The sequence below is a fragment of the Cetorhinus maximus genome, chromosome 5 (genome assembly GCF_964194155.1).
Source record: "Cetorhinus maximus chromosome 5, sCetMax3.hap1.1, whole genome shotgun sequence".
NCBI lineage: Eukaryota > Metazoa > Chordata > Chondrichthyes > Lamniformes > Cetorhinidae > Cetorhinus > Cetorhinus maximus.
The window spans coordinates 109,626,559-109,770,737 of NC_135883.1; the positions used below are offsets into that span (position 1 = coordinate 109,626,559).

A 144,179-nucleotide genomic window follows, 5' to 3' on the forward strand; every position below is an offset into this window, starting at 1 on the left:
TGCCAATCTAATGGGATCTTCCCGAATCTAGGGAATTTTGGAAAATTAAAACCAGTGCATCAACTATCTCACTAGCCACTTCTTTCAAGGCCTTAGGGTGAAGTCCATCCAGACCTGGGGATTTATCAGCCCGCAGCCCCAACAATTTGCTCAATACCACTTCCCTGGTGATTGTAATTTTTCTGGGTTGCTCCCTCCCTTCTATTTCCTGATTTACAGCTATTTCCGGGATGTTGCTTATGTCCTCTATAGTGAAGGTCGAAGCAAAATACCTGTTTAATTCATCAGCCATCTCCCTGCTTTCCATTATCAGTTCCCCTGACGCACTCTCTAGTGGACCAATGCTCACTTTTTTAACTCTTCTCTTATTTAAATATCTATAGAAACTCCTATTATCCGTCTTTGTTACTAACTAACTTTCTCTCATACTCTGATTCTTCCCTCCTTCTTAATCTTTTTGTTATCCTTTGCTCTTCTTTACATTCTTTCTAATCTTCTGACCTGCCACCCATCTTTGTGTAATTATATGCTTTTTCTTTAAATTTGATAATGTCTTTAACTTTTTTAGTTAACCACAGATGGTGGGGCCTTTCCTTGGAATTTTTCTTTCTCATTGGAATGTATCTATTCTGTTTATTCTGAAATATCCCTATAAATGTCTGCCACTGAACTTCTATTAACCTATTCCTTAACCTCATTTGTCAGTTCACTTCAGCTAGCTCTGCTTTCATGGCCTCATAATTGCCCTTATTTAAGTTTAAAGTACTAGTCTTGAACGCACTCATTTTGCCCTCAAAATGAATGTGAAATTCAATCATGTTATGATTACTGCTACCTAGGAGTGCCTTCACTATGAGGTTATCAATTAATCCCATCTCATTGCTTAATACCAGGTCTAGCATAGCCTGCTCTATGGTTGGCTCCAGAAGGTGCTGTTCTAAGAAACTATCCTGAAAACATTCTATGATCTCTTCATCTACACTACCTTTGCCCATCTGATTTTTCCAGTCTATATGTAGATTAAAATCCCCCATGATTATTACTGTAACTTTCTAGTAAGCTCCCATTATCTCTTCTTTTATGCTTTGTCCTACTGTGTAGTTACAGTTAGGGGGCCTGTACATCACTCCCACAAATGGCTTCATGTCTTTATCATTCCTCATATCAATCCAAACTGCTTCTACATCCTGATTTCCTGAACTTAAGTCATCCCTCTTTCATGTGCTAATACCATCATTAATGAACAAAGCCAGCCCTCCACCTTTTTCTAACTTCCTGCCCTTTCTAATGTCACATATCCTTCAATATTCAGGTCCCAATCTATGTCATCTGGTAGCCATGTCTCTGCCATGGCTATCAGGCCATACTTATTTATTTCTACTTGCACTATTAGTTCAGCTATTTTGTTTTGAATGCTATGTGCATTTAGATACAGAACCTTTAGTTTTGTTCCTTTATTATTTTTGTAACATCTAGCCTTCTCTGCTGATTTACTCTTAGAATTGTACTCTCTGTCTTTTCCTGTCACAGTCTGTTTATCATTTCCCATATTAATACCTGTATCCCTTACCTTGTCTCTACTCCTTGGTTTACCACATCTTCCCAAATTTGATCCCTTGCTCCCACTATTCAGTTTAAAACCTTCTTTACTTCCCTAGTTAGGCAGCTCACGAGGACACCAGCTCCAGCACAATTCAGGTGTAGACCATCCCAATGGTACATTTCCCACTTTCCCCATTACTGGTGCCAGTGCCCCAGAAACTGGAACCCACTTCTCTCACACAGTCTTTGAGCCACACATTCATTGCTCTAATCTGATTTGTCCTATGCCAATTTGCATGTAGCTCAGCTAATAATCCAGAAATTATTACCTTTTAGGTTCTGCTTCTTAATTTGGTGCCTAGCTTGTCATACTGACTGTGCAGAACCTCCTTCCTCATCCTGCCTATGTGGTTGGCACCTACATGGACCACGACCACTGGATCGTCCTCTTCTCACTGCAGGTTCCTCTCCAGCCCTGAGGAGAGATCCCGAACCCTGGCACCAGGCAGGCAACAAAGCCATCTGGACTCTCGCTCTTTTCTACAAAGAACAGTGCCATTCTCCCTTACTATACTGTCCCCTACTGTCACTACATTCCTTTTTGCTCATCCCACTTGGATGGCTTCCTGTACCACAGTGTCCCATGGTCAGTTTGCTCATCCACCCTGCAGTCCCCACTCTCATCCAAACAAGCTGAGAGAACCTCAAACCTGTTGGGCAATTGCAGAGGCTCACACTCCTGCACTCCTACCCTTTGGGTCCCCTTACCTATCTCACTCACAGTCACACCCTCCTGTCCCTGGCCACTGACCAAATCAGAAGTCCCTATCCTAAGTGGTGTGACTGCCTCCTAGTATAAAGCATCCAGGTAACTTTCCCCCTCCCTGATTTGTCAGTGTCTGCAGATCAGCCTCCAGCTCAATGACTCTGAGCTGAAGTTCCTCAAGCCGCAAAAGCTTACTGCACACGTGTTTGCCCTGGATCACAATGTTATCCAGGGGCTCCCACATGCTGCAGCCTTGACACATCACCTGTCCTGTCATCCTTAATGTGTTTTAAATAATTACTAATTAGATTAATCAATATTTATGTTGTTTTATTTTATATTTTATTGATTTTATCACCAAATGGTGTACTATTTAAAACTTTAAGGATAGAATAGAACTTACCCACTTACCAGGTACTCACCAAACAGCTAGCTCCTTTCCCTGTGGTAGAGCAAGAACCCATTTCTACAGGGTGAGTAAGATAGAAAGAGGAAACGAACACATCCTTCTCCCCCTTCACCAAACTCCCCTTTCACCAAACTCCAGGCATTCACTCAGTTAGTCACCTGCAGTCTGTTTGCCATTTATATGTAAATGGTACAGCAAATTTAGGTGAGGGGCAGATGAACAATTAAACTCAGATATCCAGAAGTTGTTGTCCAAGGTGTGTCACTCAACCGAAAATGGCATCTCACTGATTCTCTCACCATTGAAAAGCATTGAATTATATGAATTTGCTGTATTAGCATAGTAGATACAAACTAAAATTACCATAGAAAGTTAAGTCTTGTTATTTCAAGTGTAAGGACTCTTTTACCTATGTGATAATGATTGCCAATCACCTCTGGTACTGAAAATTAACTGTTACAAACGTGGAGTTTCATTCCTTTAAATATTAATGTTGGAGGCTTTAAAAATGCTCAGATCTTTATTTACTTTTTCTTTGTCTTTTTTCTCTCTCTATCCAATCCATCTTTCCTTCTCTAAGGGCCTGAATTTCACACTTGGCGTGCGCACCAAGTCAACGAGAGAGGAAGCGGATGTGGAATCTGCTCCCGGCCATGGTCGCATTTCGAATGCATTTTCACGCTGGATGGCCAATTAAGGTCCGCCCAGCATTTACCATGTCTTATGAATGGTCGGGAAGGGCCGGGCAGGGGCCTGTTGGGTGCCGGGTCCAATGGCGACCCGGCGGGCAATTTTAAACCTGCAAAGGCAGCTCCCTGAAGGCTGCCAAGGGAGAATCTTTAGAGTTAGTCCGGATACTGGAACAATGGCCTCACCAGCGGCAGGAAACATCAGGAAGCAGGACAAGTCTCAGACGAGTGCCTCACTGTCCTCGTGGAGGAGGTCGGTGTCAGGCAGAACACACATACCAGGGATGGCAGGAGGAGGCCATTGCACCAGACCAAAAACTCCTGAGATGAGGTGGCAGCCAAGGTCAGCGGCCACAATGTTGTGTGGCAGATATGGGTGCAGTGCCGCAAAAGGTTCAACAACCTGCTGCGCTTGGCAAGGGTGAGTACCGAGTTGGCATTGATCAATGTGGAGAAGTGTTACGGTCTGGCCATCTCCCCGTGGACCTCAGCAGTGTTAGAGTCTGAGTGCCAACTTTCAATGACACCGGAGCTGGCCAAGGGGGTGAGCCCTGGCTGCTTGGACTGAGTGCCTTGCGGTTCGAGGGCTACGGCTCAGATGTGCCCTGCAAGGTGTTCCTCAGGTGGGGTTGGTCAGGCTACAATGGTGCTGCAGGTAGAGAGTGGACTAATCAATGCTCCTCTGTCCTTTCAGGTGAAGAGGAGCCATAAGAATATTGAGAGGTTAAGGACAGGTGGAGGCCCCCCAAACCTCCTAATCTTGACGGGGTACGAAATGGATGCATTGGAGCTGGAGAGCCACCACCATCTCGGTCAGCCGGTCGTGGAGAGGCTCTGACGAAGGTAAGAGTGCAGTGCACAGAGGTGAGAGTCTCGGATTGTGCAAACATTCTTGTGTAGTCTCATCATTAATGGGGGCCTCAAACCTGGAGCCCCCATTGATCATTGAAAGACGATGGCACTATGATGCAGATCTCCATTGTCCCACCAGGGTGCCTGGTATGCACAGTGACAGTGTGATGACTTAAACTAGCGACATGGTGTTGTTATTCCTCAGATTCGCCAGCACGCACTTGTATGCAGGACCCCAGAGAGCCACCCTTCACGCCACGGGGCTTTAGATGCACCTGCATCACACCCGCTCTCTGAACCAGGCACCAGCACAAATACCAGCACCTTGGTGGTCATTAGATCGGCAGCTAGAATGTTGGTGCATATTGGTGAGGGCACTTCACACTCACTTGAGGTGCAGGTGGAGGTAGAGAGTGCCCAGGGCGCTGGCAGTCGGAGGACTGCTGGAGACCAGGGCGATGCTGAATCAAAGGCAGATGATGAGCCTCTGGAGTCGTCCATAAGGCGGCAGATGCTGCAAGTCCAGCGGGATGTGCAGGTGGATCTGGCGGAAATCCTGCTTGCCATGTTGTGGAGGGGTCCATGCGGAGCATGAGCATTGCGATGACCCTCATGGCCGAGTACACTGCCTCCTCCATTGTCAGAGTGGTGACTCTCATGGAGAGGCAGCTCCAGGAACAGAATCAGGCGTTCCTGGAGTTGCGCTCAGACCTGCAAGCCCTCACACAGGCAAAGACCTCAGGTGGTCAGTGCCAGTGTGGGAGATGGTTGAGGCACCCAGATTCCTAGCTAGGTGCCCGTCCATCAATGGTGAGCAGGGAGGTCCAGAGCAACCTCTCGTTGGCACACGACCTGCTTGTCATTTCTGCAGGCTCCCCTCAGGGTGCTCTGGTTGACAGCTGCAGCTCCTCTTCCCCTCTGCCAGTGACCATGGCATCTGATAAGGCTGCAGCGACTGGGGAGATGCCAGCCGTGGCACTGGCCGCTCCCTCCCAGGTGACCACCGCCAAGGTCATCAAGGACAGCAGGCTCCCTCCAATGCTGCTGCCAGCAAGGGGTGGAGGCTGGAGGGTGTGGGCAACAAGATGGAGCACTCCTAATCGAGTGATATCTGTTCCTGTTGACAAAGGCACCCGGCTGACCCGCTGGCACCTTGATGGCCACGTGTGTGCAGTCAATGGCACCCTGGATGCAGGGGAACGCAGCAATCGCTGCAAAGCCTCTGGCTCACTCAGCCTGGCTGGCCTCGTCCATATGGAAATGAATAAATGTCATTACCCGCCTGAACAGAGCTTCTGTCACCAGCTTGACACAACTGTGGACAGCTGATTGGGACACTCCACACAGATCCCCCACTGACCCCTGGAAAGAGCCGGAGGCATAGAAGTTGAGGGCCGATGTGACCATCAGAGCCATTGGCAAGGAGTGTCCACCCACACAGCTGGAGGTGATCTCAGGTCCGATCATCTGACAAATGGAAGTCACAGCATCCCTGGAGAAGTGGATCCTCCTTCAGCATTGCACCTCGGCCATGTTGAGGTAGCTACATCGCTGCCTGTAAACCCTGGCAGCAGGATAGAGGCGTCTTCTGCGGCCCCTTCCGCCTAGGGCTACCTGTTGGCTTTGCATCCCTTGTGCCTGCACCTCTCCTCCCACAGGTCCCTCCCCTGGAAGCTGGCCCCCTCACCCTTCTGCCCCTCTCTTCCTCCTCAGAGGAGGTGCCAGCAGTGGAGATCACAATCCCCATTACCAGGATAACAGTTAAAATCCTCCGGGGGCCTTGGAGACACTGAAATGAAGCCTGGAAATGCTAAGACTGAAGCTCAGAACAGAGATGAAGCTGTCAAGTTCAAATAAGCAGCCAGCAACAAACTATCTTCTAAACTCCTCACTACTCAGACCGACAATGCTGCTGACCCTTTTTATCCCACCCTTGGATGAGGTTTTGTTAGAAGTGGACTGCGGACCTGCCCGTGCGAGGAGGAAAAAATCGTGAACAATTGTCTTTTTACTGGCCTTTTAATTGTTGACGGGCACGGCTCTGACATAAGCGTGTGACCGCCGACCTGAAGATTGCTCGCGTGTGGGATGATGTCAAGACGCTCGCCCAACGTCATCTTGCACTATTTTACATCCCTGCGGGTCAGGTGGCACCTGCCCGCAAGGCATAAAGTTCTGCCCTATATTTCTCTTTCTGCAGGTGATTGAACATTGAGTTCGCTTATTTTAACTTACCTTTCCTTCTGAGTTCTTGTGTTGTTAATTTCACAAGCCTTCAATCAGGTTGGTTCAGGAGATACATTGTTGATTATTCCTTTCTCTCAGATCCCAGGTGCCATTTTCCTCACTGCAATGTTATCACCTGACATGCTCAGCAACTTAGCAGACAAAAAGTTTTAAGAAACTTAACCCTGCCATTAGATGTCCTGTCACAGGAAGATCTGGGCCATTGTTGATATGAGCACTATTCTATGAAACTTAATTAGCCAAATAATTTCAAACTCCATCTGATTTGTACTGCAAATATCATGACAAATATTTTAAACTGCCCTGGTATTCAGATGCTACGGAAATCATTTCATTTTCAAACAATGTTCAGGTGTAAATTTATTTGAAATAAATAGCTGTACTGACATTTCTCTTTCCTTTTGAGAAATACACATATTTGAGGTATTATAAGTACAGACGAAGTAGGAGCAGAAGTAGGCCATTTGGCTCCTCAAGCCAGCTCCACCATTCAATAAGATCATGGCTGATCTGTTTGTGTTTCAAGTTCCACATTCCCATCTACACCCAATAACTTTTGATTCCCTTGACTAACAAGAATCCATCTACCTCTGCCTTAAAAAAAACTTGGTCCCATTAGCAACACTGTCGTGTTGGAGCTACTGTTGTGTTTGAGGTACAGGCAATAGAATGAGCATTCCCCAAGCCAATTAGTAACAAAGTATGGATTCAATCAATGAACAAATTCCTCTTTCTCCTGTCCCCTTTCCAGCACAAAGACACAACAGCCTAGATAATTACTGTTAGCAATATCAGTGGATGGACATATAATGTATTTGATATATTTTTTTAATTCATTCACGGGATGTGGGCTTCGTTGGCTGGAGCAGCATTTATTGCCCATCCCTAGTTGCCCTTGAGAAGCTGCCTTCTTGAACCACTACAGTCCATGTGGTGTAGGTACACCCACAGTGCTGTTAGGAGGAGAGTTCCAGGATTTTGACCCAGCGACAGTGAAGGAATGGCGATATATTTCCAAGTCAGGATGGTGAGTGACTTGGAAGGGAACTTCCAGGTGGTGATGTTCCCATCTATCTGCTGCCCTTGTTCTTCTAGATGGTAGTGGTTGTGGGTTTGGAAGGTGCTGTCTAAGGAGACTTGATGAATCCCTGCAGTGCATCTTGTAGATGGTACACACTGCTGCTGCTGTGCGCCGGTGGTGGAGAGAGTGAATGTTTGTGGATGTGGTGCCAATCAAGCGGGCTGCTTTGTCCTGGATGGTGTCAAGCTTCTTGAGTGTTGTGGGAGCTGCACTCATCCAGGCAAGTAGGGAGTATTCCATCACACTCCTGACTTGTGCCTTGAAGATGGTGGACAGACTTTGGGGAGTCAGGAGGTGAGTTACTCGCCGCAAGATTCCTAGCCTCTGACATGCTCTTCTAGCCATGTGGCTAGTCCAATTCAGTTTCTGGTCAATGGTAACCCCCAGGATGTTGATAGTGGGGGATTCAGTGATGGTAATGCCATTGAATGTCAAGGGGCAATGATTAGATTCTCCCTTGTTGGAGATGGTCATTGCCTGGCAATTATGTGGTGTGAATGTTACTTGCCAGTTGTCAGCCCAAGCTTGATATTGTCCAGGTCTTGCTACATTTGGACGTGGACTGCTTCAGTATCTGAGGAGTCGTGAATGGTGCTGAACATTGTGCAATCACCAGCGAACATTCACACTTCTGACCTTATGATGGAAGGAAGGTCATTGATAAAGCAGCTGAAGATGGTTGGGCCAAGGACACTACCCTGAGGAACTCCTGCAGTGATGTCCTGGAGATCAGGTGACTGACCTCCAACAACCACAACCATCTTCCTTTGTGCTAAGTATGACTCCAACCAGTGGAGAGTTTTCCCCCTGATTCCCATTGACTCCAGTTTTGCTCAGGCTCCTTGATGCCACACTCGGTCAAATGCGGCCTTGATGTCAAGGGCAGTCACTCTCACTTCACCTCAGGAGTTCAGCTTTTTTGTCCATGTTTGAACCAAGGCTGTAATGAAGTCAGGAGCTGAGTGGCCCTGGCGGAACCCAAACTGGGCGTCAGTGAACAGGTTATTGCTAATCAAGTTTCGCTTGATAGCACTGTTGATGACCCCTTCCATTACTTTACTGATGATCGAGAGTAGACTGATGGGGCAGTAATTGGCCAGGTTGGATTTGTCCTGCTTTTTATGTACAAGGCATACCTGGGCAATTTTCCACATAGCCAGGTAGATGCCAGTATTGTAGCTGCACTGGAACAGCTTGGCTAGGGGCGCGGCAAGTTCTGAGGCACAAGTCTTCAGTACTATTGCGGAATATTGTCAGGGCCCATAGCCTTTGCAGTATCTAGTGCCTTCAGCCATTTGTTGATAACATGTGGAGTGAATCGAATTGGATGAAGACTGGCATCTGTGATGCTGGGGACCTCCAGAGGAAGCCAAGATGGATCATCCACTTGGCATTTCTGGCTGAAGATTGTAGCAAATGCTTCAGCCTTACCTTTTGCACTGATGCGCTGGGCTCCCTTATCATTGAGGATGGGGATATTTGTGGAGCCTCCTCCTCCAATAAGTTGTTTAATTGTCCACCACCATTCACGACTGGATGTGGCAGGACTGCAGAGCTTAGATCTGATCCGTTGGTTGTGGGATCGCTTAGTTCTGTCTAACACTTGCTGCTTATGTTGTTTGGCACGCAAGTAGTCCTGTGTTATATCTTCACCAGGTTGACACCTCATTTTTAGGTGTGCCTGGTGCTGTTCCTGGCATGCCCTCCTGCACTCTTCATTGAACCAGGGTTGATCCCCTGACTTGATGGTAATGCTAGAGTGGGGGATATGCCATGCCATGAGGTTACAGATTGTGTTCAAGTACAACTCTGCTGCTGTTGATAGCCCACAGAGCCTCAAGGATGCCCAGTCTTGAGTTGCTAGATCTGTTCGAAATCTATCCCACTTAGCATGGTGATAGTGCCACACAACGCGATGGAGGGTATCCTCAATGTGAAGGAGAGACTTCGTCTGCACAGTGACTGTGCGGTGGTCACTCCTACCGATACTGTCATGAACAGATGCATCTGTGGCAGGCAGGTTGGTGAGGATGAGATCAAGTACGTTTTTCCCTCTTGTTGGTTCCCTCACCGCCTGCCACAGACCCAGTCCAGCAGCTATGTCATTTAGGACTCGGCCAGCTTGGTTAGTATTGGTGCTACAAAGCAACTCTTGGTTATGGACATTGAAGTCCCCCACCCAGAGTATATTCTGCACCCTTGGCACCCTCAGTGCTTCCTCCAAGTGGATTTCAACATGGAGGAGCACTGATTCATTAGCTGAGGGAGGGCAGTACGTGGTAATCAGCAGGAGGTTTCCTTGCCCATGTTTGGCCTGATGCCATGAGGCTTCATGGGGTCTGGAGTCGATGTTGAGGACTCCCAGGACAACTCCTTCCTGACAGTATACCACTATGTCGTCACCTCTGCTGGGTCTGTCATGCTGGTGGGACAGGACATACCCAGGGATGGTGATGGTGGTGTCTGGGACATTATCTGTAAGGTATAATTTGTCTGCTATTTTAGTGAAATCGTTGGCCTGTTTAAAATTAATGTGGGCAATAAAAATAGAAGAATGTCTCTAACCAACAGAGTACGTATATAGTCTGCTCTCAGGCCTTGGTGATGCCACCATAAAGTTCAAAGAGTGTTACACATTAATCTGAATCCTCTGTCACCAATTGCATTGGTTAAATCAAAATATTGTGCCATGAGATCACATGTATTTTCTTCCACTTTAGGGCACAAAACAGTTTATAAAACTATGTTATGTCCATGTAGACAGACAGCTTGTAATTTGATGAGATGTTAAATTGAGGCAGTGCCTGCCCTCTCAGCTGGATGTTAAAGATTTCATGGCACAATTCGAAAAACAGCAGAGGAGATTCCCCCAGTGCCTTGACCAATATTTATCCCTCAAGAAACGTCATTTCAAAACAACATTAACCAGTCATTTACCTCATTACTGTTTATGGGGCCTGTGTCCAAATTGGCTACCACATTTCCCTACATTACAACAGTGACTACATTTTAAAAGTGCTTCATTAGCTGTAAAAAGTCCTTTAGGACATCCTGAAGGCATGAAAGGCACTACATAAATGCAACTTTTTCTCTTTTACCAGGCCATATTTGGCTTGAGTATCTTCTCATCTATGGAATAAAGAATTAGGGCCATTTACAGCAGAGCTAACAGTACAGAAAGTATATATTAATTGCTCAAAAATATTTCAATAATTGTGTTCAAAAACAGCACTTTTTCCAAGTCCTGCACCATAGAAATAATACACAACAAGGAGAACCAAACAGGCTAAGAATGTATGTTACAGAACACATTGTTGAAAACCACTGTCCACTTCACACATTGGCAGATTCTATAAATGCAACACAGTTTAATATATAAAATCCCAGAAAACTCCTACATAATCTTATTCAATCCATTTATAATTGAACCTAGTAGATAAGTGTGCATTTCATTTAAGCACGCAACTGCTTCCCATGCACACTTAAAAATTACTTATTGAATTGGCATTTATATACTATGTTCAAATGAAAGTGATCTACTTTCAACTTTAACTACAGCATGAATCTTTGTGTATTACAGTACATGACAGAGTCATCCAAGTGCCTTGCAATAAAGGCCTTATTTATAATATGACAGATCTTGATTTCCATCATAGTATGTTTAGATGTATGTGGCTTTTAAATTATCTAAGATTAATGTGGCATGTTCTTGCCGCATAGCTATAATGAATTGCAATGTTGAAACCAGATGCTGTGACATTAGGCACACAGTGTTAGATATTTTACAGTGACTATTATGACTGAATGTGTTGTTCTATTAGCTTTACTTAAGCAAATACCTCAGTTAATTACTTTACATTTGATAGAAGTGACTTTATTGGAGTTTTTCTGTGATGGTAACTGGTGATATTATCACATTGGTCCAAATAACAATGCCTGTATTGAGTGATTCCTAATGATCTCCCGACTAGCTGAGTAAGGTGCAAAATATACAATAATGTACTTCTCTTCAACTCAAAAGTTTTTCGGTGTTATTTATTTGCCCTGCTCGTTGTCTGTGTACTCCTCCATTTCCACATCTGAATCGAAGAGTGAATGGCCGGTATAATCAGTGTCCGGCGTCTGGGAATAGGAAACGCTGTTCTCAGTTACTTCTTCATCAAAAGTTTCTGTGCGAGAGTACAAGCTGAAGTCTTGTAGTGGGGTGGGAGTCAAACTGTCCTCACTGGACTCATCCTCATTGTCATATGAAGCATCATCACTCTCTTCAATCCATTCAGGCCAGAACTTCCTCTTAATCCTCTCACAGTACATGGCAAGGTTAACTAGCTCATCTGAAAAAAAGGCAGGGAGGATGTACACAAAATTATGCCACATCTCTGAGCATTCTGGCCTTCAAAATAACCTCTCAAAAGATTTTAAACATTAAACATTAGTTATCTAGAATAAGTTGATCTCCATGTATGGCAACAGGTAAATTTTGACTTGGGCTAAAGCAATGGTTATATTTACATGAAGTCAGTTTATTTGAATCTTATCACCCAGATAGATCATGTCAGTTTTGATTTTGCATGTATACAGAAAATATCCCTGTTGCCTCCAAACATTTCACCAGATTTGAAATAATGGCTATTTCCAGAGATTCCCAAAATCTGGGCCCACATGAGGTCAGAAATCCCTGACATTAATGTATACTGAAAATCACATCGAACCATTTGTTTTCAGAATTTGTTGATCAATTGAAAGACATGAACAACTATTTTGCGTCAACAAATCTGAAAGATGACAACTTCCTTGTAAGATCTTCATCATTCTTTAGAATAAATTCCATCTACTGCACACTGGGAATAACTGTGGCAGAGCCCATTTTAGAATCCACCAAATTTACATTGATTTAATTGGAATGAAGACGGGGCAGTTTTTAAAAAGGGTGCATAATCCGTAAGATTAAAAATCAACCTCTCCACATGAGTAGATCTTATCTTGTTTAGTCCTTGAAAAACCATGGGGACAGTTAAGCGGCATCAGTGGAACGGTAGCAAGACATCAATGGATCCTGCACACAAACTGAGCAAGGAAGCTGACCCCTCTTGAGTTTGCAAGATGAATTCATCTAAATCATTTGAAAACATGCCCCCTGCACAAGGCCAAGCAGCTTGACTAATGTGTGGGTGAGATATCTGTCATGATCCAGGATCTAAGGAGATGCAGTCACTTACAGATAAGTAGTTGTATAGGTGGGCAAAAAATCTTTCAAGCTTTGGAATGCTTCACAATACTTTCAGATCTCCAGCCTTGGCTCTCTAATAAAACTCTCAGCCTTGAGTCGCAGTACAAGAAATGGATGTCTAATGAACTTACAAGATCTTAAGAAATTAATTGAATATTATAGAAATAGCTCTCTCTCTCTCGCACTCTCTCTCTCTCTCCTTCTCCTTCATTAAGTGGCTTACCAGAGCTGACAGACACAGGACAGCATAGGCCTGTTGTCTATGACAAGGACATGACTCGATATCTTGTACAAGACATGCCTAAGTCTGATAAGTTGGGATCACATACCCCATGTCTAATCAAACTGAATATGGTTAAGAAGGTGTCCTAGCAAGAGATAATCGAAGACTCACCTCATGGGCTCGGGGCTGAGAATTGGGAAGATGAGGTAACCTCTAGCCCCCTAGAAATAAGATATATAAGCAAGCACTCGGAAAGGAAAAACAAAACATCGGACAACAGAGAGCTTTCCGAGGCGGCTCTATGCTGGCTTTGGCCAAACAACCTGGTTAGCTTCAAGAAGGCTAAGAACAGAAGAGACTGCTAGCTACAGAGAGCAACATCACTCCACTTCATCCATTCATTTGTCCAATCCAGGACTGATAAACCATTCTCACCTGATACATGCATGTCTTTTCTATCTATTTAGTTTATGTATCATTTCTAAACTGTTGCTTCTTAAATGAACTGCTTTAAACCACTTGTGACCTCGATCCCCATTTTAGATAATGTGTGACTCCAGGAACAAATCTTACAATGGCTTCAAGATCTATTCCTTGCGCATATGGTCTAGGCTGGTACATCAGTGCATCACTGAGAAACTGTTTGAGGTGCAGTCTTTCAGATGAACATTAAAATGAGGCCCCTTTTGCCAAAAGATTCATGGCATCATTCAAAGAGTTCTCTTGGTGTCTTGAATATTTATTCCTCAACTAACATCACTAAAACAGATTATCTGGTCATTTATTTCATAATTGTTTGCGAGATCTTGCTGTGTATAAATTGGTTGTCGCAATACCTTCATTGCAACAGTAACTACATTTCAAAAGTCCTAACAGTAAAGTGACTTAGGGTATTCTGAGATTATGAAAGATACTACATAAATACAAGTCCTTCCTTCTTTCTAAATTTCTGTTAGCCTCTCAAACACTGCATGGAGAAGAAGGGCAAGACATGGACAAGGGAAAGCAAACTGGGTGTGGTAAAGCACCCAACAATGTTTGTCAGCTGCCAAGCTGGATGTGATGCTAAAGCAAGTGCTTAAGCATTGACATGTTTGACACTCCAGTGCTTTCTCTCCAGAAAAAGACATCGTATTTCTAGGCGGTATGAAATCTGAATAAAAACAGAAAGTGCTGGAAAAACTCAGCAGGTCTGGCAGCATCTATGGAGGGAGAAACAGGGTTAACGTTTAAAGTCCAATGTGACTCTTCTTCAGAACAATGGGGTTGCCCATTCTTAATAATTTATTATACTGCCCAAATCTCTAACAAATTATATATCATATCAAGTGGAGAAGGGTTACAAATAATGTTATAGCAGCCCTTTTTAAAGTATTTTTTTATCTCTGTTAAATAAATTGAATAAAAGTGAACAAAAATCCTCTGATTGCATACAGTATTTCTATACATCACAATTATATCCTTTCTGTGGGAATCTATCCAGCTGCATTCTGCTGCAGAGTTTAAAGCACTATCTTAAAAATGCACAAAATAATGTTAACCATATGCTTTAAAAATTAAATCATTAATAAAATACATTAAATAAAAATATCTGCACACCTTATGCTATAATGCAGTCGCAATTAATATATTCATTTTGTTTGACACAGTTCAAATCAACTTTAACTATTTGTAATATAGGATTTACAGAGATATAACTCCATCACAAGCAGTCAAGTTGTAACAGGAGGCCATAATTCCGAAAGCTCCTTGAAGCACGAGAGCAAATGCAGAGATGTTTTTCCCATAGCACCTACAGCCATATTGAGAATTTCACAACACTGGTTGCTGTGACTTACCATTGCCACCGGAGGTCACTGTTTTTCAAAATACCAAAGGCTGAATTTTGAACATTATTAATTGGCACAGGATTTCCTGAAAACTTAAGCTGAAGCAATGGCCTAAGTCCACTGATTTTAAATGTAAAAGTTTGAGGAAATTCAGGTGCAAGTGATTTACGTCCATTTTTACACTATGCCAGAATTTCCTTGATCTTTTACACCATGAAATCTCCATGGAAATCTTCTAAAGCTCATTATCACAGTTCTGTTTCCCAGGCTAAATCAAATTTCCTGAATTTACACCAGTGCTAAACAGGCTTTAAATTTACAGCAATTACATCAGGCCCAAAGTCATAATTCTGCTGCTTATGGTGATTTTTTTTTTTTAGTTTTTGTTTCCCCCTCGTTGACTCCTCCCATGTATTTCCATATTTTTTGATGCATCCTTATACCACCAGAATGATTTAATTAAAAAATTTAAAAATTATACAATTTCATTGTCTTAAACAACCTGTGCCTAATGTGCATAAATGATCATTTGTAGGCTTCAAACTTTAAATGTCACGCATAAAGAGTGAGTTAAAGAAGGAAATTGAGTAATTAACTTGAGTTGTGGAGACCTTTCTTATAACCTTGATAATCTCTTACCTCTGATAAGTCTTTCTGGCCTGGTTCCTGGCAGCGTCCACATTGCCTGAGCCAACTGTCCAAATACAGCAGCATCCACTGTTGAAGGTCTTGGGCCCATGATGTATTTCTTATCACCTAAAACCATCAGACCAGATCAATATAGATTGTTTGTTTTTCCCCATTTCCTCCTCAGTGTTACCTTCACTCCTAGCCGCGCACCTCCCCCCCCCACCCCCCACCCCCCCGCCCACCAAACCACATGCCTTAAACGACTCTTCTGTTAGGAGGATAGAAAGGGACCTTTTCATTGCCCATTACCAACATCGTTCTTGAACCAGGAATCTAGGCAAAGTGTGTAAAAGCTGTGCAGAATGGACAGAGTAGACAGGGGGTAACTTTTCCCACCCATGAAAGGATCGAGGATGAGAAGGCACAGGTTTTAAAGTAATTGGCAAAAGAAGCAAAAACAATATGAGAGAAAAACTTATTCACACAGTGAGTGATTAGAGCCTGGAATGTTCTCCCTCAGCATGTGGTGGAGGCAGGTTTAATCGAGGCATTCAAGAAGAAATTAGATGATTATTTGAAAAGGAACTATCTTCAAGGTTACGGAGAGAAGGCAGGAGAATGGCACTAGGTGAAATGCTCATTCAGACAGCCAGTGCAGACACGATAGGCCGAATGGCCTCCCTCTACACTGTAACAATTCTGTGATTCTGTGACTGATTCTCTTTCAATTATCCTATCCTTCTATTTTGCATTCCTTCAGTCTTTGTCACAGGTTACATTCTTATACAAAAACAATACTACGTCTGGATGTTCTTTTAGAATTACTATTTAAAAAGTAGAAAGGAACAAGGTATGTTTGATCACTACCCAGCCAATCATTTACCTCACTCCTAACAGAGTCTACACATCTACACATACTATGCACACATTTCATTAACATGAAACACCTTCATAGAATAACCTACCAAGTGCAAAGACCTCAGTGATGCACCCCTAATTTTATACCCCTGTAGCTTTGCAACATTTAGCCCAAGTATGTAAACCTGGATCAACACAACTAACGACTTCTAACCCAACTTACCAAGTTAAAACAGTATTAGTGCATAATACTATACTGCCCAACAATATCAGGGTACTTGGCTGTAATGCTAACATATTACATTACATTGCTCTGTAATAAGTGTATGGCACTAGTGTATTGTAATGTAATGATGAGTAATTTAACCTATTACTTGTCCAGTGGTGCTAGAGTCTGTTAGGCTTCACCTCGTTGGCACATTTGTGTAATTAATAAGGCTTAAATTATCAAATTGTACTGTACTTAAGCTTAGTGATGAAAAGTCTTAATTTGTATGTACCATTGGGGTGATTCGTGAATTTTGGGGTGCGTTGTTATGAAAGTCTTAAAGTTGGTATCTCTTTAAGTACCAAATACTTTTATGTAACTTTAAGAAAGAGCACTTTGGGAGTTCTTATATAGCCAGGAAACATTTGCACATTTGGACTCCAACAAGTATGGTCAACAGTAAAGAGAAGCCAAATGTTGATTGGCCAGGAAGGTGGCCTGAGAACTCAATGTTCCAGAGCCTCCGGTCAAAGATACAAGTTATAGTTTAGCAGTTAGAAGGGAAGCCAAGGCTGCAACACTGATTGACTCGAAGAATGGTCTTTGGCCTAGAATGTTCCGAGGATCTCCAGTTAGAGATACAAGTTAAGGTTAGATTGTTGTGGAGACGCTAGAAGTTCTCTTCCCATTAGTCAAGAGTTGTCAATATTGGGTTAGAAGTCGTTAGTTATGTTGATCCAGGTGCACATACTTGGGCTTCATGTTGCAAAGCTACCTTGGGTGTAAAAATAGAGGAGCATCACTGAGGTCTTTGCACTAGCCAAGGGTTAGCACAGAACACTTGCTTGGGGGCATTTGTCCAGAGAGAGAGTTAGGAGTAGGGCACTTGCTCAGACGTTCGCATTTATGTAGGACATTGCTAGTCAATGGGTCTTTGTCACAGGCTGAGGGTTTACCGTAAGAACCTAGTATTAGGCTTAGTTAGTGATTAAAGTAACTGTCACAGGGCTGAGGACTGCCGTAAGAATCCAATACTAGCAATCAGTGGATCCAAAAAAGGCAGGACTGTCAGGGCTAAGGTAATTGCCTTAAGAGAGAGTGAACAGGAAACATGTAACTAGTTAGCTGCCGAGGAATTGTTTAGACAGTTAAAGACTAGCTTCGGAGAATCAATTGTAAAGTACAGTCTTAGTCATTTTGGGAAAGCCACAGTCATTGTTAGAAAACTGTTTCCGCCAGAGAGAGAGAAAGAAAGAGAACACTCAGCATGCAGCTGTGAAGTGCATAGCTTCAGCAATTAAGGTGGACTGGGAAGTTGTGGGTTGGAAAAGTATCGACTAGCGGTGAAGTCTAAAAGCTGCAAAGGGTTTTGTATTTTAGAGTTAAGTTAGCTAAGCTAAAATCTTGAAGGATGCCTTGAGTCAAGAGACCAGGTTCAAGGAACCAAGAAGAGAAGACCCCAGAAGTCCCGGGATCCACAGGCAAGACAGACAAAGCACGTTGAACTTGTGAATCGTGCCATGCCTCCACAATTTGAAATGTTAACAGATTGTCCTTTTTGCCAAAATTGTTATTCCTCAACAAGAGTTTTCTTACTCTCAAGTTTATTCTGGAGTCCAAATCCCTACAGCAACTGCAGCAGTATGGGGAAGAAGGGACAATCTTTTTCCAAGGGCGCATCGAAGAATAAAAAGGACAGCTTCTTCCGAGTTTTCAGACCTTGAGTTGGTTGCCTGATCACCAGCCTTCTCTAGGAAACGAGACAAGGAAAGCAGGAGTTTAAACAATTTTGGCACGATAGTAATTCAGAAGCTTGGGGATTTGGGTCTCTCACGAAGCTAGGCTTCACTAAGATGTATGAGTCTACATGGGTAATAGGAGCTCTAGTGGTTGTAATGGGAGCAGTGGTAGTGGATATCTTAAGGAACAGAATTAGAAGAATGAACAAAGCAGACTTGGAGGGAGTCCAGGATTTAATGATGGAATGTTTAAGTAAGGGGAGTAGAGTACCTATGAGGAAGCGATAAAGTTCATTCAGGAATGGGTGGACCAAGGGAAAATTACAGCAGACAAGGCTCCAAGGTTGATTAAGTATGCAGCTCTTTATTGTGCAGACAGGGATGATGTGCTCAGTAAAAGGTGGAAGAGGAAAATGAAAAGCTAAAAAAGCAGATACAGAATTTAGAAAGGGATGTAGCACCATCATCAGTGGTGTTACAGCATCAAAACATGATGACTTTACAAGCAAGGAATGTTATGCATTAGTTGCAAGGAGGTAAAGCAACCATTGAAACAGTGTCAAGAGGAAAACACGAGTCTCAGACAGCAATTAGAGGATGCACACGGCGCACTCTGGGAATTGATTAAGCAGACTCACAGGGAGATAGATCATAGTCCATGTACAGACTGAGCAGTTGAAAAAGAAGCAAAGAAGACAGCAGGCCGTTGTCTCAGCAGTGACTACCAGGTCCCAGGGTTCAGTTGATGAGACAAGTGATTTGGAAGATTTAAAAGATAATGGAGAAAGTATGGAGATAAAAGTTCTTCTCCTTCAATGGCTTTGACTCCAGTAGTGGTAGTGGTAGTATAGACACAGCATGAGATGAACCCTCATGGAGGAATAGTGGGGTACAAGACGACTTTGAACAGTTTGACATCTAATGCATTACAGGCTTGTGTTCAGGAGCTAGGAACTATTAAGTCAGGGACTTGTCCAATAGAGTTATATACAAAGTTATCTGTATTTCAGGCTGGGACACACAAAATTAGAGGAAGGAGATTGTAAGAGAATAATTCTTGCAGGTCTTATAAGCAGGGACCAGAGGAGCATCCAGAGCATTTACCTGACAGTTAAGGGATTCTATGGCCTGAATTTTTCCCTCATCGGACGCACGTGATCAGCGGGCCCACAAGCGGACGTGAAAAAAGCTTCTGTTTATGATTGGCATCCGACCGTGACCTTACGCTGGCTGGCCAATTAACGGCTAGCCAGCATGAAATGTGCCCGGGGAAAGGCTCAGCACTGCCATTGGGGGGCGTGAAGAGGGCGGGCGCCGACGTCACCGTGGGAGTTGGTGAGCGCATCCACTGAGCTCCCTGAAGTCAGGCAGCTGCCCCAGGGAGCTGCAGACCTCCAAATAATAAAAGAAAGCACAAAAATGCTGCAAAAACATCCATGCAGCACAATCAAGCACCTGAAAAGACCTCATGAAAATTAGTCTGCAGATAATTATTTTTATTTTAAATCCTTATGGAGACTTCACCCTGCCTTTGGATGAGGTTTCATCAAAATGTCAAGCCCGCCTGGCCGATTGGCCCATCTGCCAACCATAACATTGGATGAGCCACGGCAAATCGCTGACAATTGGGCCATTAATGCCCTTTTAATTGTTGGCTCTTTCGACTTTTGCGTGTGCCCACCGAGCGAAATATCGCGCAAGTGTGCGATGATGTCAGGACGCTTGCCCGACATCATCTCGCACAATTTCACGCCCATTTGGGTCAGACATGCGCCCACCCGCGGGACGTAAAATTCTGGCCTTTGTCTCTTCGCAGGGACAGCTCTCCTCCTGCACCATCAGCAGGGTTTGACCAGGCCAGATCACGGTAGGATGAGGCTATACCAACTCCATGGGTTAGAATTAAGAACCTTGTGGGGCAAGCTTGATATATAGTAAAGAACAGTGGCCGGGCTAAAGAACTGATAGTTAAAAAGCCAATCACTGCCATGGAAGGACCAAGAGCAATTCCAGTATTTTCAGGTAATTCTTGCATATCGTGTTATAGTTGCGGGAGAACAGGACACATCTCAAGGGAGTGCAGAGGGGTTATCAGGCAGGAATAGAGAGATTGCACGAGGAAAGGCCACCTCCAAGACCTTATCTGTAACCTTCAAAGTCAGTGTTCAGTGCTGAAGGCAAAAGCACTGAAACGAAAATGAATCAATTGGCTAATGGAACAACAGCAGCCTGACTGAGAACACCAAACTGCGAGTCTACCAACCCCACATCCTCAGCGCACTCCTCTACAGTGGTGAAACCTGGACAACATATGCTAGGTGTGAGGAAAAGCTGAATAGTTTCCACCTTTGCTGTCTCAGACATATCCTCGGCATCTCTTGGCAGGACAGAGTTACCAACTCAAAAATCCTGGAGCATGCTAATTCCATCAGGATACGCTCATTGCTAAGCCAACGGGGTCTGTGCTGGCTCAGCCAAGTTCATCAGATGGATGACGGCGGTATACCCAAAGAGCTTATGTACAGTGAACTGGCCACTGGGTCACAACCCCTTGGCCATACAAACATACGAATTAGGATCAGGAGTAGGCCACTCAGCCTTTCGAGCCTGCTCCACCGTTCAATAAGATCGTGGCTGATCTGATTGTAACCTCAACTCCACATTCCTGCCCACCCCCAATAACCTTTCACCCCCTTGCTAATCAAGAATCTATCTAGCTCTGCCTTCAAAATATTCAAAGACTCTGCCTCCACCACCTTTTGAGGATGAGAGTTCCAAAGGTTCACGACCCCCTGAGAGAAAAAAATTTTCCACATCTCTTCTTAAATGGGTGACCCATAATTTTAAACAGTGACTCCTAGTTCTAGATTCTCCTACAAGAGGAAACATCCTCTCCACATCCACCCTGTCAAGACCCCTCAGAATCTTATATGTTTCAATCAAGTCTCCTCTTACTCTTCTAAACTCCAGCTGATACAAACCTAGCCTGTCCAATCTTTCCTCATAAAACAACCCGCCCATTCCAGGTATTAGTCTAGTAAACCTTCTATGAACTGCTTCCAATGCATTTACATCTTTACTTAAATAAGGAGACCAATACTGTACACAGTACTCCAGATGTGGCCTCACCAATGCCCTGTATAACTGATACATGACCTCCCTATTCTTGCATTCAATTCCCCTTGCAATAAATTATAGCGCTCTATTTACTTTCCTAATTACTTGCTGTACCTGCATGCTAACCTTTTGCGATTCATGCGCTTTCCAAATCCCTCTGCATCTTGTCAAGAAGATATAAGAACGTCTATAATGTTATTGGGAATTATTTTAAAATAGAGTTTAGCGGTGTCTCTGTCTATATGTGTGTGTAAGTGTACATGTGTCTTAATTGGATTAAAGGTCTGGAGGCTTTGATGTATAGAAGAGAAGTAGGTTTGAAATGTTAATTAGGTAAACATGGTGCTAATTTACATTTTTCTTTAAACAAATTAGTGTAGCTCGGATTCAAAGAGAGGGGGTGAAATATTACACCAAACCAGGTGAAGCTCAGAAACAATGTGTTTGTTTATTTTTCCCAATGATTATTAATAAAGTGGGTATTATGAAAGGGTCTTATTATTAGAAGAGGTAAAGTTCAAAAAAACATAGTGATACAATGAAAATTTGCATTCAAGAGGAAAATATGAACAAAGGAAGAGAAGGCTGTTGGTAAAAAGAAAGGGATTCTAAGATCTAAAGCCTCTAGCCTGTAGTCTCAAGCCACTGTCTGCAAGGACTCAGAGCTGAAAGAAACTCATTTTGAATGTACTGTCCAGAATGTGCTTTGCCAGGGATCTGTTTAAATCTGTGCATTTTACTGTTGCCTTAACAGAGGTGTAACTAGGAGTCAGATTAATTAGGGAATTTTAGTAGTTATTTTAATAGTGATTTTGTAGACATATGTATGTGCTTACAATCTTTCTTGTATTGATAAATGTTTAATTTAGTTTTATAAAAACCTCTTGAGACTCGGTGGTCTTATTACTACTGAATTCAAAGCCTGAAACATACAAATTGCAAATATTGGTTAGGACTGTTGTTTCAAGTTTCCCTCTGGGATTTGAACAACTTAGCATTAACCATTGGATGTGTCACAATCTCAGAGCTCTGCAATGTCTCACCATTTAAATAATATGCTTCTTTTTATTCTTCCTGCCAAAATTTAGATGAGGGAATTAAATATATCTCCAAATTTGCAGATAACACAAAGTTGGGTGGGAGGGTGAGCTGTAAGGAGAATGCAGAGATGCTTCAGTGTGATTTGGATAAGCTGAGTGAGTGGGCAAATGCATGGCAGGTGCAGTATAATGTGGATAAATGTGAGGCTATCCATTTTGGTAGCAAAAACAGGAAGGCAGATTATTATCTGAATGGCTATAAATTGAGAGAGGGGAAAGTGCAACGAGACCTGGGTGTCCTTGTACACCAGTCGCTGAAGGTAAACATGCAGGTGCAGCAGGCAGTAAAGAAGGCAAATGGTATGTTGGCCTTCATAGTCTGTGGATTTGAGTACAGAAACAGGGATGTCTTGCTGCAATTGTACAGGGCCTTGGTGAGACCACACCTGGAATATTGTGTGCAGTTTTGGTCTCCTTATCTGAGGAAGGATGTTTTTGCTATAGAGGGAGTGCAGCGAAGGTTTACCCGACTGATTCCTGGGATAGCGGGACTGACAAATGAGGAGAGATTGAGTCGGTTAGGATTATATTTGCTGCAGTTCAGAAGAATGAGGGGGGATCTCATAGAAACCTATAAAATTCTAACAGGACTAGACAGGGTAGATGCAGGAAGGATGTTCCCGATGGTGGGGGAGTCCAGAACCAGGGGTCACAGTCTCAGGATACAGGGTAGACCATTTAGGACTGAGGTGAGGAGAAATTTCTTCACCCAGAAAGTGGTGAGCCTGTGGAATTCGTTACCACAGAAAGTAGTTGAGACCAAAACATTGTATGTTTTCAAGAAAGAGCTAGATATACCTCTTAGGGCAAAAGGGATCAAAGGATATGGGGAGAAAGCGGGAGCAGGCTATTGAGTTGGATGATCAGCCTTGATCATAATGAATGGCGGAGCAGGCTCAAAGGGCCGAATGGTCTACTCCTGCTCCTAGTTTCTATGTTTTTATGTTTCCACGTTTTCAGACTCCCCCTGCTCTCTCTTCTGGTCCTGTTTCCATGCTCCCACTGCTCCCTCCTCTCATTCTGTTTCCCGACTTCGGCTGCTCTCTCCCTTCGTTGATTTCAGACTCCCCCTGCTCTCTCCCCTCACACTGTTTTTGGTCTCCCCATTCTCTCTCCTCTTGCATTTTTTCAGACTCCCCCTGCATTCTCGTCTTGTTTTGTTTTCAGACTCCCACTGCTCACTCCTCTCGTTCTGTTTTCAAGATCCCCCTGGTCTTTCCATTCGTTCTGTTTTCAAACATCCTCTGCTCTCTCCTCTCGCGCTGTTATCAGACATGCCTGCTCTCACCTCTTGTTCCATTTTTAGGGTCCCCCTGCTCACCCTCTCATGCTACTCCATACTCCCGCTACTCTCTCCTCTTGCGTTGCTTCCAGACGCCACCTGCTCTCTCCTCTTGCAATGCTTTCAGACTCCCCGATCTCTCTTCCTGTTCTGTTTTCAGGCTCCTCCTGCTCTCTCCTCTCGCGCTGTTTACAGGCTCCCCCTGCTCTCTCCTCTCGCGCTGTTTACAGGCTCCCCCTACTCTCTCCTCTCGCGCTGTTTACAGGCTCCCCCTGCTCTCTCCTCTCGCGCTGTTTACAGGCTCCCCCTGCTCTCTCCTTTCGCGCTGTTTACAGACTCTCCCTGCTCTCTCCTCTCGCGCTGTTTACAGGCTCCCCCTGCTCTCTCCTCTCGCGCTGTTTACAGACTCCCCCTGCTCTCTCCTCTCATGCTGTTTACAGGCTCCCCCTGCTCTCTCCTCTCGCGCTGTTTACAGACTCCCCCTGCTCTCTCCTCTCGTGCTGTTTACAGGCTCCTCCTGCTCTCTCCTCTCGCGCTATTTACAGGCTCCCCCTGCTCTCTCCTCTCACGCTGTTTACAGGCTCCCCCTGCTCTCTCCTCTCGCGCTGTTTACAGGCTCCCCCTGCTCTCTCCTCTCGCGCTGTTTACAGGCTCCCCCTGCTCTCTCCTCTCGCGCTGTTTACAGGCTCCCCCTGCTCTCTCCTCTCGCGCTGTTTACAGGCTCCCCCTGCTCTCTCCTCTCGCGCTGTTTACAGACTCTCCCTGCTCTCTCCTCTCGCGCTGTTTACAGACTCTCCCTGCTCCCTCCTCTCGCGCTGTTTACAGACTCCCCCTGCTCTCTCCTCTCGCGCTGTTTACAGGCTCCCCCTGCTCTGTCCTCTCGCGCTGTTTACAGGCTCCCCCTGCTCTCTCCTCTCGCGCTGTTTTCAGGCTCCACCTGTTCCATCCACTCGCTCTGTTTTCAGACTCGCCCTTCTCTCCCCTCTCATTCTGTTTTCAGTCTCCCCTGCACTCTCTTCTCATGCTGTTTATTAGACTCCCGCTGCTCTCTACTCTCTCGCTTTTTTTCAGACTCCCCCTGCTCTCTCCTCTCGTGCTGTTTACAGGCTCCCCCTCCTCACTCCTCTCATTCTCTTTTCAGACTCTCCCTATTCTCTCCTCACGCACTGTTTGCAGACTCCCTAACCTCTCTCCTCTCATTCTGTTTGCGGAGTCACCTGCTCTCTCCTCTCGTCCTGTTTTCAGACTCCCCCTGCTCTCTCCTCTCGCTCTCGTTTTTCACACACCTTGTGCTCTCACCTCTTGTGCTATTTATAGACTGCTCCTGCTCTCTCTTGTTCTGTTTTCAGACTCTCCCTTTCTCCTCTCGCGCTGAATTCCGGCTCCACCTACTCCCTCCACTCGCTCTGTTTTCAAACACCACCTGCTCTCTCCTCTCACTTTTTTCAGACTCCCGCGACTTTCTCCTCTTGCGCTGTTTTCAGACATCCCCTGGTCTCCCCTCTCACACTGTTTTTAGTCTCCCCTGCTCTCTCCTCTCATTCTGTTTTCAGACTCACCCTTTTCTCTCCCTTCGCACTGTTTTCAGACTCCCCCTGCTCTCTCCTCTCACGTTCTTTTCAGACTCACCCTGCTCTCTACCCTCACACTGTTTTCAGGCTCCCCCTTTTCTCTCCTCTCAATCTGTTTTCAGGCTTGCCCTGCTCTCTCCTCTTACCCTGTTTTCAGATTGCCCATGCTCACTCCTCTCGCGCTCTTTTCAGGCCCCCACAGCTAACTCCTCATTCTGTTCTCAGACTCCTCTGCTCTCTCTAGTCGCGCTGTTTTCAGACTCCCCCTGCTCTCTCTAGTCGCGCTGTTTTCAGACTCCCCCTGCTCTCTCTAGTCGCGCTGTTTTCAGACTCCCCCTGCTCTCTCTAGTCGCGCTGTTTTCAGACTCCCCCTGCTCTCTCTAGTCGCGCTGTTTTCAGACTCCCCCTGCTCTCTCTAGTCGCGCTGTTTTCAGACTCCCCCTGCTCTCTCTAGTCGCGCTGTTTTCAGACTCCCCCTGCTCTCTCTAGTCGCGTTGTTTTCAGACTCCCCCTGTTCCCCTCTCTAATTCAGTTTTTGCACTGCCCCTGCTCTCTCCTCTTGTTCTGTTTTCACCCATCCCCTGCTCTTCCCTCTCACACTGTTTTCAGACTCTCACTGCTCACTCTGCTCACGCTGTTTTCAGACTCCCTGCTTTCTCATCTCGCACTGTTTACAGAACACCCTTCCTCTCTTCTCTCATTCTCTTTACAGACTCTCCCACTCCCGCCTCTCGCGCTGATTTCATACTCCCCCTGCTCTCTCCTGTCGCGCTGATTTCATACTCCCCATGCTCTCTCCTGTCGCACTGCTTTCTGACTCCGTGTTCTCTCTTCACTCGCTCTGTTTGCAGACTCCCCCGGCTCTCTCCTCTCGTGTTCTTTCCAGACACACCCTGCTCTCTACTCTCGTGCTGTTTTCAGACTCCCTGAACTCTCTCCTCTCGCGCTGCTTTCAGACTCCCGTTGCTCTCTCCTCTTGCTCTGTTTGCATACTCCCCCGCTCTCTCCTCTCGTGCTGTTTTCAGCCTCCTCCTGCTCTCTCCTCTTGTTGTTTTCAGACTCCCTGTTCTCTCCTCTCTCTCTGTTCTCAGCCTCCCCCGCTCACCCTCTCGTTCTCTTTTCAGACTCCCCCAGCTCTCTCCTCTCGCGCTGTTCACAGACACCCTGACCTCTCTCCTCTCGTGCTATTTTCAGACTCCCTGTTCTCTCTCCACTCGCACTGTTTTCAGACACCACCTGTTCTCTCCTCTCGTGCTGTTTACGGACTCCCCCTGCTCTCTCTTCTCACATTCTTTTCAGACTCCCCTGGTTCTCCCTCCCGTGCTGTTTTCAGGCTCTTACAGCTCTCTCCTCTCACTCTGTTTTCACACTCCCCCTGCTCTCTCCTCTTGCTCTGTTTTCACACTCCCCCTGCTCTTCATTCTCACGCTTTTTTCAGACAGCCACTGCTCTCTCCACTTGCGCTTTTCCCAGACTCCCTTTGCTCTCTCCTCCCAATTTGTTTTCAGACTTGCCCTGCTCTCTCCTCTTACCCTGTTTTCAGATTCCCCGTGCTCGATCCTCTCGCGCTCTTCTTAGACAACCCCAGCTCTCTCCTCATTCTGTTCTCAGGCTCCCCTGCTCTCTCTAGCCACGCTGTGTTCAGCCTCCCCCTGGTCTCTCCTCTCGTTCTGTATTCGGTCTCTCCCTGCTCTCTCCTATCGCATTGTTTTCATACACTTCCTTCTCTATTCTCTTTCACTGTTTTCAGGTTACCCGTGCCCTCTCCCGCTGCACTGTTTTCATACTCCCCCTGCTCTCTCCTCTCTCACTCTTTTCATTCTCCCCCTGCTCCCTCCTCTTGCACTGTTTATAGACTGCTCCTGGACTCTCCTGTTGTTTTGTTTTCAGACTCTCCCTTTCTCCTCTCGCGCTGAATTCCGGCTCCACCTGCTCCCTCCACTCGCTCTGTTTTCAGACCCCAGCTGCTCTCTCCTCTCGCCCTGTCTTCACTCTCCTGCTCTCTCCTCTTCCGCTGTTTACAGGCTCCCCGACTTCTCTCCTCTCGCACTGTTTTCAGACTCCCATTGCTCTCCCCTCACGTGCTGTTTTCAGACTCCTGCTGCTCTCTCCTCTCTCCTGTTTTCAGAGACACCTCCTCGCTTCTCTAATCCTCTTTTCACACTCCTCCTGCGTATTCCTCTCTTTCTGTTTTTGCACTCCCCCTGCTCTCTCCTCTCGCTCTGTTTTGACACTCCCCCTGCTCTTCCCTCTCATGCTGTTTTCAGACAGCCGCTGCTCTCTCCGCTCGCGCTCTTCTAAGGCTCCCTTTGCTCTCTCCTCTTGATCTGTTTTCAGACTCTCCCTTTCTCCTCTCGCGCTGAATTACGGCTCCACCTGCTCCCTCCACTCGCTCTGTTTTCAGACTCCACCTGTTCCCTCCTCTAGTGCTGTTTACAGACCCCCCTTCCTCTCTCCACTCATTTTATTTTCAAACTCCCCCTGCTCTCTCCTCTCGTTCTGTTTTCAGACTCCGCCTGCTCTCTTCTCTAATCCTCTTTTCACACTCCCTCTACTCACTCCTTTTGTTCTGTTTTCACATTCCCCTTGTCGTCTCCTCTCGCGCTGCTTTCAAACTCCCCCTGCTCTCTCCTCTCGCCCTGTTTTCAGACTCCTCCTGCTCTCACCTCTTGTTCCATTTTCAGACACCCCCGGCTCTCCCTCTCGCATTGTTTTCAAACTCCCCTTGCCCTCTCCTATCTTTCTGTTTTCAGACTCCCCCTGCTCTCTCCTCTCGTGCTGTTTTCAGACTCCCCCCGCTCTCTCCTTTTGTGTTGTTTCCAGTCTCCCCCTGTTCTCTCTTCTTGTTCTGTTTTCAGACTCACGCTGCTCTCTCCCCGGCGCTGTTTTCACACTCTTCCTCCTCTCTCCTCTCCCGCTGTCTTCAGACTCCCCCGCTTTCTCTTCCTGTTCTGTTTTCAGACTCCTGCTGCTCTCTCCTCTCGCGTTGTTTTCACACTCCACCTGCGCTCTCCTCTCGTTCTCTTTTCAGACACCCCCATTATCTCTATCTCACACTGTTTTCAGACTATCCCTGCTCACTCCTCTCGTGCTGTATTTAGACTCCTGCTGCTCTTTTCTCGTTCTGTTTTCAGACTCCCCCCGCTCTGTCCTCTCACCCTGCTTTCAGACCCACCCTACTCTCTCCTCTCGTTCTGTTTTCAGATTTGCCCTGCTGTCTCCTCTTGTTTCATTTTCAGACTCCCGCTACTCACCCTCTTGCCCTGTTTCCATACTCACGCTAATCTCTCCTCTCGTGTTGCTTTCAGGCTCATCCTACTCTCTCCGATTGTTATGTTTTCATACTCCCCCTGATCTCCCCTCTCGTGCTGTTTTCAGACTCCCCCTGCTCCCTCCTCTCGCTCTGTTTTCATACTCCCCATGCTCTCTCCTACTGTTCTGTTTTCAAACTCCTCCTGCTCTCTCTTCCTGTTCTGTTTTCAGAGACCCCCTGCTCTCTCCTCTCATTCCGTTTCCAGACTCCCACTGCTTTCTCCTCTGGCGCTGTTTTCAGACTCTCCCTCCTCTCTACTCTGGTGCTGTTTTCAGACCCCCCTGCTCTTTCCTCTCGCGTTGTTTTCAGACTCCCCTCACTCTAGCCTCTCGTACTCTTTTTAGACTCCTCCTGCTCTCTCCTCTGTCCTGTTTTCAGGCACCCTCTGCTCTCGCCTTTCGTCCTGTTTTCAGACACCCGATGCTTTCTCCTCTTGTTCTGTTTTCATACTCCCCCTGCTCTCTCCTCTTGTTCTGTTTTCATACTCCCCCTGCTCTCTCCTCTTGTTCTGTTTTCATACTCCCCCTGCTCTCTCCTCTTGTTCTGTTTTCATACTCCCCCTGCTCTCTCCTCTTGTTCTGTTTTCATACTCCCCCTGCTCTCTCCTCTTGTTCTGTTTTAATACTCCCCCTGCTCTCTCCTCTTGTTCTGTTTTCATACTCCCCCTGCTCTCTCCATTTCCCCTGTTTTCATACTCCCCCTGCTCTCTCCTCTTGTTCTGTTTTCATACTCCCCATGCTCTCTCCTCTCGCGCTGTTTACAGACTCCCTCTGCTCCCTCCTCTCATTCTGTTTCCAGAGTCACCTGCTTGCTCCTCTCGTTCTGTTTTCACACTCCCCCTGCTCTCTCCTCTCGTGCTCTTTTCATATTCCCCCTGCTCTCCCCTCTCGCTCTCTTTTCAAACTCCCCATGCTCTCTTCTCTTGTGCTCTTTTCAGACTCACCCTGCTCTGTCCTCAAGCCCTGTTTTCAGACTCACCTGCTCATTCCTCTCATTCTGTTTTCCGTCTCCTCCTGCTCAGTCATCTTGTTTGGTTTTCAGACTCCCCCTGCTCTCCCCTCTCGCTCTCTTTTCAAACTCCCCATGCTCTCTCCTCTCACTCTCTTTTCAAACTCCCCATGCTCTCTCCCCCCATTCTGTTTTCAGACTCCCCTGCTCTCTCCTCATTCTGTTTTCAGGCTCCCCCTGCTCTCGCATCTCGTCCTGTTTTCAGAGAACCCCTGCTCTCTCCTCTTGTGCTCTTTTCAGGCTCCCGCTGCTTACTCATCTCACACTGTTTTCTGACCCCCCCCTGCTCTCTCCTCTAGGACTGTTTTCAGACTCCCTGCTCTCTCCTCTAGGACTGTTTTCAGACTCCCTGCTCTCTCCTCTAGGACTGTTTTCAGACTCCCTGCTCTCTCCTCTAGGACTGTTTTCAGACTCCCTGCTCTCTCCTCTAGGACTGTTTTCAGACTCCCTGCTCTCTCCTCTAGGACTGTTTTCAGACTCCCTGCTCTTTCCTCTAGGACTGTTTTCAGACTCCCTGCTATCTCCTCTAGCACTCTTTTCAGACTCCCTGCTCTCTCCTCTCACCCTGTTTTCAGACTCCCCGTGCTCTCTCCTCTTTTACTCTTTTCAGACTCCCCCTGCTCTCTCCTCATTCTGTTTTCAGACTCCCCCTGGTCTCTCCTCTTGTCCTGTTTTCAGTCTCCCCCTGCACTCTCCTCTCTTTTCTGTTTTCAGATTCCCCCTACTTCTCCTCTCACAGTGTTTTCAGACTCTGGCATCCATACCGGTGCTACAAGGACACCTGCAAGTCAGATATGAAGATGGCAGATAATGACACTGACAACTGGGAGACAATTACTGATGATCGTGACCTTTGGAGGATGACTGTTTGGAAGGGCATTGGAGGTGAGTAGAAATGAAAAGCTCAGCTGGCCAAGAAGAAGGCCCAGAAAAAACAAAGGCCAGCAAATCCTGCACCTTCTCAGCCCACTGTCTTTCTCTGCAGAAAATCTGGCAGAGGCTGCCAAGCCAAAGTGGGGTTCCCGTGCCATGCCAAGCAATGCTTAACACGGTGTTGATCACCATGCACCTAACGAGACAGAAGGCTGTCACCATCATCTTCTCCATAACCCTCTGATGCTCTTTGTTTCCTTTCCATTCACCAAGACCTGTGTGATTTTTACATTTTTGTACTCTTTTTTCTTTTAGTTTTATATTGTTTCTTACCTCTTCAGTTGTCCATGAATGTATTTTTGGCAACTACAGCACTTGCTCTTTATGGGTATAAACTGATTCAGTACCTTAAATTATTTTCTAAATTGTATGTAGGCGGTGGGGCACGAACTGCAACTTTGCAGATGATGTGAAAATCTGTTAAGACTGCAGACAAAGCTCAATTGCTTCAAGCAATTCTTAATGTGTTGGGAGATTAGGCTGATGACTGGGAAAATGCTGTTTAATTTGGATAAGTGTATTACTATGCATATGGGCAGGGCGAATGCTTAACTTTCTTAGGGAATAGCATTAAATGTGCAGAAAGAGATCTGTGTGCTCTCATGCTGTGAAGCGTTGCTAGAGCAAGTAGAATATTAGGTCCATTCATAGGATAATTGAATATAAGTCGAGGCACTCTATTTTGTCCTTTTACAAGACTTCACTTAGAATACTGTGTTGAGTTTGGGTCTCCTCATTGATGTTGAGTCTTTGCAAAGGGTACTAAGGGAGCACAAAATTAATTCCAAGAATAAAGCATTTTATTTGTCAAGGAAGGCTAAAAAAGTTGGAAATCTAAAGTTTATAGAAGACTGAGGGATGTTCCGATTGTAGTTTATAAAATGATGAAGGGAATAGACTGTGCTCCAGTTGATAATTTGTTCCAATTCAATAGGTCAGAGAGGGCCAGGAGACACAATTTTAAGTTTTGTTAGGCTAGATCTAGATTCGATATCAGGAGGTGATTTTTCCTCCTCCAGAGAATAACACATTTCTGGAACAAGCTGTCATCCCATGCATTGGACATCAATTTGCCGAATTCCTTCCAGCAAGATGTGAATCTATTTCAAGTTGTGGGAAGCGGGGGACATTAACTCTTACAAGAGGTACACGCTTCAGTGAATTCAGGGCAAGACTAGGTTTGATTATATGGGTAGGCTGGAGAAGAATTTCATATATTTGTTTCCCCAAAATTATCTGTTCTCTCACCTTGTCTGGGAGATCTCATGGGTAAGGTGGAGATGCATAAGGTATCACAATTGTGTGGGACATACTGGATGCACAAAATGCCTTGTCTTGTCCATCATTGTTCAAATGCTTGTATTTTTGCATGAGACATTCCAATGGGAAATACAGATACAAATAGGAGCAGATACATCCCAGAGGGAATTTTTTAAAAATTCATTCATGGGATGTGGGCTTCGCTGGCTGGGCCAGCATTTATTGCCCATCCCTAGTTGCCCTTGAGAAGGTGGTGGTGAGCTGCCTTCTTGAACCGTTGCAGTCCATGTGGTGTAGGTACATCCACAGTGCTGTTAGGAAGGGAATTCCAGGATTTTCACCCTGCGACCGTGGAAGAACGGCAATATATTTCCAAATCAGGATGGCGTGTGACTTGGAAGGGAGCTTCCAGGTAGTGGTGTTCCCATCTATTTGCTGCTCTTGTCCTTCAAGATGGTAGTGGCCGTGGGTTTGGAAGGTGCTGCCTAAGGAACCTTGGTGAATTCTTGGAGCGCACCTTGTAGATGGTAGACAGTGTTGCTATTGTGCGTCCGTGGTGGAGGGAGTGAATGTTTGTGGATGTGGTGCCAATCAAGTGGGCTGCTTTGTCCTGGATGGTGTCAAGCTCCTTGAGTGTTGTGGGAGCTGCACTGATCCAGGCAAGTGGAGAGTATTGCATCACATTCCTGAATTGTGCCTTATAGATGGTGGACAGACTTTGGGGATTCAGGAGGTGGGTTACTCATCACAGGATTCCTAGCCTCTGACCCACTCTTTTAGCCATATATGGCTAGTCCAGTTCAGTTTCTGGTCAATGGTAATCCCCAGGATGTTGATAGTAGGGGATTCAGTGATGGTAATGCCATTGAACATCAAGGGGTGATGGTTGGGTTCTCTTGTTTTGGGGATGGTCATTGCCTGGCACTTGTATGACGAGAATGTTGCTTGCCACTTGTCAGCCCAAGCCTGGATATTGTCCATGTCCTGCTGCATTTGGAGATGTTCTACTTCAGTATCTGAGGAGTTGCGAATGGTGCTGAACATTGTGCAATCAAGAGCGAACATCCCCACTTCTGACCTTATGGATGGAAGGAAGGTCATTGATGAAGCAGCTGAAGATGGTTGGGCCAAGGACACTACCTTGAGGAACTCCTGCAGTGATGTCCTGGAGCTGAGATGACTGACCTACAACAGCCACAAACATCTTCCTTTGTGCTAGGTAATACTCCAACCAGCGGAGAGTTTTCCCCCTGATTCCCATTGACTCCCGTTTTGCTCGGGCTTCTTGATGCCACACTTGGTCAAATGCGGCCTTGACGTTAAGGGCAGTCACTCTCACCTCACCTCGGGAGTTCAGCTCTTTTGTCCATGTTTGAACCAAGGCTGTAATGAGCTCAGGAGCTGAGTGGCCCTGGCAAAACCCAAACTGGGCGTCAGTGAGCAGGTTATTGCTAAGCAGGTGACACTTGATAGCATTGTTGATGACCCCGTCCATTACTTTACTCATGATCGAGAGTAGACTGATGGGTTGGTAATTGGCCGAGTTGGATTTGTCTTGCTTTTTGTGTACAGGACATACCTGGGCAATTTTCCACATAGCCGGGTAGATGCCAGTGTTGTAGCTGTACTGGAATAGCTTGGCTAGGGGCACAGCAAGTTCTAGAGCACAAGTCTTCGGTACGATTGCCAGAATATTATCAGGTCCCATAGCTTTTGCACTATCCAGTGCCTTCAGCCATTTCTTGATATCACGTGGAATGAATCGAGGTTGGCTATAGAACGGCATCTACGATGCTGGGGACCTCCAGAGGAGGCCAAGATGGATCAACCACTCGGCACTTCTGGCTGAGGATTGCAGCAAATGCTTCAGCCTTATCTTTTGCACTGATGTGCTGGCCTCCTCCATCATTGAGGATGGGGATATTTGTGGAGCCTCCTCCTCCAGTGGACTCACTCACAAGAGGAAGCACCCTTTCAACGTCTACCTTGTCAATATCGTTCAGGATCTTGTATACTTCAATCAAGTCACCCCTCACTCTTCTAAACTCCAGCGGAAACAAGCCCAGTCTGTCCAACCTTTCCTCATTAGACAACCCACTCATTCCAGGTATCAATCTAGTAAACCTCCTTTGAACCATCTCTAATGCATTTACATCCTTCCTTAAATAAGGAGACCAAAACTGCACACATTGTTTGAGGTGCAGTCTCACCAATGCCCTGTATAATTGAAGCATAACATCCTTATTTTTATGTTCAATCCCTCTCGTAAGAAAGGATAGCATTTCATTAGCCTTCTTAATTACTTGCTTTACCTGTAATCTAACATTTTGTGACTCATGTACTAGAACACCTAGATCTCTCTGCACCTCAGGATTATGCAGCCGTTCTCCATTTAAGTAATACTCTGCTTTTTTGTCCTTCCTGCCAAAGTGAACAACTTCACATTTTCCCACACTAAACTCCATTTGCCAGATCTTTGCCCACTCACTCAACCTATCCATATCCATCTGCAACCTCCTCATGTCCTCTTCACAACATACTTTCCTACCTATCTTTGTGTCATCTGCAAATTTAGCTACCATCTCTTCACTCCCCTCAGCTAAGTCATTGATGTAAATCGTAAAAAGTTGGGGCCCCAATACAGACCCCTGTGGGACTCCACTCGTCACATCCTGCTAATCAGAAAAAGACCCATTTATGCATACTCTCTGCTTTCTGCCAGCTAGCCAATCTTCTATCCATGCTAATATCTTACTCCCTACACCATGCACTTATATTTTCCGTAATAATCTTTGATGTAGCACCTTATCAAATGCCTTTTGGAAATCCAAGTACAGTGTGTCTACAGGCTCCCCTTTATCCAATGCGCATGTTACTCCTTCAAAAAGCTCCAATAATTGGTTAAACATGATTTTCCTTTCACAAAATCATGCACACTCTTCCCAATTGCCTTGAGCTCTTCTAAGTGCCCAGCTACAACCTCCTTAACCATTGATTCTAATGACTTCCCCATGGCAGACATCAAGCCAACTGGGCTATAGTTTCCTGTTTTCTGCTTCCCTCCCTTCTTGAATAGAGGGGTTATATTTGCTACTTTCCAATCTGATGGAGCCTTTCAGAATCTAGTGAATTTTGAAAAATTAACACCAGCACATCGACTACCTCATTATCCACCTCTTTTAAGACCCTAGGATGTAATCCATCGGGACCCGGAGACTTTCCAGCCGCAGCTCCATCAATTTGCTCAGTACCGTTTCCCTAGTGATTTCAATTTCACCAAGTTCCTTTCTCCCGTTCACCTCCTGATTTGCAGATATTACTGGAATGTTTTTTGTATCCTCTATAGTGAACACAGAAGCAAAATATTTGTTCATTTCTTCCACCATTCCTTTATTATTTACTATTAACCCCCCATTGTCACTCTCTCGAGGACCAACAATCACTTTACTTACTCTTTTCCTTTTTAAGTACCTGTAGACACTCTTGCTATCCGTTTTTACATTTCTGGCTAGTTTCTTCTCACACTCTAACTTTTTTCTCCTGATTAACCTTTTACCATTCTCTGCCATTCTTTATATTCTGTCCAATCACCTGTCCTGCCACTCACCTTTGCGCGGTTGTATGCTTTTTCCTTAAGTTTGATGCTTTCCTTAACTTCTTTAGTTAACCAGGAATGGTGGGTCCTCCCCTTAGAATTTTCTTTATAATAGGAATGTACTTATTCTGAATATTCTGAAATATTCCCTTAAATGTCTGCCACTGCTTGTCTATTGATCTATCCTCTAGCCTAGTTTCCCACAATTCTGCCGCTGCCGATGGCCCACAGCATCCTCATGGATACCCAGTCTTGAGTTGCTAGATCTGTTCAAAATCTCGCCTATTTAGCATGGTGATAGTGCCACACAACACGATGGAGGGTATCCTCAATATGAAGGTGGGATTTCGTCTCCACAATGACTGTGCGGTGGTCATTCCTACTGGTACTGTCATGGACAGATGCATCTGCAGCAGGCAGGTTGGTGAGGATGAGGTCAAGTATGTTTTTTACTCTTGTTGGTTCCCTCACCACCTGCCACAGACATAGTCCTTTAAGACTCGGCCAGTTCAGTCAGTAGTGGTGTTACTGAGCCACCCTTGGTGATGGACATTGAAGTCCCCCAACCAGAGTACATTCTGCGCCCTTGTCACCCTCAGTGCTTCCTCCAAGCGGTGTTCAACATAGAGGAGCACTGATTCATCAACTGAGGGAGGGCGTTATGCGGTAATCAGCAAGAGGTTTCTTTGTCCATATTTGACTTGATGCCACGAGACCTCATGGGGTCCAGAGTCGATGTTGAGAACTCCCAGGGAAACTCCCTCCTGACTATATACCACTGTGCCGTCACCTCTGCTGGGTCTGTCCTGCCAGTGGGACAGGACATACCCAGGATGGTGATGGTGGTGTCTGGGGCATTATCTGTAAGATATGATTCCGTGAGGATGACTATGTCAGGCCGTTGCTTGACTAGTCTGTGAGACAGCTCTCCCAATTTTTGCACTAGCCCACAAATGTTAGTAAGGAGGACTTTGCAGGCTCGACAGGGCTGAGTTTGTCATTGTCGTTTCCGGTGCCTAGGTTGATATCCGCCTGGTTTCATTCCTTTTTTCAGACTTTGTAGTGGTTTGTTACAACTGAGGGGCTTGCTAGGCCATTTCAGAGGGCATTTAAGAGTCAACCACATTGCAGTGGGTCTGGAGTAACATGTAGGCCAGACCAGGTAAGGACGACAGATTTCCTTCCCTAAAGGGCATTAGTGAACAGATGGGTTTTTACAACAATCGACAAGGGTTTCGTGGTCATCAATAGGCTTTTAATTCCAGATTTTTTATTGAATGCAAATTCCACCATCCGCCGTGGTGGGATTCGAACCCAAGTCCCCAGACCATTACCCTGGGTCTCTGGATTTCTAGTCCAGAGACAATATAGATATAGATAGGATCGGATACATTCAAGCGGGAAATACAGATATAGGTAAGAGCAGATATATTCCAGAGGGAAATACAGATAGAGATAGGAGCAGATTCAATCAAGATTCAATCAATCAATCAATCAATTAAGTCACCTATTCCTCTTCTAAACTCCAACAGATATAAGCCTAGCCTGTCCAACCTTTCCTCATAAGACACCTGCCCATTCCAGGTATTAGTCTGGTAAACCTTCTCTGAACTGCTTCCAATGCATTTACACACTTCCTTAAATAAGGTGACCAATACTGTACACAGTACTCCAGATTTGGTCTCACTAGTGCCTGTACAACTAAAGCATAACCCCCCTACTTTTGTATTCAATTCCCCTCACAATAAATGATAACATTCTATTAGCCTTTCTAATGACTTGCTGTACCTGCATACTAGCCTTTTGCAATTCATGCACTAAGACACCCAGATCCCTCTGCATTTCAGAGCTCTGCAATCTCTCACCATTTAGATAATATGCCTCTCTTTTATTCTTCCTGCCAAAATGGATAATTTCATATTTTCCCACATTATACTCCATCTGCCAGATCTTTGCCCACTCACTTAACCTATCTATATCTTTTTGTAGCCTTTTCGCAAATTATTTTCCTACCAATCTTTGTATCATCTGCTAATTTGGCAACCATCCCATCCATCCCTTCATCCAAGTCATTTATATAAATTATAAACAGTTGAGGTCCCAGCACTGATCCTTGTGGCACACCACTCGTTACATCTTGCCAACTTGTAAAAGACCCATTTATGCCTACTCTCTGCTTCCTGTTAGCCAGCCAATCTTCTATCCATGTCAAAATGTTACCCCCTATACCATGAGCTTTTATTTTCCACAATAACCTTTGATGTGACACTTCATCAAATGCCTTCTGGAAATATAAGTACAGTACATCCACCGGTTCCCCTTTACCCACAGCACATGTTATTTCCTCAAAGAACTCCAATAAATATGGTTGGTTAAACATGATTTCCCATACATACCAACAGGAAATATAGATATAGATAGGAGCAGAAACTATCAGAGGGAAATACAAATATAGATAGAAACAGATACATAGCAGAAGGAAATACAGATATAGATAGGAGCAGATACATGCCAGAGGGAAATACAGATACAGATAGGGGCTGATACATACCAAAGAGAAATACAGATATAGATAGGAGCAGATACATACCAATGGGAAATACAGATATAGACAGGAGCAGATACATACCAGAGGGAAATACAGATATAAATAGAAGCAGATACATACCAACAGGAAACACAGCTATCTATATAGGTATCAAAATCTATATAGATTCAAAAGAATCATAGGTGATATGAGGGGGGAAAAATGTTATGTAATGCAAGGTTAGTGTTTGGACTGCACTATCTGATAGGCTGGTGGAAGTAAATTCAATAGCAGCTTTCAGAGGGAAATGGATAAATACTTAACAGAGGAGAAAAATGCAGTGCTTTGGGGATACAGTCTGGGACTGAGATTAATTGGATTACTCAGATTGAAAGTCAGCACAGACTCAATGAGCTGAAAGGCCTCCTTCTGTGCTGTACTCTTCTATGATTCTATGGACTGGATTTTATGGCCCCTCATCAGAAAGTTCAATTTTGAGCCCGCCAACTCAGAACTTGGCTGCCCTGAAGCGATATTGACTGGGAGCAGCCTTAACTGATTCAGAGTGGGAACTCTGCCCACATCCAGGGGGGAGTCCTGCCCTAGAGAGCTGCCAGCCAATCATATTGACCCAGCAATGCCAGGATTGAGCAGTGGCCACTACTGGGACTGCAGCCAGTCCCCAAGGAAGAAGTCATGGAGCCCGGATTCAGGAATAAGTCCAGTATTTTGGACAGGAATGGTTAGGAGACAGCGAGGAGGGTGAATGGGGTAAGGGCCAGGTTAGAGATGGCAGGGGTCAGGGCTAAAGGGTGGCTCTGATTTGAGCGATCAGGGGGATTGTCTTGGGCACACAGGACCCCCTAAAGTAACCCACCTTCTTGCCCTACAGTAGCCCACGGTGAAAACTGCTGGGCTCCCCACCTTGTCTCCACCTGGCTCTGTTGCATATATAATAGCAGCAGAAGTGGAATGAGACCCTTAAGTGACCTAATAGGCCTAAGGGTGGGCCTGGTGCCTTCCCTGCCCACTCTAATATGGGAGACAAGTCCAGGGTGGGCACGAAGGTAGTGGGAAGAGGCCATCTGCTTTATTTTATGAGAACCCTGCCTTCAAACATACCGACGGAGGGCCATAAAATACAGCCTTATGATTCTTTAACAGATTGAGACACCCAGGAACAGATATGTAGATAGGAACAGATAAAGGCTGATAGCTTCACTGCCATTAAGGAGTGAACTGGACAACAGTTCTGGCGTCTGCACATTGTCATGAAATTCCTAGGATGGTAGGATTGTCTTAAGAGGAGAGACTGGGCCGACTAGGCCTGTATTCACTGGAGTTTAGCAGAATGAGAGAGGATCTCATTGAAACATATAAAATTCTGACAGAGATGGACAGACTGGATGCAGGGATGATGTTTCCTCTTGCTGGGGGTCTAGAACAAGGGGTCACAATCTCAGGATATGAGGTAGACCATTCAGGACTGAGATGAGGAGAAACTTCTTCACTCAGATAGTGGTGAACCTATGGAATTCTTTACCACAGAGAGCTGTGGAGGCCAAGTCACTGAATATAGTTAAGAAGGGAATAGATTTCTAGAGTCCAAAGGCATCAAGGGGTATGGGGAGAGACTGGGAGCATGGAATTGAGATAGAGGGTCAGCTGTGATCATATTGAATGGTGGAGCAGGCTCAAAGGGCAGAATGACCTACTCCTGCTTCTATTTTTCTATGTTTCTATCCAATGCTTGATACATTGGTTCCTGCCTAGTGACAAGGGTGGGGCCCTCTGAATGTTTTGATGGGTCCCCAGATCAGTTCAAGGGTCAGTGAATTGCTCTTCTTGAGACAGTCAGTTTCGGAGAGTCTGACATCCAACAAGTGCCACAGAGGCAGGGACAGAAAACCCAGTTGAGTTAAAAACTTAAAGAAAGAGCTGCGGGGAGCAGACTTTAAGAGGGCGAAGGAACCCCTTTGGAGCAGAGGTGTTCTGTTGGCACGGCCATAGATTTGAAAGTATGCTTATGAGCTAGTGTTTCAATATATTTGGGAACCCAGGGAGAAGGAATCTCAGAAGGTGAGATTGAAACCCCATGTGGTGGGCCATTGTTAAAGCTGTCTCAGTGGGAGTGACTTTTGGAAAGAATTTTAAGGTGAGATCTCCAAAGGTGAAGCTGGGAGTACCTCGTGAGACAGAGTTTCAACACTATTGTTTGACTAGCTGTTTACTGATGTCTGGGTGGGTTCTTGAGAAATCCATGGACCCTGTCTTGGTTGCATATGTAATTTACTCTGTAGTGTGGTGTGTTCAACCACAGTTCATCTGTTAATTTACATGTACCTCATACTTACCCTGAATTTTAGAGTACAAGATAAATATTGTGAATTGTTTCATCTTTCTGAACTTGTACAGTAAAGATTGTTTTTGTTCAAAACGCATGGAATCTTGTGCCTTTATTCCAAAAGCCGGTGTCTTGAATCTTAACCTTTATCTATTTTAAACATTTTTGGTCCCTCACCAGAACTCCCCCCAAGTCCTGGGGTCTGACCAAGGGCTGTAACAATATGCGCAGTTAAATGTGGAAATCAGGAAGTTGATGCCTGCTCCTTCAGAAGCACCCTGTTAACAGTCTCTTACGAAGGACTCAGCATGTGTATACATGGAAGGGCATGAATTTGTAGTATTTACCACTAGATACTAGCTGTAGTTCAGACTGGAGTAAGGTGTGTAGTGATGTTTCACAGTTGGGTTCAGCACTAGGCCAACTGCTGTTTTTGACATACATTAATGACTTGGACTGTAGGATCCAAGGCACAATTTTGAAATTTGCAGATGACACAAAACTTGCAAGTGCAGTAAACAGTGAAAAATATAGATATATACTATGATACTGTTCTATGGTTCTATGATATTCATTAAATATGCCACAAAGTGTAGGAATTGGTCATTCAAGTGCAAGTAGATTTTTAACAGTATGATAAATCTTAATGGTTGACAAACAACCTTTCTGGCACTGAAAATTAACAACTTAAATTTATAAAACAGATTAATAACTTTTACAAATGTAGAGTTTCAATTCTTCAGATTTTAATTAATGTTGGAGATTGTTTAAAAATTAGAAGCCATTTAGCCTTTTCTTTCTGGCTCATTTAACCCTGGGCGGAATCGTCCAAGATTTGGACTAAAGTGCTGTAGCGGGCAAGTAAAACGGCCGCAATGGCTGCTTTTCACACTGTATCATCCCAAACCCGACTCATTAATTATGCATTCCCAGGAAATACGCCATTTCCATTGCGGACAGGCCCTCATTCGCCTGCCACACCATCATCTCGCCGCTTCATCATGCCGGGTGTGTGCAGCTATGCGCACACCTCTCAGTGCTTCCAGCTCATGCCTTCTGCAAAGAAGATATGGCCCTAAAAGACAGGAGGCTGCAGCCCCCAGGTTCAATGATGTGTCTCTCGAACACCTTTTGGACACAATGGAGGCTCACCATGATGTCTTCTACCCCCGCTCTGGCCACAGGATGGGCTGCAACCTCACTAATCCAGCATGGAAGGTGACGGTCAGCGCCAACATCCTGCAAAAGAGGACAGCCACCCACTGCCAAAAGAGGGTGAATGATCTCCTCTGTTCCACTAGGGTAAGCCACTCTGCTCATCACTCTCAACTCACAAACCCAACACACATCCACAGGGCCCTCACTCACTGCCAGTTCAAGGGACATCACTATTCACTCTCTCACACACACCACACCTTCATTGTCCTCATCTCATCCGTGGGAACACTCACCACCCACACATGCCATGCATACATATCATCTGGCCTGGCAGGCATCCTGTTTACACTCTCTCCATCCATGCAGGACAAGCTTACACACAACAAGAGGAAGAAGTCGCTTACCGATGGAGGAATGCCTGAAATCAAGGTCCTCACAGACTTTGAAAACAGACTTTGAAAACATCCAGCTGGCCGGTGAAGATCTGGACTGTTCCTGTGCTGACGGCGAGGTTAGCGCTAATCTACCAAGTGAGGATCCAGCAGTGCAATATCCATCAGACAACCATGCTGTGAGTGAAGTGTCCCCTTTCACAGGCCACTGCCATGCACTAATTATCTCTCCTTGCTTTCGCAGATACATCTGGGAAACAGCCGACAGAGTCAACAACACTGGGCCTCCAATCAAGCCTTGAAGAAACCTCTGAAGAGGAATCAGAAGGCACCCTCCCTGAAGTCCCGTCACAGCGCTCACCCACACCCTCACCAGCACAGAGACACACATCTCGGTGGGACCTGGGCTTTAGTGTAGCCTCAGGATCACAATCTGGTGAGCACATCACAGTGTCTGATCCACCGTGGACGGGGGCAGGAACTTCCTAGGCCCCTGACACTCGGAGAACTGCTGGGGGCCAGAAATTTGCTGAGTCCAAGTCAGATGAAGAGCCTCTGGATTCGGTCATACCTCAGTTGCTGGAGCTGCAAAGGCAAGCTCGGGAGCATCAGAAAGGGATGTCCGCTGCACTCCTCAGATTGCAAAGCACGATGGAGGAGTCATCAGCCTTCAGGCTGAGGTGATAGCGTCGGCATGTCAATGCACCAAGGCCAACACTGGTAGGATGGTGGCCGCCGTGGAGATCTTGGTCCAGGTTGTCGCTTCTGCACTGCTGCGCGGGCTGAACTCCATCGCTGACACCATAGTTGGCCTCCAACAGTGTGCACATGAGAGGGGTGCTGGGCAGCTCGGTCTCACTCCAGCTACCCCTTCTCCTCAGGAATCAGCCAGGGGCCCTTGGGGACCCATAGGGAGGAGAATCAGCAGGTGCACACCCCGGGGGCCATCTACTCAGGTAACTCTGGGAGTCTCCAGCCAATCCAGATCCCCTCTTCCTGTGACCTCAGAAGCTCCAGCTCCACAGGCCAAGAAGGGTGCCACTGCCACACAAGTGGGCCCTCCAGGTCTCAGCCATCCAGAGAACGCCCGCCAAGTTCAACACAGACAGGGCATAGCAGTCAGCAGGCTGCCTCCACCTGCACTGTGGATGGCCGGGGAGCACCAAGGCATAGTGGCAGGGTTAGGAAGATTAAGAAGATGTAGTTGCACAGCCTGGGCATGGGCGTTAATCACTTGTACATAATGTTCACTGTTGTCAATAAACTCCCGAGAATATCTCCCTGCCTATGGCTTTTTGTTCTGATGAGCAGTGTTCGTGTCACTCAGATGTGAAAACTTTCTACACAAGATAAAGGCAGGTGTCTCAGCCAGGGCCTCTTCCTTGTGCTTTGTGGCCCCCATCTCTTCAGCATCTGTGACCAGTGATGCTGTGCTCCTGAAGAGCTCAGGTGCTGAAGATGGACAGAGGATCAGATGCTTTTAAAGTTTCATGGCAGCGTCTCTATGATATGATCCCAATCACAGACACAAGCGAGCTGCCCTTGGCCAGGCAAGAGTCAGAAATTCTCAGAGGCTATGTGAAGATCTATGGAGTGTCCTTACTGCATGCCATCATCATCCTCCTGAAATTGAGCAACTACTGGGGCCTCTACTACATCTCCATGACAAGAGCTTTATCACAGGGGGTATGTGCGCGGCCATCAGCCATACTGGAGTCAACCATTCATAAATGCAATGTAAGGATCTTATGGCGTCTCCTCGCTGCATGTCATCATCATCCTCCAGAAATCTAGCAGCTATGAGGGACTCCCGTGCACGCCTGCCTCGTCTGGCCAGTGCGAGGGCATCATCGCTGTCATCGTTGCCTTCGAGGATCTCCTCGCCCTCATCCACGTCGATGTCTTCCTCATCCAAGGAGACCTCCAGCTCCTCCATCTCCTCCTCAGCCAGTCCCTCTCCCTGTTGCAGCACCAGGTTGTAAGGGGTGCAGCAGATGACGACGATGCATGACACCCTCTGCGGACTGTATTGCAGGGCTCCACCAGACCAGTCCAGGCCCTGAAATCTCATTTTCAGCATCCTGATGGTCTGCTCCACCAAGTTGCAGCATGAGCCTCATTACACCATCGCTCTGCTGCAGTCTGAGGCCGCTGCACAAGTGTCATCAGCCACGGCCTCTGTGGGTGCCCCTTGGCCCTGAGGAGCAATCCCTGCAGCCTCTGTGGACCCTGGAAGACGTCAGGGATCTGTGACTGGCTGAGTAGGTGTCATGGACAGTCCTTGGAAACCAAGTGCGGACCTGCAGGATGCGTTTGTGGTGGTCGCACACCAGCTGCATATTCAGTGAATGGAAGCCCTTGCAGTTGGTGTAGTTGTTCACTTGTTGCGACGGAGATCTGAGTGCCACATGAGTGCAGTCGATGGCACCCTGCAGCTGTGGGAAACCCGAGATCTGGGCAAATCCAATCGTTCTTGCATCCTAGCTTTCCTGGTCCCGGGCAAAATGCACAAAGTTATGTGCCCTCGCAAAGATGGCATCCGTGACCTCATGGATGCATTTGTGGGTGGCGGCTTGGATTATCCCACAGAGGTCACCTGTAGAGCCCTGAAAGGAGCCAATGGCATAGAAATTCAGCACTGCAGTCACTTTCACAGCCACTGGCAGTGGATGGCCTCCATGTCCCCTTGGCGCCAAATCCTGAAGCAGCTGGCAGATGTGACCGACCAGTTCCCTGGACATGCGCAGTCTTCGGTGATCTGACTCTCGGTCATCTGCAAGGATGATAGGCGGCATCTATAGGCCCTGGATCTAGCTAGGCGCTGACCAGTGATGGCTCACTGTGGCTCTTCGGCAGCATGTGCAGGAGCCCCAGCTGCCCCTTCTTCCAGAGGGTGCTGCTCCTCCCTCTGTGTAGCCAGGCGTCTCAGTCACTCTCTTCTCCGTTGTCTTCGCTCTCTGTACACCATGAGGCATACAGCTAGTTCACCAGGCTCTATGATCCTGATGTACTCTTCCTGCAGGATGAAAGAGAGAGATGCGTGGGTTAGCATGGGTGTACTAAGAACCTGTCCTGGTTAAGTCTGAAGGCCCCTTAATGCATTCCGGAGAGTGCTGGCCAGCACTTGGATGACCAAAGACTAGTGCGCTGCGTGGCTGCCCGAAACCACACCTTCCACTGCCTCACTCCACCTGACCAATTGGCGGCAGCTTTGCCCACTGGACTGCATGCTGTGCTCTCAGCTCAGGCACAGGCATTCTCCTAACCCACACTGCAAGACTGCACTGTTAGCTTGAAACATCAGGGAGACTAGTCCAAATCGGGATCCTGACATTGCAAGAGGCTGTGAGCTCCTCCAGCAGTGACTGCTCCATGGCCAGCTTTAGCAAGTAGAGTGTACAATGTGCCCAGTCATCCAACTGTTCTACAGTCCACTAAAACACTCATTAGTTTGCAGTCTGAAGCACTTGGTGGCACTTTGATGCCGTTGCGTTGCTTGAGTGGGCAGATGAGCGAGAGGCCCGACTCCAATCACATCGATGTGGCTGCATCTGAACTGTCTCAGCTGCAGAGGAATGGTCACTTTCTACAAGGTATCTCTAATGCATGGCCACTTCCCTCGCCTACCATGCTCCCCACCCCACACATGTATGTGCGCTAACTTCAGCCTCAGGACAGCCTTTGCACCCCCCTACCAAAGCCACCTCAACTGCAGGGCAGCCTTTGCCCCCCTCCCTTCCCACCCCAACGCGCCTCAACCTTGAAGTCCAACAGGCATCCCTCGCGAGCACTCTGCAATGTTACTGCGCACTCACCTTCGAGTTGCCCTCAAAGTGCAGCCCCCCAAGGGCACACCTTACATATGCTGTTGTGAAACACGTTGGCATGAGGGCGGACAATCTAGCAGCGGGGGATGAGTCCAGTGGGCTGGCCTTATAATGATCTGCTGATGTATTACAATAAGGTTCCTGACATCCGATGGCATCAGCAGGCGCAGCGGCTGACTGCAACCTGGTCTCACGACATCGATTTTTGGCCTCCTCGCCATATTGTCCGAACATGCCCAATGCCAGCGGGCACGGATGATTCCGCCCCCTATATTTCTTTCCCTTTCCTTATTTTGTTTTTGTATATGATTTGGCATTGAATTAAACACTATCATTTACACTTCTGATTTAGACTCTGCAAGGATAATTCTTGCCATAAAAAACAGGTAGGTTTGGATTACGTGATATGTTACAATTTTAGAAATCTCAAATTCGACCCCAATTTACCTCCAAACTGTTCACTTCCGGTTTTAACATTGGGATGAGGGATGGCGATCAACTTGCTCCCAGGAAGTGGATTGGTCCTTTATATACTATACCGAAGCTGTGAGCCCCATATTTAACCTGTCTTACAGCTTTAACTCTAGCTGGCTGGGTTTCCCACATGTCGGGAAACCTGCCATCTGAAGGGAGGCAAGGACTACTTCCTGGAATACTTAATACCATTTTGAGTGGGCCTGGAGGAGCAGGAGTGCTTTACCCCGACACCCCCCCACCTCCCCCTCTCCCGCCCCACACCCACCAACTCCCAGTATCCGAAACTTATCTTCTCCTCTGTCTTTCCTGACCTACCCACCACCCCTACTATCAGACATTCCCCATGCAAAGACATCTCATAATTGGAACCCTTCTAAGACTGAAGGTCAAAGCACCCTCCCCCAACCCCCAACCACAACCCTGGGATCAGAATTCCTCACATACCTCTCCTGGATCGAACTCCCCCTCGGATAAGACATCCCAGGGACTCACGCACCTCCCTCTCCAAAATAATTGGGGATCAGACCCAGCCCCCGGACAGGGGATTGAACCCTTCCCAAGGTTGGAAACTCAACCTCTGTAGGATTCAACGATCAACAATCAATTCTTTCCTAAGGTCCAGACACCATTTCCCTCATGCCCATATTACAGATGCAGGCTGCTGGGGCTGCAGCCTCCTCCGGTGCTGCCAGACAGGGAGCCAGGCCTGTCAACCAGGCTGGTTTCCTGGCATGGAATCTACAGGAATGAAAGAGGGAAGCTAACCGGACTTCTGGGTTTCTTGAGCAAAAATGCTCCAGGCCCCTTCTTGTGGAACCTGGCCCTGTCAATACCAGAGTTTGTGTATCACAGTGAAGGTTCTTCAATTCGTTCAGAGAACACGCAATTGCTTGCCCTGCTCACACAAGAAATCCTGTATAAAGTGCTGCATTGTTTCGCCTACAGAAAGCTTATGAGCAAGTATAAGTTAATGAATGCTGTTTGTTCACCACTGACCACAAAATCCAAGCCATTGTGTTTCCACTGCAGAAGCTACAGGGATATTTGTATGGGAAAATATAGGTGTATCTGCACTTAGGTCGCTCATGTGTGACCCAGACTATCAGAGAAACATGCAGACTCTCAGAGATCACAGATATATATATATAACAGGAGAACACAGGCATATATCACCAGAAATCACAACCACAGATCAATATGGAAAGCAGATGTTAGGGGTAACAGACACAAACCAAGAAACACAAACAAAGAGCAGCTGGACTGCAGATTGCCAGAAATTGTAAGTACAAATCTTCAAATTGAAATAACGTAAGGGATCACAGCTCCCCACTGGAAACCTGGGTTCACAGGTTCACTCCTAACAAACTAAAGGGGGCAGAGGTTAAAGGTGCAGATCATGAAAGAACAAAAGGAGAACAGAGATAAGTGCACTGAGAAATAGATGTTGGCTACTAGGAGTGGAGTTTACCAGGGAAGTTCAGATAGAGTCAAGATAACGTAATTACTTTTGTAGGGTTCATATCAAACATACATTGAACAAGAGGATCTGAAATGGGGCAAGGCTACTTCTTTTAATGCAGGCTAATAAACAATGGAAGTGGAGGTTGCATTCAAGTAAGGGCTGTTTCTGTGAAATATATGACACATCACAGTAAAATAATGTTTCATCTCACCTAAAATCACTGAAAGTGATCGCATATCCTTTTCCATTAAGGTATATATTTCCTCTTTTGAGAAGCGGCCAATGCCTTGACCATACATCTCCCGTTTAACAATTCCTCTTGTTAGATGGCATAGTATCCATTTCAGGAAACCACTGAATGGGCCTGAGACAGACAATATTTTTCGGGTCTCATGGAGGTTGTCAATCCACTGACAGTATACTATGGCCCTGTAATAACAAAAGAACATTTGTAACATTCACAAATAACATTTTAGACCTGGCTTTAATGCATGGATGTGACCAAATAAACACAGAAGCAAGGATAAGTACATCTTTTCTTCTGCTCCCTCATTCACCTAAAGTGGGAATTGGAAGCTGGCAATACTGGAATATGAGTGGAGGCGGGATGGTCAGCCGAAAATGGGTTTTGGTACATCAGCAGTTTCATCAAGCGATTTCCCCCTAATTATGGTTGGAGCGTTTTAAAAGCTATACAGACAAAAGTGTCACAACAAAAGTTGGTATGATCTGTACACTTTCTTACAAAGAAATGTTTCATTTTGAAACCCAAACCGGGTTCTGATAATGTTTATATCATTGAAATTTTACAACAAGCAATTTTTGAGATTGTGAGTAAAATTCCCATGACAATTCCTCCTGTGTTCAGCATGTAGAATACCTAATTCAAATGTGGTAACAATGCACAATCCATGCAGCACTGCATTAATCTGGAGCTGAGCTATTTGCGCACTGGCACATCAGCCATAAAGATGCCTGATGTTATGCCCAATTATAGAGTTTTTAATGGGAAATCTGGCTCTTACAACCATAAAATTTTTATTCAATTGAAATGATAAAATGACAAAGTCTCTCTCCAGCTCCATATATTAACTCAGTGAAGCCCCTTTAACACCATCCCCAACTTGGCAGCAAATAAGGAATAAAGAAACAGTGTTGACATGAAATCTAGCAGCTAACTGCTAAGGCTGCCTGAAGACAGGCTTTTAATAAAGCTTTGAGATGGAGCAATAAGCTGCTAACTGTGATAGAAAAATAAATGCATGAGCTGTAACTAATGTGAACAGTGACAAGATTAAAATTATGCAAGCGATCTTCAGTCCTTGTAATTTAAAACAGGTGCCTGGCTTTAATCGGTCCAATTCTGTAAGAAATCTATTGTATTAAATCAAATTGTTTGTTTCCATTACTCACAGTACTTCTTACTTATTATAATTATCAGTTGCTTTTCTCACAATTATTTGATTTTAAAAGTTGATGCAGTACTTTTTGACAATCACTAAAGGGTTTAATTTGAAAATGTGCAGTATATAACATCGCATTTACCATGAAAAATGGTGATTATATAGTGACAAAGATTCCACCCCTTTTCCCTCCATTTTCACTATTATCGCAAACAGCTGGAGACATTACCCCTCAGCACTGACTAACTTCTGCAGATAAGATATTCCTCCATTCTTGTGGCAAGGCAGATATGGATTGAAGTTGTGCCTTATGATATCCCACGTGTTAACACGTTCATCGGAACATAGGAATAGTTGACCATTCAACCCAGTGAGGCTTGACGATTAGATTGTCACCATTAGAATCACTCCACCCAGCCATCTAAACTGAAGCGAATACATTGATATAAAGTTCTTGAATCCACTATTTTATCAAAGCCATTACTCCATATAAAATTTTAAAATTCAGATAACATTTAAGTAGTAGGCAAAGGAACAGTTTGTAATAAACATGGTTTATTCAGTAAGTGTTAACTTATGCCTAAAAGTAGGTAATAAAATTAAGAATTTTCACATTTTTGCACAATTTTGATTGGAGAACAAAATCATTTTCCTGAAGTGACAATTGTGTTTCTGGAAGTGTTTCATGTTCTCAGACTTTGAGCAAGTAGTGTTGAATGGTGTCATATTTTAAAATGACTACTTTACATTTTTGTTGGCCAACCTTTTGTCAACCTTGTCATCTTAATCTAACAGTGATATAAAGACAACAATAAACCTCCAGTCTGATGACACTTAATGGTGCTTCTGAATGTCAGTGACTGACTGATTTGAAGATGAGGATGACAGCCAGATGGAGCACAAAAGACTTTGAAATGAGAGCTGATTGAATTGTACTGTCTCGTACATTTTTTGTGGTAACTAATGGATTGTTTTATGCTCCTTGTTTTTGCTCTCTGAAAGTTCTGATATACTCATCTGTCAGCAAATTTAAAATTGTGATAGTAAAACCACTGATGCTAGCACCTTGCCTTTCCCTAACTAGCCAAAGTTTCGTTTACACAAACAGAACAGTTCAGAGGAAAATTATTCCAAAATCGGAGTTAACACAAAATATTCATTTTGCTTATTTTGTTCCAAAATTGCTTGACATTTTCCGACCTAATGCCTTGTTTACAGCTTTATACTCAGGTTGATGGTTTAGCAATCGATACATCAATCTCCTAAACCACAACTCTGCAACAGCTCCAATGCTTTGTAACATCCTCAAAGATACAAATATATCTAATCGTGAACCTCACAGAGCATGACATATACTAACAGTCCACAGGGACATTAATAACATTAGTCCCATAGTCAAATGAAGAGTGCAGGAGGGCATGCCAGGAGTAGCACCAAGCACACCTAAAAATCAGATGCCATTGAGTCATAGAGTCATAGAGATCTACAGCACAGAAAAAGGCCCTTCGACCCATTGAGTCTGCGCCGGTCAAATAAGTACCTAACTATTCTAATCCCATTTTCCAGCACTAGGCCCATAGCCTTGATTGCCATGGCATCACGAGTGCACATCCAAATACTTCTTAAATGTTATGAGGGTATCTGCCTCTACCACCCTTTCAGGCAGTGAGTTCCAGATTCCCATCACCCTCTGGGTGAAAAAATTCTTCCTCACATCCCCTCTAAACCTCCTGCCCCTTACCTTAAATCTATGCCCCCTGGTTATTGATCCCTCCACCAAGGGGAAAAGTTCCTTCCTGTCTACCCTATCTATGCCCCTCATAATTTTATACACCTAAATCATGTCCCTCCTCAATCTCCTCCGCTCCAGGGAAAATAACCCCAGTCTATCCAATCTCTCCTCATAACTAAAACTCTCCAACCCAGGCAACATCCTGGTAAATCTCCTCTGCACTCTCTATTGCAATCACATCCTTCCTATAATGCGAATTCCAGAACTGCACACAATACTCTAGCTATGGCCTAACCAGCGTTTTATACAGTTCCAGCATAACCTCCCTGCTCTTATATTCTATGCCTTGGCTAATAAAGGCAAATATTCCATTTGCCTTCTTAATCACCTTATCTACCTGTCTCGCTACCTTAAGGGACCGGTGGGCATGCACAGCAAGGTCCCTCCGATCCTCAGTACTTCCCAGGGTCCTATCATTCATCGTGTATTCCTGTGTCTTGTTTGTCCTGCCCAAGTGCATCACCTCACACTTATACGGATTAAACTCCATTTTCCACTGATCAACCCATCTGACCAGCCTGTCTATATCCTCCTGTAATCTAAGGCTATCCTCCTCACTATTTACCACACCACCAATTATCGTGTCATCTGTGAACTTACTGATCAACCCTCCTACATTCAAGTCTAAATCGTCCATATATACCACAAACAGCAAGGGGCCCAACACTGATCCCTGTGGAACCCACTGGACACAAGCATCCAGTTACAAAAACACCCCTCGACCATCACTCTCTGCTTCCTGCCACTCAGCCAATTCTCGATCCAATTTGCCAAATTGCCTTGGATCCCATGGGCTCTTACCTTCATTATCAGTCTCCCATGTAGGACCTTATCAAAAGACTTGCTGAAGTTCAAGTAGACTACGTCAAATGCATTGCCCTCATCTACACACCTGGTCACCTCTTCAAAAAATTCAATCAAATTGTTCAGGCATGACATCCCCTTAACAAAACCATGCTGACTGTCCTTGATTAATCCCTACATCTCCAAGTGTAGATTGATTCTGTCCCTCAGAATTGCTTCCAATAGTTTCCCCATCACTGAGGTTAGACTGACTGGCCTGTAGTTCCCTGGTTTATCCCTTCCTCCCTTCTTGAATAATGATACCACATTGGCTGTCCTCCAGTCCTCTGGCACCTCCAGTGCCCCTGCTATCCCCTCCCTTGCCTCACTCAACAGCCTGGGATACATTTCATCCAGACCTGAAGATTTATCTACTTTTAAGCCTGCCAAACTACTTAGAACCTCCTCCATTTCGATGCTAATTTCTTTAATTGTATCACAGTCTTTCTGCCTGATTTCCATACCCACATCATCCCTCTCACTTGTGAACACCAACACAAAGTATTCATTTAGAACCCTACCTACGTCTTCCAGCTCCACACACAAATTACCACTATGGTCCTTAATGGGCCCTACTCTTTCCCTAGTTATCCTTTTACTCTTAATGTACTTGTAAAATAACCTTGGATTTTCCTTTACTTTACCTGCCAATGTTTTTTCATGCCCCCTTTTTGCTCTCCTAATTTTCTTTTTAAGTTCCCCCCTACATATTCTATTCTCCTCTCGGGCTCCCGCTGTTTTGAGCCCTCGGTATCTGCCATAAGCCTCCCTTTTTCTCTTTATCCAATCCTGTATATCCCTCGACATCCAGGATCCCTGGATTTGTTGGTCCCACCCTTCATCTTTATTGGAATATGTTGGCCCTGTACTCTCCCTATTTCCTTTCTTCTTGAATGAGTCCCACTGCTCTGATGCAGATTTACCTAAAAGTAGCTGCTCCCAGTCCACTCTGGCCAAATCATATCTGATCTTATTAAAATCGGCCTTCCCCCAATCTAGAACTCTGCTTTCTGGCCCATCCTTGTCCTTTTCCATAACAACCTTGAATCTAATGGAGCTATGGTCACTATCTGCAAAATGCTCCCCCATGATACCTCTACCACTTGCCCGGCTTCATTCCCTAAAATTAAGTCCAGGACCGCTCCCTCTCCTGCAGGACCTTCTACATACTGGCTTAAAAAGCTCTCTTGGGTGCATTTGAAGAATTCCGCTCCCTCTAAACCTATCATACTATGACTAACCCAGTTAATGTTGGGGAAGTTGAAATCCCCCACTATTACTACCCTATTATTTTTACACTTCTCTGAAATTTGCCTACATATCTGCTCTTCTATTTCTCTGACTGTTTGGGGGCCTATAGTACACTCCCAGCAATGTGATTGCTCCTTTTTTCTTTTTAAGTTCTACCTATATGGCTTCATTTGAGGAGCCTTCTAAGATGTCGTCCCTCCTTATTGTTGTAATTGTTTCCTTGATCAACATTGTGATACCCCTTCCTCTTTTACCTCCTTCCCTGTCTCGCCTGAAGACTCTATATCCTGGAATATTGAGCTGTCAATCCTGCCCCTCTATCAACCATGTCAACATGGTGAAGCAATAACACAGGGCTAATTGCATGCCAAAAAGTAAAAGCAGCAAGTGATAGGACTAAGCGATCCCACAGCCAATGGATCAGATCTAAGCTCGCAGTCCTGCCACATCCAGTTGTGAATGGTGGCGGACAATTAAACACTCACTGGAGGAGGAGGCTCCACAAATATCTCCATTCTCAATGATGGAGGAGTCCAGCATATCAGTGCAAAATATAAGGCTGAAGCATTTGCTGCAATCTTCAGCCGGAAGTGCCGTGTGGATGATCCATCTCAGACTGCTCCGGAGGTCCTCAGTATCACAGATGCCAGTCTTCAGCCACATGATATCAAGAAATGGCTGAAGGAACTGGATACTGCAAAGGCTATGGGTTCTGACAATATCCTGGCAACAGTGCTGAAGGTTTGTGCTCCAGAGCTTGCCACACCCCTAGCCAAGCTTTTCCAGTACAGCTACAACACTGGCATCTACCCAGCAATGTGGAAAATTGACAGGTATGTCCTGTACACAAAAAGCAGGACAACTCCAAACTGGCCAATTGCCGCCCCATCAGTCTACTCTCGATCATCAGCAAAGTAATAGAAGGGGTCATCAACAGTGCTATCAAGTAGCACTTGCTTAGCAATAACCTGCTCATTGACGCCCAGTTTGGGTTCCACCAGGGCCACTCAGCTCCTGACCTCATTAAAGCCTTGGTTCAAACATGGACAAAACAGCGGAACTCCCAAGGTGAGGTGAGAGCAACTGCCCTTGACATCAAGGCCGCATTTGACCAAGTGTGGCATCAAGGAGCCCTAGCAAAACTGGAGTCAATGGGAACCGGGGAAAACTCTCTGCTGGTTGGAGTTCTAACTAGCACAAAGGAAGATGGTTGTGGTTGTTGTAGGTCAGTCATGTCAAGTCCAGGACATCGCTCCAGAAGTTCCTCAGGGCAGTGTCCTCGGCCCAACCGTCTTCAGCAGCTTCATCAATGACCTTCGTTCCATCATAAGATCAGAAGTGGGGATGGTCGCTGATGATGGCACAATGTTCAGCACCATTTGCAACTCCTCAGATACTGACGCAGTCCATGTCTGAATGCACCAGGACCTGGACAATATCCAGGCCTGGGCTGACAGGCGGCAAGTAACATTTGCACCACAAAAGGATTAGGCAATGACCATCTCCAACAAGAGAGAATCCAACCATCACCCCTTGATGTTCAATGGCATGACCATCACTGAATTCCCCACTATCAACATCTTGGGGGTTACCATTGACCAGAAATTGAACTGGACTAGCTATATAAATACTGTGGCTACAAGAGCAGGTCAGAGACTAGGAATCGTGTGAAGAGTAACTCACCTCCTGACTCCCAAAGCCTGTCCACCATCTACAAGGCATAAGTCAGGAGAGTGATGGAATACTCCCTACTTGCCTAGATGAGTGCAACTCCCACAACACTCAAGAAGCTTGACACCATTCAGGACAAAGCAGCCCGCTTGATTGGCACCACATCCACAAACATTTACTTCTTCCACCACCGATGCACAGTAGCAGCATCTACAAGATGCACTGCAGGAATTCATCAAGGCTCCTTCGACAGCACCTTCCAAACCCATGACCACTACCATCTAGAAGGACAAGGGCAGCAGATAGATAGGAACACCACCAACTGGAAGTTCCCCTCCAAGTCACTCACCATCCTGACTTGGAAATATATTGCCATTCCTTCACTGTCACTGGATCAAAATCCTGGAACTCCCTTCCTAACAGCACTGTGGGTGTACCTACACCACATGGACTGCAGCAGTTCTAGAAATCAGCTCACCACCTCCTTCTCAGGGGCAACTAGGGATGGGCAACAAATGCTGGCTCAGCCAGCGAAGCCCACATCCCTTGAACAAATACAAAAAGTGTCTGCAGAAGCAAATAGATCTGTTATTCCCTTTCATAATGTGCTGACAAAGTGATTGTCAGTAAGTTAAATCTAAAGATACAGTGTCAGTGAACAATTTGTAAATTCAAAATTAAATGCAAAATTCTCCATAGTACTGTAAGAGTTAAACAGGAACTTCTATTAGTAAAACCAAAGATCAGCAGGATTCTCCAGGTGAACCTTGTACACCATAGGGCCGATATTAGCAGAATTCTCTGGAAAGGCCTTGGGGATCATAAGGAATTAACTGGATAGGAGACAGAAGGGGGATGAGGATAAATAGGTATGGTAAAGACAAACAGTGCCAGGGATGGAGCCAGGCTAGAACAAGATAAAGAGGCCCTGCTTGGGTAAGTAAAAGATATGTACCTGGGATTGAGGCAACTGCTTATTATGTGATAATGTACTGACAAGATTGCAATTTGAATAATGCAATGTGTACACGACTAGTTGTGTATAAAAAGATGGTTTTCCTGTAATTGGAATTCCATTTTAGCCAGACTAAGACAGACTCTCCCTATGTTCGCTTGAATAAAACGATCATTAACCTGTATCTGAGTCTCCTGTGATCGATTCTTATAAGGCACCACAACAGAACCAAGTTTCATCAATAAGCCTTTTCTCACATTGGCTCAACTAAAAATGCCAAAGAGAAGATTCCTTTACTTAAATAGGAAAGAAATGAATAAACTATCTTCCAAAATATATGCATAATACACATACCTAAATCCAAGCACCATCATCAAAAATGCAAGGGTGTGGATATTATCGTTCAAGAGATTTGGTGCTAAAGGATTCTAAATAAAGAAAACTGAGGAAATGGCTACATGCTTGTCCAATGTCCACATTTCCTGCAGCCACCATTTTGAGGCATGTCCACATGCTTACATTTGCAGATGAAAATTAACTGTCCTTCTGGCTCTATTCCTCTATCTTACTGTCACTCCGATGTAACACTGCTGCTGCTCCAAGGAATGGAATTCTGCTCTAGGTAGGAATTCTCACAATATCTTTGCAGAATCAGAGATTTCCACCCAGGAATGGCAACAGTGTCAAGTAGGAGCTAGGGTAGTAGTCAAATTTCAGATCAGTTCCTGGCTGGAACCAGAAGAAATGCTGAACCATTGCAAGTCATTTCCATAGAGGGACAGCAGGGGGGAGGGGCTGGGTGTGAATGGGATGAATGAGAAAATCAAGTCATTCTGTGAGAGGATGAGCAGAGTGCCAACATAAGCTGGGGGAGGGAGTAGGACAAGGCTTCCCAAACTATGGGTCACGACCCTCATTGGGGTCACGAGATGAGATTGTTGGGTTGCGAGTTCCAAGGCAGCAATGGCTGCCATGTAACTCGGACTTAATTCTGTCAACTGTGAAGCCCCTTTAAATCTTAGTTTTTTTCCTATTGGTGGATGTGGCCTCATGGACTGCTCTCTGAGGCCCGATTGCTGCTTCAAAAAAAGGCCTGTAAAAATGCAGGTGTTCATTTTTTTGGAGGAACTCCGCCCTCTCAGCAACTCCCTCAATGCTCAACATCTATCCACCCACTCCCACTCCGGTCAAGAACCCCCTGCCGCCCCCACCTCAGCAACTGAAGTCTCTCCCCCGCTCCTCAGCAACTGAAGCCTTCCCCACACTCACCCCCACCCCACCACCACCCCTCAACAGCTCTTGTACCTGCAAAATTTTCACCCTGGGGTCACACAATGTCCAAGGCATTAAAATGGGGTCACACCAGGAAAAGGTTTGGGCATGCCAACATAAACTGGGGCAGGGAGTAGGAGAAGAGTGTCAAAATAAACTGAGGGAGAGAATAAGATGGGGAGAGTGCCAAAATAAACTGGGAGAGAGAGTGGGAAGAGGAGAGCGCTAAAATAAACTGAGGGAGAAAGTTGTAAGAGGAGAGTGTTAAAATAAACTGGGAGAGGGAAGAAGATGAGGAGAGTGCCAACACAAACTGGAGGAGAGATTGGGAACAGGAGAGTGCCAAAATAAACTGGGCAAGAGAATAGGATGAGGAGAGTGCCAAAATAAATTGGAGAAGAGAGTGGAAAGAGGAGAATGCCAAAGTAAATTGGGGGAGAGAGTGGAAAGAGGAGAGTGCCAAGGAAGAGAGTGCTGAAATAAACTATGGGCAAGGAAGGAAGATACTTAATGTACAGTTACTTCAATTTTTCATGCATAGTCATGTGCCAGTGGAAATATATCTGTGCAGTAAAATTGGCCAGCTATCTCCTGCTGCAGTTAGTGTTCAGTGGGAAATTAAATGGAAGTCCTGGCATTGATATTGCTGAAGATCCCTCAACAACATGGAAAGGGACAGAGAGAGAGTGGTGAGGCCAGTGATGGCTTTCCTTCCCACTCCACTGCTTTCACAATGGTATAGCGAAACTGCCTTTCCACCTGTGGTCATGCTGGTCTGTGAACGTGTGCCTATACATCTATCAATGCAGGTGGAGCACCTACTGAAAAACAGGAGAGCCAAAAATTGTATCCTTGACAAGCTGCTGAAGGCAACAACTGGCAAGTCCAGAACAGTGAATTATTCACCTAGAATGGGTCCTTTTCCCCTGGCTATAATAAGGCTATTTGCCTATAAGTACCTAGTGGACCCCACATTTGTCAGGTTTTTGTTGCAATGGTATGCAAAATGGGAAAAAGTTTGGTTTTGTCGTGCGATTATTTTTCATCACGATAAACACAAAAACTCAGAATGAAAAAAAATTAGAGCTCTAAAAAATTAAATCAGAGCAAACATGTTAAACAACTTCAATGTAATTATTCTTAACTGATCCACATTAGCTATGCATTGATGTAGTTCATCCTGCATTGACCCATATTCATAGCGCTTTGGAGCTGTTCATCCAGTAGTGACCCACATTAACTATATTTTAATGTTGCTCGTTCTGCACTGACCCACATTCATGACACTTGGAAGTCAGGTTGAAAGAACTGAACTTTTTAAGAAAGAGGGTAGGAATGATAAATGGTTATTTAGCCCTTTTTCTCATTCATCATTCATGTACATAATGAGGATCCAACACACCACTTTAATTGCCTCAGTATGTATCTATCTGCTCCCTGTTAGTCGAGAACCAGCCCAGCTTTTGAACAGTCAATACAATTGATGCTGAGGGCTAAATGCTGAAAACAACATGGATTTAGATGCTGGATACTTTGGACTTTGCCTTATAAGGATCTCTATCCAAACACCTGTGATGATACTGAAGATTCCACCAATCTTCAGCAATGGCTTAAATTTATCTTGACTTCCTTCATTCCCTTTAGATTCCAAATGGTCATCTTCAATGTTCCCCTGGTACAATAGCTATTATTGTGACCTCAAATTTGCTGCCTGTAACCTCAGATGTATCTACCTCATGGTTGGCCTACTTACCGTCACTCCCTTTCTTTAACACAACTCATCAGCTATCCTGTCGGAGAATAGAAGAATCTCTAAGCTCTTCAGCACCAGCAACATTTTACTCCCCCATCTTTTTCCTTTATCCTTTCCTCAACTCTAGATGAAAGAATGAGCTGATGTGCAGATCTTTCTCGATGAAATCTGCTCTCGAATAATTTATAAACAATGAGAATCACCCCTTGTCTCAGTGTTACTGTTGACTATGTTCAGAGAAAAGGCTACAATCCCTCAGATGGAGGACAAATCGCTTCCTGAACTCATTTGAACCCTTCTCTAAAAGAACTTTTAACAGAAGTTTGGTGTATGGATGAGAATATGCTCTCAGGGTGGGATTTACTGACTTGATTATTTTAATGCATTGGAATAGTTTTTAATACATATTTAATTAACGTTAGATCTCTGTGACAGGTTAAGTTTCTTTCTTTTGTTGTCTTTTTTTTTGAAAGACTGAGCAATGCTACCCAAAATGAATTTCAGTCTGAATTTCTGTGTGGATAATAAACTGAAATTGAATTGAACTGAATTGAATCGAAATTAATTGAATTAAGGACTTCTTGATTATATACACTAAGGCCTCTATGCCTCCTGCCATATCCATTTCATTTTCCTGCCCCTTCCTTCCCCTAAACTGACCCTCCTATCCAGCTTTATTCCATAGTTCTTATCCACACCTTCACCTCCATCCGAGTCAAACTCATATTATCCACGGAGCCCATCACCAGCTCTACTGACCAACCATCTTCCAACCCTCTACCTTGGTCACAGTCATTCTCTGGCCACATTGTAAGCTGTGTGTGCTCAAATTTCCAATTTGTGCTGGGGGAACTATGAGCCAAGAGTAATCATTTAAAGAAGATGCCTTAAGGAAAGCTTATTTTTAGAGCAACACAGCTGCAGATACTTCATTTCTGAGGTGGTATTTTAAAAAGACATGCTAGGAAAATCAGCAGCCTTCAGATGATTCTACCAATGTGTTTGCATAGCTATTGTCCAATGATTCATGTTCATCTACAGCAAGGTCACCTATAGTAAACTTGAGTCATAGGGACAAATAGTGGAAAGATCACCATTGTTATGTCTTGGGGTTCCCAGAAGGACGAAATAATCACAGTTATAGGCAGAAATGCTGGAACTGACATCAAATGTATTTCTCAGATCTCACCATGTGCTACAGAATGATACATTGTTAGCTTGGTGCACAGACTGTCACGCAGTAGCGAGTGATGTGGCATCCTGGATACATGCATATAACAATATAGTTCTTAATTCTTCCCAAATAACATAACAATATAACATCCCTCTTTCTTTAAAAAAATACAATGCCTCTATATATCAATATGGCTGTTCCAATCATTAACTTTTTATATATTATGTCTAAACTAAAGAAATTAACAATCAGCTTTTATAATTAAACTAAACACCTTAAGCGTCTTTTATATCTTATTCACTTTTCTCAAAAACCTTATTCATGGTATTGCTTAGGTCGTAGGAAGTTGGGCTTCCATCACGTGGATTCGGTATTCATCGCTTTCAGTGTGAGTTGACATCCTGCACAGGCGATGTTGTGCGTGTTATTAGGAGCTGTGCTTGCTGTTGCTTATATTGTTTCACTTGTTGTTGATGTTGCATTGTTTATTGGTTATGCTTTGATGTTCTCTTGCTTGTTAGTGATGTTGTTGGTGTTGCTGATGGCCTTTTCTGCTTTCCAAGCTCAGGTGTAGGTCAAATATGGACTCTGTTCCTTCTCATCCGCTTACCAGTTTCAGTCCCTATGACATGAGACTTTGGAGTCTCTGCTTCAGCAACAACTTTTGCTGGGTTTCAGGTTTTCATGATTTGATCATTTACTTCTCAACAACTCAAGCAAGGGCTTGGCATACTTGATGAAGTGTTGACCTCCTTCTCTCTGTGTATCAGTGAATTGTTGTCTAACTTCCTCCTGGTCATTTGGAGGCCTTTTCTTGCTTGGCAAAGTTGTCTTGTACTCTCTACCATTGAGTAGTTCTGCAGGCAATTTCATGCCAACCATGAGAGGTGTAGCTCTGAAAGATAATAAGGCAAGGTTTGGGTCTTCCTTTGTCTTTCAGTATTTCATGAGGGTTCCCTTCACCTTCTGGATGTGTATTTCTAAAAACCCATGTCCCCTTGGGTAATGTGGACATGGGCTAATGATGTTGAACACATACTAGTCAGTAAATTCCTTAAATTTCCTGGAGGTCAACTGTGCTCCATTGCCACATATTACTCTTTCAGGGATTCCTTGTGCAGAAAACAGAACTCACACTATTGAGATGATTGTTATAGCACTCAAATCTTTTACCTATCTGATAAAAGGGAATTTTGAGCAATAGTCTGCAATTATGAGATGCCATTCTTGATTGTGTGTGAATAAATCAGAGTAACCTCTCTAGCCTTGCTGGCGCTTTACACAGGTGGTTCTTGTAGACCTGCTTCAGTGGATGATAATCACTCTCCCTCCCACTATGCACTTTATTTCATAGAGATATGTAAGGAACTTATATCCATACATGATTGCCAAAAGCTCTTTTTCTCTATTGGCATATCTGGTCTCAGCTGATGTCAGAGCTTTGGATGCGACTGGTTTTCCCTCTTCCACCAGGGCTGATCCCAGTTCTCTTGTAGAAGCATTGACAGGTTTCTTTCTGTTGTTGTATGACAAGACTTGTCTGCTTGCATACTACTTCTCTGAGTTTGTTGAAACACCTCTGTGACTCTGACCACTGGTACTCAACATCTCTCATCAGCTCTCGTAGGTTTGTTCTGATATGTGAGGTATGAAAGAACTCATACTGGACCGAGCCAAGGAAAATTCTCAGCTCTTTCTTGTCCTTTGGAGCTTCCATCTCAGAGATAGCTATGACTTTTTCAGGACCTCAGCTTGACTCCCATCAGGTGTGTAGACCATTCTGAAGGACTAACATCTCCTTCACTATGTATTTGTCTGTGTTTAGCTTGAAACCAACTCACCTGGTTCTCTCATTGGCTTCATGTAGGTGGTAGTTATGATCATAGTCATCTATACCATAGATCTGAATATCACCAGCTATGCCAACTGCTCCTTTGCATCCTCTGTATGTCTTGTCTACTTTCTGCTGGAACACATCCTAGTTCAACTAAAGGCTAAAAGGTGGACACAGGAATCTGTATCACCCAAAAGGTGTGTTAAATATTGTCAACAGCAAAGGTTCCTCATCAACCTTCATATTCCAGTATCCATTTCTAGCATCAAGCGTGCTGAAAACATTTGCCTCCACATTGCATTGGCTCTCCTTTCGACTTCATCAATCAGTTCTTGACCTCCTTCACTCATACAGGCTTTGAAAAGGTTTAAAATGCTGTGAGGGTTTTCCAAGCATTGAAGAAAAGTTTCATTGTTTTTTTTCTCCCCTGTATTTGACCATTTAACTTTTAAGTACACAAGCCTTAAGCTGCATAGGAAGCACAAATAAATGATTAAAATTAGCCAAACTCAATAAGGTCAGCTCCCCACTCAAGGTGCACATGTGCATTTGTGCAGACAGCAATCCAAGGAGAGTTTTCCACAAGATCCCAGAATGGCACTACAGTCAATCTTAATTTTCTGGAAAAATATAAAAATTCCTGTTTGCAAGCCAAATAAAATCGAGTTGCCTGAGTGTTGCCCTTAACTGCTGAATTCAGTCAGCCAGACACAATGAGCAAAGCTCAATCATCTGTCAGGCGTCATGGATGTGAATCATCTGATAATCCACCGCTGATAGACAAAAGCAAAAAATTAGGAAATTGCTTTTCATGGTCCAAACTGCCATAGCATTCTGGAGTGGGTGTTGATTTGATCTTTCCAGCTCTTAGCATAAACAAAGTAAATATAAATACATTTATTCTTGGAACATACGAGAAGGGAAGTTTTTTCTGTATTCAAAAAGCTTTTACCAACTTACCAATAGAAATGTTCTTCCATCATTTTTGTAATGGCTCTTGAGACAGCTCTTTCACCAGAATCCAAGTGTTTGTTTAGGTTAACGCCCAATTTATCTTGAAGAAAATCAATAATGAATTCTGTGCCTGATACCTTTTGATGATCATATTCAATCCATGGCATCTTTCCTTGAGGAGAGAGTTTGCCATCAAAGTAATTCTAAAAGAAAATGAAAATAGCATTTTAGGAATAACTTGAATAACTACACACAAATGCCTTTTTATTAGTATTTTAGGTAAGAGGGAAACATACTTTTATCCTTCTGGGAGATACTTCCCAGATTTTTAGTGAAATAAGTTCACTATTGTCTAATAGTTTAAACAGGTCCATAGCTTAAAGTTGCTTGAAAAATCAATATGAAACCAGCATTCTGAGAGAACAGCAGAATGGCTGACATGGGAAGTGGTAACATTTGCACAAGATAGGGAAGAGTAGCAGTTTACTCTGCAGGAATAATGGTCTAAAATTGCACTGGCAGCAGATATTGACTCATTGTCTGGAATTCAGGTAGCTGATTTTCCATTTTACACTGGGTTAAGTTTCATACCTATACCTTGATATCCTGTTCCAAATTTTGAATGTTTGATGTTAAAATAGCTGTAAAAGTGCAAAATGTTTATATTTTCCAGCACCAACACCTTTACCATCACTGGCATAAACATTCATCCAACCAGACCTTACACATGATCGAATATAGTTCTAACCCAGTCAGTCCTGTCTATACGTCAGCTGTAGTTAGTCAATCATATCTGTCAGTCTATTATATGTTGTCACCAATAATACTGCTAACTGTGTATACCATGTGTGCTCTGCCCAAAGGCTCATTGCCTGCTAATGCTTCATGCTGAGCTGTTTTCTTGGCAGTTTTTGTCAGTGGTGGTTTGCTATTTCATTTCACTCTCAAGGGCAGGCAAGGAGGCAGGTGACAAGGCTACATCAGCTGGAATGGGAATTGAACCTGCACTGTTGGTATTATCCTGAACCACATGCTAGCTATCTAGGCAACTGAGCTAACTGGCCCCATCATTTATTAATTAATATTTACAATTTTGTTATTTAATTTTTGAATGACCCTGGACTGAGAGTGTTAAAGAAATTGCAGTCACAAAATTTGGATGCGTAGAGCAATGTTTGGGAGCTATGGGTTGTCTTCGAATGACAATTGCAGCGAGCACACGTACTTCTATTGGTAAGGGTGTAAATGCATGCGTAGTGAGGGTCTGATGAAAGTAAGTAGAGTTGGCAGATCATAATGGTAATCAGCATGTAATATTAATTGATGCCAACGCTGCCATTTTGGAGCTCAACATGCCAGCTTTTGCCTTCTCTTAAACCCATAGCTGAACCTGCAGGAAGGACCCCCACCCCACACCACTAGTGCTAACTAAAGGGATCATCAATTACTTTCAGGTTAGTTGCTGATTGATTTCTACTGGCTGTTGCTGCATTTGTAGAAGTGTTTGATGATTCCTAGAACTGTGTAAGGTTGCTAAATTCTAGAGGGAATGGTGTGGCACATGTTCTCTCCTTTATTCAAGGATTCTGTCAAAACTACTTCCTCCCAGGCATGGGTGCAGTAGTAGGCATTTCCATAAGACTACAGGATGATAGGGAAAATGAGGGGGGACACAGGGAAGGTCAAGCTGCTAGAAGAGACAGGAGGAAGAGGGGGAGGAGGGCTCTCAGCAGGAGGCTATATCTGCCCAGGGTGGACATCAGCGAGGAATATTGGGGTGGGGGGGTGGTGCTGTTGGTGGTGGGAAATGTTCAATAGCACAACATAACACCACACAAACTAAGTTGGTTCCACAGGGGAAGGCAGTGCCACTTCTGTTACTTCTGCTTTTCTTCAATGATATCAATGAGGAAATTTCACAGACCTCACAGGTAGCAGCCAGTCGCACAGTCTGTCACTGCAGAAATGACATAAATCTGCATAGCAGCAATTAAAACAGGGTCATGGAACCATTCCCCCAATGTGTCAGACATTGGAATTTCACTAAGGGCACCCTCACTGAAATTTGCCACCAGCTGCAGCACAACTGCAACCTTAGAGCAGGACAAGGGCCACATCGCCATTGGCTGTGAAGGTGATTGTGGCAATGAACCTTTATGCTTTGGGCTCCTTCCAGACTGGAGCTAGAGATATCTGCACAATCTCCCATGGTCATTCACTGTTGCATAAGGGAGGTAACTGAGGCTCTGTATTCCAAAAAAGCAGAACACATACTTGCCAGAGAGCAGCAGGCAAAGTGAGCATGCAGCTTCATTAAGCTTCCACATGTTGCTGGGTGCTACTGACTGCAGGCACATCACTTTGTGAATACCCCACATGTGACCTCTGAGATTCCACTCCCCCAATGCCCAGCTAGTGTGCAATCACACACAGCAAATCATACAGGTCAATGCACAGTATCCTGGCAACAGTCAAGGTGCCTTCATCCTGCAGCAGTCCACAATGCCAGCTGCATTTGAGCCACCAGGACATACCAAAAGGGGGCAACTGGGAGACAAGAGCTATCCATTGATGACATGGCTTACAACTCTGCTACGTAACCCATGCATATGTGGGAAGCTCAAGTACAATGAAGCCAATGGGTAGAATTTACCCAGCCCTGTGCTGGCTGGCTTAATGGTAGGGATTGGCAGGGCAGAAGGGGGTGGGTGGCAGGAAAACAGAGGGGAGGGAAGCTCCATGACATATTTCCACCACGGGGGCAGTTTCCCAGCAAGTGACTTCCCAGCAGCAGGGCAGCAGGCCTACAGAGTATTGTTGAAGAGGGAGTTCCAGGTGTTTTCACCCAGTGACAGCAAAGGGAAGCTGATATAGCTCCAGGTCAGGAGAGTGTGGATGTTTAAGGCAGTGGATGGGGTGCTGATCAAGCTGTCTGCTTTGTCCTAAAGGTGTTGAAGTTCTTGAGTGTTGTTGCAGCCACACACATCCAGGCAAGTGGAGAATATTTATCACACTCCTGACTTGTGCCCTGTAGATGGTGGACAGGTTTTGGGGAGTCAGGAGGTGAGTTATTCACTGCAGAATTCCCAGCCTCTGACCTGCTCTTGTAGCCTTATATGTGGCAGGTCCAGTTCAGTTTCTGGTCAAGGGTAATCCCCAGGATGTTGATGTTGGGGGATTCAGTGATGATAATGCCATTGAATGCCAAATGGAGATGGATACATTCTCCCTTGTTGGAGATGGTCATTGCCTGGCAATTTTGTGGTGCATCTGTTACTTTCCATTTATCAGCCCAAACCTGAATATGGTCCAGGTCTTGTTGCATATGCACACAGACTCCAATATAGTTCTAGCCCCGTGGCTGCAGCTCCACCCAAGTGCTCATCTGAGTCCTCTGCACGAGGCCTTGTGTGCAACCACATCCTCTGGCAAGTTGGCACCTGTGCTACTCCAAGCTGGAGGTCACCAGTGCCTGGTGTCTCATGCAGGTCCTGCCTCTATGCCATTCTCTACATTGTATGCAGTGTTAGTCTCTTTGCTGGTGGCTGTGAGCGTGAAGTCAAGACAAGGTGTTTCTTCTTCACAAATGTCTTCTTGGTCTTCTGTCTACTGATCTTCCACCACTGGACAGGTTGCAGCTCTTGGGTATCTGAAAGACAAGGCTCAAAGGGCAGGATTGTTGCTTGTGCAGGGAGGGAAAGCATGAGATTCATGCTTACACCATCTGAAGCTTGCAAATCAGAAGAGATTGTGGGATCAGGGTAGGTGTATGTGAGAAGGTGATTAGGTATGAGGATGCTGTCATCTCCTATGGTTTCAGTTCCGCCACTGGCCAAGGCCTTACCCATGGCCACTCCAATGATGGTGAGCACTCTCTCCTCTATAGGAGTAAGGACACACAGGCACACCTATTCCCTGCTGGTTAGCTCCTGCTGCCTCTGAGGTCCTGCAAGGGAGAAGAAAATGCAGAGTTTGCTGCATGCATTTTATAGCTGCTATGGGAAGGGAATGGAATAGCAGACACCAGTGAACGAATGGTCTTAATCTTAGTGGCAGAGAATCCATGAGCTCCACATGCTTGTTGCTGGTGAGGGTGGAGGAGACAGAGGAGGAGGGCTTAAGAAGACTTATGGACTAAATGGTTAATAGTCTAAAAGTCTATTTTCATTCATGCAATAAAAAAAGGAAACTTTTGTACACTTTGTTTTTTAATGTGTTACTTGGGTAAACAGCTACCTCATGTCACTTCTCACACTCTTTTTTGCTGTTTTGTCTTTTCTCCATTCCTTCTCCCCGTTGATTCAATTCAACGCGCATCATATGTCAATCAATCAGTGCTGAAAACCCTTCACCAGCTTGAACATCTTGCTCATTTGAGATTACCAACGATCAGGCTGGCTCTTCATTTCCACTTGACTTTCTATCCACAAGTTCCAAGACTTCTTGCCTTGTGTGGGTGCTGTTGGAGACCGGCACCTGAGAGCCATGCTCACACAAGGCAAGAAGGCACACATTTATTCCAAGGGAAAGGGCTAATCTACTAACGGCAACTGATTTCCGATGTAACTATAATCCCTTTCGCAGTCCACACTTTTGAGTTCTGTTTTAGTCATTATCAGCTCTTGATACTCACCTTACATTTATTGTTGTAGAAATCTGCTGTAACTCATGTTCTTCAGAGTGAAGCCCCTACGTTGTGCTGGACAGAGTGTGGGGGCCAGGCTGCTGCTACTGCCATTGCTATTCTCACGGAACCTGGGCACCTCCCATCCTCTCCCTCTCTGCCAAGTCCTCTTCTCTCTTCTCCACAGGCTCAGAATATCTACCGTGTCCCCCAATTCTGAGACCATGAACCAGACATGTCGTATTCCTGGACAACAGAATGTCCCAGTGATAAAGAGGTACGACCTGCAAGGAGCTTCTCTGTGCACGTTTTCTTGCTCAGCTGCTAATGGCTTTGGTGGACTTCTTGAAACCTTCATGCAGGTCCCAATGTGTCTGCGAACCCTAGGTTGAGAACTCCTGGTGTAAATGGTTCCGTGAATTAGGTTGCACACTTAGTCAGGTATAATGTTTGTCATTTACAGCAGTGCTAACAGTTTATGCTTCAGTGCATATTAATGGGCTTCACTGCAGCTTAAGAAAATTACACTGAATAATTTTAAAGTCAGCACATATGGTACATTTATGCTAAATTGAACTGTACCAAGGAGTGGGAGGCATGGTGCTGGGAACTAAATGTCATTACCAAAGAAAATAGTGTAAATTTTTTTCTGAACTTGGCAAGGAGCCCTTGCAAACTGTGCAATTTATTGTGTTGCTTCCCAATTCAAAACAAAATGAAAATAGGAAGAAGAGATGGCTCGAGTGTCAGATGGGGGTTGAGAGTCGGTTAGAGGGCACTCTAGAGCTGGTGAGGGATTCAAGAGTCGGGAGATGGATAGTTGGGGCAAAGGCTCAAAAGTCAGTAAAAAGGAAAAACATTTAAGCAATGTAATCTATTGCACTGGTTTTGACACCTGGAGAAGTCAAGGAGGAATTTTTTCACAATTTTAATTTTCTTTATTGGCTCAGGGCTATTTTCCCCTTGTCTTGTCTCTCTCAGGAGATTACATGGCTGCGGCAGTGTGTGAGGGAAAATGTCTCATCATAATATTCCAGTCATCTTGTGTATATGGCAGACCTAATGGACCAGCTGAACTTTTCCTGCTCATCATTTTCGCATGTTCATAAATATTCAACAGCAGCACCAACCACTCGTCCTTGGCACAGAATAGGATGTGGCAGAATAGGATCAGATTAGATTAGGATCTATATTGGAATGAACTATAATAACCTCATAATCCTGCACAGTCAACCTAGAGCTGAAAAATGTGGTTTTCAATTCACCGTTGGATATTAACAAAAATCAGTAGGAAAGGCTTAAAGATCCAGCTGTGCATCCACTGGGTATATTTGTCACCCGTAAGTGATACCAACAATAGGTCTGATCAGAAAGTGGCTCCAGATGTAAAAAACGCATTAACGTTCAAAGAGGCAGATGTTTACTTTATCATGTGCAGGAAAGCCTAGGTTCCAAAATTCCTTGGACTCTTTGCCTTTATGAACAGAGGGTTTCCAATGTACTTACAGCAAAGCTACAGAGGTACTTTGGCCAAGAGTCTGAAGCAGTTCATTTATGGAAAAGATATAAAGCCAGAAAATAGTAGAATGGCTGTTGAATCATAGAATGATTACAGCACCGAAGGAGGATCATTCAGTTGTCATATCCTTGCCAGCTCCTAACAAGACCCACTCAGCTAATCTCACTCCCCTGCCCTTTCCCAACAGCCCTGCAAATACATTCTCATCAGGTGCTTATCCAATTCCCTTTTGAAAGCCACAACTGAATCTGCCTCCACTGCAATCTCATTCCAGATCCTCACCAAATGCTGCATATAAAAGATTTTCCTCATGTCGCCTTTGGTTTTTTTCGTCAATCACCTTAAATCAGTGACCTCTGGTTCTCAACCTTTCTGCCAATGTGAACGGTGTCTCTCTTTCTACTCTGTTGAGACCAGGCTTGTCCAGCCTATGGTGCACAGGCCGCAATCCGGCCCACAATGCCTCTCTATCGGGCCCATGGACCTGGTGCACATACGTGGAATTGGCAGATCTGAAAGGAGCTGCTCCTCCTATCACAGGCTGTTTCTCTCCCTCATTGGTGAGCCTATCAGCAGCTGATGCGGGAGGGAAACAGTCTCTGATTGGAGGAGCAGCAAGCAATGTGAAGTGGCTCCACTTTTGTTTTCACAGCGTGCGCTTTGTCTGAGTCCTGTTATTAGATATTGAGCAGCATGCAATTTGACCTGAAGTAAAAAAACCAACAGCAGTCCTTCTGCAAACTGCAGAATGTCAATATTTTTGTTTTTGCTTGTCTGTTAGCCATTGATACTCGGGTAAGGGGTTTATTGTACAGATGCTTGCCAACTGATTCACCAAACAGTTTTGAAGATTGATAAAGAAGCATGCAGAGAGTCATATAGCCTCATCTGGTATGATAACTACAATGTCAATCGGGTTATTTTTAAATTCAATGGGCACCTTATTGTTCCTGATTCACAAGGCACAGATTACAAGTACTTTAAACTGCAATGTACAAGTAGCCATGCTCTTTCTCTCTCTCTCTCTCTCTCTCCCTCCCACGCAGACACCAGCCCTTAAAGGAGCACAGGGGGTCAAGATGGCAGAGCAGGCCGGCAAGGTCACGAGGAACAACAGTCACACCAACAGCACCCGCCCGCCTGGCCCCCTGCCCACAGAGTGAGGAAGCGCAGTTTGGCAGCAGCACAGCCATGTCGAATTCTTCCTGAGCTAAGGTGTCCTAACCTCCCGGGCCCAGGTGAGGAGTGAGTGAGTGAGCCTGCGTGAGAGAGTGGGTGGAATCGTCCCAGAAATCAGCAAAGAGTGATATCGGGCTTGGAAAGCGGCGTTTAACCTACTGACAGCAATGGCGTGCTTTTACCACCAAACCTTGTGGCACTTTGATGAAAAATGCAGAGGCACATGTTTCACATGGATTGCTGGTGTAGTGGCCTCTGATTCGCCTGCCCCGTCCAACACCTTAGGCCTTCAGTAATCTGGGTGCCGTGTTTAAAGGGTGCCCCTGCACAGAATGAACGCTCTCTAAGGAATCGAAAACTGCTAGAAAGTCAGGGCTACTAAAGGGAGGAAACATGCTGCACCCAAATTTAGCAACTTCTTCCTTGAGCGCCTACTGGATGCAGTGGAGGCACGCCACAAATCCCTCTACCCCCGCTCAGGGCAAAGATCAGCAAGCAAGGTCACCAATCCGGCATGGGAGGTGATGGCAGCGGTGGTCAGTGCCAATGCCCTGCAAAAGAGGACAGCCACCCAGTGCAGAAAGAGGATGAATGATCTCCTCCATTATGCCAGGGTAAGTCACTCTTCTTATCACTCTCAACTCACAACATCAACATCCTGGAGGTTACCATTGACCAAAAACTGAACTGCACTAACCATAAAAATACTGTGGCTACAAGAGCAGGTCAGAGGCTAGGAATCCTGCAGCGAGTAACTCACCTCCTGACTTCCCAAAGCTTGTCCACAATCTACAAGGTACAAGTCAGGAGTGTGATGGAATACTCTACATTTGCCTGGATGAGGGCAGCTGCAATAAACACAAGAAGCTTGACACTGTCCAGGACAAAGCAGCCCACTTGATTGGCACCACATCGACAAACATTAACTCCTTCCACCGCCAACGAACCGTGACAGCAGTGTGTGCCATCTACAAGACGCTCTGCAGGAACTCACCAAGGCTCCTTAGACAGCAACTTCCAAACACACGACCGCTACCATCTTAAAGGTCAAGCATAGCAGATATATAGGAACACCACCACCTGGAAGTTCCCCTCCAAGCCACTCACCACCCTGACTTGGAAATGTATCACCGTTCCTTCACTGTCGCTGGGTCAAAATCCTGGAACTCCTTCCCTAACTCCCTAAAAGCTGTGGGTTTACCTACACCACAGGGACGTCAAGAAGGAAGCTCATCACCACCTTCACAAGGGCAATTAGGGATGGGCAATAAATGTTGGCCTAGCCAGTGATGTCCACATTCCATGAATAAATTTTTAAAAACACACTCATAGGCCGGGATTTTCCGGCTCGTCACGGGTGGGACCTGCCATGGGTGAGGCGGTGCCCCAACCAGAAGTCCATTGACTTGCGGCGGGACCAGAAGATCACAGCGGCGGGCGGGTGTGGAAAATCCCGCCCATAAACGCATCCACAGGGATCTCACTCACTGCCAGTTGAAGGGACATCACCATCCACTCTCTCACACACACCTTCGTCTGCCCTGAAGATCATGTCCTCATCCCATCCATGGCACCACTCAGCACCCATTCATGCCAGGCATCCTTCTCACCCGGCCGGGTAGGCATCCTGTTACACTCTCTCCATCTGTATTCATGCAGGACAAGCTGGCACACAATAAAAGGGAGAGGTCGCAGACTGGTGGAGGAATGCCCAACATCAAGGTCCTCACAGATTTGAAAATGGAGTCATCCAGCTGGCCGGTGATGATCTGGACTGTTCCTGTGCTGACAGTGAGCTCGGCGGCGCTAAACCAAGTGAGGACCCAGCAGTTGCAATATCCATCAGATAACCATGGCATGTCTCCTGCCATGCACTAATTCTCTCTCCTTGCTTTCACAGGCACATCTGGGAAGTAGCCGAGGGGGTCCACGAGCCAGGTCCTCAGCTTCAGCCCCAAGGACACCAGTCTGTAGAAACCGGCATTGAAGACATGTCACAGCGCTCATCCACATCCTCCACCAGCGCAGAGACATACACCTCAGTGAGACCTAGTTCTAGAATAGCCTCGGGTTCACAATCTGGTGAACACATCGCGCTGTCTGATCCACAACAGATGGCAGCAGGGACTTCTCAGGTTTCCAGAACTTGAAGGACTGCTGGAGGCCAGAAATCCACTGAGTCTGAGGCAGGTGACCAGCCTCCAGGCTTGGTCATACCTCTGTTGCTGGAGCTGCAAAGGCAAGCTCAGGAACATCAGGGAGGGATGTGCGCTGCACTCCTCAGATTGCAAGGCATGATGGATGAGTCTGTCCGCCTTCAGTCTGAAGTGATAGTGCCGGCATGTCAACGCATCAAGGTCAACACCGCTAGGGTGATGAGGCCTTGGTTCAGGACGTCGATCCTGCACTGGTGCTGGAGCTGCACTCCATCACTGAGGCACTTGCTGACATCCATCAGTGGCAACACAAGGGGAAGGGGGAGGGCGAGGCTTCTGAAGCTCATTCCAGCTCCCCTTCCTCTCAAGGAGACAATCGGGGCCCTCGGACATCCACAGGGAGGAGGATCAGCAGGTGCACACCCCAAGGCCATCCGCCCAGGCGACTCAGAGAGTGACTGGCCCATCCAAAACCCCTCTTCCTCTGACCCCAGCAGCTCCAGCTCCACAGGCAGAGGAGGGTGCCACTGCCACACAGCAGGACCCCAAAAGCAGGCCGGGGCCCTCCAGGTCTCAGCCCTCCAGAGGATGCCCATCAAGGTCATCACAGACAGCAGGGCGTAACAGTCAGTAGGCTGCCTCTGCCTGCGCTGTGGCTCCTTGTTATGTTGAGCAGTGTTCCCGTCAATCAGGTGTGAAACCTTACTTCATGCACAAAACAAAGGCCACTGTCGCAGTCCAGGGCCTCTCCCCTGTGCAGAGTGTAATCTTTTGAGCACAGTGATTGTCCAGCTTCAAAGTCACTCTCTAGATTAAAGATGCATGCACATCCATGTGGCTTGTGTTTGCTGCAAAAATCTCCTCCCCAAGCATCATTGGGCTCCGTGGTGCTCTCAGCACCTTTGAGGTGGGGCTGCCCCCCTTCCCCCCATCAATCTCGATACCATTGCTGACAGGTGAATGTGTGGTGCTGAAAGGAACAGATGGTGAAGCCTGTCAAAGGATGAAGTACTGTTAAAGTTCATGTGGCCGCTGTTTCTCAGCAGCGCCTCAATGATATGAGCCTCTTCACAGAGCCTATGTGTGCTGCCCTCAGCCAGACAGGTGTCAGACATTCCCAGATGCAATGTGAAGATCTCAGGAGTGTCCTCACTGCATCTCGTCATCAGCCTCCTGGAACCTTGAGGCAATGAGGGCCTCATGACTACTCTTGCCTCGTCTGGCAAGTGAAATGGCCTCATCACCTGCATCCTCACCTTCCAGGACCTCATCACCCCTCGTCCCCTTCGACTTCCTCCTCATCAGAGGCGCTGTGCAGCTCTTGCATCTTCTCCTCAGCCTGGTCCTGCCGCTTTGCATCGCCAGGTTGTGTAGCGTGCAGCAAGCCACCATGATGCACAACAGCCTCTCGGGAGTGTACTACAGGGCTCCGCCAGATCTGTCCAGGCACCGGAACCTCATTTTCAGGATGCCAATGGTGTGCTCAACCAAATTCTGGGTTGCAGCATGAGCCTCATTGTCCTGTCTCTCACCAGGAGTCCGAGGCCGCCGCACAGCATCATCAGCCACGTCCTTTGTGGGTAGACCTTGCCCCTGGGGAGCCAACCCTGCATCCTGTGCGGTCCCTGGAAAATGTCAGGGATCTGAGACCTGCTGAAGATGTAGCAATCATGGGCACTTCCAGGGTATCTTGCACACACCTGCATGATCCATTTGCTATGGTCGCTAACCAGCTGAGCATTGAGAGAGTGGAAGCATTTGTGGTTCACATACTGGACTGCTTGTTGCCAGGCAGATTTACGAGCCATTTGAGTCAATGGCACCCTGTACCTGTGGGAATCTGGATACCTGAGCAGATCCAAGCCCTCTTGCTTCCTGGCTTGCCTGATCTCTGTTGAAGGGTGTCCTGGACACATTTGTGGGTGGAGGCTTGCAAGATCCCGCAAAGGTCCCGAGCGGATCCCTGGAAGGAGCCACTGCCGTAGAAATTGAGTGCGGTGGTAACTTTAACTGCCACTGGCAGTGGATGCCCTCCGAATCCCCATGGTGCCAACTCCTGCAGAAGGTGGCATATGTGCATGATCAGTTCCCTTGACAAGCGCAGGCATTGGCGACACTGGTTCTCACTCATCTGCAGAAAGCACATGTGCCGTCTGTAGACCCTGGGTCTAGTGATGCACCTACAAGCAGCGGTTCTGAGGGGTTCATCCTCCGTGTGCGGAGGAGGCCCTGCTGCCCCTTGGTCTTCAGGGTTCTGCTCCTCCCTTTGGCGAGCCAGGCACCTCCGTCGCATTCTCCTCCTTCTACTCTCCTGCCAATAAGCAATGAGGCAGACAGGGGATCACCAGGCTCCAGAGACGCAAGGGTCAGCAAATGTCTCGTAAGGACCACTCTTGGTCAAGTCATTGCCTGCAGCTGTCTCTCAAGGCCCCTTAATGCATGCCGGAGACTCCAGGCCACCACATGAATGCCTAATGTTTAGTGCACATGATGGTTCACCATGCCCCAAACCAGCATCGCCATGCACCACATGACCAAGTAGAGACAGCTTCAGCCATTCGACTGCATCCTGAACTCTCATCTCAGGCGCAGGCATTTTCCTAACCCCAAGGCTTCACAGTCTGCTTGCACCATGAGGGTGACTTTCATTTTCAACTGAAACATAACGCAAGGGACTAGGCGTGCACCCCTCCATCGGTGTTAAATGGTCACCTTTCCCAACAGGATGCCAGGCTTGCCCAGCCGCGCAATGGTTCTGCAGCACCAGAGCACTCATTCAAGTTTGAAATGTGCACGCAGGTGGTTAACAGTAGAGGAGCTATCATTGGCACAGGGAGTATTAGTGCTGCTTGAGTGGGCACAGTTGCTTGACTAGACTGACACCAAGCATGTCAATTGAGCTCAAGCTAAATACTCTCAGCTGCAGTGGAGTGCTCAACTTTGACATGTTTTGTCATTAGCCTGCACATTTTCTTCCCCCACCCCCCCCCCCCCCCGCCCCCACATGTGTTTGTGCTCATACTTCAGTCAGTGCTGCCATGACCCCAGCACAGTTGCCCTTGCCCCAAGGTTGCCTTCTCCCCTTTCCCTTGGTACTGGCCCCCTTGTCTGGCACCACGCCAGCCAAGGAGAAGCCACTGCGGACACTTGCCTTTGCCCTCCTGAATCCGCAGTCCACTGGGATCATTGCAAGCGCTGCGCAAAGTTGTGTGTACCCACCTTTGAGTTCCCTTCGAAGTTGAGGTCACCAGGTTCATGCCTTTTAAAGTCAGTTATAAATCATGCCATCGTGGGATTTAAACTTGACGTAAGGGGATGATTCCAGCATGTGGCCACAGCAATTAAATGCAAATTGATTAAAATTAAGTTCCCGACATTCGATGGGGGGAAATGTGGTCCGCCATTGACAGGAGTAGACAATCACGTCCTGGATATACGTTGTCAGGAAACACGACTAGGGCCTTCCTGCGAGATTCTCCTATCTCACCATCGAAAATGCCCGCCGCAAATAGGGGTGGAAAATTCTGGCCTCTGTGTCTGAGTGTGTGAGTCTGTGTGAGTGGGTGAGTGAGTGTGAGTGAATTATTGTGTGAGTCTGAGTGTACAAGTGTTTGACCCTGGGCAGAATCTTTAGGTTGGCAAGCGGGGGTGGGGGGGGGGGGGGGGGGGGGGGGCGGTGGGGGGGGGGGGGGTGGTAGGGTGGCCGGGCCCACTCACCGACATGTAAAGTGAGGCGGTATGACATCGGGCAGAACTCCCGATGTCACCCCGCCTCATTTCAATTTTCAGGTCAGCGGGGGCGCAGCCGAATCAAGTATGCACCCGCCGACCTGTCAATGGCTAACTGAGGCCATTGACAAAGTCATTAACCTCATTAATGGGCCTGCCCATCCAACCTTAGGGTTGGCAGACAGGCCAGGAGCCCTGGTGACCTTCAGAAAAAGCATGAAACCTCATCCACAGGCGGGATGAGGTTTCATGAGGGTTTTAAAAAATTTAATAAATGCTTGATTTAAAGTGACGGACATGTTCCAATTCATGTGACAGTGTCACATGAGGGGACATGTCAGGGAAATTTTGTTTTTGTACCTTTACCATTTTTACATTCGGAGCCGATCTCCCTGAGGCAGCACTTAGCCTCAGGGAGATGAGTGCGCTCTTTCACGCACATGCGCGAAAGAGCGCCCTCTCGGCTAAGGGAATCCACCCCACCACCAGCACAGGGAGCGCATAGCACTTCCTGGCGGACGTCACGCTGGGCCCCCACGTAAAATGGTGGCACGCCCCCAACTGGAGGCGCCGATCGGAGGCGCGCCTGCCCGTGCCCGCTCCTGCATTTCCCCCTGACGGGGGGAAAATTCTTCCCCCTGCGTGTTTGTGAGTGAGTCTGTGTGTGTAAGTGGGTGAGAGCAAAAACCCTGAGGCTGCAAGTGAGCCTGACACACATACACCCTTCCCCTCCTCCTCCTCTTCCTCCCTCCCCAAAAACCTATCCACAAAGCAGGCTGGGAGAGGAGGAAAACCCACGCTAAAAGGCAACCCGCTTCCGACTCCCGCTTTCATATGAATTCCACTGAGGCTACCTCAGGGTGTGTGCCACCAGGGACGAACACAAGGTCAGTGTTAGTTAAACCCAACTCCTTAGCTCAGCCCTGGTCCCCTCCCCATTTCCTGGTAACCAGGACTTGGGGCCTAGTCTGTCTCTCTAGTTCTGCTTCTTAAGTGAAAAGGCAAAAAAGGTTTTATTGGTTAGCTTTGCTGCTTGGCAGTTTTTAATGGTCATTTTTATTAATTATTCATTTTTTAAATTATTGACTTATTGCTTTGACATTGGTTTTTTTTAAATTGATGTTTAATGTTGTGCCAAACCTTATCTTTCCAAAATTTGCTCATCAGTCCCTTGTGAGAAAAAAATTGAAATGTGGCCCCTCACGCGAAAAGTTTGAACAAACCTCATAATTTTGAACCCTTCTATCAAATTTTCTCTCAATCTTCTCTTCTCCATGGAGAACAACCCTAACTTCTCCAAGCTATCCACATAACTGAAGTGCTCATTCCTGGAACCATTCTCAAAAACTTTTTCCACACCCTCTCTAAAGCCTTCATATATCCTTCCTAAAGGGTGGTGCCCAGAATTGGGCACAAGACTCCAGTTGAGGCCAAACATGCGTTTTATAAAAGATCACCGTAACTTCCTTGCTTTTGTACTCTATGCCTCTACTTATAAAACCTGGATCCTAAATTACTTTTTAACCACTTTCTCGACCTGTCCTGATGTGTACTAGTTTTGAGATGTAAAAAGAGATAGAGTGTATTTGCATTTTTTGAATAGAGCACTCAAGAGAGTGACTGAAATCTGGCACCTAGCTAGCAGAGACCAAACAATATGTTTATATTGATAATAAAATTGTACTATGAAAGCGGCTTTATTGTTAGAAGAGGCTGATGATACAATGAGAATTTACATTCAATGAGCTGTGCTAGGTATAACTTCAGCGGTTTGCATGTGTGCAGAGCAGAAGCAGTGCAAGATCAAAGTGGCTGTAAGCCTACAGCTGTCCCCACAGGAACCAAAGTGAAAGGAACCTCATTTTGAATTCATAAGGTGAAAATGCTTTGCCTGGTGTCTGGTTAAGTCTATGGGTTGCTGTTGCCTTAATGCAGATTAGTTTAGGAATTTGTTAAAAGTTATGATAGTAGTAATTTGTAGCCATGTATATGTATTTAACTTGTGTAAGTTAATAAAATGTTTCATTTAGTTTAATCTAAAGCCTCTCGAGAGCTGGTGGTCTGATTCCTGAATTTAGAGTTGCATCTCAAACATACCACTTGAAAATATAGGTTATGACAGTTGTTTGAAGTTTCCCTCTGGGATTTTTAAATAACTCAGCTTTACCAAAAGGCTGTCTCATAACAACTGGGGGCTCCTGCCAAGATAATACTATTTCGAATTCCATGATTGGTTTGGAATTGGTGAATCTTAAGGTTACGAATACAAGAAGCACTTTGAATTCAGGAGTTGGTGAGGTATTTTAGAAGTGGTGAGACTGCAAGATGGCTTTGGCAATTGCTAAGGCTTGTCTGGGAGTAGAAGAGATAACTCTGATTGGGTTGCAGAAAATAACCAAAAGTAAGCTAACAGAGTTTGCAGATAAGTTAAACTTTGGGTTACCTGAGGGGGTTAGGAAATCAGATATAATTAAAAGTATAGCACGGCACCTACAGTTGGAAGTGAAACCTGACACTTGTGAGTCACAGCAGGAGGTAGTGAGACTTCAGTTGCAAATTAAAAAGCTTTAATTAGAAGCAAATGACTGAGAATGGTTTTTAAAAGGGAATTAGAAATTGTGAAGATAGAGAAGGAGGAAAGAGGAAAAAGAGAGAGAGAATTCCAACTGAAAATGTTGGCAGTTAAAAAATAGATGCCAGTAGGTGAGGAAGGATTTATCTCTAGAGTAGAATCCAGTGGGGATATATTTAAATTTGTACAGGTTCTTCCAAAGTTTGAGTAAAAAGATTGAAGCATTCTTTATTTCTTTTGAGAGGCTAGCTAAGCAGATGAAATGGCCACAGGAAAACTTGGCATTATTATTACAGTCCAAGTTGTTAGGGAGGGCGCTTGAGGTATATGCTTGGCTATCAGAAGAAATGTCGGTGAATTATGATGTAGTGAAAGGGGCTATTTTAAGTGCATATGGGTTGGTTCCTGAAGCATACAGGCAGAAATTTAGGAATATGAGGAAACAGCCTGGGCAAACTTATATTGAGTTTGAAAGAGTAAAACAAAGTAATTTTGACCGGTGGATATGGGCATTAAAAATAGAAACAACCAATGCAGCTCTTAGAGAAGTAATTCTTTTGGAAGAACTTAAAAATTCAATCCCTTCGGTAGTGAGAACTTATGTGGAGGAACAGAGGGTTGATTCTGTCACACAAGCAGCAGAGACGGCTGATGATTATGAGCTAGTTCATAGAGCTAAACCTTTTCCTCATCACCCTTTTAAATTGGAAAAAGGTAAAAAGTGGGAAGGTGAAAGGAAGGTAGGAAATCAGGGAAGAGGAGTAGCTGGAAATTCCCAGGAAGTTTTTTCTCAGAATAAAAAGTAAGGTGCAAAAGGCAGAAATGATATTCGAAAATTGAGGCGTTTTCATTGCAATAAAGTGGAGCACACAAAGTCAGTGTGTTGGAGATCGCAGGAAAAATCTGTTAGAACTGTTGGGGTACAGAAAAGCTCTGGAAGTAAACGTACTGTGGGTTCTGAGGTTCAGGCACAGGAGTAACCAGTGGTTTGTATACAGGTGAAATGGGGAGAATCAGTGAAAGGTAAAGAAGTGGGAATGTGTCCACAGTTTACTCAAGAGAATTCTGAGGAGCAGGATGTAGAAATGTTTAAAGATTTTGTATGTGAAGGGAAAGTTTTTTCATGTGTACAGGGTGGAGTAGGTAAAGATGTTATAATTTTAAGAGACACAGGGGCTAGTCAATCCTTAATGTTGTGGGATAGTGATATTTGTTGTTCAAAGGGAGTACTGCAGGAGAAGATAGAAATAAGTGGGTTTCATGGAGATGCTAAATCTATTCCACTGTGGAAGGTAAATTCAAAGAGCAAATGGAAGCCAGGTAAAGTTATAGTTAGAGTGGTGGAAAAAATGCCCCATTGCAGGGGTTCAATTTATTCTGGGTAATGATATAGCTGGGTCGCAAATGTGGGTGATGCCTATGGTAGCTGAGTAGTCTGTAAAAGTGTTTTCAACAGAGGTGTTACAGACGGATCATCTTGGATTGTTTCCTGATTGTGTAGTAATGAGATCAAAGGCTCATCAGAAAGAACAAGATATGCAGGCAGTTCAAAGGCAAGAAAGGGGTATTGAAATCCAATTAGTTAGCACTGCATTTGATAACATTGTTCAGGAGGAAGGAATACAGGACAGTTCAGCTGAAATGTTTAACTCAAAGGGGTTAGTGGAATTACAGAAAAATGATTTACAATTAAAACAGTTATATCAGAAAGCTTATTCCGAAACAGAAGCAAAATGTATTCCAATATGTTATTAACTTCGGGAAGGTATTTTGATGAGAAAATAGAGGTCAGATTATGTCTCAGCAAATGAAAGCTGGAGGGAGATGCATCAGATTGTTATTCCATTAGGGTACAGAAATGAGATTCTGAGGATTGCTCATGAAATTCTAATGGGGGGACATTTAGAAATTAGGAAAACACAGGAAAAGATACGGAGGTATTTTTTTGGCCAGGATTGCATAGGGATGTAGTCAAATTCTGTAGAAACTGTTATAAATGTCAAATAACAGGAAAACCACAAGCAGTACTACAAACAAACCACAATACCAGCATTTGAAAAACCTTTTACCAGGGTCACGATTGATTGTGTAGGATCTATCCCAAAGACTAAAAGTGAAAAATCAGTATTTACTGACACTAATTGGTGTGTCTACCAGGTTTCCTGAAGTGATACCTTTAAGAAATATTACAACTAAGAAGGTTGTGGAGGAGTTAATTAAATTATTTATAAGGTATGGTTTACCTAAAGAAATACAATCAGATCAGGGGTCAAATTTCATGTCACAGATGTTTGAGGAAGTAATGAACAGTTTGGATAAAACAGTTTAAGTCAACAGCTTATCATCCAGAGTCACAAGGAGCTTAGGAAAGATGGCATCAAACTTTAAAAACTATGCACAGGATTGGGATACAGGAATTCCATTTTTGTTATTTGCTAATGGAGGCGCTCCTAGTACATCAACTAGCTTTAGCCCTTTTGAATTAGTTTATGGTCATGAGGTAAGGGGACCACTGAAATTGATTCATGAGAAATTGGTGGGTCAAAACTCAGAAACTACTCTCCTGGATTATGTACCAAATTTCAGGGAAAGATTGAACAGAGCATGTGAGTTGGTTAGGGAACATTTAAAGATATCACAGCTAGTGATGAAGGTGAAAGCAGATAAGAAAGCTAAAATTTGCAGTTTTGTTTCTGGAGAGAAAGTACTAGTTTTGTTACTAGTGCTAGGTGATTCATTAAATGCAATATTTAGTGGGCCTTACAGAATTGAAAAGAAATCAAGTGAAGCAAATTATTTAATAAATACTTCAAATAGAAGAAAGAAGCAGAGGATGTGTCATGTAAATATGCTTAAAAAGTACTTTGATAGGGATGAGGAACAAAAAGAGGTATTAGCGATGGTGGATGATGAAAAAGAGGTAGAAGTGCAATACTCTGAAATTGATTTTCCTCTAATGAAATTGGATAATGAGGGAGTGCTTGAAAATTTAAATGAAATATTGAGTTACCTTCCAAGCAAGTGACAAAGTGATTTGGAAAAGCTATTGCAGCCACACAAACCTATTTGTGGAAATCAGTTGGCAAAGATGCATTTAGCTTTACATGATATATGTATAAAAATGTCATCTTCAATAAGGCAACAACCTTGTAGATTAAATCTGACAAAGTTATCACAAGTACAAAAAGAAATTGATTTCATGCTTCAAAATAATGTCATTGAGTCTAGTTGCAGCAGCTGGAGTTCATCTATTGTACTGGCACCGAACCGGATAGAACACAAAGACTGAGTGTGGACTATTGAAAGGTGAATGAGGTGACAAAAGTGGATTCATAACCCATACCACAGTTGGAAGATTGCATTGAGAAAGTGGGACAATCGAAATTTATCACAAAGATTGACTTGCTAAAAGGATATTGACAAGTACTGTTGTCAGAGAGAGCAAAGGAGATATCAGCTTTTGTAACACCAAGTGGAATATGTCAGTTTAAAGTCATGCCATTTGGTATGAAGACTGTACCTGCAACATTTCAAAGACTGACAAACAAAGTGATTGCAGGTCTAAGCAATTGTGCGGTTTATATTGATGATCTGATCGTTTTCAGTCAGACGTGGGAGGAGCATTAACAGCATCTGCAAGAATTATTTACTCGACTACAAGAAGCTAATTTGGTGATTAACTTGGCTAAAAGTGAATTTGCGAAGGCGCAAGTTACGTATATAGGCCATACCATCGGGCATGGTAAGGTGGCTCCGAGGGGTGCAAAAGTTAAGGCAATGTGGATTTCCCAGTGCCTGCAACAAGACAAGAAGTTTTGAGATTTTTGGGCATGAGTGGGTTTTATCAGAAATTTGTACCAAATTTTAGCCAAGCAGTTGCTCCACTGGCTGAGCTATTAAAAAAGAACAAAAAGTTACAATGGACACTGGAGTGTCAGAAGTCATTTGATAGTTTGAAAACTGTATTAAATACGAAGCCAGTGTTGGCAGTACCCAATTATGCCAAGCGATTCAAGTTGGCTGTTGATGCAAGCCGTATAGGCATTGGGGCTGTACTGTTACAAGAAGATGACACAGGAATTGAAAAACCGATAGGGTATTTTTCATGGAGGCTGAAGGTACAACAGAGCAGATATTCAATGGTAGAAAAAGAGACTTTGAGTTTGGTGTTAGTATTGCAGCATTTTGAAATTTATGTTGCAAACAATTCATCCAAAACAATTGTTTATACAGACCATAATCCTTGGAAGTTTTTGGACAAATTTTGAGACAAAAGTGCAAGAATTTTCAGTTGGAGTCTATTATTACAACCATGTAATCTACAGATTATACATATTGCTGGAAGAGAAAATCTGTTTGTGGATGCGTTATCAAAAGTTTGAAGCTTAAAGGAAAGTGGGACATTTTGAAAACCCTGGGAAATAATTTTCCGGTCAGCGAGTGGGGGCGGGGCCCGCTCGCCAATGCGTTAACTGACACGTGCTGACATCGGGCGGGTGTCCTGACATCACCATGTGTCATTTAGATTTTCAGTTCGGCGGGCGTGCAGCCGAGTAAACTGTCAAAGGCCTATTAATGCCTGTTAAAAGCTAATTCAAACAGTTCAATGAGCTGCAAGGCCAGGCGGCCTTTGCATTTTTCATGAAACCTCATCCACGGGTGGGATGAGGTTTCATGAAATGTTTTAAAATTCATTAAAAATTATTTTAAAAATTCATTGACATGTCCCAGCTCATGTGACACTGTCACATGAGGAAACATGTTTTAAAAGTTTTTTTTTCCTTTATTTAAATTTTAAAACCTTAAACTGATCTCCCTGAAAGGGAGATTTCTGCACTCTTTCGCACGCATGTGCATGCACGCAAAAGAGCGCAGGCCCCGACTCAGGGAGTCCCTCCCCCGCCCGCACAGGAAGCGCTCAGCACTTCCAGGCGAGCGTTACGCCTTAATTGGCCTGCCTACGTAAAATGGCAGCGCAGGCCCGATCGGAGACGCCGATCAGGTTCACACTCGCTCCTGCCCGCCCCCTCACAACCCCCCCCCCAACGAGGGGAAAATTCAGCGCCTGGACACTGAACTGGAGTGATTTCTGTTGATACCAAGGACTTTGTGTACATATGTTGTTATGTTACTGCATGCATCTGGTAATCCAGCAATATGTATAATCTGTAGATTAAACGGTTGTAATAATAGACTCCATCTGAAAAACCTTGCACTTTTGTCTCGAAATTTGTCCATAAACTTCCAAGGATTATGGTCTGTATAAACAATTGTTTTGGATGAATTGTTTGCAACATAAATTTAAAAATGCTGCAATGCTAACACCAAACTCAAAGTCTCTTTTTCTATCATTGAATATCTTCTCGGTTGTACATTCAGCCTCCGTGAAAGATACCCTATCAGTTTTTCAATTCCAGTGTCATCTTCTTGTAACAGTACAGCCCTAATGCCTATATCGCTTGCATTAACGGCCAACTTGAATTGCTTGGCATAATTGGGTACTGCCAACACTGGTGTCGTAGTTAATACAGTTTTCAAACTATCGAATGACTTCTGACACTCCAGTGTCCATTGAAGCTCCTTGTTCTTTTTTAATTGTTCAGTCAGTGGAGCAACTGCTTGGCTAAAATTTGGTACAAATTTCCAGTAAAACCCAGTCATGCTCTAAAAACTCAAAACTTCTTGTCTTGTTGTAGGCACTGGGAAGTCCACATAGCCTTGACTTTTGCACCTCTCAGAGCCACCTTCCCATGCCCAATGGTAATAGTGTAATAAATATAGGAGATAGTGTGAGATGGGTTATTAAAATAAAGCCGTCTTTTAGAATTATGATGGTTCATTTTTCAATAGGGAGGAGGATGTCATGAAGCTATTAATGTATATAATATTATTGGGGGAAAAAAATTAAAATAGAGGTTTTGTCTGTGTGGTGTTTTAATTTGATTAAAGCCAGCTAGTCTGGGTGTTTTGATGTGTACTAGTTTTAAGCTGTAAAAAGAGAGGTAGAGTGCATTTGCATTTTTTGAATAGTGCGTTCAAGAAGTGGGGTGAAATCTGGCACCTAGTGAGCAGAGACCAAGCAATATATCTATATTGATAATAAAATTGGTACTATGAAAGCGGCTTTATTGTTAGAAGAGGCTGGTGATACAATGAGAATTTACATTCAATGAGCTGTACTAGGTATAACTTCAGCGGTTTGCATGTGTGCAGGGCAGAAGCAATGTAAGATCAAAGTGGCTGTAAGCCTACAACTGTCCCCACAGGAACCAAAGTGAAAAGAACCTCATTTTGAATTCATAAGGTGAAAATGCTTTGCCTGGTGTCTGGTTAAGTCTATGGGTTGCTGTTGCCTTAATGCAGATTAGTTTAAGAATTTGTTAAAAGTTATGATAGTAGTAATTTGTAGCCATGTATATGTATTTAACTTGTGTAAGTTAATAAAATGTTTCATTTAGTTTAATATAAAGCCTCTCGAGAGCTGGTGGTCTGATTCCTGAATTTAGAGTTGCATCTCAAACATACCACTTAAAATATAGGTTATGACAGTTGTTTAAAATTTCCCTGTGGGATTTTAAAATAACTCGCTTTACCAAAAGGCTGTCTCATAACATGCACATATACCCCCAGTATATGTTTTCTGTTCCTGCACCCCTTTTTAGATTTCAACCCTAATGCTTTAAGTTTTGAGCGCTATTAATTGGGGTACACAACATTTCGGTTCTGGAACAGTAATCATTAGTGTTGTATTTCAGCCTTACCAAAAAGGTGCACTGGCAACAATGCAATTTATATAAGGCCTTTAGGAACTTTTTTGAGCTGCTCCCATTTCACTATAATAACTCTACTGGAAATGTAGCAGAAACCCCATTTATGTTCATAAGTGTTTCAGCTGCACTTCTGACAAAGTTACAGAAACAGTGAGAGTGGCTCTGAAGAACTTCCTGGTCCATGTCCCAAGGCGCTTCATAGAGGCGGAATAGATGCCAAGTAATAGACAAATTAGAGAAGATGATTAAAAGCAGGTCATGGAGATGGCTTTTGAAGGTAAAGAAAGAGAGGCAAAGCTTTGAGGGAGAGTCCCAGCATAGATCTTAGAAATCTAAAATCTTAGCTTTCAATTGTGGAACAGATGGATATGTGAAATAGTATGCAGAGACAGAGGAAGCTGCAAAAGTAGGCAAAGCGAAGAGGTGCAAATTTCTTCACTAAAAATGCCTCTAAAAGCACCTTGATTGCTCGAAGTGCCATTTACTGCTTGGTGTGAATGAGAAAGAAATTATCTAATCCAATAATTCAACTCCAATTTTTTATTAAAACTTAGACAGGACAGAATATATTTTTAAAAAGGCAAAAAATTATGGACTGAAATAATCACAGAAAACTTTGGAAATATATAGCAGGCTAGATTGACTGGCTGGTAGCGACTATTTTTCATGCATAAAGTGTCTGTAACTGATAAAAAATTGGATAATGACACCTTCCCCTTTCCTGAAAGCTGCTCTGCCGGTAACACCTTCTACCAGCTGCCCAACCCAAACCACCAGAGTGACAGTGCAGCCAGGAGCATCCAATTTTATCTTGGTCTGTCTCCCACTTCTCGAGCACCTTCTTCTCCAGTGAGCAGCTCACCTCTATCTCTCCACTATCTCTAATTTGTCATGTTGAGTGTTCAACATCCAATGTTGGACAAGCAGAAATGTCCTCCACAATTAAAAATTGGGAAGACCTAAGCCTTTGTCTTTGGCCCCAGCCATAAACCCCATTTCCTGCCCAGCTACTCCTTATCCCCCTTTGGTCACTGTCTGAGGTTTAAACAAACTGTTCACAACCTCAACATTCTATTTGACCCTGAGTTGGAAGCTTCCAGCTCCATAATATTGCCTGTCTCCACCCCTGCCTCAGACCACGGTATCTGCTGCTGAAACCCACGTTCATGCTTTTGTTACCTCCAGACTCAACCATTTGAAGACTCTCCTGGCCAACCACCCATCCTCCACCCCCAATAAACTTCAGACCATCCAAAACTCAACTGCCTGTGTCCTGTCTCACACCAAGTTCCATTCACCCCATCACCCCTGGGCCTCGAATTTTAAATGCTCATTCTCCTGTTTAAATCCTCACCTCCTCCCTACCTCTGCAACCTCTTCCAGTACTACCACTGTCCAAGATGTCTCCGGCTCTCCAATTCTGGCTTCTTGCACATCCTTACTTTCCATTGCCCAACCACTGGTGGCTGTGCCTTCAGCTGCCTAGATCCTAATCTCCAGAATTCCCTCCCAAAACCTTACTGCCTCTCTGCCTCTCTGCCTCTGTACCTCTCACTCCTCCTTTAAGACACTCCTTATAAAACCTATCTCTTTGATCAAGCTTTTGACCCCCTGTTCTAGTATTTCTTTATGAGGTTTGGTGTCAAATTTTAACTGATAATACTCCTATGAAGCTCCTCGGGAAGTTTTACTCTGATGAACGCACTGTATAAATGTAAGTTGTTATTAGAATCATAGATTGGTTACAGCACAAAAGGGAGCCATTTGATCCATTGAGCCCCTGTCAGCTCTCTGCAAGAGCAATTTATTGTAGCGCAGAATCTGATGACACTTTCTGAGCCATTTGGTAAGTTCCCATACAGCTCATCTTCACAAAACCTGAAAATGTGACCTTTGCCTTAACAACAGGTCTACTTTTCTCCCTTGCACTCCACAAACATCCCTTCAGCTACATGTCCTAATTTTTCAAAATTAGCCATTCATAAATCTTATAGTCCTACCACCTGCTGAAACATTTTTCACAAAGCTTGCAAAGATAATACTCTACATGCAGTTTGATTGAAAATATATTTTCTTCCCTGTTATATTGCCTGATGTTTGCTTCGACCATGCCTCACCTTAGTATGTCAAATTTGTGCTGTTGGCCCTAGCTTTTGTTTCATCTAGTTATTACCTCAATGGCAGGAGCATCTGTGTACAAATGTGCCTTTCAGGATTGAGATGCCTCTCAGACCCTTACAGTTGAGTCCTAAGGCATACTTGCTGTAAGCCACGCCAGATTTGTTTTACTGTAGGGGTATTACAGGCCTGTATGCATTCTGGTACTGCCATGGCGAAAATGGCAGAAGTGACTGAAAACCATAAGTCCAGCCTCCGAACATGGCAATTGCCATTTTCACAGGGGCAGGAATGGGGACAGGGTACATTTCCCGCACAGCCACTGAAATCATCAACTGCCTCCACTGAAGTGAGATTTTGGTAGCCTTGGAATGTGAAGCCCGAAGTGTGCAGGTTAGGCCTGGCAAAAGCGGGTCTGAACTTTGTTGTTTTCTTTCGATAGCCAGGGTTTCTTATAGAGGGGTGAGGTGTCCCTTTGGATCTAGTCTTTGGACACCTTTGGTGGAGGTCAGGTGCTCTTTGGGGGATGTAAGGTGCCCTTTGGAATTATTAAAAATGGGCATGAAGGTGCATAAAAACTGCATAAACTCATTAACTGTCAAGCTCACTGGAACTGTCAACAGACCCGTCAAAATCAAATGTCAAAAGTCAAAAGTGTCAAGAAGACCTGTCAAAAAGAGCTGTCAAATGTGTCAAGAATCTGTTAAAGGGAGCTTCAATTGTGTCAAGAGGAACTGTTAAGAGGACCTGTCAAAGGGAATTGTCAAAAAAGAGGAACTGTGAAAAGCACATGCAAAGGGAGCTGTCAAGCTGATAAGGCATTTAAAAGTTCTGCTCTTTGAAAAAAAGTGTCTGCAATATTAAAAAGAAATGCTTGTTATTTCACTCTGCTTGTTGACATAAGCCTGAGGGTTTCCAGTACTGGATCACTGCTGCATGGCTGAATTCACAACCATCCGTTATCACAGTAGGAAGCCTGCCAGTTTTATTGACAGCTATAGGTAGTTATAGACTATTTGATGTGGTACTATGAATTCCAATGCTTGTTATAAGGTTTTGTGCACGGAAAAGTTTGTTGTTATAAAGCATTATATAGCTGAAGGAATGTAAACATAGTAAATGGATCTTTTAATGAATGAGAGTGTGTTTTTCAATACAGTGAAGTCTGCAATAGAAATAAAGCTTGTTTATTTTATAGAACTTTATCTCATCTCTGCATGGGTCCTGAGGTCTGCCTGTGATTAATATTAGCAACTTGGCATGGTAGGTGTAAAGGCAAAGGGTGACATGTGGGGGGCATGAGTTGGTACTAAGTTAGCATGGAGGCTATAAAGGGCTATGGGGGCAGGCAGAGAGACATGAGATGGCATGGAGGGTATGGGGGCCATATGGGTGGGTACAGGGCATGAGGTGGCATGGAGAGTATGAGGAGCTATCGGGTAGGTGGGGGCATGAGGTGGCATGGATAGAGCATGGGGAGTGTGTGGGGGGTGAGGGATGGAGGGATTTTTCATGTTTTATACCTTTCTTTTATATTCTGGACACAATGCTGGAGCCCTGAGGCAGACCTTCCACCAAGCCCACCACCTCCGCATCTGGCAACCTCCTCAGTTTTCCAAGGTCACCCGCCTGGACTTCTAATGTAGCCCACCCGCCCTACAATCAGACCAAAAACGTGTCTGGGCAGATATTTTTAGAAGTCAGGTTCACAGGGTTGGGAATTCTCCTTGCTCTGCGCACTTGACTCGCGGATGAAAATCCAGGCCATGGTGTTACCTAGTTTATCCCCAGGTCTGGTGAGGCTGGAATAGAGATACTATTCCACTCTAAACCTGTATGTATGTATGGCAGCATTCTGAGCAACTGTAGGAGATGCAGTGGCTGCTCTTCAGGCCTCTAGCATGGGGGGGAAGAATGTTGAGCAGTCAACGGGTGCTCATGGACATCCTTGGAGTGCCACACACACTGTGGTAGACTGCAGTGATGAGAAACCTTCCATTCATCCAACTAGTGGATTACTCCAGCCTTGCTGCCATGTGTAATAGACTCATAGGAATAGGCATAGACCATTCAGCCCCTAAAATCTGTTCTATTCAATTAGATCATGGCTGATCTGTACTTCAACTCCATTTACCCACCTTTGCTCTACATCCCTCAGTACTCTTACTTAACAAGAATCTATCTCAGTCTTGATTTTTCAATAACCTAGCCTCAACAGCCATTTGAAGGAGAGTGTTCCCCAGGTTTCCACTAGTCTTTGTGTGAAGAAATGCTTCCTGACATCACCCTTGAACGACCTAGATCAACTTTTAAGGTGAAGCCCCCTTGTTTTGGATTCTGGCACCAGAGGAAATAGCTTCTCTTTATCTGCCCTGTCAAATCATTTAATTATCTTAAACACCTCATTTAGCTCACCCCTTAATCTTGTATACTCAAGCAAATACAAGCCTAATCTATGCAACCTGTCCTATAATTTGACCCCTTTAGCCCAATATAATTTTGGTGAATCCACATAGCCTCCAGGGCCAATATACCCTACCTGAGATGCGGTGCGCAGAACCCTTTGGCAATGATTCAAATGCCTTCCCAAGTGTTGTTGTTGGAAAGCACCATTTTTTCATTTTTTAAAACCAGAGTCTCATAAGGTCCAGGTTCCCAGGATGAACAGTAAAGCCATCTCGGGACAGCTCATTCCTCTTCTTCTATTACCCACTCTTGTTTATTAAAACTGTTTGGCCAGAATTTTACGTTGCCCCCACCCGCGGGTTTTTAGGCGGTGGGGTGCGCTATTAAAGGAATGGGATTCCCTCCGGATTCCCGCTGCATGCAGCGATTTTATGCTGGGGGGGGGCGGGGGGGGAACAAGACCTCGGACGGGAAGCCCACCCTTGCCCTAATTGAGGCCCTTAAGTGGTCAATTATTACTGACTTAAGTCCATTGACTTTTGGCAGAAACGGACAATCCCGGTGGTGGGCGGGGCTGGAAAAGCCGGCCCTTTGTCTCATTCGTACAGAGTGCTCAAGCTCACTCTCTAAAACCTATGGAATGAATGCATCTTGTGTTTGAGTTTTAGAAAATGTGATGGTGATTAATGATGAGCATTTTCATAACCTGGCATCCTATACTGCAAAACAGCTCGAAAAAGGGAACAGCAAGATGGGTTACAAAATATCTCATTGAAATGAGGTGTCAGCCAGCTATGGTTTAGTCTTAGCACTCTCCCATCTAAGTCAGAATGTTTCGAGTTCACATCCCATTCTAGAGCGTTAAGCACAGTGTTTGGGCTGACACTCCAGTGCGGTACTGAAGTATAATGTTTGAGGTAAAAACAGAAAATACTGGAAAAACTCAGCAGGTCTGACAACATCTGTGGAGAGAGAAACAGAGTTAAGGAGTCTGTATGACCGTTCTTCAGAGCTATAATGCTTGAGGGTCAGGTTTGGTTGTAAGATGCAATCATATACGTGTATGAAATATTAATGTCAGGTAGCACTTATTTAATAGCACTGTATGTGACTTCATGACCTTTCTGCCTTTTTAAATAACTTTCATAGACAAACTATAAAAGAGAGGCGGAGAGAGAGAGAGTGAGAGAGAATTAGCATAGTAAGATCACAAGCTGTGAATAGTTTATCAAAAGTTGGACATTAGCCACCATCAAGAAGATGCGATAGAGCAGGGCTAGCTGTGAGGCAAGGTCAGCCATAATCTCACTGGAATGCTATGAAAGGGGAAGACCAGTATCTTGGCCAAAGGCTGGGATAATCAGTGCTTCACAAGGACTATTAGTTATCAAGGATGCCAAGTATCTTTAGTGTTAAAACATACCCCTCTGTCACAGCTATAGCTGGCATCAGCCCCAACATTCAAAATAAACTATGTCGGAGGTTAAAGGTCAAACCTTGAGTAAACAGGGATATTGTGTGGCATTTCTTTAATTGGACAATATCATGATGGGTGTAAGCCAATGATTAATCTAGTAAAATTTAGTGATTGTGAATTATAGAAAACAAAAATTGGATTTAAATGGACAGAAGATATATGAGACTTCAGAGAATTCGAGAGAAACTCAGAAGACGACAGTAACAAATATCTGAACCCTAACGTGTTTGGGCCAGAGGGCTCAGATGTGTGTTACTGTGACTTTTACCCAATGCATAACAAGATCATTGAATTCTCAATGATACCTTGTCAACTACAGCTCAGGTACTATTAATCATCAAGGCCTGAATTTTACCCTTGGCAGGCACGTGTGATGAGCAGGCTCAGGACCAGTCGGGAAACAGGCCCTCGACCACGATTACACATGACCGCGATTTCACGCTGGCTGGCCTACATGAAACACGTCTTCCCAACGGTCGAGAAGGGCCGGGTGTCGGGTGCCGGGTCCAATGGCGACCTGGTGGTCAGTTTAAAAACAGCACAGGCAGCTCCTTGAAGGCTGCCAGGGAAGAACATATCTTCTGCGTTCTGGAGAGTGAAGCTATGGCCTCAACAGCAGCTGGAGATGCCAGGCAGGAGGGCAGGTCGGGTGGGCATTCGGCCCCCCCGTTTTTCGGATGAGCGCTTCGCAGTGCTCCTGGGGGATGTGGTTGCCAGGAGGGACATCCTTGTCCCCAGGGATGGAAGAAGGAGGCCATCATACCAGACAAAAAAAGCTTGGGAGGAGGTGACAGCCGAGGTCGACAGCCACGACGTTGTGTGGCGCACATGGGTGCAGTGTCACAAAAGGTCCAATGACCTGCAGCGCCCGGGAAGGGTGAGTACCGTGTTGGCATGAGTCAGTGCGGTGAAGTGTTAATGGCTGGCCCTCCCCCGTGTGCAACTCAAGGGTGTTATGGTCTGAGTGCCAACTGTCAATGACACCAGAGCTGGCCAAGGGGGTGAGCCCTGGCTGCTTGGACTGAGTGCCTTGTGGCTCGAGGACCACGACTCGGACGTGTCCTGCAAGGTGTTCCTCAGGTGGGGTTGACCAGGCTGCAATGACGCTGCAGGTAGAGAGTGGGCTAATCAATGCTCTTCTGTCCTTTAAGGAGCCATAAGAACATTGAGGTGTCACAGATAAGTGGAGGCCCCTCAAACCTACTAATATTAACCAGATTTGAGCAGGACGCCTTGGAGCTGGTGAGGTGCTATGCACCTCGTTCAGCCGGTCGCGGAGAGGCGGGGGTGTCAGACGAAGCTAAGAGTACAGTGCACAGAGGTGAGAGTTTCGGATGGTGCAAACATTCTTGTGAAGTCTCTTCATTGATGGGAGCCTCGAAACTGGATTCCCCATTGATCATTGAAAGACGATGGCACCATGATGCAGATCTCCATGGTCTCACCAGGGTGCCTGGCATGCACAGTGACAGTGTGATGACTTAAACTAATGCCTTGTCCTTGTTCTCCCTTAGATTCGCCAGCAGACACTCATTCACAGGGCCCTGGAGAGCCACCCCTGACGCCAGAGGACCACCGGACTTCAGCTGCACCTGCGTCACACCTGCTCTCTAAACCAGGCACCACCTCGGTGGGCATTAGATCTTCAGCTGGAATGTCGGAGCACAGCGGTGAGGGCACTTCACACTCGCTTGAGGTGCAGGTGGAGGCAGAGACTGCCGAGGGTGCCAGCAGTTGGAGGACTGCTGGAGACCAGGGTGATGCTGAGTCGAAGGCAGATGATGAGCCTCTGGAGCCATTCATTAGGAGGCAGATGCTGGATGTCCTGCGGAATATGCAGAAGGACCTGGCAGAAATCCATGAGGGTATGGGTGCCATGGTCTCTGTTGTGGAGGAGCAGAGACACTTTGTTGACCCTCATGGCTGAGCACACTGCCTCCTCCATTGAGAGAGTGGCGATTCTCATGGAGACGCAGCTCCAGGAACTGAATCAGGGGTTTCAGGGATTGCACTCGGACCTGCAAGCCCTCACACAGGCACTGACCTCAGTCAGTGCCAGTGTGGGAGGTGGATGAGGCACCCAGCATCCCAGCTGGGTGCCCGTCCATCAATGGCAAGCAGGGAGGTCCAGAGGGAAGTAATAAGGAATTTAGGAGATAGTTTGCTGCTAGTTGCTTGAACTTGACAGCTTCATCTCTGTCAAGGACCACACATTGGCACATGAGCTGCCTGTCGTCTCTTCATGCTCCTCTCAGGGCGCTCTAGATGATAGCAGCAACTCCTCCGCTCCTCTGCCAGTGACCGTGGCATCTGATGAGGCTGTGATGACTGGGGAGATGCCAGCTGTGGCACTGGCTGCTCCCTCCCAGGCGGGGCCAGCACAGGCTCCACTGGCCAGAGGACGACCGCCAAGGTCATCAAGGTCAACAAGACAACAGAGTCAGCAGGCTGTCTGCAATGCTGCAGCCAGCTAGGGGGGGCACCACGATGTAGCACTCATGAATGTAAGTTTAAGGGACCATGAGCAAAAGAGGGACTGGTCACAGGTGACCTGTTCTGTAATCTTTAGTTTATATGTTTACTGGTCTGTAAATGAACACCAGAGATGGTAATGTTAATTTGTTTTGAGTGTGAAAATTACATAAATTTTGTTTTGTTCATAATGGCCTGGGTATGCGTCACCTTTTTGTTTGGTGCAGGCAGGGCACGCCAGTGTGTAATGCTGGACATGAGTGACTCTAAACTTTATTGCACAGGCACTAAGTGGACTTTGGGTTCAAATGAAACGGCAATTTCAGACATCAAGGATGGAGGTGGCAGCCCTGGCGTGAGGTGGAAGTAGATCTTTGGCAGCCTAGCTGAAGGAACATTGGATCAAGGCATCCCTGGTGTCCCTGCCTTCCTGAAGGATACAGAGGTGTCGGCCCTCAGTGTTCTCCTCACCGTGCTCCTCCTCTGACTCTCTACTGGATTCATCCTCTGTGGCCTGTGGAGCTGCCGCAAGATCCTCTTCCTCCAGTGGGTCCCCGTTTGCCAGCGTCGGATTGTGGAAAGCGCAGCATGCAACCACTATCAGTGACACCCGCTCTGGGGGTATTGTAGTGCACCGCCTGAACAGTCCAGGCATCAGAAGCACATCTTCAGAAGAGCTATGATCCTCTCTATCACTGCCCTTGTGGAGCCATGACTCCTATTATAAAGCTGCTCTGCCTCTGTTCTTGGATAGAAAAGAGGCGTCATAAGCCACCTTTTCAACTCTTGGCTGTTGACCCTTGTCACCCAGCAGCCATCCATCCAGTCGGGCTGGGGCACTGAAGAGCCTTGTCACCTGGGAGTCTCTCAGGATGTAAGCATCATGGGAGCTGCCTGGGTACCTTGCACAGACTTGCAGAATCTGCATCTTGTGATCACACACTATCTGCACGTTTATCGAGTGGAATCCCTTCCTGTTGACGAAGGCACCCGGCTGACCCGCTGGCGCCTTGATGGCCACATGTGTGCAGTTGATTGCACCTTGGATGCGAGGGAAGCCAACAGTTGCTGCAAAGCCTCTGGTTTGCTCAGCCTGGCTGGCCTAATCCATACAGAAATGAATAAATGTCATTACCCCCCTGAACAGAGCTTCTGTCATCGGCTTCACGCAACTGTGGAAAGCTGATTGGGAGACTCCACAAAGATCCCCTACTGACCCCTGGAAAGAGCCAGAGGCATGGAAATTGAGGGCCACTGTGACCTTCCGAGCCACTGGCATGGGGTTTCCACCCAAACAGTTGGAGGTCATCTCAGGCCCAATCATCTGACAAATGGAGGTAGCTGCATCGTTGCCTGTAAACCCTGGAAGCAGGATAGTGGCATCTTCTGCGGCCCCTTCCGTCTTGCACTACCTGCTGCGCCCCTTGTGCCTGCGCCTCTCCTACCACAGGTCGCTCCTCTGGAAGCTGCACTGGGACACGTGGCCTCCTCTCCCTTCAGCCCCTCTCTTCCTCCTCAGTGGAGGTGCCTCCAACAGAGACCACAATCCTTATTATCTGGGTAACTGAAGACTGTCTGATAGCTGGAAGGGTCCACACAGTCAAACCGCTCCGGCGGCCTGTAATAAGTCCTGAAATGAAGCCCAGAAATGCTAAGAATGAAGCTCAGAACAGAGATGAAGCTGTCAAGCTCAAACAAGCAACCACAGCAAAATATCTCCTAAACTCACTACTCCCAATGGCAATGCTGCTGACCCATTTTATCCTGCCCTTGGATGAAGTTTTGCAAAATGTGGCCTGCCCGCCTGCCCATTTTGCCCATGCGATGAGCTCTAAATCGCATAGGCAATGTAAAATCTGGATCAGTTGGGTTTTTAATGGCCTTAGGTGGCCTTTTAAATGATGACACCCGCATGCGTCCGCCGACCTGAAGATTGTACCCGTACGGAATGATGTTAGGACACTCACCCGATGTCTTCTCATGCTATTTATGCCCAATTGGGTTGGGCGCATGCCCGCCCATGAGCCGTAAAATTCTGTCCCAAGTCTTTCTTGTGCTGAATAAAGTTAAGTTGCTGCCACCAATGCGGTTTCACTGGATACCAGGGTTTATCAAAACTTGACACTGAGCGAGTGTTGCATAGTTGGAAATGCTACTTTTCCAATGTACCATCATCCCTCTCAAGTGGATATAAAATATCCCCTATCACTATTTGAAGAAGAACTGCTGAGTCCTCCTTGGGGTCCTGGTTAATGTTTTCAATCAACCAGCATCAAAAAACAGATTATCTGCTCATTACTCCATTGCTGCTGGTAAGATTTTTCTGAGGGCAAATTGGCTGCTGCATTTCTTACATTGCAACAGTGACTAAACTCCAAAAGTATTTAATTGTCTGTAAAGTGCTTTCATACATTTAAGATTGTGAAATGGGTCATATAAGGGGCCAAATATTCTCCTTTTGTGCTGTAATAATTCTATGAAATGCAAGTCTTTCTTTTCATAGATAGAAGACATAATATAGTGAAGGACTTCAGCATGGAAGTTGCAGAGATTGGTAATAAACCCTGAGCTGGCAGCGACCCTTTACTTGCCCGTCCCTAACACATTTCATGGACTCCTTTATCAGAATTTATAGGGGTTCAACCTCATGCAACATCAGTGGTCTGAATTGTTGGGATGGTGTTGGTTGCAGAACGTGTCTGTTAAAGAAGTCTTCCTAGGCTTTTGTATGTCAACAGCAAGTTTTTATTAATTACTTGTAACTATATACAACTATACAGTAAAAGGTACAGGTATGGAGCTATCTCCATCTTAGGTCTTAACATGTTTCTGGCCAACATCGCACTGCCCAAGGTTTAGGTCATGTGCCTTCTTACATCACTGTGGGTGGTACTGTACTCAGTCCACATTAACCCTGTATGTACCAGACTCTTCTACGACATGAACCTCCTGTGTGTGGCCTTGTACTGCTCCAGCAAGAGAGTAAGAGAAGTGAGAATCTTCTGATGATGGCTTGCACTAATACATAAATGTTCATTATGCAGGCCATGGTGAGTGTGACGATACGTACATCAACAACATTAGATGGGCTGAATGTATACCAGGATGTGACATAGTGGTATTGTCACTGGATTGGTAATCCAGAGACCCAGGGTGATGCTCTGGGGTCCTGGGTTTGAATCTCACCATGGCAGATGGTGGGATTTGAATTCAAAAAAAAAATTCTGGGCCAGAATATAACGATTGTTGAATGTGCCTGACCCAACTGAGTGTGTGATGATGTTGGGTGAGCATCCTGACATTATTGTGCACTTGTGTGATATTTCAGCAGGTGCGTGCTAGAGTTGGCAGTGCTGGTGATTAAAAGGCCTATTAAGACCATTAAAGTTATAATTGAAAGAAATTTTTCGCTGTAGTGGGCAGGCGAAAAGGCCAAGCAGCAGGTTGAGGTTTCCAACAGCAAATAAAAATAAAATAAAAACTTTAACATTTCATTAATCACATGTCCCTGCTCATGTGACAGAGTCACGCGAGGCAACATGTTTTAGAACATTTTAACATCTTTATTTTTAGTGTTTTAAACTCTTCATCTCCCTGAAGCAGCTCTGTGCCTCAGGGAGCTTTTCCAATGCCCACCCGTGCGCATGCGCAAAGTTCCCCACTCACCCTCCTCCCCCCACCCCCAAACACAGGCAGTGCTGAGCGCTGCCACGCATGTTTCAGGCTGGGCAGGCCTTAATTGGCCTGCCAGCGTGAATTCGCAGTTCGGCCCCGATCGTGGGCAGCGCTCGGCTTCCCGACCGCACCGCCCGCCCCCCACCGAGCCCACCCAATGAGAGAAAAATCCTCCCTCTGGAATTAAAAGTCTGATGATGACCATGAAACCATTGCCAATTGGTTCATTAATGCCCTTTAGGGAAGGAAATCTGCCATCCTTACCTGGTCTGGCCTACATGTGACTCCAGGCCCACAGCAATGTGGTTAACTCTTAAATACCCTCCAAACAAGGGCAATTAGGGATGGACAATAATTGCTGGCTTCGTCAAGACGCCCACATCCCAAGGACAAATTTAAAAAATGGGACCACCCTTCGGACTCATGAGCATTTGTAGTAAGGCTTTTAAGTGCAATAAGACAATGTGCAGGGAAGATCATTGTAAATACAACACACTATAGCACATTATAGTGATGGAAGGTTACAATAGCTCTCCAACATGACTGACCTGATCAGGTAGAGACAAAAGATCCACAGCATTATTTGAAGAAGAACAGGCATTTCCTGTCATGCCCTAGCCAGCATTCACCCTCACTAACAAACAGGAATTATATGTCAACTCTTTCATTTGCTATTTGTACACTTTTCTCTGCATAAAAAATAGGTTCTTTCCAAGATGATCAGGGATCTGAGCCAGTGGCAGCCTGGACTCTGGGTCATTGAAGCATATTCAATCAATGCTCCACTAACCAAACTTTAGTACTCTGAAGGATGGAGATAGTGAATATGAGAGAAGATTTAATAAAGGAGCAGAAAACTTTCTTGACATCCTCCGAGTGTCACATGCACAATTTCTTCTGTCAGGTCTCTCCCAATGCCAGTCGAACATATAGGCTCAAGGGAGAATAGCCCCAGTTCACTCATGTTCCGGTTTTCTCTCCCTCCTGCTGGAGAAAAACTTCACTTTTACTAAATGCGGCAGCTCCAATGTTACAGACAAGATTAGCATCTCAATATGTGAAGAGATGCAAGTGCAAACCCACATCCTACTATAACAAGTCCATATAGCAACATGCTGCTTTATCACACACCACCACCTCCTTACCATTCATCCCTTATGTTGCAGATATTACAGAAGAAATCTCCTTAGTGAACCAAAGGAAAATTTTGCTGATCATCTAAAAAAGCAGAGTTTGTTGGATAAGAAAACATTCTTGAACTCAAGGCACCCAGGAAATTCTGTATTTTAAAATGCCAACAGAGGGTGCCTGTGCAAATTGTTTCAAAATGTTCCAGATTCTACAAGGCTTCAGATGAAAAAACCTTTTAAGTAATCAGCTTCTGCTAATGTATTGCTTTTTCCTTTCCACATATCTACTTATTATAATGCAGCGCATAAGGGTAACCTTGACAACAGAGCTGTCCCTGACTGATTGGCTGCATAATTCCTTTCACTTGGCACTGCTGTCACTGTGTTCCAAATCAAAGGGCCGATTTAACAAAATGGCACTGCTGGCGGACAAAGCTCTACGGCAAGGTGGAGTAAGGCACAAGAAGAGCATTAAAAAATCAGGAATTAATATTGTGGCCTCAATTAGGGAGGCTCAAGCACAATCCAGTCTAATTTCTGATGGCTTTCTACCATATTTTGCACATGTAGGATTAGTAAAACAGATTGATGTGATCCATCTATGCTTTCTGAATCAACGTGTAATTCTGATTAGATTTTAACGTGAATAGAATTGAATTACACTTTGTCTTGAGGGAAAGGTTTAAGTTTTTCTTTGTTATGTTATGTGTGTTTTCGTTGAAATTTATTGTAGAGCTCTCTGTCTAAATGGTTTTCTGATGACCGTTACTAAAAAAAGATAACCTGACCCCTAAATAGCACTGCTGGGATTGGGACTAGGCCTAAGGCTATTGCTGTTCTAGTTTTCCACACGGCTATGTGAGAAACAGCTGCACATGACCCAAAATGCAAGCTGAGCACAGTAAAATCACTTTATGGCACAGCTGGCTTATAACTTCTAAGACGCTGACATCTCAGAGATCTGCAGTCAATCAGGGATTTTTTCTGGTCCATCAAATGCCAGCAGCATTTCTGGATATGGGGCTGGGGGAACCGAAAGTGAAGCTGGCACAGGGAATAACCAAACAGCATGATTTTTTTTGTATGTATTTATCCAGGACTTCTCTTCAGTGTCCATGCCAACGGTAAATTGTAGAGCTGGAGCACTTGCTTTGAAGCTCCAGTTGCACCATAAGGAGGCTCCCTAATTTATTATCTTTCTGTCAGGGTCTTTATGAACCTTACGCACAGCTTCTGCACAGGTTCCCAGTATCCTTCATGAAAGCAAATCACATTTTGACCTGCATAAACATTTGGTTCATGAGAAACTTTTAGGCTGACTTGTCTCATATAGAGAACAGACACCAAAGTCCCCCATCTCATTGTTAGTTCCAAATGTTCAGAGGCTGTACCAGATGAAACAAGCATGCTGCTCCATTTAAGAGTCATGGGATTTGGGGGAACCATTACCTGATGGACCTCCTTAACCAAGGTCTCTGCCATTCTATATCTCTAATTTGTTTTTTAATTAATTCATGAGGTGTGGGCACTGCTGGCTAGGCCAGCATTTATTGCCCATACCTAATTGCCCTTGAGAAGGCGGTGGTGAGCCACCTTCTTGAACTGCTGCAGTCCATGTGGTGTAGGTACACCCACAGTGCTGTTAGGGAGGAACTTCCAGGATTTTAACCCAGCGACAGTGAAAGAGCGGTGATACATTTCCAAGTTAGGATGGTGAGTGGCTTGGAGAGGACCTTGCAGGTGGTGGTGTTCCCATGTGTCTGCTTCCCTTGTCCTTCTAGATGGTAGCAGTAGTGGGTTTGGAAGGTGTTGTCTAAGGAGCCTTGGTGAGTTCCTGCAGTGCATCTTGTAGATGATACACACTGCTGCTACTGTGCGTCGGTGGTGGAGGGAGCATGGGGTGCCAATCAAGTGGGCTGCTTTGTCCTGGATGGTGTCAAGCTTCTTAAGTGTTATTGGAGCTGCACTCATCCAGGCAAATGGGGAGTATTCCATCACACTCTTGACCTGTGTCTTATAGATGGTGGACAGGCTTTGGGGAGTCAGGAGGTGGGTTAATCTTAGGGATCGGGACGTTTGAATTGTCTACAGGGTATCAAAGTTCATTTTTTGTTGGCAATTGAACTGCCAGCTGCCAGCATTGGTGCCACCCCATCATACTGAAGGAATTCCAATAGCAAGCAAAAATAACATAGAATATGCTTTCATACAATAATTGGTTTGAAATTTTGCTGTGGGGAATATTATTAATAAATGTGTTAATACAATCATATGAAATTTTTCACACCATATTCTCCCTATCTAAAAAAAAATCCCCGGCAATCACTGTAGTTTTTCACTGATCGCTTAGGATCATAAAGTTCACGTCCATTCACAGGACTAGTTCAAACTTTGTTTCAAACAATGTGCTGTGTTAACAAGAAGAATCAGTCTTCTAACATTACTTGATTGGCATGATACCTCACCTAACAGTACCAAGTATCAGAAATCTGGATGCCTGAATTTCCAATATTCAGTACTGACCAGTGAGGCTACCCAGCAGGAATGTGTAAATGGAATGATGAGTAAAACAACTCGGAGAGAAGTGGTGGAAGACGGACAAAGGGTATCATATATCCTCCACATCCATTGACTTAAATTTAATATTTAATGAGGGTGGTAGGAGGAGGGGAGGGGTGGGGAGAAAGGGTCCATTTATAAGCTGACCAGAAAGATTACTTTTTTATGTGTGAACCAGGGTAAAAAAAATTCACAGGGACCAGCTGAACCCACATAAGATTCCTAGGATAAAATTAGAAGCTACATTTTCCTCCATTTATTATCCAGAGAAAAAAGGCAAACATGTGCGTATACAGAACAATGAATCTAAGCAGGAGCTGAGGCTACAACTGGAGTATTGTGTGCAGTTCTGGTCACCACATGACAGGAAGAACGTAATAGCTCCGGAGAAAGTATGGAGGAGGTTTACAAGAATGTTGCCAGGGTTAGAAAAGTGTTGCTACGAGGAGAGATTGGATAGGTTGGGGTTATTTTCCCTAGAACAAAGAAAGCTGAGAGGTGACTTGATTGAGGTGCACAAAATTATGAGGGGAATAGTTAGAGTGGACAGGATAAAATTGTTTCCCTTGATGGAGAATTCTAGAACAAGGGGACATAGATTCAAGATAAGTGGCAGAAGGTGTAGGGAGGACATGAGGAAGAACTTTTTTACGCAGAGGATAGTGGGTGTCTGGAATTCGCTGCCCAAGTTGGTGGTAGAGGCAGAAACTTTAAACTCTTTTAAAAAGTACCTGGATCTGCACCTTAAGTGCTGTAAGCTGCAGGGCTATGGGCCGGGTGCAGGAAGGTGGGATTAGAAAGGGCACCTGGGTGTCCTCGGGCTGGCATGGACAAGATGGGCTGAATGGCCTCCTTCTGTGCTGTAACTTTTCTATGGTTCAATGGTTCTATCTACCCTCACGTGGGAGATCGCAATCTGCCATGTGAGACTGCCATTGAAATTGAGAAGGTTGGTAGCCTGCCTAATGCCAAGGGAGATAGTGCAGTAGTTTCCGAGGACAAGAGATCCAGGGTGTATTTTTTTTGGAAGGGAACAAGGGCAGTTTTGAAAAGAAGGACAGTCATTGAGGAGAGGGAACCATTTACAATTGCAGATAACATTGTAAACACTGCCATTAAGTGGTAAAATTTGTAGGGTCATGGTTGGGCTGTGGTGGCAAGCAGAAATCCCATCCTGATTGTTGTGGGGCAGGAATTGAAGTATCTAAGACCTATACGGTGAATTCCCATTTCAACTTGCCCAAGACGAAGGATTGCTGAATATGTATAAGGGATATTATCAGGGAAAGAGTGGCAAACATTAACTCTTTTTATCAGAAACCTTGAGTATGCTGCCAGCATTGGAAAGGGCTGAATAAGATGGGAGAAAGTACTTTTAATGTAATAAACATTCCTGGGCTCTCGCAGTGGAAATACAAATGTAAAATATTAGTAAGTGTTAGGAGAAATGACCAAGTATATTTCAAAAATGGTTTTGAAGGGATTTTTAAAAGATAAAGCAAAGTAGCAAGACAGAATTTAAGGAGGAGTCTGAGGCATCATGAGCAAGATAGTTGAGATAGCTGAAAGATTTGCCATCAGTGATGGTGCAGGGAATTCACATATGTCAATTCTGTAGAGCCAAGATGGGCAAAAACATAAGGGATTTGTGGTCACAAACTAGGATTTTGAATTCTGTGCATTTCAGGTACAGTTCGTGTCACAATGATGTGACATGTGCATGAGTGATATCAATCTTTATTTTCATCGGCTGATCAAATACGTATTGAATTGCTTTAAAAAGGACTTTTAAAAAGTAATGTTTTTGCCCCATCTTGGCCCTACAGAATTGACATATGTGAATTCCCTGCACCATTACTGATGGCAAATCTTTCAGTTATCTCAACTATCTTGCTCTTGATGCCTCAGGCTCCTCCTTAAATTCTGTCTTGCTACTTTTCTTAATGCACTGGCTTAATATGGCTACCACAAGTCACCTGACGTCTTGTATTGCAAGTTGACCAGTTTTCTGGAAGGTTCCAATGCGGAATACAATTAAGACAAACCCAGACATCCTCCTATGGAATTTCACACCTGCTGATGTGAAGAGCTATGTCAAAAGATTTACTGGGCAGAATTTTCTGTCTGCCGGGCCCGACCCAATCTCCAGCGGGCGGGGAGCCGATCCCTGCTGGAGAAGCGGGCCCCATCGCCATTTTGTGTGGGCGGGCCAATTAAGGCCCGCCCCAGTGTGATGCCCACCAGGAAGCGCTATGTGCTTCCTGTGCGGGCAGGGGGATTCCCCAAAAGCAAGAATGCGCTCTTTCGCGCATGTGCACGAAAGAGCGCACGTCTCCCTGAGGCAAAGTGCTGCCTCAGGGAGATCGCTGACACTTTTAAAAACATTAAAAATAGAAAAAAAAATCCTTAACATGTCCCCCTCATGTGACAATGTCATATAAGATGCGACATGTTCATTAATTACACTAAAACTTTATTAAGCTTTTTAAATCCCTACATGAAACCTCGTCCCGCCAGTGGATGAGGTTTTATGTTTTTTCTATTGCCCGCTGGGGCTCCTGGCCTGCCCGCCAACCTTAAGGTTGGACGGGCGGGTCCTTTAATTGTTTCAATGATCCTGTCAATGGCCTCAATTGGCCATTGACAGGTTGGCGAGCCTGCAGCTGATTTTGCCTTCCTGAAAATTTAAATGGGGCGGGATGATGTCAGGGGTTCCCCCCAACATCATCCCGCGTCATTTTACACGTCAGAGAATGGGTCCCGCCTTCTGCCCGCCAACGGCAAAATTCAGCCCACTGAAACTGTACTGGAGCTTACATTTGCATTTCTATAAAGCTACCTCTCAAGTGGAGCAAGAAAGCCTACCGGGACAACAACAACATGGAAAGTGTTCTTCCTATCTCATCAAGATGAATAATGGATCACTCAGAAGTTAATGGCTGGGACATTACAGAATCTAATCACCTCAGCCATAAAACAATAGCCACAGTCTGTCCAGGCATGAGCTAACCAAATACCTTCTGAAATAATTAATGGGAGATAGAGGTCATGTGGCTAGAATAACCATTTTTGAAATCTCTTTTATTACAACAAGCTGCTAAGCAGAGGCCTCGAAGAAAGTTTCTAAACGGCAAGACCTTATCTCTATGACAGTTTGAAATCCAGCACAGAGATAGAGAATTTCCATTGAAAGAAACCTCAGGTGCAGAATCTTCGAGTTTTGGAAAAGACGGATTATGTTTTTAGAAAAAAAGAGACTATCTCCAGAAATTGCAGTTTACATTGACTTCAACACCACTGCATTTTAAATTCTGCTTCACAGAATCACAGAATCACACAGTGCAGAAGAGGCCCTTTGGCCCATCGAGTCAGCACCGACATGTGAGAAACACCTGACCTACCTATCTAATCCCATTTACCAGCACTTGGCCCATAGTCTTTAACGTTATGACGTGCCAAGTGCTCATCAAGGTACTTTTTAAAGGATGTGAGGCAACCCGCCTCCACCACCCTCCCAGGCAGCGCATTCCAGGCTGTCACCACCCTCTGGGTAAAAAAGTTTTTCCTCACGTTCCCCCCTAAACCTCCTGCCCCTCACCTTGAATTTATGTCCCCTCGTGACTGACTCTTCAACTAAGGGGAACAGCTGCTCCTTATCCACCCTGTCCATGCCCCTCATAATCTTGTACACCTCAATCAGGCGCCCCTCAGTCTTCTCTGCTCCAACGAAAACAACCCAAGTCTATCCAACCTCTCTTCATAACTTAAATGTTTCATCCCAGGCAACATCCTGGTGAATCTCCTCTACACCCACTCCAGTGCAATCACAGCCTTCCTATAATGTGGTGACCAGAACTGCACACACTACTCCAGCTGTGGCCTCACCAAGGTTCTATACAACTCCAACATGACCTCCCTACCTTTGTAATCTAGGCCTCGATTAATAAAGGCAAGTGTCCCATATGCCTTTTTCACCACCCCACTAACATACCCCTCCGCCTTCGGAGATCTATTGACACACACACCAAGGTCCCTTTGTTTCTCAGAACTTCCTAGTGTCATGCCATTCATCGAATACTTCCTTGTCAAATTACTCCTTCCAAAGTGTATCACCTCACACTTTTCAGGGTTAAATTCCATCTGCCACTTATCTGCCCATTTGACCATCCTGTCTATATCTTCCTGTAGCCCAAGACACTCAACCTCACTGTTAACCACCCGGCCAATCTTAGTGTCATCCGCAAACTTACTAATCCTACCCCCCACATAGTCATCTATGTCATTTATATAAATGACGAATAATAGGGGACCCCGCACAGATCCCTGTTGTACGCCACTGGACACTGGCTTCCAGTCACTAAAGCATCCTTCTGTCATCACCCTCTGTCTCCTACAACTAAGCCAATTTTGAATCCACCTTATCAAATTACCCTGTATCCCATGTGCATTTGCCTTCTTTATAAGTCTCCCATGTGGGACCTTGTCAAAGGCTTTGCTGAAATCCATATAAACTACATCAACTACACTACCCTCATCTACACACCTGGTCACCTCCCCAAAAAATTCAATCTAATTTGTTAGGCATGACCTCCCTCTGACAAAGCCATGCTGACTATCCCTGATCAAACCTTGCCTCTCCAAGTGGAGATAGATTCTCTCCTTCAGAATTTTCTCCAATAGTTTCCCTACCACTGACATGAGACTCACTGGCCTGTAGTTCCCTGGCTTATCTCTACAACCCTTCTTAAATAGCGGAACCACATTAGCTGTTCTCCAGTCCTCTGGCACCTCCCCCGTGGCCAGAGAGGAATTAAAAACTTGGGTCAGAGCCCCTGCGATCTCCTCCCTTGCCTCCCTCAGCAGTCTGGGACACAAATCATCCAGACCTGGAGATTTGTCCACTTTTAAACCTGCCAACACCTCCAGTACCTTGTCACTCCCTGTATCAATTTGCTCAAGAACCTCGCAGTCTCTCTCCCCAAGTTCGATGTCTTCATCCTCATTCTCTTGGGTGAAGACGCATGTGAAGTATTCGTTCAGCACTCTACCGATGTCCACTGGCTCCACCCATAGATTGCCCCCTTGGTCCCTAAAGGGCCCTACTCTTTCCCTGGTTATCCTCTTCCCATTAATATACTTATAGAATATCTTGGGATTTTCCCTACTTTTACCAGCCAGAGCTTTCTCATATCCTCTCTTTGCTCTCCTAATTGCTTTCTTTAGCTCCACCCTGCACTGTCTGTACTCCACTAATGCCTCCACTGATTTGCTTCCCTTGTACCTGCTAAAAGCCTCTCTTTTCCTCTCACCGTATCCTGAATATCTCTGGTCATCCATGGTTCTCTGGGCTTGTTACTCCTTTCTATCACCCTAGAGGGAACATGTTGAGCCTGTACCCTCCCCATTTCCTTTTTGAATGCCCCCCCACTGCTCCTCTGTAGATTTCCCCACAAGTAACTGTTCCCAGTCTACCTTGGCCAGATCCTGCCTTATTTTACTAAAATCCGCTCTCCCCCAATCCAAAACATTTTTTTGCAACCTGTCTATTTCTTTGTCCATAACAAGTTTAAATTGTACCAAGTTGTGGTCACTATCACTAAAATGCTCCCCCACCACCACCTCAGCCACCTGTCCAGCTTCATTCCCCAGAATTAGGTCCAGCAATGCGCCGTCCCTTGTTGGACTCTCTACATATTGGCCTAAAAACTTCTCCTGTACACATTTCAGCCGCGGATGCCAGCGAAGGGCTCATAAATGGTAAACTTTCCATGTTTTACCTTTTAGCGTTGTATTTTAATTTGGCTGAAAACTAACTTCCTACTCTATAGCTTGTAATGCTTGTGTGTAGGTGTTTTTTGTGAAGGTTGGGCATGGGTTTACCTTTTTGAATATTTTTTATATCTTTACCTGAGTGGGTTTTTAGCTCAATGAAACCTAACCCCTTTGTTAGTTTCTTTGCAATCAGCACATATACAGTTAAGCACAGGCATTGAACTAATACCTTCATCCTTACAGATTCATAAAAAACCTTGTTATGGCTTGGTTACCCCTCCTCATGTGGTCGTAACTCTAGTAAGACAGGAATGGCGGGCAACAGGATTTAGGGAAAAGTGTGGCCAACATGCACATTGAACAAATGGAACCCTAAAGGTCAATGGGGAGGGTATTGGAGAAATTGAGTCCAGGGTATCAAAGCACAGCTAAGGCTTTCAGCAACAGTGCAGCTATGGGAAAAACAGAGGCAGGCAATGTTGCTGACATAAAAGTAAATGTTTCTGGTGACAAATAGGATATGGACAAAGGGAACACGAAGCTTGTATACCTTAGAAAGCAACCATTGAGGAGGATGCAGGGTCTCGGATATGTTTTGCTTCATAATATACTACATATTTCCCCTTTGTATTCTAGATATGTTTAAATCAAGGTACAGTCTCCTACTCAAATTCATTCCTTACCTTTGTCTTCCCATCCCACATTTTTAAAACCTAGTCACCTACTCTCTGAGTTACCTAATCTTCTGCTTCACTCTTTTCAACCTTGGCAGTGTCATCCACTACAGATCTTGGCCCTTCACCTTGACTTCTCAATGACAAGATCAATGAATCCACTCAAGAGGGAAGGATGCCTCGGGTTGCGGGGTTCCAATGAGGCTGCTACAAAGGCAATATTAACAATATATGTGTTTTTTTTTCACCAATGAAGTATATTTTGATCAATGTTGAGTGGAGTTCTATGCATCCCCTTAGCTATAAATATGCAGAGATTTGTCTTGCCACACTGCTCCAAAAAATGGTGTCCCACATAGTGCAGTATAGCTGGGGCATTGAGCTATGAGCCACACAATACCTGGTACACAGCTACTGGCTAGTGTCCATTACTTAAGTAGATATTATAAACACCTATTTATACTTTCATACTACTTTGGCTAGGAACTTCCTCTCCTTTAAATTAAAATATAATGCAGAATAAATTCAGTTACAAAATGAAGACTTTCTTTTTAAATGAACAAGAATACATTTTTAAATAGTTGTTCTTGAACATTTATCACTTCTGCTGCTACTTTATATGTCCAAATGCTTCACTAATATAAAAGCTGTAGTTATTACTGCCAACAGCAGACAAATGCCAGGGGCTATTTAACAGAAATGTCTCTGGGATTTTAGGTTCAAGTGTGATGTTGAAATACTAGTCGGGATTTTCCTTGCCCCCTGGCATCGGGTGTGTTTGGCAGCGTGAGTGGACAATACAGCAAGGAGGCCAAAAATTGGTTTCACAACGTCGTGAAACCACTTTGCGATTGTCCGCTCAGCCCGTCGATGGTGGGCCGCTTTTCCCACCATCGGACATCGGGCTCCTCGTTGTAATACATCTGCGTATCGTTATAAGGCCAGCCTGTCGGTTTCATTTCCCCCCCACCACCCCACCCCCTCCCCCGCTGGATCGTCTGCACATGTCGGCGGGAAAACATGCTGACGTGTTTCACAACAGCATATATAAGGCATGCACTTGGCGGGCTGCGCTTCGAGGTTTGTTTGCCTGCTTTGCTTCGTTCAACTTGCAGCCATCAGCACCAGGCTTTACAGGCAGCACCACATCGCTTTTAGGGGGGCTCACAGGCAGTTCTCTACCTACTAGATCAGCCATATGATCACCTTTGCCACAGCCTCCCAAGCCAGAGAGATAATGTTGCTGCCTCTCCTGCAGCCAGAGTGGGGGTAGAGGACATCACAGCAGGCGTCCAAAAGGTGCTCGAGGGCTGCAGTCTTCTTGCCTTTCAGGGCCATGCCTTCTTTGCAGCAGTCCTGGGCTGGAAACACTGAGTGCAGCTATACTTTATGGTATGTGGTGCCTGGCTTGATGAAGTGGCCAGGTGACAGCGTGGCAGGCGAATCAGAGTCTGCCTGCCATCGAAACGGCATGTATCCCAAGAATGCATAATTAATGCGGCAGGTTTGGGATGATGCAGTGTGAAAAGCTGCCATTGCGGCCGGCAGGTAAAACATTGTTTTTCCCGCCCGCTATCGCACTTAGTGCAAATCTGGGATGATTCAGCCCACTGAAACTGTCAACTCAAAAGGCATTGAGTGTCTCTTCCATCCATTATGATAAGCTGGTCTAGGTGGCTAGCAAGAGAAAGATTGACTACATAAAATGTCTTTAACTCTGCTGAGCTTGTAAAAGCTCAGGTAAGCAACATTATACATATTGCAACCAGTAATAATACAGTAGCAGAAATGTTAGCAACCTGATATGGCAAGTCTGCCATTCGAAGATACGTTTCCATCTTCAAGCAAAAAGGAGACAGGCTAGGTACTTCACACTCAGGTCGTGAGAACTGATGCAGAATAATTGCATCTTTTGAATCAAGTTTTTGCTCCTTTCTGAAAGAAAACAAAACACAAGTTACTTGCTGAAACGACAGTGATGTTAACACTTTAATACAGCCACAGATAAATTATGAACTATTAATGTGTATGCCAAAACCAGTTTTCTTTTGAAGGGGGAGCTAGGATCAGAAAAGCTTGGAAATTGGCCTGGTTACTGGCCCCCTACTTCCTCACTAACAGTTACATGTGGTGGGGCCAGTGAAGGGGATGCTGGCAGCATTATTTGCAGGGCAGGGGAAGGATCATCTAGACTAGTGTGAGAAATGAAAAAAGGTTGTCCAGGCAATAAGCACTTTTAAATGGATCACTTCCACTGGGCCAATCTGTTTTTGGCAAGAAAGGTTAGACTTTTTCTTCTGCTTTGGTATTGTACGGATGGTAATGGGAGCATAAATCAAAGGAATCCTAGTGCCTTATGTAATTTGCATACGCACACTGGTAAAGAGGTGGGTGGAGGAAACAGCCCCTCCCACTCAGGACACCTCAGAGGTTCATTAATGTTGTGGTTATGTCCCAGTACTAGAGGTCTAGAGGCCTGGAACAAGCTGAAATGGAAGGTGTACCCACCATACTTGCTATATTCCATGTCTTGGCTTCCAGTAATACAGGAATTATCAAGGCTTGAGTGAATGCCTGTAGATCTTTCACAAAATCACTATAGAGAACTTCTTATTTTCTGGAAGAGCCAACTAGCTCAACTATAATAGCCTAAAATGAAAGAGGATTAAAGAATGGCAAATCTAGAATTTATATACTAATCAGCATTTTGATACCTTGAATGATTTCATTACAAAGATCAACATTTATTATATGAGCTATGCAAATATTTTCAAATAACAAATGCTCTAATAGAGAATTGTTTTGGGCCAATGTGTCTGAGCTCTATATTCTTCTAGATTGTTGATGTTAAGGAACAACAATCTCCTTTGTATAGGGCGCAAAATTTGAAAAAGAGGCTTGTAATTTATTATTCTTAGTAACTCAGCCAAAAATCAGGGGACATATTCATGTGTTTTGATATGACTTTTGTGTAAATTTTGTTGAAAGCTAAATGCAGTGGTTATGTTCATCCCTTCAGCATGACTACTCCTAGAATTGTTCTTCTGTTTTCAATCTTTGTGCTTCCCTCCATTATACCAATGAATACACTTCGTGAAGTACTTGGCTGTGAAGTGCTTTTGATGCCCTGAGCTTGTGAATGATGCTACATAAATGCAAATTCTTTTTGTTTGACAATGGTAACAATAAAGCTATCAATTATTATCCACACAACAAGCATTGAATATAATGCAGCTCCCATATAAAATGCATTTACAATTTTGAACTTTAACTGACTTACATTATTTTCGGTTCCCGCTCCAAATTCCATTCCCTAACTATCAACTCCATCCCTCTCCCTGGCAACAGCCTAAGCTTAAGCCAGTCTGTTCACCAGTTTGATCTGAGATAAGCTTCCAATCTCATATTTGTACTATCACAAATGCCACCTATTTCTACCTCAGTGATATCACCTGACTTCACTCCTGTATTAGCTCATCTGCTGCTGAAACCCCCATTCATTCCTTCATTACCTCACAACTCAATTATCCAATTCAGTCCTGGCTGGTCTCCCACATAAACTTGAGGTCACCCAAAACTTTGCTGCCCATGTCTTAACTTCCATTCCCCTATCACCCCTTTGCTGGCTGACCTAAATTGGCTCCCGGTCAAGCAACATCTTGACTTAAAATTCTCATCTTTGTTTTTAAATCCCTCAAGGGCTTCCACTCTCCCTATGTTTGTAATCTCCACCAGCCTCACAACCCTCCAAAATATCTGCACTCCTCTAATTCTGGCCTCTTGTGCATTTTCAATTATAATTGCTCTACCATTGGTGGTTGTGTCTTCAGTTGCCTCAGCCACAAGCTCTAGAATTCCATCCCTATACCTCTCCATCCCACTTTCTCCTTTAAAACACCCCTTAAAACCTACCGCCTTGACCAAGCTTCTGGCCATCTGACCTAATATCTCCTTATGTAGCTTGGTATCATACTTTGTTTTATAATGCACTGGCGAAGCACCTGGGGACATTTCATTAAATTAAAGACACTATATAAATCTAATTTCTTGTTGTTATTATTGTGCAATTACTTTTAAAAGCATGATTATTAGCATTTATTAGCATGATTCAATATTGTTGATTTTGTTTCAACAAATTTGAAACATGTATAAAGTGAATGAAATAATGTGTATATGTTTCTTGATAGAAGTTACATAACTGGTAAAGTACAGTCTTTCCAAAATACCTGACCTTTGTAGTTCAATAATGATTCATAACACTTGAATCAAACATCACAAATGACTGTCTTTCATTGTTCCATTTGCTTTTGAGAGAAAGCAGTCTGTTTCTATTTTTGGTGATGATTTAAATTATTACTGCTTCCATTTTAATCATAGTTTTCAACTTTTAAAAATAAGTTTTTTTTTAACTGAATTTGGAACACTTAAAGTGTAGATTACTTCCCCACTGCTACTGAATGTATTTTCCTACTTCCAGGCTGCTACTCAGAACAACTTTCAGCACTAGGAAAGTAAAGCAGGATAAATGTCAAAGAAAGAAAAAGCATGAGCCCTTTTTTTTTGTAAATGTTAATTGTTTTGTTAAATACTTTTCATAAACACTAGTTTATACCTAGGTAGTACAAACCTCATCTGATTACCCTTGGTGATGACAGTCCTACAGTTAGTTTGCCCATAATGTGTATATGGAGCCTCAGGTAACTAAAAGACCCAACTCTACCAATGCACAGGAACATGTAAAAGCATTGGCAGCCTCCTTCTGTGAAGGTTAGGGACCACATAGGAACCTATCGCTTTAACTATAACTGAATCTTTACTCACTCCATTTCTTGTTTATGCAGATGGAATAATGTCTGCAACAATGCATTTTGATTAGATTACAAATAATTTAATTTATTTATTGTGATTTTGGGGTACATGTTGTTTCCTAGAAATCAAGTCTTATCACAATTAGTGTTTATGAAAAGACAGGTTAATTTATGAACATTTTATTATTCGTTCTGTGGTGTTTGTCAAAATAGCCAAGTTATAATAGATTAAGTAATATAAACTTCCTGCAAGATTTCCCTTTCTAAAAACATTTTAATAATCTGCTTATTAAATATATTAATGCAACTGCCCCACATTTGAACAGACTTTCCTGAATATCACACTGTAGTTTGTAAACTTTGTTAAGCTGTGAGTTTATGAGAAATCCATCTGTTATTTAATTCTTGTGACTTATAAAAAAAACCAGGTGAATGATCAGATAACTGAGTTTGCGTGTATATGTGGTATATATATATATTAAAAGAGAGAGATATACATATTAAATGCATACATTATATATAGACAACACAGGCACATCAGACATACAGGCACTGCATGCACATGTATTTAAAATATTCGGTTATGAAGTCTCGAACAAAGATTGAATCTGCTAGTGAAGTAAATCGGTTCTCAGACCGTGAGACTTGAAACTGGTTCAAATCAATAGAGTCTGTTAATACACAGTGAAATATATTGGGAAATGTCCAATTACACAAGGGATTTTTAAAACATTCTGTATTGATGATTCAAGAACACAACCAAATGGTATTAGTACATTCAATTTTGCATTTAGGGAAATAAAACTATGCGTCCGAGCCTGACCTGATTTATATCAACCAAGCTGGCCTAGTTTCGATCTGAAACCATTCTTAATTAACAAAATAATACGTTTCAATGGATTGTTTTTATTCCCTCCATTTTAATGTATTTTTCATTTTAAAGGATTTGCGTTTCGTTCTGCACAACCCCATTCTCCTGACTCACGGGCAATGCCACTTGTCCATTATAGTTAGCTGCCCTGGTGCCCAGTCTGTTGTCAGCATCAAAGAATGGACGGTGAGCTGTTACCTGATTGCTAGCAATTCATGTAAGAGATATGCAGCAGCTGCCAGCAGGGCTCCCCCGGTTAGACACAACGTTTTCTTCCACCATGACTCTGCTCCCAGCCCTGACATGATGTTACAGTAATCCTGCAAAGGAAAAGTGATTATGTATCCATAAAAGGAGTAGTGATCGTCAGAACCGCACAGTCCCAGGGAAAAGCTTTGATTCCTGCTCAGATCAACCACGCATGATCTGGACGATGCAAAACCAACACCCCAGTACATTCTTCGGTATTCCGCTGGATCGTCCCCGAGTGACTGCGCTTTTTAAATATGAAACTATTGCAGATGATCGGGGAATTGTAATGATGTCATGCCGTTATATGTTGCAGAAGAAACAAACATGCGATGCCTCTTATGTATCTGTGCAAAACACGCAACATATTGCTACTGCTGCTGCTGCCTGCCTTTGTCTTCCTGTTTTTTTCAGCTTCTCAGTGATGTCATTGCATGTCACATTAATTCTCCGAAGAGACTTTAAATTGCATTAACACCTAAATCATATACTCATAATAACCTGAAAGTTGCGATCGTCATAAGTGTAGCCTGTACATTTATGATAGAATAGCTTCAGAATGTCATATTTATTGACCTTTGTAGATCTTCAGCTGATGTTGAGTACATGAGCTTCTCTTTATTCTTGTAGGGAATCTGGGTGTCGCTGGCTGGGCCAGCATTTATTGCCCATCCCAAATTGCCCTTGAGAAGGCAGTGGTGAGCCACCTTCTTGAACTGCAGTCGATCTGGTGTACATGGTACTGCGAGGAAAGACGTTGTTGGGTTTTGGCCCAGCGACAGTGAAGGAACGCCAATGTAGTTCCAAGTCAGGATGTGGCCCGGAGGGAAACTTGCAGCTGGTGGTGTTCCCATGTATCTGCTGCCCTTGTTCTTCTAGGCAGTAGAGGTTGCGGGTTTGGAAGGTGCTGTTGAAGGAGCCTTGGTGAGTTGCTGCAGTGGCTCTTGTAGATGGTACACACAGCTACTACTGTGCACCAGTGGTGGAGGGAATAAATGTTGAAGGTGGTAGAAGGAGTTCCAGTCAAGCGGGCTGCTTTTCCTGGACGCTGTTGAGCTTTTTGAGTGTTGTTGGAGCTGCGCTCATCCAGGCAAGTGGAGAGTATTCCATCGCACTCCTGACTTGTGCCTTGTAGATGATAGAATGGCTTTGGGGAGTCAGGAGGTGAGTTATTCGCCACAAAATACCCAGCCTTTGACCTGCTCTTGCAGCCACAGTATTTAAAAGGTTCATCCAGTTAAGTTTCTGATCAATGGTAACTCCCCAGCATGCTGATGGTAGGAGATTCAGTGATGGTAATGACATTGAATGTCATGGGGAGATGGTCATTACCTGGCACCTGTATGGCATGAATGTTACTTGCCACTTATCAACAATCCTGAGTGTGCCCAGGCCTTGCTGCATGTAAGTACAGACTGCTACATTAAGGAATTGTGAATGGGCACTGTGCAAATATCAGTGAACAGCCCCACTTCTGATCTTATGATTGAGGGAAGGACATTGATGAAGCAGTTGAAGGTCTAGGACATTGACCCAAGGAGCTCTAGTAGCGATGTCCTGAGAATGAGCTGATTAGCCTTCAACAACCACAACCGCCTTCCTTTGTGCTAGGTATGACTCCAACCAGCGGAGAATTTTTCCCTGATTCTCATTTACTTAAATTTTAGTCAGGTTCCTTGATGTCACGATTGGTCAAATGCTGCCTTGATGTCTCGGGCAGCCACTTCCACCTCATCTGGAATTCAGTTCTTTTGTCCATGTTTGGACCAAGACTCTACTGAATCTGAAGCCAAGTGCTTCTGGCGAAACCTGGCTTATCTGCATGTCTGAAGTTTCTCACAATCTACATATCCGGCAGCTTTTATAACACAAATATTAATGACAGTTGAGAGATTATAAGGACCAATGGCTACTTCTTTAAATGCATAAAGATACGTTGTCTTATGCTGCTAGCCAGGTGATCACAGAAGCAGGGAGGGAGACCATTCGGCCCATCACGCCTGCACCAACTCTTTTCTGGAGCTATCCAACTAGTCTTATTCTCCCCATAGTCTTGCAATAATTTTTCTTAACGATGAGCACTTCATATATATTAATAATTGCCCTCAAACACTTTGGGTGGAATTTTCCTAAATTTGCACTAAGTGCTGTAGCGGGCGGGTAATGTTTTACCTGCGGGTCGCAATGGCGGGCTTTCACGCCGTATCATCCTGAAACTGCTTCATTATTTATGCATTCCCGGGAAACACACCGTTTCCATGGCAGGCGGGCTCTCATTCACCCGCCTGCCATCACCCCGCTGTTGCATCATGCCAGGTGTCATGTTTAAAATCCAGCCGCAAGCACACATCTCAGTGCTTCCAGCTCACCACTGCTGCACGGAAGACATGGTCCTGAAACTGAAGAGACTGCAGCCCCCAGGTTCAGCAACACATCTGTCAAGCGACTTTTGGATACCGTGGAGGCCGCTGGGATGTCCTCCACCCCACTCTGGCTGCAGGATGGGCAGCAACAGCACTAACCCAGCTTGGGAGGCAGTGGTAGCAGTGGTCAATGCCAATGCTCTGCAAAAGAGGATAGCCACCCAGTGCCACAAGAGGATGAATGATCTCCTCTGTTCCGCCAGGGTAAGTCACTCATCTCATCACTAAACTCACACACTCACAAACCCATCACACATCCGCAGGGCCCGCACTCACTGCCAGTTCAAGGGACATCACCATTCACTCTCTCACACACACCATCATTGTCCACATCCCGTCCATGGGACCACTCAACACCCATACAGGCCAGGTATACTTGTCATCTGGCTTGTCAGGCATTCTGCTTACACTTACTCCATTCTCTATCCATGCAGGACAAGCTGGCACACAAGAGGGAGAGGTCGCAGACTGGTGGAGGAATGCCTGAAATCAAGGTCCTCACGGACTTTGAAAACAGAGCCATCCAGCTGGCTGGCGAGGATCTGGACCGTTCCTGTGCTGATGGTGAGGTCGGGGCTGCTCTATCAAATGAGGATCCAGCAGTGCAACATCCATCAGACAACCATGCCCTGAGTGATGTGTCCTCTTTCACAGGCCACTGCCATGCAATAATTATCTCTCCTTGCTTTCGCAGGCGCATCTGCCAAACAGCCGACAGAGTCCATGGCCTGAATTTTTCAGGTGGGGGCGGTCGCAGAGCCAAGTGCCGCCCGCGATCAGCTCCACACTGCCATTTTATATGGGCAGGCCAATTAAGGCCCGCCCAGCATAATGCATGAGCCATGGCGCACAATGTTACCTGTGTGGGCGGGGGGAGGAGGGAGAGTCGGGGCCAGTGCTCTTTCAAGCATGCACGCAAAAGAGCGCTTCAATCTCCCCTCATTCGCATTGACGATAACCTGCATCGTGTTGTGTGGCGCGACCACCGTGATAAATGGGATAGATTTTGAACAGGTCTAGCAACTCAAGTCTGGGCAACCATGAGGCGCTGTGGGCCATCAGCAGCAGCAGAATTTTACTTGAACACAAGCTCTAACCTCATGGCCCGGCATATCCCCCACTCTACCATTACCATCAAACCAGGGGATCAACCCTGGTTCAATGAAGAGTGCAGGAGGGCATGCCAGGAGCAGCACCAGGCATACCTAAAAATGAGGTGTCAACCTGGTGAAGCTATAAAACAGGACTACTTGCATGCCAAACAGCATAATCAGCAAGTGATAGACAGAGCTAAGCGATCCCATAACCAACGGATCAGATCTAAGCTCTGCAGTTCTGCCACATCCAGTCGTGAATGGTGGTGGACAATTAAACAACTCACTGGAGGAGGAGGCTCCACAAATACCCCCATCCTCAATGATGGAGGAGCTGAGCCCATCAATGCAAAAGGTAAGGACTGAAGCATTCACAACGATCTTCAGCCAGAAGTGTCAAGTGGATGATCCATTTCAGACTCCTTCAGAGGTCCCCAGCATCACAGATGCCAGTCTTCAGCCAGTTCAATTCACTCCACGTGATATCAAGAAGGCACTGGATACTGCAAAGGCTATGGGCCCTGACAATATTCCAGCAATAGTACTGAAGACTTGTGCTCCATAACTTGCCGCGTCCCTAGCCAAGCTGTTCCAGTACAGCTACTGCTACTGGCATCTACCCAGCTATGTGAAAAATTGCCCAGGTATGTCCTGTACACAAAAAGCAGGATAAATCCAACCTGGCCAATTACCGCCCCATCAGCCTACTCTCCATCATCAGTAAAGTAATGGAAGGGGTCATCAACAGTGCTATCAAGCGGAACTTGCTTAGCAATAATCTGCTCACTGATGCCCAGTTTGGATTCCTCCAGGGCCACTCAGCTCCTGACCTCATTACAGCCTTGGTTCAAACATGAGCAAAAGAGCTGACAAGTAGCAAGTAACATTCACACCACACAAGTGTCAGGCAATGATCATCTCCAACAAGAGAGAATCCAACCATCGCCCCTTGATGTCCAATGGCATTACCATCACTGAACCCCCACTATCAACATCCTGGGGGTTACCATTGACCTGAAACTGAACTTGGCTAGCCATATAAATACTGTGGCTGCAAGAACAGGTCAGAGGCTAGGAATCGTGCAACAAGTAACTCATCTCCTGACTCCCCAAAGCCTGTCCACCATCTACAATGTACAAGTCAGGAGTGTGATGGAACACTCCCCACTTGCTTGGCGAGCTCTGCAGAACGTTGCTGTGCACTCACCTCCAGTTCACCCAAAATGAAGGCCGCCAAGTGCACTTCACCTCTGTGCCGTTGTGAAACACCTCGGCGTGCTTCCCCGCTGATGTGGACGAACGATCCAGCAGGGGGTGCAAGAGCCTGGCAGGATGGCCTGATAATGATATGCTGATGTATTACAGTGAGGTTCCCGAGGACCATTGGCGGGAAGCGCGGCTTGCCATCGGCAGGCTGAGTGGACAATCGCAATCTGCCTTCCCGCTGTCGTGAGACCGATCACACCATATTGTCCATTCATGGCACCTATCACACCCGCTGCCAGCAGGCACAGAAAATTCCGCCCTTTATGTTATAACATTGAGAGTCAAATATTCTGTAAAAGGTCTCCTTCCTGTTTGCTATCTCAGTATCAGTCGTCTTGCATATCTCTAGGTCATGACAGGCTATAACAATGATAGCCTTATTCTGGAAAGGTTAATGGGCAAACCTGAGGCAATGGCACTTATGCTTGGAAAAAGACAGTGCCTACCCAAACACAATCTCATCCTACTGAACAAAGGCCTCTGAATTAAAGCGATGGGTATACAAAACCTACAAAATCCAGCTACAGCAATGTCCATTGCTGTAATCTGAACAGTGTTCAGAGAATCTCTGTTGATGGCCAGGGATGACAAAAGGCTGATGCCAAGAGAACTCATGCCATGCAAAGAGCTTATTGCTGTTCAGACCACCGCCTGATCCACACCAAACTGAGTCTAAAGATCCAGCCAAGACATTACAAATCAACTTGCCAGCCATGGCCAAAGCTAGATGTCAAACTCTTCAAGAGGCCTACCTTGCCTTAGGCAATCCCACAATTGCTACACAATAAGAGCCCACTCTGCAGTTTGATCTTCCTCCCTCGAGTGACATAGAATATGAATGGAAACAGCTCCATGATCAGATCTTCAAGACTTAAGTAGATGTCCTGGGATGCTGCAAGTGCAGCACTAAGACTGTTTTGATGAAAATTATGAAAACATCTTCCATCTTCTCAAACAGAAACAGCTGGCACATGCAAGTCTTCTAGCAGCCCCACTGTCAACAACCAAGCATCAAGGCTATAAAAATATTAAACACAAGCTCAAGCATGCTTTAAGAGAAATGCAGAATGGTTGGTTGAATGCAAAAGCTGATGAACTGCAGCATCTCATTGAGAGACATGATCAATGTTTTTACAATGCACTGAAGACAGTACATGGCCCACCCACCAAAGCTTTTGCTTCTATGTTAAAGACTGATGAAAATGAACTAATCACTGATAAGGCGGTGTAATGGAAAGGTGATGTGAGCATTTTGTCCAGCTCCTCAACATAGGCTCCCACATCTCACAGGTTCTCTGCATCAAATTGAGCTGTTGCGTGAGGAAGAATGCCTGTCTCTTGTTCCTTCCACTGAAAAGGTGGTAAGGGTGATCAAATCAACCAAACAAGGTAAGACCCCTGGCCCAGATGGCATTCCAGCGGAGATTTGGAAGTGTATTAGTACAGGCCCTGTACAAACTTACAGTCATCTTCAGTAGTATCTGGAATCAGGAAGAAGTTCCACAGGACCTCAAAGATGCCAACATCTCCAACTACTGAGGACTCTTTCAATCACAGAAATGCTCCTTACAAGGGTCCCATTAAACCCTTGACTAGACAGCCTTGTAGAGGATGACCTCCCAGAAATCACACTGCAGATTTAAGACCAACCATGGGACAGCCAATAGGGTGTTTGCAGCAAGACAACAAGAAAAGTGCAAAGAGCAATATCAGGATCGATATATAGTGTTCATAGTGTTATGATCATGTTAGGGGCCATTAATATTTAAAGAAGAAATCTGAACACTTCACAATTAACTGACAAAACTATGCCACAAAATTTCATATTTTTAAACAAAAAACAAATTTTATTCTATATCAAAAAGAATTAAACAAAGTAAGCACTATTAACTTAACACTATAATTTATAATTACTCAATGAACTCAGTTTTGCTTTTTACTTCCCAACAAGGATTCCTTTATACATTACAAGAATCATGAAGGTCCATTCAGTTTTCCTGGGGCCAACCCAAAGGTATGCCACAGCACTCCAGGACTTACTTTAATTCTCCTTAACATTCCAGCTATGGGGCACCAGTTAGATCAGTTGGCTAGATGGCTAGAATATGGTTCGGACCAACACCAACAGTCAGGGTTCAATTCATGCTCTAGCTGAGGTAATCTTGGGACCTGCCTCCTTGCCTTGCCCTACTCCTAAGAGTAGAAGTCAATATCAAACCACTACTGACAAAAACTGCCAAGAAAATAGTTCAGGATAAAGCATCAACAGACAGTGAGCCAAGGACCCACCTTCTGGCAAACTATACAAACTATTCCTTGAGATACAAATTTCATGGGGATTATTCCATTTGCTTTTGGCTAAGTAATCCTCAAATTTTCTCTAAAGACCTTGCTTGTCCTAGCCTTGGACATACATAGGCTTTTTTCCCAGTCTGCTGGCACAGCTTCAGTATAGCTTTTCCAAACTAACTATTCAAGCTGACTGCTTTCTGCCTCAAAACTGTACAAGGCCACTACAAATTTCTTCCACTAACTTCAAATTAGCCAAATCTTCCAGCTTCTTTCCTCCTCATGAATTCCAAACTGAGCTCGAGCCCCCACCCACATTCTGCATGGTGAATGAAGAATTTTATATTTTCTGTTTAAATGCAGGCCTAACATTCCTTTCCCTTGGCTGTCCCCACTCAGTGAGTTACAGCCTATATAAGACCAAATCTGTAACTGCCTCTGTCTGTTCCAAACTGAACTACTTGCTTCTGTCAGCATACATAGATAAATTAAACAAAAAAACCTTCTACTCCTACATCCCATCTCTATGACTATGTAGCCTGCTCATGGATGCTTTCAAACAGAAATGCAAATTAATCATTTTACCTTCCACACCACTCTTTGATTCTGTAATCCATATGAATAATTTATATTGCTAATGGAGTTTTACAACCCTTTTTCCAGACTCCCTAGCTCCATTACAAGCCTAGAGATGGATCATTCATTGTTCAAGTTTTTTTCACTATCAACTCTGACCTTGCAAGATAAACACAGGCTATATTTTAACTGTAATAAATCCAAGCTTGTTTGAATTGCATTTACATCAGAGTTTTTTTTACCAGTTTCTCAACCAGATGCCCCCATTTTTTCTACAGTTAAATTTTTAATTCCTAAAACTAAAAGTTATATTCTAAAACATTTAATTATGAACTAGGCCAGCATTTATTGCCCACCCCTGATTGCCCTTCAGAAGGTAGTAGTGATCTGCCTTCTTGAACCACTGCTGTCTGTGGTGTAGGTACACCCACAGTGCTGTCTGTGGTGTAGGTACACCCACAGTGCTGTTAGGGAGTTCCAAGATTTTGAACCAGTGACAGTGAAGGAACAGCAATATATATGGTGAGTGTCTTGGAGGGGAGCTTCCAGGTGGTGGTGAATGACTGTATCTGCTGCCCTTGTCCTTCTTGATGGTAGTGGTTGTGTGTTTGGGAGGTGCTTTCTAAGGAGCTTTGGTGAGTTCCTATAGTGCATCTTATAGATGGCACACACTGCTGCCACTGTGTTTCGTTGTGAAAGGAGTGAATGTTGGTGGATGGCTTGCAACAATATACCTAATTAAAGATTTGGAGATAGTTGACCTGGTCTGACCTGTACGAACACAGGTGTCAAAATTCTGTGCCAATGCATGATGGTATGGTTAGATAAGGACCATCTATATCAAACTCATGACATCCAGTGTGCCCAGAGGAAGGCCAGACGTGGTAAAGTAATGGAAGTTCCCCCAAGCACCAACAACATAAACTGCCAGTTCTGTGGATGTCCATGCCGATCGCGCATTGGACTCTTCAGTCATGAGAGGTCCCAGAGAAAATGATGAAGTCACTTACAGCTTGGACATATTCAAATAACGAGGAGTCTACCACCAAATGAACAAAACTGAGTTGACTTAGATAATATGACTGCAACACTAAGAGACATGAGCGACTTCAATGCGTCGAGTTAGCAAGAGTGCTACCACCCAGGCTAGTGTCATTAACCCCAAAGATGTCAGAAAGTTCAATAATGATAGTTTGTTTTGTATAGATAACTGTATTTGAGCTTGAACTCTTTAACATCAACATAGTCTTCCACCAGCCAGACAAGCATAAGATATCCTGAATGAATCCTTAATCTAGCGTGGTATCTGATTGATGACCTCAATTTGTGCTTTTCAGATATAAGAATTACCAGAATCATATACACATCAGGATGTTGGACCAACCACCATATCAAATGTCCCAGCTACTTCAATCAATTCAATCACATTATTACAGAACTTCCTCAAAGTGCTGTGGATGTGACATGTTTGAAGGTCCCTGGCACCAAACTGAAGTTATGCTGTATTATTATTGCACAGCATACCTCTAGTGATGAGTGGGTGAAGGACATTGTATGATGCATTGTACAAAGTCACAGCCAAACAACTGGCTTTTGATTTGATGGGGATGATCAGAATATTGCTTGAACAGAAGCAGAGGGCACACAACAGCTTAATCTCTAATTCCACCTGCTGAAAAAAATATTCACTACAAAACTGCAGTAAATGAAAGATCATTGGCAATACAAAAAAGGATGATAAAATTGAATTCTGTACAGATTGCAAAATGCTGTTCTATGATGTGTTACAAGAGGTTTGCAAGGTGTCCAAGGGCTACCATGCTATCAATGCAAAATTGATCAGTGACTACAATAGAATCATGCATGTGGATGTGCCTTCCCATAGCACTCCTATGATTTGTTCATCCTGTGGCAATCAATCATATCAGCCTTACATGAAAAGTTGTAATAACTCCAGGATGACTTTTAGGAGATCAAGGGAGCTCAGCAGATGTGCAGTGTGGCCCACACAACCAGCTAAAGGCTGAGGTCGATAGATTTCGTTTTTAGGTTAGGATATTCAGGGATATGAAGCAAAGGAGAGCAATTGTTGAGTTGTACAGATGACAGACTCAAAGGGTTGAATGGGCTACTCCTGTTGCTATGCAAGCAGACATGAGAGGGATCTACATGGGAAATAAAAGCAAAATACTGCAGATATTGGAGATCTGAAATAAAAACAGTAAATGCTGTCAACATGTGGAGAGAGACAAAGCCAACATTTCAGGACAATGACCTTTCGTTTGAATTGTAATAGATGAGTTCTGTTAGAGTGTCGCTGACAACATCCACTTCATGTGGGGCATAAGGAAGATTGTACTGACATAGCACTTGGTGCTTTATAGTTGACACATTTAGAGGCAATGCTGTGATATTTCAGTATGCCAAATTGATACAGAAATAAATGAGCACATCTGTGCAATTACAAAGCACAGCAGTTAACAAAGCATTTTCCTTATGAAATGGTATGCTGAATTTACAGTGAGAAGCAAAAATGAAATTTTTGGCAAAAGGGCAAATCTGACTCAAACAAAAATGCTTTTATAGTCTTGAAGAAAATAATTCACAGGAGAACAGAGACAAGTATTGTGCATGATTAGAAGCAACAAAGGCTGTTATCATTGCAACTAAAAGGCCATTGGAGAAGAAGATCGTGGACAGCTGTAGTGACAATGGTAAAAGGTTTTTTGGCTATGTCAGGAGTCAGATTGCCATTAAAGATGCATAGGGCTATTGAAGTATTCATCAGGGCCAATTTAAATGGACTCTCGGGGTAAAGTAAAAAGTCTGAAATGATTACTTTGCATCAAGCTTCACTGCTGTAGATAAAATTCAATTACCAACAATGAGTTACACTGTCAACTTAGAAATTGTAGATATTAAAATAGCTGAGATAGGATTATCAGTTAGATTGAATTAGAAACCTCAAAACATAGGGCTGGCAGTCCAGATGACATCCACCCACACTTTTGCCTGTACCTTTAGCAACTTGTTAGAGTTAGGGCTTGTTCCCTTGGATTCGAAGGATGCTCAGGTAGATAGAGAAGGAGATTTCATAGATAATGAACACAACTTCTGGAAAGAAAGGCTGTGTATTACTAATCTCATAGGAGTTTTTAAAGAAGTCACTGGGCTAAATGATAAACGTGGCCCAGTAACCATTGTCCACTTTATAGCACAAAATTCTGTAATGCTGACATTGCCAGCTTCAAACCTGATGCACAAACATAAATTTAAAATTCCCTAAAATCAAAGGAGATCTTACAATAATCATTGTAATGGGAGAAAAACCAGAGTGACTAAGAAGGAGAAGGAGTAAGAGTGAATAGGTATGAGAGGTTTTAAGTAAATAGTTTGAAAGAATGCTGAAGAAAAGTTACACTGTTGGTCTAGATTTCAAAAATCGATTGCACAGAATACTTTAATTACAGACAGCACATCAATACACTGTTTTTAAAAATGGTGGTTTGTTGCTTGGTTACAATTTTGTTTTCCAGCTTCAAAAGATTGCCCATCCTTGATGAAGTAGATATCCATCAAGCATAATCAGTCTGGTCGGTCAGTTTAAATTAGTAAAGCAGCATTTTTGTGGGAGTGCTAGATTAAATAGCTCATTTTCCTACAATTTGACTGTGGAGCCAACACTGGATTCTGATTGATAGGTGTCATTGTCTTTCCTGTCACCTTTTTCTGACATGAAATCCGATTGCTCTTCAATTTTATTTTTTACCGCATGTAGTGCATAATTTACACCAGCATTACTAATCCAACTCCAGGAACCAAATAGGGGATTATACAGCATTCCATTGATAGTCTCTACTGTGAACCCACCTAGAAATGGAAAAACAAGGAAAGCATTTAAAGAAAAACATCTGATATATTGACTTGTTACTTTTAAAAAAAAACTTGGCTATGTCTTCACTTTAACAAAATATGAAAACGTTGATCCATTATTTTTTATTTTAACAATGAACATAAGTTGTAATTGATGTTTTCCATAAATTACCAATGTATTGAGTTGAGGGAGATCTGCATGAAGTATAGAGCTGAACAACAAACTAAGCACAGCAAAGGCAGGCTCCCCCATTTTAGTCAGGACTGGTTTTCTACAAAGAATTTTTTAAAAAAATCTCATAGATGCAAAAAAACTGCTAGATTTTACTGTTTTAGCATGTTAAAATTATCATTATTTTTCAGCTGTTTTCCAGTTTATTTGTCACAAGTTCCAAATGTTTGTCCAACATCCTTAAAACTCAGCAAATTTCCCAACAATTCAGGTAAACAGCATGAATAGTGAAAGAGCACAAGCTTATTATTTGTTCATCAGAGGTTCAGACAGGCATATCACATGTGCCTTTCTGCTGTTTTGTAATTAATTACTGCAACTGTCGCCATGATGCAACCAGGCAAGGGGTGGGTGAAAAGGGGAAAGAAGAGGAAGGGAGGGTGGGAGAGGGGAAGGAAGGAAGGATCAGTTGAGGCAGATCTTCATTGCCCAACGGTTGGCTTAAAAATATCAGTGATAGTGCATTAAGATTTTTCATCTGCCTGAACTATGGAAGTGGAAAGTAGGAGGTGTTTTTTTTCTGGAAAGACAAGGAAAAAAGCTGAGCTTTCTTTTGCAGCACATAGCAGCATGGCTTTCTTGCTCTTATGTTACAATGAGGTGAATTACCATAGCATAGCCTCTGCCATCCATGCTCTGCACAACAGTGTCTTTTTACCATTCATATAGATCACCTGCAATGTTTACAATCTTGAACTGTTACTCAAAAAAAACTACTTTCATTTTCAAAAATATTTAGCTAATGCATTCATGTTGCCCTGTCCTGATTAACTAGTTGAATGATAATAAATGAGCAATTTGACTTACCTAATTTTTAAAACTACACTCCCAAATTAAAATACATTTAGCTCCAAATAAATTCAAGGGTAAAATACAGGTTATCCTGTTTCCTATGTGAGAGATATATCTTTAAAAATAAAAGAGATAAAAATCCGTATTACTCACTGGACACTAGAAGTTTCTCCAAATCATCAGGGTTGATGAACCTTTCCCATTCATGTGTCCCATTTGGTACAATTCTTAATATCTTCTCAGCTGCGACAATTGCCAGCATGTAGGACAGGAACGTTTTGTTAATTGTTGTTATGAACAGTGATCCTCCAGGCTGATTAAGAAGGAATAACTTATTTCAGTCATTTGCAGCTGTGAACTGCCAGACTATTATAAATCAGCTTAATAATATTGTTTTTTCTGGTCAGCTGGATATCTGACATGTAGAAACCCATTGACTTCCAGTTCAAACTACCGAGAAACCACATCCACCTTTCTGTTTTCCAATTATTGGGAGCATGCTTGTGTAGGAACACATCCCACTTACCAGCCTAAGAGAGTTTGAGTGTAGGTTGGCACAACTAAGGCTCAAGGATGTTAAGTGTACACAGCTAAATGAACTAGAACCATGTAACTTAACCTGAGTGGATCAAGACAAACATTCTGCCTGTGAGAGCTTCAATCTGCAAGATTACCTGCTGCTAAGCGTGTAAAATTGACAGGCAAGTTCCATTAGTGGGCCAGGTTGATCAGCAACGTTGCCTGTGGTCCCTCTGTTTCATGTACAGACCTCCAGATGGAAGGTCATAAGAATATTAAGTCTGTCTTGCAGGACTGATTCGCTTACAACCCCCTCCACCCTGTTAGATAGCCAGTAAGTACAGACATGAGCCATTATTAGGTACCTGAAGCTCACAAGCAGCAGACCTCACCATAAGATGTGCAAATGCATTACTACTATCCTCATTCAACTGTATGCTATAGCAATAATGCAAGCCTTTTGTTTTAACTACTATATATGAAAGTGTATATAGTACCCTTTTACTACATACCCTTTTGTACATAGTATTATGTACTAAATAATACTATATATGATAGTTGTACTGGTTTTTCCACATAATGGTTTTTCCATATGTAATATGAGGACATCAGCTGCTGCCTATAGAGCCAAATGGATAGTTCTGGAGAAAATCATGCAAGTTGTGAATGGTTTCATTGTAAAGGCTGAGATCAAACCATTCATATCCCCTCAGAAAGAAGCAGCGAAATACTACTTTCTATTTGATAGTACAGAACTTGAGTATTGCTGAAAAAAAGAGACATGCTGTCGAAGTTTTTCTTCTTGCACTCTTCAGGACAGACACAAGAATGCCAAATTTCAAAGGGAGCAACAATTTATATTGAACGAGAAAAGGGTGCAGATTGTTGACTCTGATTGGTCGAGGTGTTGCCATGGGGAATGCACCAGGGAACTACTGTCCCTCCCTCTTTTATTTAATTCAAAAAAGGCGCAATGCCTGGGCATGTTCCGTTTGCCTGTCCCTACTCTCTGGGGAGAATTTTCTCCCCGTCAGGGGGGGTTGTGCGGGGGCGGGCGGGCGAGCGTGCAGTGGATCGGCGCCCCCGATCGGCTGGGCACCGCCATTTTACGTGGGTGGGTCAATTAAGGCCCGCCCAGTGTGACGCGCGCCTGGAAGCACTATGCACTCCCTGTGCAGGCTGGGGGGGGCGGGGGGGGGGGGGGGGGGGGGTTGCCTGAGTCGGGAGCTCGGTCTTTCGCATGCAAACCTCCCTGAGGCACAGAGGTGCCCATGCTCGCCGAGCCGAAGATTCTGCCCTTTATTTCTTTAACATGTAGCTTCTCAAAACATCGGATTTTGTAGTCCAATCAAAAAATTTCACCTCCAACCCAATTAAAACCAGCCTGCTCAGAGTAATTCAGAAACCTGCGGGTATAAAAATACTGCAAAACAATTTTATTATGCTGAGATCACATTTCATTCATCATACTGGTGAAATTTAAATGTAATTCAAATAGTTTTCACACACAGTGTCCCAAATGTTTTTAGACAAAGATCATAACAAAAGTTCACTAACAAGGAATACAGCTCTCACACTGAAACAGAGCGTCAGTCAAGATAACTTCCGGCATTTAGAAATAAATTGTTTTCTGGACATGGGCAGTGGTAATATTGCCTAACCTTACTTCCCTCGAGATGAAGCTAGTGGGGGGTTTGCCTTAAACTGCTGAAATCCTGATGTTAACAGTGCAACCGAAATGATGTGAATTAGAAAATTCCAGAATTACGTCCGAGTGATGAAAGAACTGCATTATATGTTCAATTCAGTGGTGTGTCATTTGGAGAGTAACTTGGAAACAATTCCCATCTGCACCCTCAGGTGGATGTTGGATGTCAAAGATCTCATGGCACTATTTCAAAGAAGAGCAGGGAAGTTATCCCAGTGTCATCACCAATAATTATCTCTCCATCTAAATCACATAAACAAATTATCTGGTCATTATCACATGGCTGTGCATAAATTGACTGGTGCGTTTCCTACATTAAAACATTGACTAAACTTCAAAAAGGCTTAATTGGCTGTAAAGCAGTTTGGGACGTCTGGCAATCTTAAAAGGTGCAGCATAAATGCAAGATATTCTTTTTTTCTTCTTGAAGGTAGATCTCGCAGAACTGGGAGGTGCCAACCAAATACCAAATAAACTTGGTGGGTTGCTATTGTTGCAGATGGGGGAGGTGATGTGGGATAATTTCCCCATTTTCTCACCTCTCAGCTGACCACATCAAGATTTATTTTTGAGAAGGAGTGTTTTACCCCTTGAGTGCTGTGAATTTAATGAACAGGCACAAAACAGGCTTTCTAATACATTTAAATCAAAAGAAAGGATAAATGTTTATTTCTCACAATGCATGAAATGTAACCACAACAAACATTCACTCCTCACACATACTAGGCATACACACAAGAAAAGATGATTTTTAAAGATGTAACATGCACTTAAATTACTCAAAGGATAAAAGAAACAGGTCACTTCCTTAAACAGTCCCTAACATGGTGGTTGAAACATTGCAGGCCTGAAAGATTCTCTCTTGGTTCCCTGAAGACAATGGAGGCTGGAAGTTTGTGACTTTTCAGTCAAAATTGTGGTCCAGTTCAGTAGTAAAGAAATATGATCATGCAGGTAAAACAAATTAGCCCTACTTCACTGCCTAAGATTAATTTATTTTTGTGGCAGGATCTAATCTTGTGTTGGATGAGAGATAGCTTCTCTCTGGTCTTGGTATCCCAGACTGACTCACTGGGCTGCCCTTGTGGATGAATAAGGTATTGGCTATCTCCAACCTGTTTCAGTCTTGTGACAACAGTATTGATGTATTCCATTGTCGACACGATGAATTGATGTCAGATGTAATTGACTCATAATGGGAAATGAATGATATCCCATCAAAATTCTAGCCATGAATAGCCTCCTGAATGTCTTCATTTGAAATCCCATTTTCATGGGCCAGCGGGTCTAACAGCCACCGTTACTTTAAGTTTCAACTGAAATGGAGAGGTGGTCATCAACACCTGGGAAGGCCATTTACATTTTAACAACTTTCCAGAGACATGTCCAGACATGAAGTTAGCCTCTATCTGTACAGAAACCACAAAATAAGTCACCTGACTCTCTGGAGTCCATTTTGTGAAGGTACAGTGTCCATATTCCATGCTGATTTTTAAAAGCAGTGTCTATCTTCTAAAAGCTTTATATGCATATGACATGACTGTGGCATTGTAGCCTACCCTGCAGGTGCACATGTCTCAGTCACAGTGCACTAGTGGTACAATGGATACTTGGTAACAATGGCAGGATACTTATCAAACAGACTACATTGCCAATACGGTATTGAACTGTATGTTATTGCAAAGCATACATCACAATCCTAACTTGCACTTCTCAGATGGTGGAGAGTCTTTAAGGGGTCTGCCAATGATTCCCAAAAGCCCTTTCACCACCTATAAGGCACAATTCAGGAATGCGATGGAATACCCTCCACTTCCCTGCATGAGTGCAGCTCCAACAACACTCGAGAAGCGTGACTCCATCCTTGATAAAGTAGTTCACTTGATCAGTAACCCATCCACCACCTTAAATAATTACTTCCTCCATCACCAGCGCTATGTGGCTCCAGTAGTACTGTCTACAAGATGCATTGTATGACTTCGCCAGGGTTTCTTCAACAGCACCTCCCAAAATCGTAAGCTCTACCTCATCAAAGGCATGGGTAGTAGATGCACGGGAACATCACCATTTCCAAGTTCTCCTCCAAGTCACATATCATCCTAATTTAAAAATATATCGCCAATTCTTAAGTCATTGCTGGATCAAAATCCTGCAGCTCCCTACCTAAGTTAATAGTCTTGAGATAAGGAAATGAGATAATCTTGGTCATCTCGTTTCACAATGTTTCTTGTTTCAGCAGAAGCTAAACAGCACAGTGAGCTAACTCTACTGTGTCACATTAACCCAAAAGCAGCCTGGGATTGAACAACTCTCACCATTTCATTATTTCTAGTTACAATACAAATCTACAAGCTATTTATAGGTAAAAAGGAAGCAAAAGCCTTAATCATTAGCGATTAACCATGCTTTTTTTTTGTGTATAATCGACTAGGGTATCTTACACCACACAGATGACAGCAGTTCAAGAAGGCAGCTCACCACCATCTTCTCAAGAGCAATACAGGATGGGCAATAAATGCTGTCCTTGTCAGTGAAGCCCACATCCTGTGAATGAATAAATAAAATCGCAGTTTTTTTTAACCTTACCTTTAACACTTGTGCAGCATATTTGATAAACATTTCCACATCACCAACATGCTCCACAACTTCAGAGGCTATAACAGCATCAAACATGCCAGTTGCTTCGTCTGCCATTTCCTCCAGAGAGCAGGCAGCGTACTGAACTTGTTCTTGCAGGACTGGATCAAATGATTTGTGCATCTCCGCTGTTCTGATGTTATCGTTCAAAGGATCAATTCCAGTAACCATTGCTCCAAGCCTACCAAGCGGCTAAATAAGTCAAAAGTAACATTAACAAATGTCTATGAACATTTTGAGAAAAGCACCATTTTATAGCCAATGTAAAAAGCCGAAGTAAAATCACACATATATTTTTAGCTAAAAGTTTTTTTTCTTAAAGAAATATATAGGTTGAATCCAATGAATACATCCTAAATTGTCACAGGAAGTACAAACTCAAGCTCAGGAAAGAGGCACAGCCAGTTTAGGCCGAAATGCTTCATAAATATGGTAGTTAATGTGTGGAACAGACTGTCTAAGGCGACAGATCACTTTTACTGGAGGACTTGGGAGATATCTGAGGCAGTGAGTAATTGACATTTTTCTTTTGAATCTAACCCAGAGCTGTCCAGCTAACAGCCAGCCAAAGGGTTACGTGCGACCCACAAAATTTCCCACAGGGAGGGTTCAGGAGAGGGAGCAAGAGGGAGCAGGAGGGTCAGCGAGCGGGAGAGGCAGCAAGCAGCTCAGGGAGGGAAGCAGTGATCAGGAAGGTCGGGGAGGGAAGTGGTGAACGGGAGGGTCAGTGGACAGGAACAGCATGCTGAAGGCAGCGAGCAGGAGGTAAGTAGAAAGAGCTTTTAAGTTATTAGGAGTTTTAAGCTATTAAGAGTTAGTTCTTCGCTGAGTGACAAATCACTTTATCATCTGCTTTGGATTGCCACTACCCAGATAGTGTAGATATATCTGCTCACATAAATGAGGACATTCGTCCAGTGTTCACACCGAAGGCATGTATTATTTGTATCTTATGTTTCTTCTTTCTAAATAAATGTCTTTCAGGCCTAATACTTCAATTCTTTTTTGTGTGCTTGTGCTTTGTATATACTGTTACAACGTACAAGCGATCATCTTTCATTTGGGTGTAAAAATATTTCATTTTAGTAATGTGGGCCATAGTTCGTGTCTAAGATAAAATGTGGCCCTCTTGTGGTTGTAAGCTGGACAGCCCAATGGACGGTCGTGCCTTTTCCTATCACACACTCTCCCAGGTCCCTATCCTTCGGATTTTTTTACTGTGGTAAAGGAACCATAACAATGCAGGTTGCTCGTTAAGATGTTCTCTATTCTGTAAATAAACAGTGAATCCATTTATCATTATCACAAGTCTATATCATACCTCACTTAGTAGCCCTCCTCCACAGCCAATATCTAAAATTCGTAAACCATGAAGAGGACATCCTAACTGCTGTTTTTCATTATTTGTCAACAATGCGTCACTAAGAAAGATCAGAGAAAAAAATGATTACCTATGCAGAACATTTCCCTCAATGGTGCCTTTAAAGTGCTACAATGGGAAAAAGAAAGCAATGCCTTAAGTTAACTGTGTTCAATTCTGACAGTATGTTCATCCCTTAGGAAAAAATGTCCCGATTTACAGGTTATAAAATCAGGACATGCCAGTAATACAGATAGTAACTGACTAGTTTTAGGCATAAATAAATGGTATTTAAATCAAAAGTTGGATGCAATAGCTGTCACCTTTCATTTAAAGCCATCAGTCAGATTTTTTTAAATGTTTTGCTTAATAAAACCAGAGCATTGAGTTGGCCCAATGAATGTTCCTGGAACATTATAGGAGAGTGACAAAACTGGAACAATCTTGATAAAATTATGTCTGGCATGCATGTCTTATAACTTAAAAAATCATGGTTTATTCGTTGGTTGTGTCATTTTCTTCCCAGGTTGAGTGCTGTGGATTTCCAACTCTATCTGTCCTATGCTTACACATTCTACATAACTCAACTGCATCCAGTCCATTATGCCCATCATCCATTTTCTCCTCTGTTTTCCCCCTACATTTCCTGCCAAGCTTCCTCTCCAATAATATTCAAATACTGTCCACTATGTGGTCCAAGTATTCTATCTTTCTCTCTTTTATGTCATGCACTAATTTCCTCTTTCCTCCAGCCATTTCCAGCACTTCCTCATTAGTCTTTCTGCCTGTGTAATATATGTGGAATATCATCCTATATGCCCACATCCCGAATGCATTCAGCTTATCAATAGTCTCTTTATTTGCTGTCCGTGACTCCAAGTCATAAAACATAGATGACAAAATGTAGCACCTCAGCATTCTTTCCCTAAGATTCAGGTTCAATTTCTTTGATGTTAACACGTCTTTCATCCTGACAAGGCTGGTCTTAGCTATCTCAGTTCTCCTTCAGATCTCACAATCACATCTCTACCTCATCTGTGATAATCTGTCCAAGGTAAGTGAATCTTTTCACTTGTTCCAGGACTTGTCCATTTACTTCAATTTTCAAATCCGGGGTTAGGTCTCTGCTTATCACCATTATCTTGGTCTTCTTCACATTCATTCTTATCCATATTCCTCACTCTTTGCTTTCATTTTATTTACAGAACTGAATAAAAACATGTTGGATTGAGATTCGTCTGAAGATAGGGAAAAAAGAAATTAACTTCTTGGATGTAGAGCTGCATTGGCCCCAATAAAGACACAAATGCTCACAAGTATGCAGTGCCTGGGCAAGCTTAGGGTTTATACAACACGAACATTTAAAACATCAACCAGAAATTTTGGTTTTAGAAACCAGTGATTAAAATCAGATAAAGCTTCATTTTACACTTTGAAAGCTATGAGAGAGATATTGAGCAGAAATTTCCTAACACTTTGGAGGTGAAGCGGCCTGGAAAATTGGACTATACAATGCCGGATTGGTTCCCCAAGGTGCGCTATTTGCATCTCTCTGCACTTTTCCCGGAGGCAGGCACATAGCTGTGACGGCAACATCCACCCATCCCACCACCGAGAGCAGAGGGGCCACTAATTAAGGAGCCACTTAATGATAATTATCATAGCAGTACAGCAATTCTGCCAGTGTCGTGTGGATCCCCCGCTGTATTCACATCACAGCAAGTGAGAGAAGGCAGCTTCACTGCAGGGAGGGTGAGGCTGTGTTACACCTGAAAGAAATCCAAATGTCTCTGGCAGAAAATGACAGGGCTATGATCTCCCCATGTCACATGCAAATTCCTGGAGACATGTGTTGAATTATCATGGGCTTAATGAGGTCTCAGCCTCTCCCCTGATCATGGTGGTGGCTCCAGTGCTTCCCTACCATTCCAACGGTTTGGGCCTTAGCAGCGCTTCCAATGGTCACACAGTGAGGGTTGCTGGCCCCCTCCCCCTTGCAGTCGGCTGCACATTCCGCAGTTCCCGCCTCCAGAACTGGCCAACTTTACTTAATTGGGCGACGAACAGGGAGAAGACCTATTAACTGATCAACTCCCATGAAGTTCAGCCAGAAGGCGAACTGCTGTGTTAAGCAGGTTCACAACATGGAAATTATCCCAACATTGGGTTCCCAACACTTGTGGCAAAATTTAGCCCACTATATTCACTCGAAACATATAAATGTATTTTATAGTCTTCACTCAACATTAAGAACAAGACGACAAGCAAAGCACTAGTTCTAAATGACAAATTAAATCAGAATATTATATTTTGGTGGATTTTCATTCAAAACCTTTGGGCAAACCTCTTTAATTTGTTAGATGCATAACCATGGCATTTACTTCCACAAGTTTACAAGTCTCAGTTGAAGAGTGTCCTTCAGTCCATTTGATTTTACCATTCTAAATTCTCAACCTTATTGTCTTTCCATTTGTAGCATCTATCTGTTTCTTAAATGAGCCTAGTGACCTATCACATCCACCTTCTCTGGTACTTTCTCCAGTTGTTAATCACTCTCTGTGAAATGATGCTATAATGTGTATGTAGGAAAATATTACTTACGTGATTAATCAGATGGATCGCAAATCAAAATAGCAGATGAGGTCAGTTCAAAATAAAATTGCCATTACAACCTGTTTGTATGTTAATTAAATTCCTTCCTTTTCCTCTCTCCCCTTCTCCCAAAACCAGATAAATGCTCGTTAAGGTGGAACCTATATAAGAATTTATAAAACTCACTGCCTAACTGAGGCAAAGACTCTAGTCTCATCCAAAAGAGAAGTTACCACCCGGAGGCTACCCATTCTCTTCTTTCTTGAAAAAAATTAGCATATTTGTAACCATGTAACAAAAGAGTTTCCAAAAATAAAATATGGTGATATAAGCAAAGCACAACATCACCTTGCACAGTTGTACTGCATGCTCATTGGCAATTTAATCAACCCCTCTTCTCCAAAATCATATAATAAGGCATTTGTAGGGCAGTTTTTCTGGTCTCCTAAATGTCACAAATTCTAAAATCAACCTATATATTTTCACCGTATGTGGTGAACTAAAATGTTACCATACCGGATAAAAGGAACACGGAGGTCATTTAAAGCATGTAGAGCTGCAAATTCTCCATGTCTATCCCACCAATTTTGTGACAACGCCTGAAACTTCTTCACTTCACCAGGTTCCACAGTTGTCTTTGATGTGCTGTACATCCTAGTGAAGCAAAGAAGCAAATCACAGTAAATAATGCATCTCACAACCTTTTCAAAAATTGAAAGTTTTTTTCTTTAACCAGATGACATTTAACGTTAGATATTATGAATAGATTTTTGTAGGAAAATCTTGAAGTGCTTTTCAGGTCAGCATTCCATTTAATCGGCAGCCACTGCCATCACCTTTACGTTTAGTTCCAGTAGATCATTAATTTAGAGCGTGTGATATTTCACAAACAGAGAATGACATTATTGTATACATGCAGATAATGAAAGCCATTGCATTCCTGTTAATTTGATAAGTTTAAATGTATTTTCTTCTGAAAAAGCAAGATGCTTGCCTGATCCCCTATGACTAGGCAGAGAGAAATTTTTGAGAACACTTCTTTATTTTGCTATAGCAGATAGCAAGGGCAGTGGGGAAAAAAGAGAGGTCATTGGTTCCTCAGAATCCAATCAGCCGGAAGATGGAGCAGGTACAAGTAGGCTGAACGGCAGTTTCTCATCCTGATATGAGATTAAAAGAAAGTGTCTGTTTTTCTTAGTGGTAGATGGCATTCTCATTCCAAGTCAGAAGGTTGTGGGTTCATGTTCCACTGCAGCACATAATATTGGCTATAGTGCAGTTCTGAGGGGGTGCTGCATTGCAGCTGATTCTTCTTGGAAGAAATGCTAAACTGAGGCTCCCTTCACCTGATCAGGTGGATGTAAAAGATCCCTTTGTATCTTTTCAAAGAAGAACCAGGTGTTCTCCAGCTTTCCTAGTCAACATTCAACACCACTGCCCCTGCCCCTGCTGTGGCAGCTTGCTGTACACAAACTGGTTGTTACCCTTCCTAACAAAACAGTGACTACACTTCAAAGGTAATTCATTAGATAGGAAGTCTCCTGAGGATGTGAAAGAGACTACAGATAGAGGAAGGACACAGATCTAAGGTGATTGGCAAAAGAATCAAAGATGTTATGAGAAAAAACCTTTTTACTCCACAAGAGGTTATGACAGTGTGGTGGAGGCAGATTCAACTGTAGCTTTCAAAAGGGAATTCGATAAGCACTTGAAGGGAAGAAATGCAGAGGATGGGCAAGTGGGAATAGCTAAATTGCTCTTGCAGTTGCCGGCAGGGGCTTGATGGGCTGAACGACTTCCTTCTGTGTCATTCTATGATTCTAGGTCTTTGATTAAACTTTTGGCCATCTGCCCTAATATCACCTAAAGTGGTTCTGTGTAGCAAATTTTGTTTTATAGCACTTTTGTGAGGATGTTTCATTATGTGAAAGGCAATATATAAATGCAAGTTGTTGTACAAATGCAAGGTTTATTTTGTTTCTTCGAGATTATGTTACTATTTATGGTCGATTACCTTTGTGACAAAGTCCTTTAGCCTAAAACGCTCCCCATACTCCTCTCTTCCAGCTTTTTGCTATTCCTTCCAAACTTTACATCTCTAACATTGCTTCAGTCATTGCCCCTACTTCCCACTATTAGCTGTTGGGGTTTTTTTTTTGCCTATATACTTGGAATAGTATCTTAAGGACACGATATAAATATCTAAGTAGTTGTTGAATCCACTAATGTGGGTGGCCATGAATAAACTATCTCACTGAAATTCACTCTCGAAACTTGCCAAAGCTTTTAAAAACGTCTCTTGTGAAATTGCAGCGCATCCTGATGGTCCTTCAGCGGGGAACGATATCACAAATATTTATGTGGTCATTTCTCACCGGCTGGCACGCCTGCAGCTGTAAGGTGCCTTTGCGCTGCTACAGCCGCTTGTTCCGGGGGCCGCGCCGTCCGTGCACGGTTGCAGACTGGTGGCTGTTGGCGTTCGGAATCTGGACCATGCCAGCACCGTGTTCCAATCACAGAACGCAGCCGGGACAGCGCGTTCCAGAACCCCAAAGGCAAGCCCAAACTGAGGGCTCCTCCCCGAGGTGCACCACAACAACAACCTTCTCCACATTGCCATTGCCGCCGTTGCTGCAGCGCACTCTCGGTGCAGCAGTTATTGCAGTCCGGCGGAAACACGTGCACCTGACAACTCTATCCAGTTTCATTCACAGAAGCGGTTGTGGTACAATTTGCATAGCACGTTACCAGACTGAGTCTGAGACAACTCTACACTCTTGCGATTAATTACTTAAGATACACTGACCATTAAGTGGGCATTTTGATCCCCAATGAGTTTTTAAAATTATATACAAGACCATGACTGTTATGCCTTGTCCTTCACAGATGTTCAAAATAAGATACTGCCGGCCCCACTGTGTTTTCCCAGTGCTTTGTGTTGTGGAGTGTTGGTTGCATCTCGATAAGTTTTGATGAAGTCTTCGTAGTCTGAAATAGACTTTAAGTCTTCATTAACTACCAGAAATATTTACAAATATACAGTAAAGGGTACAAACTAGGAGTTGTTCCCATGCACAGGGTTCTGACCAACTCCAAACTGACCCTGGGTGTGGATTATGTGTTGTCTTACATCACTGTGTGGGCGGTACTGCACTTGGTCCTACATTAACCCTATATGTGCCAGACCATTATACTACACCCCCCACCCCTTTCCAGGTCTTTATCCAATGAATTTGGAGCTTACTTCATGTCTTACATTGTTATCACTACCCCATCTCCACACAAATTTAAAGTATCAGGAGGTCTGGAAACATATTCCATATCTCATTCACACTACTGTCAGAGGAATGGTACGCTCTGTCATTGCTGGTTCTTTCTGTTGGTTTGGAGGTTGAGTTGGCATCTGGGTACCTTTTCATTCTTTTCCATTTTCTCGTGTTGAACCGCACTTGGTTGGTTCAGCTATTGTATTGATCAGGTGGTTGCTACTCTAGCTCATTTCTTGCAACGTGGATGAACATTGTGTTTGTCTCTGTCGCTTCTTTCATTTTTTATGTTGTCATGTGGGCTGTCTCGATGTTCTCTGTGGCGGAGGAAGTGCATTCCTGTGACGAGAAGAAGGTTTAGTGGTACATTCACCCCTCCTTTTCATTGTTGGTCATGGACGGCTGCTACCAGGTTCTAGCATTTTTCGTGGCTTTGGCATGCTGGCTGACTCAAAGATTTGTTTGCCACCATACCTTAGTGGCTCCAAAATCATGCCTATGACTGAAAGCGGAATTTCTCTGGGTCCATAGAGTGGTGTGTCTGTTGTTCGAAGCCAAAGATCTTTTAGTTACAGTCCTTTGTCTGACAGGACTGTGACGCTGGCTCCTGTGTCTAATTTGTCTGGCAGAATTCCTGGTCTTGGTCCTAGGAACTCGGTTGCAGGTTGAGCCAATTGAAGATGCAGCAAAGTATTCTTGTATCCTGGGTATTAGTTCACTCCATAGGTGAAATATAGGGTTCTTCCTGGAAATCAGACTTGAAGAGAGATGGAGATTAGGAGTCACAAATAGCTCTACCTTTGTCAATTGCTGGCTGGTGCAGACTTATCATCTACCATCCTTTGTGTTGGCTTTATACGATGCAAGGTGTGTTACATTCCAGGGGGTTTGATGTATTAGCCTTTGTTTGCTTTGTTCACTTTCAAACTGCTCAGAAATTTCCAGAAACTAGCATGTGATCAACTGCAGCCATTTTATCAGCCCAGCAATTGTCCACTTTGAAAAAATAGAAAAAATAATTTTATAAAGTAGCCAGGCTGATGTAGATATATATAAAATTTTCTTCCTGTCTCCTGATGGAACAAGATTCAATGGAGTCTTCTCTTCTGCTATGGTAAGGAGTTTTAATTTTCTGCCCTCAAGTTTGAAAATCTTTCTTTGGAGTTTTTTCCTGGAAGTTTTTGCTCTGCACCTCAGCTTCTGGAGCTTCTTTTCAGGTCAGAGTTTGTCTCAGTCTTCCAGCATTTGGTTTTGTCTCTGCATTTAGCGAGGTTTTGGGATTTTTCCACCAGCTGCCGCTATGTCGTGAGGTGTTGGTTACATCTCGGTAGGTTTTAATGAAGTCTTTGTAGCCTGAAGTAGGTTAACTGTAAATCTTTATTAACTACTTGAACTATTTACAAATATACAGTGAAGGATACAAGCCAGGAACTGTGTCCATGCTTAGGTCTGCACATGGATCTGTCCAACACTGACCCTGGGTGTGGGTCATATGCTGTCTTACATTGCTGTGCAGGCGGTACTGTACTCAGTCCCACATTAATCCTATATGTGTCGGATCCTTATACTACACTTTGTTTTTATTTCAGAGCTCCAGCATCCACAGTAATTTGCTTTCACAAAATTAACAATTAACTTTCATAATTAAACTGAACACCTTAAGAGTCTTGTTTAGCTTGTTTTTTCTCAAAACATTATTCATAGCTTCACTCAGGTGGTAAAATGTTGTGCCTCTTCTTCTGCACTAAAGCAGCGCACTGCAGTCAATCTTTGGCCTGACAGTTCTTCTCATCAAGCTCTGCGTTACAATTCTGCAGCTTATGTTTCTTTCCAACCACTCTATGCGTCTGGCTTCCACCAGTTTCTCAGCTTCCTGCTGTGCCCACTCTGCTTGCCCTTTAGCATTTTGTGTTTCCTCTTTTAAACGCTCCAGCATTTTTCGCAGTTTGTTATTGGTCTCCAGTAAATCATTCTCTGACTGTGATATAGTGGTAACCTGCATCTGCAGTTCACTAATTTGCTGTCGGAACTCAACATTATCATTCTTTTCTTTTTCAAGTTCCTGTGTTTGAAGCACATGCTGTTGAGGTTTCAACCTGAAGTTCAGGATCTCCTTCTTGGGTGCTTCCTCTGTTAACATTACAGCTTGCAGTTCCTGTTTCATATGCTGTTTTTCAGCTAGTCACATTATGTCCAGTTCAACCTTCACCATGTTAGGGACTTTATTCTATAGTTTGAACTTTTCATCTCGGAGTGTTGGAAGTTTCTGGAAATCTTCTTCTTTAACTCCCTGAACTTTCCAAATTAGCTCTTCTTCCTTGCCTGTCAATTGAAGCAAGACTTAGCTACTCCTATACTGAAATCCTTTTGCGATAAAGGCCAACTTACCATTAGCCTTCCTGAGTGCTTGCTGCACCTGCATGTTAGCTTTCAGTGACTTATTGACAAGGACACCCAGGTCCTTTTGTACATCTACAGAAGATCTTCCCTGAAAATTTGAAAGAAAAACTTCGCCATGCTATTTTTGCTAGCTTATTGTTCTGGGTTTTTACACCAATATGTAAAGAAAACTTGTTGTGCTTAGCAGGATTTGTCTTTTTTTTCCTTTATTCTTTCATGGGATTTGGGCATTGTCAGCAAGGCCAGCATTTGTTGCCCATTCCTATTTGCCTTTGAACTGAGTGGCATGCCACACCATTTCAGAGAGTAGTTAAAAGTCAACCACATTGCTGTGGGTCTGGAGTCAAAGTAGGCCAGACTGCGTAAGGACAGCAGATTTCCTTCCCTAAAGGACATTAGTGAACCAGATGGTTTTTTTTACAACAATTGATGATAATTGTCATGGTCACCATTACTGAGACTAGCTTTATAATTCCAGATTTTTAAAAATTATTTGAACTGAAATTCCACCAGCTGCTGTGGTGGTGATTGGGCATTAGCCTGAGCCTCTGGGTTACTAAACTATTGACATTACCACTACACCACCATCTCCCCTGCTACCTTTAGAATTGACTGCCCATTAGGAATGATGGATATTTCGTTAATCTACTCTTGGTACAGGAATTTTGGCTACAGTACTCTTACTTCGAAAGAAACACATCAGTGAGCTATTAGCTCGTAGACTTAAGATTTCCTTGAGATCTAGGCTAGATTGAATGGATTGGAGGGAAAGAAACAGAGTCTTCTTAGTTAGACATTGCTTTTCATTTTGACATTGCAAGGAATTATAAGGATGTGATTTAAAAACATCTGGAGAGGTTGTCAGTAATTACAAGAACTACAAGAACCTTTTAGAAACCTTTACTATCTTGGTTTTTTTTTAAACAAAGTAACTGAATTAGTGGATGATGGCAGCCTCACAAAAATTATATATCTTGATTTTAAGAAAACTTTTGATGAAGTACTGCCATAAAAATATCAATTACATTTCAGAATATGGAACTCGTGGTCAGATATTATGCTGGATAAGAAATTGGTTGCATTTCCTAGGTAGGAAATCTTCAATGGGACAAGGTTACAACTGAAGTCCCCTAAAGTCCTATGTTAGAATTGTGTTCATCAGCTTCATAAACAATTCAGATGAGACCATTTAATTGAACAATTCAGAGATTTTCAGATGACACAAAAGGAACCTGATATTTAAGAATTTAAATGAAATAAGCCTGATCAATTATTTATAGGTTTTGGGAATGGGTCCTTCTCTGACATCTTTCAAGGTGAAAAAAATAGCCTTTTCCATTTGGACCTGCAAAACTCCAGGCATAAGCATACAAAATGAGGGTGCCTGATTAGGGTACAGAGCTGACAAGGACCTGGAGTTATAATAAGTGATCATATTCAACACAGGGCCACCAGCAAGGCAAATAGGGTTTTTGGCTGCTAGATCAGAACAAATTAAAAGTAAAGATACTGAGAGTCTACAAAGCCTCTGTGTGATCACACATGGACCATTTTTTCAGTTTTTATCCCTCATACATGGCAGGAGATACTGAGAATTGTGGCCAAAAATGTTACCCAAACTTAAATTTCCCATTTTATTTTTATAATAAAAAAACACATTTCTGTTTGCTTCTAAGCAGTTTGAATGCCTGGTGGAAGGAGTTGATATTAAATGGTGTGTACCATGTTTTGATGGTGGTCTTTACAGATCAGATTTTTTTTTCCAGTCCTTTGGCTGCATTTGTAAAATAAATGACTATCATGAAACTCCAACACTTCAAGCAAGTTAAGGATAGGAAAAAATTTTAAAATGCAGCCAGTTAATTCCAAACTAGTTAAAAAAGCGGAACAACAGGAAAGCATCAACAAGATTCGCTAATTGTGACTGATGCGAAATATATTTCCACAACTGAAAAGTCTACAGGAAAATTGAGATCATAATTTCTCCTGCAATTATAGATATGTGAATCAAATTCAAAGGTAAAGTAGTTGATTTCAGGTCAATTGGTACCTTTAAAAATAAACTGGATTGATAACGCAAACTGAGGATCATAGAAATATTCAGAACAGATATTTTTTATTTCACAGGGGATAGGAAATTCATGTTCCTTAGACACCCCACAGGTGTGGTATGGCAAACAAGAAGTCTAGGGCAGTGTCGTCATACACAAATCATATCTCACACTACCATTACATTAACTCAGGACCGATTCTTTGCAATTTGATGAGAAATCCAGGAGATCGTGCTTGGAGTAGCACCAGGCATACATAAAGAGGTACCAACTTGAAGAAGCTACTACACAGGACTAGTAGTTATACTGTTGGACAGAGCATTACACAAGAAATCACTGGAGCTTGTTACAAAGGGAATGTAATATTGTGGGGAACTTGAATCTTCATATAGACTGGGACAATCAAATTGGCAAGAGTGGTCTAGAATATGAGTTTGTAGAATGTGTTTGTGACAGTTTCTTGGACCAATACATTTTGGAGCCAACTAGGGATGAAGCTATCTTAGACCTAGTATTGTGTAATGAAGCAAGGTTAATTAGTACTGTTGTAGTTAAAGACCCACTAGGAAATAGTGATCATAATACCATTGAATTCCAGGTTAATTTTGAAAGTGACTTACTCCAATTACAAACAAGAATCTGCCAATTACATAGGTTTGAGGAGAGAATTGGCTAGGGTAAGTTGGGTAAATAGACTAAAAGGTATGGCTGTAAATGAACAGTGGGAAACATTTAAAGAAACAATTCAAAATGTTCAACATGAATACATTTCTATGGAAAAACAAAAACTCAGCAAGACAGACCCATCCATGGCTCATTCAGGAAGTTATGAAGAGTCAGCAGGTCTGGCAGCATCTCTGGAGAGAGAAACAGAGTTAAAGTTTCGAGTCCAAGTTTCATTCCAGAAATATACGGTAACCTGGGGGCCAAAAAGAGTGAGGAACTTAGGGAAATTAATATCAGCAGAGAAAAAGTATTGGAAAAACTTAAGGGACCAAATGCAACAAATCCCTGGCGCCTGACAGCCTACCTAGGGCTCTAAAGGAGATAGCTGCAGAGATAATGGATGCACTGGTTATGATTTCCCTGAATTCACTGTATTCGGGAATGGCCCCATCAGATTGGAAGTTGGCAAATGTTACTCCATTTTTCAAGGATGGAGGGAGAGAGAAAACAGGGAACTACAGACCAGTTAGCCGAAAATCAGTTGTTGGAAAAATGCTGGAATCTATTATTAAGGAAGAGTTAACATTGCACTTAGAAAACCAAAGTATGATTAGAACAAGTCAACATAGTCTTACTAAAAGGAAATCCTGTTTAACAAATTTATTGGAGTTTTTTGAGAATGTAACCAGTAAGGTAGATAAGAGGACCAGTAGATGTAGTATATCTGGATTTCCAAAAGGCTTTCGATAAGGTGTCACACAAAATGTTAATAGGCAAGATAAGTGTGCATGGAGTTGGAGGTAATATTAGCATGGATAGAGGATTAGTTAACAGATAGGGGGAAAGCAGAGGTTTAGCATAAATGGGGCTTTTTCATGTTGGCAGACAGTGAATAGAGGAGCACCACAAGGGTCAGTGCTGGGGCCTCAGCTATTTACAAGCTTTATTATGAAGAGACAGAGAGTAATGTATCTAAGTTTGCTGATAGTACAAAGCTAGGTGGAAAGGAAAGCTGTGGGGAAGACACAGAGGCTGCAAAGAGATATAGACAGGTTAAGTGAGTGGGCAACAAAATGACAGATGTAGAGAAGTGTGAACTTATTC

The 144,179-nt window shown here is 44.1% G+C and overlaps 2 protein-coding genes across 3 annotated transcripts; both read right to left on the bottom strand.

The window, feature by feature from the left end:
• Positions 1–11,606: 11,606 nt before the first annotated feature.
• Positions 11,607–113,729, bottom strand: faxcb (failed axon connections homolog, metaxin like GST domain containing b). Of its 2 annotated transcripts, XM_078541320.1 has the most exons (7): positions 113,723–113,729; positions 113,281–113,402; positions 109,203–109,338; positions 62,578–62,774; positions 47,881–48,098; positions 15,508–15,624; positions 11,607–11,920 (listed from the first exon to the last, which is right to left on the bottom strand). In XM_078541320.1, exons 2-7 carry the CDS (start codon positions 113,385–113,387, stop codon positions 11,622–11,624), a joined length of 1,074 nt encoding a protein of 357 aa, XP_078397446.1. In that variant the 5' UTR covers positions 113,388–113,402; positions 113,723–113,729; the 3' UTR covers positions 11,607–11,621. The 2 variants fall into 2 exon arrangements, with proteins under 2 accessions (XP_078397446.1, XP_078397445.1); XM_078541319.1 differs by lacking the exon at positions 113,723–113,729 and having other exon boundaries at positions 113,281–113,715.
• A 10,679-nt stretch (positions 113,730–124,408) lies between these two features.
• Positions 124,409–137,354, bottom strand: coq3 (coenzyme Q3 methyltransferase). Its single transcript, XM_078542294.1, has 6 exons — positions 137,068–137,354; positions 135,209–135,346; positions 132,062–132,161; positions 130,690–130,932; positions 126,030–126,189; positions 124,409–124,849 (listed from the first exon to the last, which is right to left on the bottom strand). The coding sequence occupies exons 1-6, from the start codon at positions 137,310–137,312 to the stop codon at positions 124,638–124,640; spliced, it is 1,098 nt and encodes a 365-aa protein (XP_078398420.1). The 5' UTR covers positions 137,313–137,354; the 3' UTR covers positions 124,409–124,637.
• Positions 137,355–144,179: the final 6,825 nt, after the last annotated feature.

Excerpts from the sequence above, each read along its gene's own strand:
- faxcb (XM_078541319.1), bottom strand. The coding sequence starts at position 113,540 with ATGTACTGGGGTGTTGGTTTTGCATCGTCCAGATCATGCGTGGTTGAT. Across the intron at positions 62,775-109,202 it reads TGGCAGACTTGCCATATCAG|AATTACTTTGATGGCAAACT; the intron begins GTTGCTAACATT and ends ATTTTCTTTTAG. Across the intron at positions 15,625-47,880 it reads ATCACTTTCAGTGATTTTAG|GTGATAAGAAATACATCATG; the intron begins GTGAGATGAAAC and ends TGATGGTTTTAG.
- coq3 (XM_078542294.1), bottom strand. The coding sequence starts at position 137,312 with ATGGCAATGTGGAGAAGGTTGTTGTTGTGGTGCACCTCGGGGAGGAGC. Across the intron at positions 135,347-137,067 it reads AGCTGCAGGCGTGCCAGCCG|GATGTACAGCACATCAAAGA; the intron begins GTGAGAAATGAC and ends TTGCTTCACTAG. Across the intron at positions 126,190-130,689 it reads ATGCTGCACAAGTGTTAAAG|CCTGGAGGATCACTGTTCAT; the intron begins GTAAGGTTAAAA and ends CTTCTTAATCAG.